Source organism: Pempheris klunzingeri, chromosome 12, assembly GCF_042242105.1.
Source record: "Pempheris klunzingeri isolate RE-2024b chromosome 12, fPemKlu1.hap1, whole genome shotgun sequence".
In the NCBI taxonomy this organism is placed as follows: Eukaryota; Metazoa; Chordata; class Actinopteri; order Acropomatiformes; family Pempheridae; genus Pempheris; species Pempheris klunzingeri.
In genome coordinates this window covers 7,312,396-7,449,119 of record NC_092023.1, presented here as the reverse complement: position 1 = coordinate 7,449,119, position 136,724 = coordinate 7,312,396, and the positions used below count along the sequence as shown (strand labels likewise).

The following is a 136,724-nucleotide window of genomic DNA, read 5'->3' as shown; positions in this document are numbered from 1 at the left end:
AGTCTATCTTGGAAGCATTGACCAAATGTCAGGCGTTATTAGTCGATGTCTCATTCATACAGATTACTGTGGAGGATAATGATGTCCACAGATAAAAGCACACCTTTGTCTTGTCACAGTACAACAGCCGTACGGAATGGCCGGCGTTCTTTATGGGATAAATCCAAGAGATTCCACAATATAAAAAATATAAATATTAATGCGTTAACTGAAACGTTGCTCTTGTGCCAGCCTGGTTCAAGAAAGCCTAAAAAATGATGACATGATAATTAATTGATAATTAGCTTTTCTCATAGTCATCGCAGGTCATAAGGAAGATCTGCTCTAACTTAGAGCGTGTACCACTGCAGTTTATCTCTTCCTCTTAACCCCCCCCTCGCCCCCCCCATGGTGAGTTTACTGCCAACCGTCCATGCACCAACACAAAATAGACTCTCATTAGATTCAAACACTTAAGGCCAGTACAAGTTGGTTGGCAGCCGCAAAGCTCAACAATAAAACAAACCACATTTTTGTGGGGAGCAGACAGAAGAAAAGGTCAAAGAGTTCTCCGCTGATTTAGCATTGCACTCTCATTTCATTGCCAAGCTCAAAAACGATAAAAACCGATGCAGCAGAACCAGAGATATTGTCTTTTTATTCCACACATTCTTCTTCCTTTCAAAACCCGGCACCTATTGTTACCCACAATGCAGGTGTGATCATGTGGGCGGCTGTGGCTCAGAGGTGGAGTGGGTCATCCCACGCTCAGGAGATCAGTGGTTCGATCCCCGGCTCCTTCGAGTCAGCATGTCCAAGTGTCCTTGGACAAGACACCGGTGCTATACAGGTACCGACCTTTTAACTCTGTCGATAATTTGGTTGTAGATTTGGCTTTCTTCTTGTATGCAGTAGTACTCCCCAGCAAACAGACTAGATTTGTAAAATAAAAAGTTTAACTGGAGGCTTCAAACTCTTCAAACTGGATCGCTGCCATGGTCCTCCTGCAGCATGGGCCTGTTTCTATTACTATTATTGATCATATTATTCATTAAGCAGATGCTATTTACACTCGACTGTCAGTATTCAACAACGCTATTTGCACAGGTGTAGGCTGGAAAGAGTTTATTTTGTGTTTAATGTATCCTGCCCTTTATATTCATATTTGACTTATTATTTTAATCCAAACCATGACTTTTCCCTAAACCTAACCAAGTAGTTTTGGTGCCTAAACCTAACCAAACTGTGACTGATGATAATCAAAGGAAACTGAAATACATATGTTAACTAACTTTACAAATCAATTAATGCAAATTACCATCGCTCTCGCACCACATTTCAAAACTATTCCCCAGTGTGAAAATCAAGGTGCAACCAAGGTGCAAATAGACGCTCTGTATTCATTATTATAAGACATATTCCTATCGTTATTGTTATTAGAGTTGTTATTGTTCTTATTGTCGTTCCTGTGCATCTCGCTCTCTCTCTCTCCCCCAAACCCAACATGTATTGGTAGAAGGCCGCTCACCTCTGTTGTCCTTACCATTTCTTGAATCCAAAATTTTGAATGCTTGAATCATTGGGTCTCTCTTTATTTAAGAGTTTAGTCTTGACCTGCTCAATATGAAAAGTGTCTTGACGTAACGTTTATTATGAATTGATTGATTGATTGAAATAAAACATTAGAGTTTCCATTAGAAATGTTTGGAGGAGAGTTGCCACTGTATCGTGCTCAATGAGGAACCATTGTGTGAACCCGTGTAAATCCACAGGAAAGTCTGAGAGAGAGAGAGACATCATTACAAAGAATAATGAGACAGTGCTGTGTTGTGGTTGAACTTGAGCTTGAAAAAGAAGTCTGGCACAAAGGCAGGCAGAGCATGTTGTACTGAAAAAGTGGGGATGCATGAAGCCGCCTTTTTGACCTGTGGATTCTCTCTCTCAGTTTGGTCTCATCTCTGCTGCTCACGGGTTTGAGAAGGTTCATGACGGCACTGAGCCTGGTGCTTTATCTGGTTTTCTTTGAACAGGGAAAAGCTGAGGGATCTTTGTCCTTGACAGTAACAGGACAAAGGCTACATACTGTTCAGTAAGGGTTTAGGGAGGATGTGGAGATATTTCATAATATTATGTATGAGCATGCATGAAATGTATGTTATAAATAAGCGGAAAATTCTGACAGAGGTCATCAGTGGACGACATGGGCACTGAAAGCAATTGATGACTTATATTTTTAATAATACTGCATTCATTATTCTATGACCATTAATTGTGTTAATTAATATACATTTTATTGCTCCAGATGCTTGAGCTCCAGGTATCTTGACTTTTCTCCCTATTATGCTCCTTATGCTTATGATCCTACAGTTCCCATGATGCAACTCAATGGCATGTTTCATTAGACCCTCACTGTGTGGTGAACATGCATGTGTCCCAAACTGTAACGCAGACTTTGTAAACTGTTATAAATTTGTTCTCTCTCTCTTGGTCTCCTTCAAAGCCAGAGAGGACATCATACAACTGTTTTCACGGGTTGCATATTATCCCTTGAGACAAGCACTTTTATTTACTTTTCTGATCCTACCACTTAATCCATGATAATTGTCCTCTGAACCCATCCAGCATTTTATTATCTTTCGTGCCTCATATTTTCCTGCGATTCTTTAATAGTTCTGGACTGTTTTATTCTCAAGTCATTAATAGTGATTTCAATTTTAAGACATGATAAGTGATGATTTGTGTTAAATATCAGGACATCACTTAAAGCCTTGCATCAAACAAGGCTTTAAGTGATGGTGTTAATGTGGTATTATTATGATAATATGATAGTTAAATCCAATAAATATCTCTCACAGCTGTAAAATTCAGTGGAATAAAAAAGTCTCCTTGTCTCTTGCTGTAGAATCTCCTCTTTGAGCTGACAGATGATAGTCTAAATTCAGCCTGTACTCTCAGGTAACCACAGTTGTCACAAAAGTAAGGACAAGAATAAAACACATCAGAGCCTGCTTTCAGTGGATTTTTGTTACTGGACAAACTTTTATCTGCAGGAAAAAAAAAAAACATTATCAAGGTTTACTGTGCCCAGCCTGAAAATGCTGCTAACATTCAGGGCAACAGATGTACTTTTTTTTTTATCGTGACTAATTTGGAGGCGACAAAAAAAAAAAAAAAAAAAAAAACTTTGTTGCAGGTTTCTGCCTGCACGGTTGCCATGGTAACCAATGCTTATGCTGTCTCTTGTCTGAGGCTGAATTTGGAAAAGAGTCAACGGCTGCCAGATAACGTTCGCATTCACAGACAGGGGGGGTGTTATCCGCACAATGCATGTAAAAGAAAAAGAACTCTGCTAATACAACGAGGAGAACTCATCATCCCTTAAGAATATATACTGCTGGTTATTCTGCCTCCTTGACTAATTGTCCTTCCTTTTAATTAGAGCACGAGGTAAAAGGTCATTTGTATTTCCTCATTAACCAAAATCATTATGTGTTGATTTCCTAGAAGATTGAAATCCCAACTGTTTCCCCTCCAACAACCGACATCTTTGAAATATTGGCCATAACCCTGTCAGAGTTTTGCCGGCCCCCTTGCTAATTATACTGCGGCCACGACGGAGCATTATTTTTTTTTTAACAGCTCAACCTGACCCTTGACCCCGAGCTAAATGATGCCAATCGTTTAGAGCCAGCTCAGTAATCTGAGAAGCTTAATTTTTGCTTCCATATCCAAATATTTAAATATTTTTGAATAATTTCACCAACACAGCTGAATACTGTCTGCCCTCAAAAAACATAATATGATCCTGGACCAAAAAGAGCTTTAGACCACACTGTGAATGCCTTCAGTTCTCTAACTATTCACACAAAGTAAATGCTCTTGACCCAGTTATCTCTGGGTGTGTGTGTGTGTGTGTGTGTCTATATATATATATATATATATATATATGTGTGTGTATATATATATATATATATATATATATATATATATATATATATATATATATATATGTGTGTATATATATATATATATATGTGTGTGTGTGTGTGTGTGTGTGTGTGTGTGTGTGTGTGTGTGTATATATATATATATATATCTGAGCTGTTCTCCTGTCATTCTGTCATGCAGACACTATAATTAAGTTGATATGATTCTGTTTAGATCCCTCTCTTTGTGTGAAAGGTACTGTCGATCTTAATGGGCATTTGGACAGGTGAAACCACCCATACTGTCAAACTCCAGCGAATGGTCTATTTCCAAGACGCAATCAAATGTTACTGAGCGTAGTGAGACATAGCCGTATCTCCCTGACTGGAAACACAAGCTTCCCTACTGTAGTTTTCCAAGAATACTGTACATTAAAATACACATTTGCATTAAGCCAAACTTCCACACAAAGCGTTCGCATCAACCTAGCAGGGAGGGTTGGAGAGAGAAGAAACTTGTACCACAGAGTTTTTATTTGTGGTACAAAACAAATGCCATTGTTTTGATAACTTCACACAGAATATATCACTCCGCAACTTGCTAAAAATGGTCCTGCTACACTCCCACAGCAGGGTGGGTGGCAACAACAGAGCACACTTTGAACCTGAAACAATTTACATTGTTATAGTTGGATCAGTGCCTTCACAGCTTTTGGGTGTAGAACCGCATCGGCACACATACGCACGTAATCACACACACTGAAGTGAGGAAAGAGACAGACTCTGTTTGCTTAAGTGGAGGAGCTGGCTGTAGTGCTTACTGTGGTTGTCTTTGGATGGCCTCCATGTTGGAGATCTAGCGGTTAGCGTGTGGTTCACTTTACCTCAGGGCTGAGGTAGCGGTCTGGCCAACAGATCTGTGCATGTTGTCACGTTGTAACTGACACTATGGGAAAATGAGGCAGTGATTTTCAATCAAGTAATGCTGTAAAATTCCTGTAAACCACTAACCTTTATGCAAAAACCTGGCGTTTACTGCAAACTGAAAAATGGATTGCGGTAAAATAATGCCATTTACTGTGAAATTAATTTAGCGAGAAGCCGATGACATCGTGAAACTTAATTTAACATAAAATTCATAAAATGAAAACTGCAAAAATGGAAACTTGAACAGGAACAATCCATTGCATGGGTGAATGGGTTTAGGTCACGACCTGCCTTTTCAGTTTTATGGCTTTCTATAACTCACATCGCCAGGCACACATATTATGAAATCCCGTGCTTCCCCAGCCTCACATCTAAAGTCAACAAATGCTTGTTCAGAGTAATGTTTCTAGAGGGTGACAGTAATCGAAAGCAGCTGTTCGAAACCTCTACATCTGGAGTTGACAGTGCAGCTGCAGACAGGCCAGTCTAGCAATGAAGATCTACTACAAATGCTGTTAAAAAAAAAAACCCAAAGCGCAATCAATTCTCACTGCAAGGATGAAAAAAAAAGTTAATGCACCCAGAAACTGTATCCTGATATTCTATACGTACAAGGAAATAATCTCCCAAAGAAGAAGAAACTTGCACAGAAGTGTCTTTCTCACAGACCATGAAGCGTCCTTTATGTGCTATCAGTGTATGAAAAAACACTCTCTTATGCTCCCAAACTTCAAAGCCCACAGATCACAAAATTGCACTATGCCAGATAACTTATTTGCTCTGATCTGAGCTCCAGCGAATGCCTGCCACAGTATGCAAAAAGGTAAAAAGAAAATAACTTACGGTGTTGGTCGTTTTTACACTGACCCTGCAGGAGAATTCTTCACGTTTTGCTTCAAACTCCCACGGTTCCACCAGTTGCTAGCTGTTTACATTATCACTTTGAAGAGGGTCATCTGGTTTTCCAGAGGAGAGGCAACTGCTGCTTTGACTCTGATCTCCTGAAGTCCCTCGGCTCCTCTGTGACAGCGGCTGCCTATTCTCACAGGAAAGCAAGGAAACTTGTCAGAGGAGGTTCTGGAGACCAGGCTTTCAGATGGGACTGGACTGGACTGAAAAAATGGGAGGGACAATCTTCCACCCCCAACATATACAGTATATATCTAGATATACCCAGTTAGAATTCTGCTTACTTTCCCTACATGTGGTTTAAAGCACTTGAAAAGTAGATTTTTTTGAAGGTAATATTAAACATTTTATTAAGCAGTAAGCCGATAATCTGTGTCTAACCATAAATGGAGGAATACTGCACCAATCTCCTACCAGGCATATTTTTCCTCTGCATATTGAGCGTGTCTCTGTTCTAAATTTTGCTGTCGAGGAGGACATTGCACACAGCGAATGCTTGCCCGCTATCACCTCCTCCCACATACTCTCTTACAGTGAGTGAGTAGGATGTGCTGCTCTTCTCTCTTTACTGCACCACCTGAATACATCAGACATCGGAAAAAAGTGCATTCTATTGCTGTGGAGAATGCAGACACACAAAATTACATGAAGTGAGTTGCCATGACTGAATGTAGCAGCTAATGCACAATGATGCACAAATGGTCTAACAGTATATGTGGGAGACAACAAACCACGAGTGAACGTTGATAAGTGGGTCTGGATGCGGTTTTTCATATCAAAATAATAGAGCACAAGAAACCCAAAGACACTTGAGCAGATTCTACTCACACTATCACGACAACACTTTGCTGTCACATCTAAAATATGATATCCTAATATTTATGTTAATAGATATTATCCATCTAACGAAAATCCAGATGTTTTGGAAGAGGAACCAACAGGAAACTATCCGCTGATGATTTTATTTGAGTTGGCAGCAGCTGATGAGTTAAATTTAGACGTTTCTCTTTTCCCACCCACTACGCTGTTGTTGTTTTCTTTGCACAGGCTGATAAAACATTCATTTCCTGAGCTTTCTGCAATCACTGAACCACACCCACAGGACGGCCCCAGTCAAAGATCCCACCCAGTGAGGTCAAAGGTCACTGTCAGATGAAGACAAGTTATTAAAATAAACATCCAAATGGTGAGGCTCAGACACTTCCTCCATACCGCCATAACTTTGAGCAGTTATTGCCTTTTTTTTTATACCTACACACACACACACACTTGCAGAGAAAGAGAAGGAGAGAGAGAGAGAGAGAGTCTAAGAGAAAGCGAGAGAAGGAGGCCTGGGAAAGTTTCTAAAATGATGCCATGTCTGTTAAAACTTGTCAAACAATATTCCTACACTACACTGCCATCTAGTGAGGTCTCGGCAAACATAATGACAGTAAAAGATGTCATCTCTCCTCCCGTGTCTCCTGCTGTCACAAACGCTTTCGTGCCCTCTCTCATTTCGCTTTTGGACAGGCTGAACCAGCTATCTGGAAAATCAAGAGAATAAGGAGCTCAGGGCAGTGGAGGCACAAAATGTCACTGTGTGGCTGGTAGCTTTGGGCTGTGAGGTTACGTGCATCAGATTTGGAAAAAATCAGCCTGATACTTTGAGTTGTTGACTGGCTTGGAAAACTGGAAGCACAATTGCAAGTCAGTTTAATAGGTTTGATTACAAAATAAGGTCAGAAATGACAAAAATGGCACATCACTGGCACTAATTAATATTCAGATGTGACATGAATCGACTAGATTGTTACATACAACAAATGATGCGTATTAGACGTCAAAAAAGTCAGTCTGTATTTTGCAAAGATATTCCAAAAAGTCTTGGAATCTATTTTTGAAGAATTGTTCTCAACTTTTTCATTGCAAATAGTTTTTTCCCCTCCGTCTACCCTTTACCTGAATATCAGATTCATGAGTATTTAGCCATAAACACGGCTTCAATCTATGAAGGATCTTCTTCAGGTTACAGAGAAAAGTGGTGACATGATCACAAGAATTGGCCACAACAGGACCTCACATAGTATATGAGGGAACATGTCAAGTATTCTGATGTAACAGATATGACAAAAACAATAAAAATAAAAAAAAACAAGTCATTTCATCTGACACAGACTGTTATATAAGCTTCACGAATGACCTTGAAATGCTGGAATGAGAAGAATGAGCAATGAGTTAAAAGGAGTTATTAAGATTAGTTTTCAGTTAAGACGTTTTTTCATCTGAACCCCAGAAAGCAATAAGTAAAAAACTAATTTTGCCCTTTAAAGAGACAGTACAATATTGTTGTTTTTAAAATAAAATATTCATTGCTGACAGGAAGATGTAATGTAGTTGGCTGGAACAGTCTATGAAAGTGAGGGGGAGTCAAAAGAGCGGATTTTTCAGCAGAAATTCTACAAACAAAAGTATTTGTAGTAGTGACTGACTTGTCAGAAGCACTGCCATCAAACCTCTGCATGGCTTCAAAACATGAAACCAATCGCACACACCTTTGAAAGGCTCATATGTGTAGCACACCACCTTAATGTGGCAGTGGAAGGATGATCATCTGATGGCAATGGCAGAGACAAATGAGCTGCCTCTTGTCAGGAAGAGACACTGGAGATGAGAGTTCGGGTTCTTTCTTGAGCTTCTTTCATGTTGGCAGCAACACAAGCATGCACCATCAGTGTTAGACTCTGCTGCTGTTACTTAGCACAGAGCCCAACAGTTTGTAAATAAATCAGGGTTTATCCCTTGAGGCTACAGGGCTATGGCCTTTGTATTCAAGAGTCTCTGCAGTATGCCATTCTTGTGCTGTGCTCTTGTCATTCAAGCACTCGCCAAGACGTTTGCTTTGGTCATTTACACCACCGGCTCCGTCGACAGAAACAAACAGATAGAATGAAAATGTTAATCAGACTCCCCTCATTGACTGGCTGGACTGCTCTTGGCTGCCTGCACACCCTCACCAGGGCTCATGTGCCTGCCCCGCTCGCCACATAGTGAAAGAAGAATGGCTCTGATCTAAAAAGCAAAGCTCCAACTGGGGCTTCACTTTGTGTTGGAAGAAGTACAGGGTTCTGTCAGACCAAATTCCCAAGTACTCGAAGAGACTGTCTCAGGCACAAAGCAATTAACTGTTGTTGTGGTTGTGATGAAGCCAACTGGGATGCACTACTTCCTTAATTATAGATAAATTTAGTTCTTTATTGATATTATCATAACTGATGGCATAATTCTCTGCTTTCATTTTGTATAATTTTTTGTTTTATATATTATGGTTAGCTTCACAATATCTGTGAAAAATGGAAAAAAAAATCCCTATTCACGCACATAATGGGTTTCATTACCTGTCCGCTCGAGGTAATTTGCTTGACAACAGACAGCACCATAGCATTAATATCTGAATGGTAGAGGGCTCACTCCTAAAATGACCCAAGGTAGCCTAATGGCTGTTTTAGATATAGTGTAATTTCCCTCTGCAGCACCATAATAAAGACAAAAATAGCCCTTTTCTTTCAACAATTATGCCCCCGTCATCCCAAACAGTACCAATGGACTCAGACAGTTTCACTCAGGAGGACATGTGCTTCCCTAACTATAGCACTGTGGCTTATCCTGTCACTGAATTACCCCCCACACTGCAACATAAGATTGCCATAGCCAGCTAGTTTGAGAGCCCACAATATCTCCTGAGGTGACTCCGAACCTTAATTACCCCAAGAACAGAGGCATAGATGGATATCTAAGACAGCGTCTCACTGAGCGCGGTGCAGCCTCAGAATCCCTGTAAGGCAATTACAACTTCTGCAAAAAATCAGGAGGCAGGGGTAAAGAAAGGAAAGCAAACTTCATTAAAATGAAAAGCATTAAAAGCATATCCTCCTCCCCCCCTGTGATGATCATTCTCTTGCCCTGCACTTCTCCGAGCCTGGCCAAAGCCCAGACTCATAGAGGCATCAGACCTGGGAGTATCAAACTGAGAGGGACTTTAGGACTGCAAAGCGCCGCCAAAACCTGCCCGCCAACAATTACACCCAAAGATATTAATACTATTAAGTCATTCCCAAGTGAAATTTATTCCATGACCCTGCAAACATACCCTCAGTATTTGGAATCAAGCCTCCAACTGCCTCAAATTCATAGTTATGGATTAAATACAATAACTGTCTAATGGCGGAGATGCCAGATCTGGAGCGCTATCAAAATATAATCAATTGTTCTCTGGCCCAAGGCCGACCTGTTCAGCTAATATCATGTAAATCCATTCATACATTTTGAGATATCTGGTAGAACATAATAACTAAGAGGCAAAGGCACAACCTTGTTAGTGGAGGTAATAAGAGAGCTGATTTGAGATAAATGTTTAACACATCCTGAGAAACTCTTTAATTTTCTAGGTCAGTGGATAGTTTTTACCATTGGGTTTTAAATATAATTATTTTCTAGTTATTTCTAGTAGAATAACAAGGGAACATGTCATTAAAAGTTACTTTCGCTGACTTTTAATGACTGAGATGATGATGTGGATGATCACTCCCCTGAGAGCTATAATACTTTGATATGCCATATAAGTTAGCAGTAAGAGTGACACAAGAACTTTATAATGTAAAACAGTGATGAGAAGGAATTTAATGTTCAGATGTGCAAAGCAAGTTTTCTCACAGACGTGTAATTTGTTACCTTTTTATTGTCCCCAGAGTGCTCAATTATTTGTTTGATCTTCCTGGGCTTTTTCAAAAGAACAAAAGTATTTGTGATCTGAAATACCATGCTGTGTTATTCACATAATACGTCCGGTCATTTGGATTCATATTTGAGAGATCAAAAACAGTTTTCAATGCGCTTTTCGCTTGATGGAAAATGAATATTTCAGACTTGTTTGCGGCACAGTGTCCTCTTAAGACACAAGATTTGAATAAATACTCGTCTCCCTCTTAGATTAGGTGTTCCTGCAGAGGTAATTACAAGAAAACCTTCAGTGAAATGCACTTCTGGTTATTTTCTCTCAAAGATCCTTGAGTATTCAGCCTGCGTAGCTATATGTGGTCATCAGCAGCTTATGCCCAACTTGCACCTGAACTTGATCCCTGGGTGGCCCTTGATGTGATTATCATTGAACACTGGAGGGATTTCAGTGCACAAGAAGACATTATGCTGCTGTAGCATAACCGTTCAGCTCTGGGTTGCACTCAGTGAGACGGGCACAGACATAAATGGCTTATATCCTTAATTCAGTGCTGTGTTTTGTCACCCCTCATCAGACTGGTGCTTATTCAAGAAACCATGGTTATGGTTTTTTATTGTTTGGTGTCACGCAAGAACACAGAACTATTATCAATGTATTCTGTTGAAGCTGACTTTGCTCTTGATACAGTTGCCCACTTTTCTGATTCAAGACGAAGATATGAGCTGTCGTCCTCAATATTTCACTGAGGAGGTCGACCGGTTTTTTAAAAGGTAGTGATAATAATGGTAGTTTTGAGTAGGAAGACGACAATATATACAAATAAGTATATAAAAAAAGTATAGTATCTTTACAAGAGCAGGCCAAAAATATGCAGCGTGAGACTTGAAATTGGAAAACAAAATGAAGAGATGCCTCTTGTGACTAATAGATCCGTGAACAGCAGAATGATGTCCATAATCCAGCCTGTGTGCTGCAGTCAGCTCCCAGGGTGGACGGTCTGACAGCCGGGCAGCTGCACAGTGAAGGATGAAGTTGTGGGAGGTTACAACTAGAAAAAAACAATAGACTTTTTGCTGGTTGCCAGGCTAGGTTATAAAGCTAGGTTATCACCCACTGATGACGATAGTTTGTGAAACGTTCTGTTGGAGCTGATCAAGCGGTCGACCTCTATATCATTGAAAGCACAAATGTATAATTTTAAATAATATTACAGTGTTTTTCAAAGGGTGTGCTACTTATAGAGGCAGAAAGGTGCATTTTTCAGTTTTGAAAGTACTTTGGGGAGGTTAACTTAAAACAGAGGATGTGTCAGCCAGTTTGTGTGTTGTCGTGAAGCTGAGAGGAGTTTTAGGGGGTTTTAGGGGCAGCTGTGGCTCAGGAGGTAGAACAGTCATCTACTGATCACAGTGCTGGTGCTCTGGAGAAATGCTTGTCTTTATTACCCCCCCCACCCCCCAACAGTGAAATGAAATACCTGCCATTTGAAGTTAAGGCGAGTAATTTTGAGATAAGTTGCCATTCTGTCCTGTTGTGCTTGTGTTCTGACCAACGACAGCTCTACTGGAGCTCTCAAGAGTCTGCAATCAAATTCAGTCTGACCTGTGTGCTGCTGTTGCTTATGTAACTTTAAAGATGGAAGCAGAGACACGTAGTTTTTAGGGTAGAGAATAGGACCATCAATGCAGAATGCAGCAAACGCAGTCTCCTGAGCTCAAACTTCACTTAACTCTGGCCGCAGCTGACAGTTTAGATTCCCACATATAATTCATCTCTGGCAACAGTGTTGCACTGAGGAAACAAGAGAATAGGCTTAATGATTTTTTTCTTATGTTGAAAGGATTGTTAAACCAAGTGTGAAACCATTCAATATCAATATTCGGGAGGTTTTTATTTTTAACGAAGCAATTGTTGATGCAGCTGAATTGACCATAATGTAAGACAACAGTTTTTTTTATCATAGAGGATAAGAACTAGACATGAGGTTATTAAAACAGTCACAAAAATGTATTCCTGGGTCTTTTTCAACAAAGAGTGAGTTAAAGCATATTGAGAATAGATTTCAGGTGCATCATCAGACATTTCTTTCAGAAAACTCTATCTGCCCTCTGGGACATTAGCTGCATATTTGTGTACATCAGTCATTTAGATATTGTATTTCCAGACAACAACAGTGAAATAAGGTTTTTCTTATATATCATTTTTCAGCATTTCGACATACAATGAGATCTTGTCACAGCTGTGCGCACTGCTGGGAATATCGGGCCATGTGTGCGTGACTGTCATGGTTATTTGTTTTCTGTATTGGGACCTTCTCACAACTTCTTCAAATGGCTGGTCATCACACATTTAATCTACGAATGCTTAGTGTTCATGCAGTCAACATGAACTACAAACTACACGTCAGACTGTTTTTAAAAGGCATAAGCACACAATGTGGCCACCTGTCTCTCTCAAAAAGCAATCAGACAGCTGCCGCTTATCAGAAAGCCGCTGCCGGAGTCCTCACAAGACAGCGCAGCACATCTTCACAGCTCACATCTTTTAACTGGTTTTTCTGTTTGTCAAAGCACTGATTTTAAAATACTATTTGTTTTTTAAAGCTCTGGATGGTTTAGGGCCAAAATACTTGACTCATCTTCTGCTAGACATAGAGAATTAATTCGGTTTATGTGGAACATTGATCTAAAACTTTCCTGTTCGCCACTGCCTTTCATTAAATTAAACGTAGGACTATCTATTTCTATCTTGTGATGCACTGTAACTGCAGTGTAATTTTTAGCCATGCTAGTGGTGTGGCTCTACAGATGCCCCAATGCCATGAAATTCAGTGCACACATTTACTATCGCCTGAGGATGAATTGTAATGACTTTTATCCCCTGACTTTTCTCCTTGCATCATCATCATCTTCCAAAACTTTAGTTTACGACCAAATACCTGCAAAATTAATTACATTCCCATCATCCTCAGCTGTACTTCATGCTCAGCGCTAATTAGAAAATCTTACATCGTGAACCTGCTTAACATAAACATGCTAGCATTGTTCATAATTGCTCAATTAGAGCCTCACACAGCTGCAAGCATAGACTCTTGTTTTCTCATGTTTAATCTCTTATATTCCATTTGTGTGTCCTTTATACCTCTTTGCATCCTTTAAGTTTTTAGCACTTTGAAGTGTTCTGTTGTTGAAAGGTGCAATAAAATGACATTGTCTTGCCTAAAACTGGTGAATAAAAAGTACATTCAGGCATCTTTTTAAAAAGCTGACTGTTTCTTTTTCAGGAATTTGATTTGTGCAGCCGTAGTCCACTAACACGTGCCTGTTTTATGATTAAGTTTGTAGTGATCTGAAGTATATTACAGCCAATTCAGTTTGGTCTATTCACCATTAATGTATTTAACAATGTTTGGCCCCTCACCTTATTAGCTACTGTCTTAGGCCACAGTCAGTATTTACTGGCTACTCCTCAGTCAAAATTGATATTCAAATACTTTTATATTTACACTGATTTACACTGTATTGAACTACTGTTGTTTCCATTTCATATTCTTCAGGAAAATGCAGTTGAAAACAGAAAATTCAGCACTTGAGGTGATCTTTCCCACTGATAATTAGTTGGTGGATTGTTTTTAATCGGCATCTGAAAGGCTGTTGACCTTGTGTGCTGCTCTGTGTATAGTGTGTCTGCCTCTTTTTTCATTAACTCATAATGTTCACCGCAGCAAGATACTGTGGAAATTAATTAAACCTTACATATACTTCAACTTTTATACATGGCCTGCCATTTCAATTTCCTTTATAAATACCAGACAAGCAGAAGGTGTAAAAAAATTATTCAGTAGAAATCTCAAGGGATCTTTACCTGTATTTTACAATAATTATTGTAGGTAGGTGGAAATGAAAGCCCTTTTTGTTCATGAAATATAGCCCAGGGTCAGTATCATACCTGGAGCTCTGGCTCCTCATTGTTATTAACACAGTTAAATAAAAGAATTAAGGTCGTGACTTCAGTATCTTGGCTCTGATTCATGTTAGCCTGCTGTCCTGGGATTTGAGTTGTGGCTCTTTGAAGACCAGCTTCAATCATTTTAATGAGTTCATCATATCGCTGCTGACTGAGATGTCCCTGATGTCACTGTAAGGTCCACTCTAAATGTATTCTATTGTTGTAACCATTGATTTTTTTCCTCTGATACATTCATTTTTAATGAGCTAGGTCTCCTCCGTGCTCCTCAGAGACAATCAAAAAGTGGCACATATAACGTAGGATCAAACACTGCACAGCTCTATAGGTTAAAGGTGGAGAAAGTCTCTTGAAATACACCAAAAAGAGTGCACAACGTGCTCTAGTATCACCAAAACAATCATCCATTCCTCGTGGACACGATCATCCTCTGGAGAATGAAAGAGGCTACATGAACTAAGCACAGTCTAAAAGTGGCCTTCATTTAAACACCAACCATGTTTGATATGTATACTACTTAATGTTTTGATATTTATATTTATATATAAAATACAATTTGGCAAGAAATTAAATGACTGAATTCTCTTCACAAGCAATGTGTTCGTCAAGTTTAAGTTTAGTTTATGTGTTTTCTGTCATTTCCTGTTTTATTGTGGCGTTCTTCCTGCCCTTGTGCTTCCCTCTCCTGTGACCGTCTGCCCCACCCTGATTGTTCCCACCTGTGCTCCCTTCCCTGGTGGATATATTTTCTGTGCTTTCCCGTCCTGTGCCAGATTGTCTTGTGCCCTTGTGTTAAGTGTTCCAACGTGTTTAGTCTGTGTTAGTGAGGTCAGGTTGGTATATATCTTTCTGTCTGTGTCTGTTTTTGGTGCCTTGTCCTTCTGTTTTGTGCAACGTTAAAGCTGCACCTTTTTAGTCTGTTTTGCCTCTTGTCGAGCTTTTGAGTCCACTTTCTTGTGTGGAAAGAGCAGGACCTTGACAGCAAAGATTGGGGTTCATATCCTGAGTCCTGTATGTGGCTATCTCTGGGCAACAAAAGCACTTTGGTTAATGTAAGGCAAAGGCCACAGTTTTGATTAAATGCTAGTAAGTTCTTGTATCATGCTTTAAGTCACTGCCAACTTCACTGTTGAACCAAGACTACAATCTTTCCCTAAACTTAACCTTAAGTGCTTTGTGCTCTTAAATTAACCATAACAAAATGAAGGGTCCACAGCCATGCTAGTGGCTCTGTAAGGCAGCACTATATGCTGACATCAGCACGCTAACACAGGGTTACCAGCTGTGATTATCTGGTTGGAGTGCACACATATTGCACCACTTAACATAACAAATTTCATGGCAATTACACCGGACATTGCCGAATACATTGTGCCGGATACAGATACATAACCTGACCGTACCACACCTGCATTAAGAGCCTTTGTAGAACATAATATGAAGTTTGCAAAAAATAAATCAGAAGAGAAAAGAACATAAGAAGCTGTGTAGGAATGATATAATTACAATGTGAGAGCATGGGCTCCACAATGTAACTGGCCATTTCAGTGTTTCCACACCAGAGTCTATATATTTGGGTAGAGGTAGTCAGAAAATGAAACAAATACAAGAGAAAAAAACAGCAGTTCAAATAGTAGGAGCCTATTATCTCCATGTCTCCTCTACTGTTATCTGTGACTGTCTGTTCTCATTTCTCCTTTCCTTTTGCCTTTACATCAAAGTCAAAATACTAAAAGGAGAAACATTTAGTTTATATCTGAAACTCCCATAGAAATACAGCTGTGGAACCAGCTATAAATTTTCATTTTCCCCCCAGGTCACCCTCTTTTGTGGTTTTCCAAATAAAAGCCTTATAATGTTAGTGCCACCACTAATCCATCTAAAAGTTGTCGAGACAGTTTACCAAAAGACTAAAATTCTGAGCAGCTTGCATGATAGCTCGCTGCTATTGGTGTGTGAGTGTGTATCTGAATGATAACTGTGCTATATAAATACATGTAGCATTTAACATGTAACATATACATGGAAATATAGACCAAATATTGTTAGATGTCTTTATTAATGTAGACATTTTCCTTATCACCCCATTTTGTTAGAAAGTACCCAACATATTGCCCTGATAATGCAGGATGAGAAGGCCTGCTGTTTGTATATTTCACTTAACAGACTTATCACTGTCACATGTGTCATACTGTAATGTAATGTTTAATCTATGCATCCATGCAGAACTCACACACAAAAGCAAACTCGCCCTGCAACTTCAATCAGCACTGAATTAGGGTTGTGTTACCTTGTTATTGTCCATCATGACTTACGCTGTGTGACAATGGCCGTTACTGATACTATTATGAGCAAAGTTAATGGGTTATCCATCTTTAAATGGCTTTATAAAAACTGCCACAGGCCAGGAATCTAACAAAAAACTGAATCAATTTTGACTGCACCACAATGCAATTAAACGGTCATTAGGGCTCTAATTTACAAGAATTAATGAGATCACAACCTTATAGGTTCAGTTGGTCACTTTCATAAAAATTGCTTTTTTGTCATATTTGCTGAAACTAGATACACAAGATAGGTGATCTGTGAAAAAGAGATTTTATTTGTAGCAAAAAAAGTACATATAGTGAAATCAGCTCCCAGGCAGTGCACAGTTAACTTAGTTAATAACAAACAAGCAGAAATACCAGATAGAAATACAGCAGAGTGCAAAATATACAAAAATACATAAAATTATGCAAATATACAAGCTTTAATTAGTAAACAAATCTCTGGCCTCTGGGCAGAAGCAGAAGTCTCCCAGCTTGTGATTTGTGGCTGCACAGGTGCTTGCTTGATCGCAGCCACACAAACAGTCCATGGCTGTGGTGGTGGGGCTCGGTCATTATCCTTCTACCTCTGATTACGCACCTCCTGCTGTAAAGGCTCAGCAAGGACGGGAGCGCAGTAGTACCCATAGCTGTGGTCAGCTATGTGGTCAGCCACTGCAGGGCCATCCAGTCCTTAGAGGAGCTGTTCCATGTCAGGCAGTGATGATCCCTCATCATCATTTGACATCTGACCCACCACTATTGTGTCATCGGCAAACTTGTGGTATTGGAGCTGAGTCCATGCAGGAGAGGACTTGGTAGAGAGGAGCAGATGTAGTCCTGTACTAACCTCTCAAAGCGCTCCGTGGCTGCTGAGGGAATGGTAACATGCTGGCAACCATTCAGGCAGGCAGGGGAAGTAATCTTTGGCACAGTGACAATAATGGACTGCTTGAAGCATGTGGGGACCACAGACGGGGCCACGGAGAGTTTGAAGATGGTTGTGAACACTGGAGCAAAGACATCAGCAGAGGACTGGAGAACCCAGCCGCAGATGCTATCCGGAGCAGCTGCTTGCCTGGTGTTGACCCGCATTAGTGCCCTCCTGACGTCGTACTGATGGGATCTTTGCTCCCAGTCAGATTCTAGCTCTGACCACATGGACAAGCTCATCCGCCAGCACAGAGTTGATACCCCCTGTTGTGGGTCGTCGGTTCTTACAGCCCGCTGTCACATGCACCTGCAGTTATGTTGCTGGAACTGCGATTCCACTCTGTAGGGTAGCTTTGCATCTTTTACATTTAGCCTATAGGACATCTGACATAACTCATATATTCCTCTTTTATTTATCTCCATATCTCTGCTGAGTGGTCCTGCATTGTATGCTGCAGTGCAAGCATTCAGAGCGGACAAGATAGATCTGTCAACCCACGGTTTTGTGGTGGAGAAAAAATCTTACTCTTACAGATGGGAAAACATTTTCTGCCTTGCTTGCTATGAAGCTGGTCACTACGTCAGTAAACTCACTGATGTCGTCAGAGCTTGAGTGGATCATATTCCCGTCTGTGTCCCTGAGGGAGCCAGAAGCATAGTTTCCCATTCTTGTTTATATCCCTGCATCAGGAAAATGGTGACATGGTTTGATTTTCTGAAAGGTTGGAGAGATCTAGCCTTGTACTCATCCTTAAAGGGTGTGTTGCAGTGGTCCAATGTTTTTTTTCCCTCCCAGTAGGATCCTTTATGCACTGAAAAAGGCTCAGCATAACTTTCTTGAAGGTTGCCTTGTTGAAATCCCCTGCCACAATGAGGGCAGCATCCAAGTGCTTGGGCTGTAATCTGGTTAAGATGTCAAGTAGGTTAGATAATGCCCTGAACATGTCTGCTTATTGAGGGATGTATATGGCTGTAATAATTAGAGTTTAATTCCCTAGGGAGGTAGAATGGGCATAAAATTGTTTTCCAGAAGAGGTTAGCAGAATGAAGAGTGGGTTTTGATGTTACACGACCAGTTATTAGTCATGAGACAGACTTCCTGTGTTTGGATTTACTGAACTCTGGAGTGATTTTCAGCAAGTAATTTTCTCCTGCTGGGGCAAGGTAACAATTCACTGGTCATGAACTGTAGGTTAAGTCTGAACCAATATTGAAGAGTGCAGCAGCTGTATGATATCACTGTGGAGAGAGTGAAAGGTTCACATAAAACAACAAAAATAAGACAGATTAAGCACTGTCCCACTGGAGCTGGGTCTGGACTCAGCAGTGCCATTATGTTCCTTTGGCTCATATTAGTGCTCCTTAATGACATTCATGAGAATCCGATGCCACGTCTCATCGAAACCAACTAATCGCACCCAGGAGGATACTCTAACATAGTGCCAGTCACTGCCAGGCAACAGCCACTGTAAAACATGTTATTTATAGTTAGAGTCAGTGATTTGATCGTATCATTGTGTATGCCATGTTGTATACATGGCCTCTTCAGTAGCCATGGTTACTGGCCTGCATGTGCATGACAGCCACCTCTGCGGGGGAGGGTTTTTGAGGCACAACTGAAGCATCGCCGAGAGGGAGGGCGAGGGACCTAGAAGTTGTACTCTTCTTGGCATATCTTGGCAAAGTGCACTCTCTTCTCAATCTTACCAACTGTACCTTTAAGACACACATTTTATTAACTTCTTTACTTCAAGGCAGTGTACTCACGGATAGGTTGATCATGAACAGACACACTTTGAAAGTGACAATGACTTTGTTTGTGTGTTTTCTTCCTTCAAAAGTGATATGTTTTAAATTATTGTAGAACAGCCCAGACAGGGTTTCTTTTTGTTGCTTAATCACACCCATGTGAACGTCATATTTTATTTATGAAGTCTGAAAAGTGTGCCACAGAGAAGGCTCGGCTTCCTACGTCAGGCTTCAAAAAACTGGATGGTGCTCATAAAACTTTCAGCTCCTTTCAGAAAGGGGAGTTTAGACATGTTGTCTTTAATTATTTCATTTCGCATTAAAAGTTTGAAAACATTCACTCAATGTCCAAAAAAGGGAATATTTCTTGGTGCATCTTGAGGGTATCCCCAGCTGGACCCTCTATCTCATTCTCATTTCATTTATAAAACATGTGAGAAAGGTTGGCATGTCTCCAGTAACCATATCTGACTGGCTTTTCTCTTGGATTCAATTCTTGTTTGTGTCAGATGTAAGCTAACGTATTAAATGATAACTTCTTAAAGCTCTTTCACAGAGTACATTTCCTCCAAACTGGAAAAATACGAGTGTTTGCGCTGCAGGGGCAAATGGCTACTTCAAAGTCACACTCTGCCACAGTTAGTGAAATTTTCTTCTACAAAAACCTGCTGGTGAGAAATGTCTGAAGATTTCTGTCCGGATCAGAAGAGATTAGATGTTCTTTGAATTAAGAATCAAATTGAAATGGATACAACTTTATGTATTTGTTATTTAGGTACACCTAAAGATGCATTTCCATGTTACATGGGTGTCAATGTCCACAAATTAGATCATTAGATTTGTGGAAATACAATATTGCTGAAATTCATCATTAGGAAGAGTTTGCCCCAAAATTTGTAGCTTTGATGCCAGCAATATTTCCGATGCTGTCACATCAAAAATGCTCTGAGAAGCCGCTGAACTCTGATAGTCTCCCATGTGAGATGCTTGTACCTCATTTGTGACATGTTTCTTATTTCAGTCTTTCACAACAAAGTATAGGGAGTAAAGCTGGGTAATGATGAGGTCATGCAGTTAAATAAAGTATCAGTGCCATCACACCAACAACGAATACTGATGGATCCATAAATAGAGAGTCTATTGACGTCACAGTACGAGTTTTCACACAGATTAATTTGAACCTACATAAGGTTTGTGCATGCATTTCTGGTGGCCTTGACAACTCTCTTTTCTCACACCTCTGATAAAACTCAACTGAGGAGTCTGCAAGCCTTTGTGTGTGCTTTTCACAGAGACAAATCTCAGAGGAGCAGCGACACGTTGTGCTATGACAGTTGAAGCTGGGACGTCGAAGTCTCGCACTTTTCTTCTTTTCTTTATCTTTCTTTTTTTTTCCCCCTGCCTGGCTACTGAGAATAGGCTGAGTCTTCCCAATTAGCAGTTTTCTGAAGAGGTGTTGTGACAGCGAGGGAATACAATTTACAGTTGTTAAAGCTTATCTGAAGTTGCTCTCCGTATCTTAGAAAAGATAATATTAAGCTTGATAATAATCCAGAAAACTATATGAAGTAAAGTATTGTGATGATTGATTGGACATGCTTGGATCAAAGGTGGTCTAATCCTTACAGCACATCTGTCCGAGCAGCTTAAAAACCTTCTGAAATTGCTGTCTGCTGCCAGATAATGTAGACCAGTCGCAAATCACACCTGCCTATTGTAAGCTGGTGGGAGACCTGCACAGCTTAGCTGAGAGCTGGAAGAAAGTTTACAATGGGGAGACTAAGAAAAGAAAAGTGAGATTGGTGCTGTTGTTTCCTAAAAGTGCTGTGGCTCCATTTATTATTATCTGACAGGGGACAATGAGCAATGTGTAGAAGAAAAACGGAATAAAGTATTTTCACAGATCTCACAGACTCGTCTTATTGAGTGTCATAACTAAAAACATGTTCTACTAATACTTGGTTCTATTACACCAACAACACAGTAGCTGTAAAACCGATATATAAGGATTTGAACAAACAAATCCAGCTGTTTCTCCTGTTTCCAGACAGAATGAGTGTATTTCCTAAAATGTCAAACATTTTTCTTTTTTATTCCGGCCTTATCTTCCACTCACGCTACGTCTGAATCATGACCGTGATCTCATCATACCTCCGAGGCCATGCTGTGAGGCAGCCACTATCGCATCTTGCCAATGGCACGGGAAGCAAAACGATTCAAAAGTATTGATTTCGATTTTTAATCTTAAATGACAGCTCTCTGTGAGTGCCGTTGCGTGGAAGCTGCCCCAATGAACTCCATTGATTCATTTTGTCTTTTGAAATGGCAGCCATGGGTCCAGTAAGTATATTTCTTTTATACTGATACAGAGACTCAATATGTGGTCTTCTGCACTATTGTTCCCAGTTCTCTCAGTCAACTTCCTCCTCCTCTCAGTGCTCAGTATGTCTTGGAATTGATGTGTCCAGATAAAATAGGTCTGTGAATAGAATGAACACTGGCATGTTCTCAATAGATGCATGCCCTCTACCATGCTGTGGAATAGATTTACTTCATATTTTTCTTTATTCATATGCCATTCATGACAGTCACCTGCATGGTGATGGCTTCCTCCTATAGTTTTTCAGTGCCAAAGCGCTGTGAATATGTGCACACAGCTAGAGTTTACTAAAACATGCTGCAGTGCAGACCAGCTCTCTGTATAATCGAGACTCAGGAATAACAGTGAAGGGACTGACCTATATGAAAGGAACTGTGTATTTTCAAGCCACTAAATTAAAACCTTCATAAGTGAAGACTGACAGCACAGTCGCCTTCTGTGCTTGGGAATTCTCTGGGAATAGCTGCCAAATGCTGTACCTGTGTCCCAGAGCTGCAGTGCAGGGTCAGCGCTGGAGGTGGTCACCTCAGCTGGGTGTAAAATGGCCAGTAAATCACTGGTGACACAGGACAGTGCTTATGTGTGTGTGTGTATGTGGGAGAAAGCGTGTGAGAATATGCATATAATCTTTTACATTTCACTGTTGTTCATCCTCAGAGCTTTGTCTACACAATGCATGCATGATCAGCCAGGAGATTATGCATTCGTGCATCAGGGTACTCTTTGTGCACTGGTGAGTGTTTATGTTTGTTTCTATGCCAACATTTGCTTGTGCGTGTCTGTGTGTGCTTGCAGGTCACCCTGAAGCTGCCAGACCAGATGTGCAGGAGTCTGGATTGTGCAGAGTGATGAGTGGCTCCCTCGCTGACTCTGCAGACTTGGAACAATGCACACAGGTCTCTCCAACTAATGAGCTCTCTATATAGAGAGCGCACAGTGAGAGCCTCCACTCTGCCTACAGTTTCAATCAGGGCTTCTATATCTGGGGAGCGGAGCTTTTTATGCTCGTGCTGGCATCGGACCAAGGAACTTGATACAAAATGCAAATCGGCATCGAGTACCTGAGGTAGTTCCAGTTTGTTTGTGTCACAAGGTGGAGAGTGACAGGTTCTTTGGATCAGGATGGAGTAGGCTTAGGAATGCAGAGGCAGCAAGGCTATTTTTGTCTAATACTTTCTTACAGATTCGAATTTATGGGCTTTGCTTCTTCCGTATTCTGTTACAAAGCAATTTCTATATCCGCGACAGCAACCAAAAACATATAAATATATATGAAAATACATTTTAAATAACTTTTGAGGTGCGCTGTGTGGATAGACATACTGTATCACATTTATGCATCGCAGCACAAGGACAAAGATGAATCATCTGTTTTAACGTTGCAAGCTTGTTGTATTGGAAAGCTCTGCTCCCCTATGGGCTGTTAAAACTGTCTCTAACAAATATAGGTTAGAGGGGCCTAGAGAGTGACGCAGCACCCCTTGAGGCAAGTGTCCAGACTTCTTACTGAGAAATGACTCTACATTATTCATTTCACCTCTAATGTCTTTGTTTTGCAAGTGCTTAAAACAGAACAGGACCACTACGATAACAGTGAGATGCCCAAATACCTATGAGAGCTGCCAAAAACATCCGATAAAAGTTCACTCAGTGCAATAGCAAAAAGCTAAAAATACATTTACTTTTTGTGTCAGTTGAAAATATAGAATAAAAGATCTCTGGCAGCTGTGTCTCATCATTATTAAAAGCTGCCACAAGCGAAGGAAAAAGTCTTTTTATCAACACTAGTAGGAGCAGAATGAAACAGGGCACAAGTTGAAATCCACTCTTACCCGTGCTAAAAATGGCTCTAATGAGTCAGGGAATTGTGGGCTTTTAACCTAGGGTAAATATTTTTACCTGCCTTGTGGTTTTTAACCTCGAGGGAGACAATATATAACACCACACCACATCTGTTGGGACTGCTGGGAACATTAAGACTTATCTATGGTTGGTAATGATGAATTTCTTTTTGCACAACAGGCAGTTTGGAATGCAAATCTACTCTTATGCTACCAATCATAGCCTGGTAGCAATATCATAAAATATTCATTTTCACAGGAACCCTATTCTGTGGTGGTGCAAAATCCTCTGCCTCTGATGGAGGAGTACAAAGATAGACTCACATACCCTACAGTGTTCCTGTGCCATATCGTGTACCTGTCAGGGAAATTACAAAGACTCGTGAGCTCGCGTCAGATTTCAAACGCCTAACCTTTCTGTCTTAGGTTTATGTTTCTCTGGCAGCACTAAATATATGAAATGCCCTCTAGTATCTTACAAGCTTGCTGTTTTGATCTATGAGGTTGTGATATAAGCTTTGGTTAATAATTGATGTCTGGAAGGATGTCTCTCTCTAGCTCCTTCACATGACTCAAAAGTGACATTCCTGAAAATAAGAGGGGTCCTCAGCAGGATGAAATGTTTCACTTTGTGAATTACTGATGCAACGTGTGGGAGTTCCCACCCCCTCCTCGGTCCCTCGTTATTGTGCAAAGTTCAGTGTTTTTAAGCTTATCGTGGCCTTTAGACTAGTAAGGAATGGCTGTGCTGACCTCATTAGTGGTTACTCGCTAGAATATGAAGCTAGTGATCTGTGTCCTGAAGTTTCTATCTGTATGCAAAACAACAAAAGTGACCTTCTCTTTTTCTCATGTGTGTCTCTCCATGACTAATTAAGTTAGGGAAAAGGGAACTACGGGACAACTGCTTCGCAAGGAGAAACATGAGAACAGCATGTTGCTGCCAAAGCCAAGCTGCTACCAAACTGTGTGTAAACCAAAAACTTGATATTTTTGGGAACAGCCTACGCCTCTGTGCTTTCTTGCTGAGAGTTTACACGAGAAGATAGATACTCTCGCGTCTGGTCACTGAATAAGAAGCTACAGCCCGTACAAACAGAAGTGTAAAAACAACAGGTTTGGACAGAGACAGCCCAGCTGTTTCCAGGTTTTGTGGTACAGTATGCTAAGCTAACCACCTGCTGGCGCTCTCAGACATGAGAGTGGTATTAAATCCTCTCATCTAGTTTAAGGAGGCAAAGCAAGAGTGCACGGACAACATTTGGACATAGTTTGTCGTTTAATTTGGAGGACTTGTTGAAATATGCCTCAGACTATTACTTTAAGTGAAAATCAACATCAACATAGATAGATAGATAGGTAGATAGATAGATAGATAGATAGAAAGATAGAAAGATAGAAAGAATTATTTGATCATCACACAGCACTGGGCTTATGGCTCTTGTCATTTGCACATTGAGGAAACAGCTTGAATGAGGACATCTATAATTGATAATTACAAGTCTGTGCGTCACGGTTGTGGCTCCGCTGCTGTGGGCTAATGATGAGTTGATATAAAGCATAAATCTGACTGTGCTGAAAATTGTTCAACGCATCCACCTGGGAGATGAGGATCAGGTTTGTGCTGCATATCTCCGAGATACGCCCAAAGTACACTTTCCCAAATGTTTATCCAGTTCATTTATAATATTCGTGTGTGTGTGTGTGTGTGTGTGCGTGGCTGTTATTTAAGATTTCAAAGATTTCCGTCACTCTAATTTCTAAAGTGAGCAGGTCAAAAAGAAAAAAAGTTGACATTTTAATGAGGAAATGTTCAGCAGGGTGCCCAAACTTCTGTCACTACCTTTAAGTGGAAATGATGGACTTCTAAAAGTTGTAATTACAACATACTTCAGGAGAACTTCAGCCCCGCTGTGCCAACATTTCAGCATTTCTCTCAGATAATATTTACAACACAGGCTCTGGTTTATTTTTCCACTTTCAGGGATTCCTCTGACCAACTGAAGTCATCCCTCAGGAATCAAATTTGTCCATCCAATAAAGTGATGAGTCACCTTGCCATCATTTCTCACGATGTCTATTTTTATAAAAAAAAACAATAAAGCGTGGGGCCATTATCTACAAACCTGTTTGAATTCGTCACCCTAAAATAAACTTTACCTCGAGTTTAGAAGGATATTCTCAGAAATTACTCCCTCCTAGCTTTTACAAGGGGCACCAATTAAAAATGACATTTGTAAAACAACGATTTACAACGATTCACTCATACAGAAAAAGCACCAACATCTCACTTGAAGATCTTTGTATTTGCTATGGAAACAGGACATTATGCAAGGAAAGATCTGAACCAAGTGTGCAGAGTGGGATATTAATAAAGAGATGTTTTATGTTAATGGGGGGGGGGCGCTGATGAGCTCAAATATCCGTGATGGCTTTATTTTTTTATTCGAGGCTGGTGGCCTGGTTATTCTTGTTTTAAGTTTTGTCACATGGAAAATAAAAGTATGATATCAAATTTATTCAAGAGCACTTTATACTAGTTTATTTTACTTAACAATCAATGCATAATGTTCAAAATGTTCATCCTTATATGCATTATGTAACAGTCCATTATATCGTGTTTTATGATAGGACATGTCAAGGTAAGATTGGGGCTTTATTTCTCACTGAGCCTTGTTTATCTAACACCGACCAGCTCAACAAATACATTACAACTTAGTGAATGTGTGTCTGTTGAAAAGTTTATCCAAAAATATCCACAAGGTTTAAATGGATCTGAGTGAGTTGTTTGACAGTGCTAGCAGACGTGAATGTAAATTATCATCCAAGCACTGATGATGTGAACACTAAATATATTATGGAGCAATGTATTATATTTGTTCCTACTTGCCAAGTGCTTTTTAGCTGGTTATTCAAACCATAATAAAGTTGTTCTTGACTTTTTGTTGGATTCATAAGACAAAAACTTCAAATATGATATAAGTATATCTTAGAAGAAAAAGTATCATCTTTAAAACTATTGTCAGAAATATTATAATATTTCATATTACATATTATAAGCTGCGTAGTCCTATTAGTTCGGTAATTGCCTTGCTTGTACTTGTACTGTAAAGGTTTACAAAGGTGCCAATTAAGACTAATTTCAAACAACCCAACCCACTTACAAACATTTGGTGTAAAACACATAGCAGATTATATTTTCTAATGATTGTGTAAAGTAAAAAAAAAAAACATTAATTCCTGGAGCCCAAGGCCCCAGGCTACATTTCAGACCAGCAATGTGCTCATACTTATCAGTAATTTGAAGCTGAGCTAAGATCATCCAACATCAGTGCAGTTTCGCTTCTTGACAGGAGTGAAATGTGGAGAAATGTATGCCCCGTAGCAGAAAACATTAATTTCTTATCATTTCGCTAAATTGTCCGAAGAATGAGCTCTTCTAAATGTGAATTTAACTTTGCGATTATATAAGGCTGCTGTTGTTGTGAGCTGCACAGGGTCAAATTCTGAACGCTGAAGGTTAAGCAAAAGAATTGGAAGAATGAAGATTATTGTAATGATGATAATGGCACTTCAGTGTAGAAATCCACCTCATGGGTAGTCAAGTCTGTGCTGAATAAATGATGGTTTAGAGTCAGATCTCTTATGCAAGAGCTGAAGGTCAATGAATTAAAGCCACAGCATAAAATCTTAACAATAAAAACTAGACATACGGTATATTTCTGCTAATTAGATGGTAATATGTATCTGTACAGACAGGCAGACAGATAATGTTATACTGTATAGTTTTCTGAGTTGTGACTATAGGGGACTATATTACAGTGATGATGTAATCTTGAGAATTCAGATGTATTTCCATAATAGCATTATTATTTTCTACATATGTATGTGTTAGAGTGAACATTGACATGACAATACAAAATTCCAATTTGCATTTTTATTTTCACATACTCATGTGCTCAATGGAAAAGACATTTAATTTAATGATTCTAAGTCATGCACAATGGACAGTATCCAAAAGTTAATTCAAATTTGAATGTAAACAATGTAACCAGATTTTTCATTCATGCAAACAATATTTCAGCCACGGCTAAAATTAACATGTAATTTTCTAACCTGCTGTAAAAGGACAATATTCAAATCCAATCAGCCAAACTGGGCCCCCAGTCTGTTGCATTTACATTTATATGTCATCACGCTCTTTTGGTATCAAAATAAGAATTAAAATGCAACCTGTCTGTTGACATTGGTTAAAAATGCAGCATATCATCTTCCGTTGGCAAGACACCACAGGCTGCCAGAACTCGACTTTCATGGTCACCGCATGAAGTCTGTAACGCTGCTCCTCTTCGAGGCTGCAGAGGTCTTAAAGCAGCAAAATTCAATACTCTTCCCCCTGTACTGCAAGCGCTACCAGTGCAGGGAGATACCCCAATTTGACTGTAATTCCTGATTGGCAAGGAAGGACACTTGGGAATACATTTCTTTGCTGCTCCAGGACCAATGTAGCCTCTCAGAGGAGCAGCACACACATGCAATCATGCAATGATTGAGGTCGTAACTGTAGACCCGCTTTGATGAGAGGACTGACTGACTGCATGTCCATTTTCATTTTGACACCAAAAGGGCGTGATGGCATGTAAACATTAATGCAATAGACCGGGGGCGCTGTTTGGGTTGTCCCATATGAATGTTGTTCACTGTACAGCAGGTCTTTGAAAATTAAATGTCAAATGCCGTTTTCATTTTCATTCTCATTCTCAAATGATTAGAAAACTGCATTTTTGTTGTTTGTTTTTGTTGACTTAAGTATTACTTGCATAAATGTAAGATAAGGTGTTATTGTATTTCAACTTTTACATTTGAATTAAAATGTTGTCCGCTGCACAGTGGAGAATGACTGAATATTATACGTCAAACGGCTTTCTCATTTTCATTTTAATAAAGGCATAGAAATACAAATTGGATTACTACACTGTCATTTTAACTGTCCCTCAGATATATAGCACATACATATGTTGAAAATTATAATGCTTTTGTCTAACTACTTTTTCATTTTCAAATTGATATTATCATTTTAATATAGTCCCCTATAGGCTTCCATAGTGAGTAGCAAAGTATAATTTCACCACTTCACTGGCAACAAATCTTATAACCTTATTTGAGCGAGTAATGAAAGGATTTGTGTTATCAGAAGGATACAACCGTGCAGTATTTCAGTGGGGTCGGAACACTTAACCCGCTGCCCGTATTGTATTTCATCGTATCTCTCTATAATGTAATTGAAATCATTATTTGAAAAGGTGATTTTCTCTCCTGGTGCCCCAGAGGTGTGTTCAGCACTAATTGAAGTGGGTGTCTCAGGTGTCTATCGCTACCTCAACACCTTCTGACTTAGCACGAGTGCTTCTGTAACACATCCTTTCTTGTCTTCAGGAGAGGAACAGGAGGACATAATTACTGAAGGCTGAAAAGAGAGATCCCTTTTCTATGGCTTTTATCATACACACATATTGCTGCTTACGCTCTGTGTGAGGCAGCACTGAAGGCAGATGCTAGCTTTTTAGTTGGAGCAGAAGGGCGAGACAATGTACTGTGCATGACTAATGTCCTGAGTGTCTTCGCTTCTTTTTTTTTTTTTTTTAACTGTTATGAGCACCAGAGTAATTAGGACAGTGGTGAAAGTGAACAAGACATCGGAGTGGAGTAGGTCTAATTTCAGAAACGAGTTATACGGTGCTCATCTCTTCCTCCACTGAAGTCGGTTAAATCAGAATAATCCAACAACATGGATCGCTGTCGTCTTGTTCTTTTGTGTGTTTTTCACACTGCCTGCTCACAAGTTTCCATCACAGAAGTATGAGCTAAGGGAGCATAACACAGTTTGTATTCAGTCTGTGTGACAGGCAGCAAAGCACCAATCTTGTGACAAAGACAACGATTCCACTCAGCTGCCATGTTGCGCACACAAATGTGTGCTGCAAGACATCAGGCCTGAAATCTGTCACCTTGCAGAGCGAAATTTAAAGTCTGTGAACAAGTCAGAAGGATCCTCCGTGGATATTTGATTTTTAATGCACACTTGGCACCTCTCAAGGTCTGCTTGTACTTTTGATTCCCCGCAAGAGTCGTATTTTAACTTGTGATTTCTGAACCCTCAGTGTAGTTTTTGTGAAAATCAATTATTGATTTTACATTTACACAACTTCATTCTCCCACAGTGGCTTCAAAGAGAAACTACTTTATCAATAAAAACAGAAATAGTACTTTCACCAAGACCTTAAACACTACGTCTACTGTACTGCTCGACAATTCATTTTTCAAGTGAAAATGCCAAACAGTCTTTGGTCCTGGTTTCTAAAATATGACATTTTTCAGCTGTTCACTGATTTAGATCACTGTAATTTTAATGTATTTGGGTTTTGGGCTGTTTGTCGGAAAAGGCAAGTCATTTGAAAATGTCACCGTAGTCCATGGGGAATCGTGGTGGGGCTTTTTCTCTATTTTCTGACATTTAAACCAGTAATTGGTTAATAGACAAAATAACTAGCAGATTAACTGATAATAATAACACAAATGTTTGTTCCATTCATCTTTGGGAAATCGTTTTCATCACAGAAATATTACAGGCAACATAAGACAAAGTACCAAAACACGAGCCACACACAAACCCAGCATGTGCACAACCATCCATGTCTAAACTAAGCAGACAGGTCAGGCAAAAGTCCATTATGATCACTCCACAGTGTCATTGCAGATATATCCCAGACAAAGTCACCGCAAGTACACGTAAAAAGTCGCACAGGTGCCACACACGGGCACTACTTTCTTTAAGAGGTCTACTGCATTGTAATAGTTGGACGGTGCTTTAGGTTTGCATTACAGTCAGGACTTGAGCTTTTTAGCCAATGTTCTCCATGATTGAAATTCTCCGTCAGCCATCAATCTGCATTATAGACTGGTTTCCCCTTGTCTGGTGGGGGCTAACTGAAACAGATTGAGACAGCTCTTGCTCACTGCATCACTAATGGCTGCCAATGAAAGACGTCTCTGTGCAGTTGACCCGTATGTGGAACAGGATCACGTCGCAGCACAGAGCGATGGGGAGAACACAGCTCAATATAGGGAGTCTCTTCGGCATCAGTCACCAGTCAACAGCATCCTCATCCTATTGACTAAACGTTGCCCAGAAATAGAATCTCATCACGGGGTTTGGACAGGCTCTAGTTCTCCTAATGGTTTACCATTAGCTGACTGGAACAAAGCCCAAAGTATAGAGAAATATAACAATATATCCAAGGGAGTCTGCATTACATGGCAATAATGGGTTCTCAATTATTGCCAAAGCACCTACAGACTCCTCTGTGCTTATATACAACAGCAGATGGGGGGGGGGGGGCTGATAGAGAAAATCATGACATGCCCACCACTCGTTTGAATCCTTCTCATTATTTTCTGTCAGACAACCCCTCCATTAACCTGAGAAAGGGACACAAAAAAACCTGAGGCTTAAATTTACAGAATATGCGTTTTCTCCATTCAGCTGTGTTGAATAGATAATACAGGAGTGCAGCCTGAGTGAAGCAATTTCCAAGCCATTTTACAGGCCGGGCACAACAGAGTCATTACCTACAAGGCATAATTGACAGTGAACACAGGCAATCCTGTTAATTGATTACCTAGGCCCGGGCTAATGGAAAATGCAAAGCCTCATTGTATCTTCCATAAAGCCCCTGTCAAGAACATTTCCACACAAAGACTACCAGGGGCAGACCCAATAATGTTTCTAGACTTCTCCCCAGGGGACCAAATATCTGAAGACCTTTCAGATTGTTTTAATCTAATACATAACTGCATAGGATAATGATGCAGTGGTATACTGTATGTCACAGACACACAGTATCTGGCACACTGCTGATCAAAAACAGAATAAAACCCCCGAGGAGATCACATGCCTCTACAGAAATATAACTTAATTAAGAGTACGCCCAGATGCTGTTTTTTTCATCCAGGTTGAGATGGGGATGCGGGGGTTTGGGCCCCTCTCCCCTCTCGTCCAGGATTCAGCCTCCAGCTCCTCCTCTGATGCATCGTTTGCATCAGTACTTGGGAACACTTGTCCGCGCTCTGCTGCACCTCCCCACAGTGCATTCACGGACTCCACTTCACCAGGTGATGACAGACAAACGCGCAAGAGTGAGAATGACACGTTTTTAACACGCCCGAAATCGGAATTAACGTAGAATGGAGACGCGCCTTTTCATCATTTTCTCTGAGTGGATTTGGTTCTTCACCTCAACTTCCATCCTTGGCGGAACAAAAGCGGAGGTGAGGTGCATTCCCTCGTGCCAGTTGCCGCTAATCACGGCATTTCCCCCGGAACTCTCGGCGCTGGATTTGACTAATTTTGGCGAGGCACCAGCTGTAGAATTTGTTGGATTTACCGAGGGGTCACCGGACGCGAAACCCACCGCCGGCTTGGACGAAAAGCACAACGTTGCGGAATTAACCGTGAGCGAAGAAAGTTCGTCCAAAGTACAGCGACGGTCAGGGGGGAATAACATAAGTTGTCTCCAGAAGGGCTCCTTGGACGGCCAGCAAAAACTTTCCCACCCGAAAGTGTTTTCTCCAAGTGCTTCGCGCACGGCCGCACCTTTCCCCACTGACGGAGACTTAACCGAAAATAGCACCGATGGTGCAAAAAATAACAGCGTTTACTCTGAGACGCTGAATGAGGACGCGGATGTGGCCGGTTGGAGACAAATACGGAGTGCGAGGAGCGCAGAGACTTGGTCCGGATTCAGATCTGAGGACGGGGAGGATGCTGCGTTTTCGGACCAGGAGGAAATGCAGCTCACAAGTTCGACATTTGCGCTCACAGGGGACACGGCGCACAACCAGGCGATGGTGCACTGGTCCGGACAGAACAGTAGCGTGAGTAGTTCATGTGCTCCAGATTTACGCACGGACCTCTTTTGACGCAGTGTGGTCTGTGTTCACTCCCAAATGTTGCATGGTGACCTGAGTGATTTGAAGCGTTAGTTTTGGCTGAGACTGACCGAGCAGAGTGCATCTACTTTAGGTTTGATGTGTGACTGCTGGGAGATTGCAGAGTTTGAGAGAATCAGTCTTGCCTCGCCTCCTCCCTCCCTCTCTCTCTCTCTCTCTCCCCCTCCCTCACACACACACACACACACACACACACACACACACCCCATCTATGCTATTGTTTATTGATAAGCTGACTTGGCAGGTGGGCTGAAGTTTCTATATAATAAGTTTAATGTTCTGCATTGAGTTTAAAGGAAATCATGTCCTCTCCCATTTATTCACTCACTTGCTCTCTCTCTCTCTCTCTCTCTCTCTCTCTCTCACACACACACACACACACTCTCAAAATGTACTGTTTTTTTGTGTTGAGTCACTGGTTTTAGCTGTTGGCTATGGGCATATATATTTCTTCATAGACGAAATGAATTAATGTTTCAATGTGCCCTTCCACTTGCCAGGGCCTTGCTTAAAAATAGAGAGATGGTATAAAAGGTTAAGTCTACAGCTCACTGTAGACTTACAAGTGCTCAGAGTTAAGCAGACATTAGTCTATGTCTGAGGCAGCCACTGGATAAAAGGGAAAGTAATTACACAGCAGACTGAAATAATAATAATAATAATAATAATAATAATATACGACTTGTACAGCACTCTTTATACAAGCCTTACAAGTACAAAGTAGGTAAATACAGGCTACTGTAGACTACTAAATATAGGAACAGAGGAGATAAGTGTTTGAGTTATTAGACAAGTTGAGTACAGAAACAGATGTGGTTTAACCTCTTGCTTAACAATGCGTGCCGAGATTGACTCCCCAGCATCCGAAGGACTGGCAACATCCAATTTTCTTATATCTCAACAACCCACAGTGAAGGATGTGAGCGACTGAAGGCATTTAAAACAACAGGGGATCTGCGATACGAGCTGGCCCTCAGCCATTTACAACTTTACTTCATATGGAAGCAAAAATACTTTAAAATCACCTCTGAAAGATAAGTGAAGCCGTGTAATGTTCAGTTAAAAAACCACACTCGTATGCTCTTTTTTTTTTGCTTGGTTTGATCAGAAGTTAAGAAGCAGCATTTGGATTATTTGTAGCTCCTAAACTGACTTTTCAGGAAGACCAGGGAAATGTCTAGTAGTCTAGGATGCGTGAGATGTAAGCATGAATAAGGTTTTTGACATCTTGCAGGCTTAAATTCCACTCTGGCAATATTTTTTAAGATGAAAGAACACTGATTTTGAGATGTGATTTAATGCTATCACATAGGGCCTCGGCTTGATCTGGGGAACCATCTCTTTTCGCCTCGGGGCTAAGCAAACATGTTTATGTCTTGTTTGTCTTTCACTGAGTTTATTAAAATTATTACTCATTTGCTTTTTATGGGCAGACAGATTCTGGGCCAGTTTAAGGCATTTGTATCATTTGGCTCTCCAGACATGTATAATTGTGTGGCATAGCTGTGGAAATTTACATTATGATGACATCATCTAAGACAGGCATGTAGACTGAGAGGAGCATGAGATCAAGGCAGCTTCCTGCTACTTAATCTAAAGACACCTCTTATTTCTGAGACACGTAAGCTACCAAAATGGTTTCCTCCTAGTCATGTATTTTCAAAACAGATTTAGAACAAATTTAAGAAGACTAACCCGTCTCACAAAGCCAGTTATAACAATTATGTAATCAAATCCATTTAATGCAGAGCTAGATCAAAAAGACCCACTACTGAATATGAAATGTTTTAAAACATTCAACTTCTGTAATAACTGACTAAGCAAACTTGCAAATAGATGCAAATAAATAGTGAATAAGGCACCAACATGAACCCCAACAATTCCTTAAAGGAGTAATTTGACATGACAGGAAATACTTGTTTGATGACACCCATCTCGTTTGTAGTAGGGCTGGATGATGTGGACCAAAAAAATCAGTATTTTTAGACTCAATGGTGATGCACAATATATATCTCAGCCTAGTATCAAGTGTTCTAGATGTGAGTCAGAGTACAGTGTGAGATCTCACAAGCACTTTTATTAAAACAGAAGAAGAGAAGCTGCTTATTATTCTCTTATATGGAGAAATGGCTCGGGTGTCATCCATGTGATGTCCTGAAATACAAAACTTAAAAATATCTAAAATAAAATCGTTTTCATTCTATTTATTTTTCTATCAAAAGATGCAGATCACCAGTGTTCAACAGGGATGTGTGTGATTACGACTGCACATTTAAGAGTTGCTTCACCTGCTCCGACTCCGACACTATTAGGTTAAACTACTTTGGTGAAAGCGTCAGTCAAACTTTGGAAAAGACAAATTCATACTTAAATATGTGCATTCTCAGGTGTTTCCGCACTTGAACACATCCCTGACTCGTCTCAGATGGCTCCCTCATTCGCTGTCACAAACCTCGGTATATGACTGTGGTAGCGACACCCTCTGATAGTTAGTGTTGCTGTTAGCAATATGCTGACAGTTTGTACTGCTCAACATCTGAGGTGGAAAAAAATATTTGGAGTCCACTGTTTAGAGCAGGAATCTGTCCATTAGGATTCACGTTAATGTTAGCTAAATTGTGCAGCCTGCCCAGCTGTAATGTAAAAGTTGGGACCATCTGCAGCCAAAAACAACATTACCATTAGAAAACAATGATTCGGTGGAATCCGCTTATAGTGATCAAAGCTTGAGACAGAATCATTCCTAGACAAGTACTGTTTAAATAATTTGCGTATAGTAAGTCAACTTACATTGCTCATTGTCTTGCCTGAGGGTGGTGCTGCATGCTCATTCAAGTCACGAAAGAAAATCATTTTCTCTCAATAAAAAATGTAGTCTGCCCTTAGCTTATGATAAACTGCCAAAATTGAGTGAAACAGTCATGGCTGCTAGTGTTGGAGACAGAAAATGAATGTGCACTGCCTGTGGTTGAAGCTGCCTTTGTCAATGAATTGATCGTTCCAGGTCACGTTATGTGCAACGTAGCCTAATAAATAGCAAAACTGTTTATTTCAATACTTCATTTTCATATGATAAATATACAAATAATATTAAGATGGTAATCTGCATGAGGAATAAAGAAACAAAACAGAAATGATAATCATCAGCTTATAGTGATCGGTGTGACCCAAACAGACATATTCACTATAAGCGGTTATCACAGTATTACCAAAGGAAACCATCTCAGTCTTTGATGATATGTCTCCACTGCAAATTAAAGGTTATTCTGCTCATTTTAAAGTTCATACTTGTATTTGTAAGTCCTACCACAACAGGTTTTTTTTTTATGTTCAAATAATACATTATTTTTCTCTCAGCAGACATGGCTGCTGCAGCTGTTTTCAGCCTCTGTCTGAACCCTCTGTTTCAGACGAACAGAACAGTCTACGTGCTTTACTCTCATCTAGACATCCACTGTTACTGGGAGCTTACTTAGAGAGGAAAAACACTAAGGTAGATTCAGTAGGTTTTCACTGAAGGGCTGGAGGAGGTCACATGTTCACCAGATCCACTTATGACATCATAAGGGGAGCAAAATCTAAACGGTGTGTTTTCACACACATTTACTGAAAGACGGAGCAGCAGAAAAAGAGAGAGGATGGTCTTTCCTCATAGTTTGGCAGTCTGTAGGCACATGGGCCACATTTTTATGTTGAAAAGATATTAAAAAGGACCTTTTAATGGAAATAGCAACTTGTAAGCAAGTCGGGCAGGGTTTGTGCACAAAGGAAAAATGGGGGTTGTGCAGAGATACAAATCCTGGAGTGACTTGATGGAAGAAATTAGTTATGTATTTTAACACAACATCGAACTATGATGATATAAATGGTATTGTCTCATCCTGAAAATACGTTGATATGCTGCTCAGTCCTAGTGTGTAGTAAATATGAAGCCACAGCCAGTAGGTGCATAGCTTTGCTTAGCATCAAGGCTGGACACAGCTAGCCTAGCTCCGTCTGAAGGTAACATAATCAACCTACTAGCACCTCTAAATTATACTAATTACCTCTTGTTTGTTCGATCTATATGCAAACAGATTTTAAGGGGCAATTTATTGCTGGAGCTACTTCTTGGCTTTCACTCGCTAGCTTTAGGATCATATTTAATGTACAGACATGCCATCGGTCCAGTGGAGGATCCCATGTCAGTGTCACATTTGGCCTTGCCCAAGCGTGTTAAGCACAGGCTTGTAGGAAGTTACAGCACCAGCAGGGGGTGATAGTGATCGCAGCAAAGGACAAATGTAGTGACAAGTAACGATGAAGACAGCATAAGGAGGAGGTCGAGGTGGATGGATCAAACACAGGACTTCACACGGGACATATACTCACATACAAAACATAACTTCACTTCTGTAATGTCTAAAGCTATTTTAATTCAAACCATCAACTTTTCCTAAACCATCCTAACCATGTAGTTTTGGTGCCTAAACCTGACCATTTTGAAAATGTAACTGGACATTGAATATTTATAACTGCTAGGTTTGCCATGGAATGAAAATGCATGTGAAACTGACACATATCCTCTAGTGGGCCAGTGGGTCTGTTAGATGTTAACAGACCCACATCTAACTCTCAGCAAGAAACAAATAATTTTATAAACCTATATATATATATATAATCTTTGTTTTTGATTCAAGTCTTCACCGGGATTTGGCACAAACCTTTTCACAGTTACATGACAAACCCTCCTGTTTTGCTCTGAGAAATTTCACCCATGATGGCACAAAGTCATCCCTCCTACTAATAGTTTAACATGTGTGTTGCCGCGTCTGCTACGTGCCACACCCTCCCTCTGTGTAGGTGCAGGCCATGTGGTGCAAGGAAGCTTGTGTACTTATTAGGAATCTATTTAAAGTAGCAATGCATTTCAATATTTCCCAATTTCCATTTTCCAAGTTAGACGTCTTTGTTTGACTTGTTACAGTCATAATGGCTGCAAACAGCTTCCCTGGATTTGAAAGAGATTTGAAAGAGGTTTTGCAGTCAGTCACACATCAATAGGCAACCTTATCTTACAGTCTGAATAATGAGAGAGGTGATTTGCAAAATGTTAAAGTAGACACATTGGCCAACAAATATAAAAAAGGAAGAATGGGGTTGGGGGCTTGTGAATGCTTCCCATCTTTATATACATTATATGTCCTCTGGTTTGTTAATGTGACTCAGTTTGTGTGGGAGTGCTGCTCTGTTTTCACATTTCAGGCACTTGTGCCCACATGTTGACTTTGTCATACATGAAATCAGTTTTTCAGGCTGCCCACACTTAGTTAGCTATGTTATGCAGCATATTTGCAAGTTTTTTAAGCTTTTATATCATTTATATAATGTATAATGAGCTTTTTCCTGTCAAATGCCTCCGTCATTTGCTGCTGAAGCTTAGTTGGTGAATGTAACCCTAACCCTAACCCTCTTTTATCATTTGTTCAATTACCACAGTTTGACAACTAAGCTGTGGTGTCATTTCAGCATTTGAGTCAACATGAAAACCAAAGGAGACAGAAAAGAGTGCTCAATCCACTACCGCTACTACATGGATTCATGTCTGTCATTAGCTATGATTTGTGCCGCTCATGTATTCGTTTACAGGAGTAACCATTAGATTCATCTAAAGATGATTAACTGGAAATGTCTGAAAAGCCCAGAATATAATAAGAAGAAAAACACACACGCTTTTGTTCTGATGTTTTTTTTTCAGAATCCTCTAAAACTCTTCTCACCATTTGGATTAAAAAATAGTCCATCTGCTACCAGCTCCTTGTAAAGGAAAACAGACCCGAACACATTAGAAGCACAAACTGGAGTTAGTCCATCTCATGCTGCAAGAGCATATCTATCTCATGTAAGATCCATATCTTAAGAAACATGAAAGAATATACTTTCAAGAAAATTAGAATATATGTTTTTGCTTATCTAGCTTGTATTTTAGGTGTTTTTGTTGGTCACATTACTCAGCAGCTTTAAGGAATTACATACGCTCTGTTGCCAGGGTTGCCAAGGTTGCAGGTGATGCAGCTGTGCTGTGTTTGAGACATTGCAAGATAGACTGTTGGTGAAACGTGTTGATGGTGATCTGGCAATTCATACAATGTGATCTGGGGTAACGTGAATGGTCAAAGTTCCTTGTTTAGATTTAGAGAGCCAATAGACTACTCATACATATTTGTGATGCATGCAGAATGGCCACATTTGGGAATGGAGTAATTTTGGCACGCCTAGCAGGGTTAAAAGAATGATGTCGGGAAGCAACCTTCAGAACTGAGGTGGCATCAGTCGATGTTCACACTGAGTACTGTCCTCTCTGCTCTGTCAGTGGCCAGAATGAATAAAGCAGTCAAGCTGTGCTCTGGAGAATGGCAGCAATTAAGCTGGAGGTAGGTGTATCTTGAAGAAATCAAAGCTTTGGAAAAAGGACAGACACACATCAAGAAGAATAGTCCACTCTGCACATTGGATCCCATTCTGAAAGATAGTAGAAAAAGTAGTTAGTAGAAAGGTAGGAGATGAACGGTTGAACAACTCTACAATGCCAGACGAGTGTCCCTCCATCCTCTCTGAGAACCAGCGAGTTGCTACTGTTCCTCTGCAGCATATCCATCGAGAAGTTGGACATGGAGGCAGGAACCACATGATCTTAAAGTTACATTAAGGCACAGGCACTAGATCTCTAAGGGTAAGTCAGCCAAGGCTGGACAGCAGAAAATTGTGACCCTGCCAGAAAAATGTCTTTTGCCAGACAAATCCCCCTTTAGGAACGTTGGAGAGGACAACTTTGGACCTTTTGACGTTAAGTAAGGACTCAGCCAGGTGCAAAGGTACAGTGTGTTCTTCACTTGTCTGATAATCAGGACAGTGCATATCAAGGTGGCCCTCTCTCTTGATTCAGGCACTTGAATTAATGCTGCGCAGTGCTTTATCAGCAGAAGAGGTGGATGTCATACGTTCCAATATTGGCAGCAATTTATTTGGAGCAGAAAGGTATCACCATGAAGCCATTGAAGAATTTAATCACTCTTAGATGTACGATGCAGTGATGCAAAATGGAGTCAAGTGGATCTACAACCCACAAGGCACTTCCTACCATGGAGGGATGTGGGGGAAGGACAAATACGCACCGTGAGGAAGATACTCTGCTCAGTGTTGCTCAAGCAGCAGATTATGGATGATGAAGGACTCCATACTGTGCTGAGTGGAGTCCATTATTAACAGCCATCTCGTCACCAAAACCTCTGATGACCCCAGTGACTTTCAGGCACTTATCCTTATATTTTTTTTTACTGAGAACTCAAACAAGTGCGTTCGGGGATGTTTAAGAAAGATGTCTCTGCAAGACACAGATGGAAGCAATCACAACACCTCGCTGATCTGTTCTGGTCAAGATGGACATGTGAATACTTGCTTCTCCTTCAAAGGGAAACTTGTGTCGTCTTAATTATGGCTGACTCTGCTCCCCTGAATTCTTGGAAGATGGGAAGAGTTCTCTAAACTATGCTAGACGCCAGGTGCTGTAGGTGCTGTACACAGCATCAGTATGCAGACGGAGACCAGTGTCCTAGTGAGACCGGTCTCGGTTTTTAAGTTGGTTCGCCCTGTCTAGATTTGTATGGCTCCTTGTGAAGTTAGTAATTGTTTAGTAATTGGTATGCTTCTCACCTTACCAATTAAGGGCTTGAAACCTAAGAGCCATATCTTAAGAAATGTGAAAGAGTATAGTGTAGATGTGAAAACATTATTTTACATACAGTTTGTTGGTAACATTAGTCAACATCATGAAGGAAATATACAATTGTTTTGTAATTACGTAACACCTCCGTAGATGTACAAATGACGTCATAGCCACAACATGAGTAGTCAAGAAAGACAAGATAGAAATGTTTACAAAGCAACGTAGTTTTTTGACTCTTTCAAATATGTGACCTGTTTCCTCTCACTTTCCTTTCACTTTGACTCTGAAACACATTTTGAAATTTCAGCTTTATGGCAATACCAACATTATCTTTCCACTCCAAATATCCCATGAGATATGCTCTTCCAAATGTCGACTGTCATGAAACCTTGTTTTTGAGAAAAAGGGCACTAAAGATAACAATCGATATTCAGCCATTATTCAAATGAAGTGAAAGACTTTTATTAAGACTCCAGTCAAAATTCACAGATTTCTTAGTCACAAGTGAGTCCCCACATTTGAAAATACACACATGGGCATGTGCAAATGTGCATGTTTCCAAGACATTGTATACCTTGATCGGGTAAGCCATGAGTGAAATATCTTCCTCCTTGTCTTCGCCAAAATTACTTGCTTTGCCATCAGAGCTAATGCTGTAGCATTCATGCCGCCATAGCCTTGAATGGTTCACCTACAGGAGCCAGTACACTAGGTAGATAATTTCAATCAACTAATTGCAGAGGATGTTAATCATAAGGTCCACTGGGGCTTTATGAGAGGTCAGCCAAAGGCACGTTTTATAGCAGGAAATGGAATGTCTATAATTTGATTTGATATTGTTGGATTTGCATTAGGTTTGAACAAGGTAGATAGAATGCACTTTGAATCTGTATTGATCTGCTCAAATGCAAAATTCTCAGTGTACCATTGCAAAATACAACGTTTGGTGCTGGCCCAATGTATTTGCCCTGCGAGTACATTAGGCTATTGCTTTCTTTGTTAATACAAAATGGCGGGAATTAGTGAGCTGTGCTGAATGAATGATCATGAAACCAAACCAAATCAAAGAAGTCATTTCAAGAAAAAGTTTGGATTCAACAGCATAGACAGAAAATTATTTTTCTGACTTTGTAAAATGTAACCGCCTTAAGCTGGACAGACACTTATTTAAATCCTGTACATTGTGTTAACAATGTATTGTATTGACTAAATACTTATTTTCCACCATAATTTGCAAATAAATTCTTGATTTATGATTTTCTGGATTTTTTTTTTTTCTCTCATTTTGTCTCTCATAGTTGTCTCTCAGTTTCTTCACACCAAGCTGCTTGCCTATTGCAGATTCAGTCTTCCCAGCCTGGTGCAGGTCTACAATTTTGTTTCTGGTGTCCTTTGACAGCTCTTTGGTCTTGGCCATAGTGGAGTTTGGAGTGTGACTGTTTGAGGTTGTGGACAGGTGTCTTTTATACTGATAACGAGTTCAAACAGGTGCCATTCATACAGGTAACGAGTGGAGGACAGAGGAGCCTCTTAAAGAAGAAGTTACAGGTCTGTGAGAGCCAGAAATCTTGCTTGTTTGTAGGTGACCAAATACTTATTTTACCGAGGAATTTACCAATTAATTCATTAAAAATCCTACAATGTGATTTCCTGGATTCTTTCCCCCCATTCTGTCTCTCATAGTTGAAGTGTACATATGATGAAAATGACAGGCCTCTCTCATCTTTTTAAGTGGGAGAACTTGCACAATTGGTGGCTGACTAAATACTTTTTTGCCCCACTGTATGCAAGCAAGGCGAAGCAGAGAGTCCAAATTGCCTGAAAGTGAGGATCTGTTTGTCATTCAGTGTTAGCCCTCTAACACTGTCAAACTGTTCTGGGTGTTGCCCAGTGCATGCTGGGATAGGCTTCAGCCCCTCATGACCTTGAATACATCTGTCCTATTTTGTTTGCACTCAATCCAGCTGTTTTAAATGCCAGGCGTATAATGGTAATCACTTAAAATTCTCCACAGAAGAAAAAAGTGTACAGGCAGCACACTGTATTATTTAAGAGATATCACTGGTGATAAATATATAACTGAAGGAAAAGATACTCATGTCTTAATTGTGTTCAAAAGCATGAAATCATCAGAGTTTGAAGCGGACACATCCTCCTCTCCTTTCTCTTCTGCTTCTTTAGTGTTGGATCAGCATGATGACAATCGTTACACCATCCAGGACATTTCTTTGTTATTGATGGAGAGCCTCTGCCTACATCTCCCTTGTCACAAGATTAATTTAACCTCAGCGACTTTCTTTAGGGTTCTTCATTTCTTGGCAAAAAAAGGCTTCACAATCCCACTTTACCTTAAACTGAATGTTCATCTCATGGGTACTCAAAACCCTCAATGCCTGGACTGTTTGTTGAGTTTCTCCATCTTTAGTAAAAATGTTTTTCTCTGCCTTGAGCGACCTTGAAGAGCAGTTGTTAACTTCTTCAAATGTCACCTCCGTCTGACAGCCATTGAATGTTGATGTCTTGCTCATGGGTACTCACATCCATGTTTTGTAGTATTTTCCACCTCTACATTTTTAAGTTTCTACACAGACCTTGTGCTTGGCAGCCTGGGTCGTAGCTTCTCCTCACCTGCCTCATTGAGCTCTTGATAGATCTTGATAGTCTCAATCTGCCTCTGCAAATTGGAGACGAGCCAGGTACGCAGTGGTTTCATCTGACGTCTTTGTTGCCTTCACGACTCACTGACTGAGCGGTGGGTAATACACTGTACGTTGTCCTGTTCCACTTAAAATCCTTGAAAAGCCAATGTATCTCAGCATCCCTAGAATATCAATTGTTATTGCTCATGTCACTGAGCTGGATCTTACTGTCTATAACACTTGATGCTACTAGGGCAGGTGTTATGTTGCTATTGCTGCAATTTAACCAGTTTAACCAAATTGAAGTTTGTAAGTGCCAGTGTCATTTGTCTGAGGCAAACAGCTGTAAACGATCACTTAAAATTCAAACAGAGAGATGGTTATTTCATTAGGGAGTAAAAGATGATTTTAGCTTATTAGAGGATGCCAGTTACAAGAATTTACTTTAATTTGACTCAATCAATGCCTGCACAAAAGCAGTGAAAGGATAACTGAAATGATTGCATGCATAATATGCTCCTCAGTCGAGCTCAGCTCAACGCTTCAGTCAAAACAATCAATGGAAAGTTACATTTAAACAAACTTTATAACCTGACACCTGTAATTTATTAAGGGGGCATTAGTGTGAATCAGAATTCATTTTTACAGCAGATTTGATATATAAAAGAAATATTGCCACTGTGAGTTTTATTCAAAACATTTTTTCATTCAACATCATTTGGCATTAAACATCAATGCCAAATACAATTTAGGAATGAGAAAGACAGTCAATAATATAAATGAATATATGAAAAATATCAAATATGTGCCAATTGGCAAATCTGTGTGATCTCCCAAAATCTTGAACCATTCCTTTAAAAACACTTAAAGCCCCTTTCAGCAGTGTCATCATAGAGACAGCAGGCATACAAACATAAGATGACACAAATATGCTGCATGTCATGATTTACAGATGCGATGATGTACGGAAATTTGCACAGGTCAGAAGACGATAAGGGGTACAAAGGTTTAACCAAGGGAGTGCACAAAGTTATCAGGTTATCAATAATCACCAATAGCTGTAATAGAAGGAACATGGAGGGAAAAGGTTGTTTATTTTTTAGTTCAGAATGTTCAGATGTTTGCTCCGCGCAGACTTTATCTGTCAAAAGCAAAACCTGCAAGACTTCAACATAGATATGTTTGAATATCTATCTGATACAAAGTATAGTATTTTCAATGAAAAAGCATTGATACATTTTTGTTACAAAATTTTCATTTGTCAAAATGTGTCCTTGTCCCTGCCCTGGTAGAAAGCAGTATTAGGAAAATACTACAAAAACTGCAATGTGTCGTTTTCGTCAGAAGGCATACCTTTTCACTCTAGGCTCCCCATATTGTTCCTTAGGGGTAGAATGGGAGAATTAATGTGATTAATAGTTACATTTGATTTAGTCGTTAACACCTTTTCACCACTTAATCTTGCCTAGCGCCCCCCTGGTTCTGCCCCTGCAGCGTACCATCCCCAGCAGCCATGTTGCGGACACTGTGATGCATGTAGTTTCCTGCATATAGCATGTTGATGTGTTCAGACAACCCTGTGGCCGATGCTGTCAGTATGGACCTCCAGCAGCTGTCTCCTGGGTGGCTATGATGGACAGGCTGTGGAGGGGGGGGAGAGTTACTGTAGCGTTTGTTTCAGGGAATGAACATCACACGTCCCGCTAAAGAAACATAAATAAATTCATGAAATACATAATGATAAGAATTGTAACACCATGACTCAACCTAAGACAACAGAAGACAAAGTTATTTTTCAAGATAAATTCGTGGATGTGGCATTGCGTACATTGAATGGATAAACAGAGGAGCTGGTATTTAGAGATCAGCACTGCGCAGAAACTGCTGGCAAGCTGAGTTCAGCTCTGCCAAGCCACCAAGCCTTCCTGTGGTGAGGTTCTCTAACACCTCGAAATCCTGCAGAGTGAGGTTTTTTATCGGCAAGCTGTGCTCCCCTCCTGGGCTTCCTTTCTTTTCCATCGAGTGCTAGTCTAAGAGCAGAAATTCCATAAAAATAAGCCAAAGATTTTTTTATCCTAGACCAGGATAAATGTTAATTCAGCTGGAACACTGGATAATGAGATCCTATCTTTTTTTTCTTTTCCATAGATATGTTTTTGTATTTGCACTGTAAATCCAACATACGCTGTGCAGGTCCATATTTTTGTTGTATTCCTGGCAGTATTTCACTGTGAAGATAGTAAGTCCTCAGCTAGCTGGTATGTTGAAATTAAAACCACTATAGTCAGTGCTTCACTGCTCTATCTATGAATCAGAAACACTCGCTGGTTGCTGTTGCTGTTGTCAAGACTTTTTTTTTTGGCCATTGCTCAACCTCATTTTGTGTTTCAACACACTTTCGTTTCATAGTCGCCACCTGCATTACTTGCTTGCACAGTATGATTTACACCATCTGGCTCTAGCAAGAAAAGCCTCACACTCAAAACCATAACTTTGATTCTCTCACTGAAGTTGTAGGATTTATGGTGATGCATTGTGGCTAACAGGAGTCTGTTGTTTAGCTCTAATAAGACCTATGATTGAGAGAAATCTATACCCAGGATTTTTATCTAATCATGTGTTTTACTGTATTTATGTCAGAGAAATATAGTTTATTAAAAAGTCCAGGGAGCTTGCAACATGCAACTAATCCTCTACTATCACACTCAATACGTCCAAATTTCAAACAGTGTGCCCAAGAGTTAAAAGTAGTTTAGAAAAAAACATCCTTGCAGAGTCGGCACAACTTTTTGGTTCGGTTGAAAAACCTACACACTCGCTGTCAAATCGTGCCTCCATTGATCAGACCCCCTCCTCATGCACGCTGAAGCTTCCAAGCTCAGCAGGCTGCCGTAGCCTCGCTGCTGAACTAGACTGGGCTCTCATTTATGGCGAAAAAGCAAATGATGTGAGAGTAGAGGCCCAGAGAAGAAGGAGGGCGTTTCAGATGACTTATCAACCGAGCCGCTACTTCCACACAGGGCCGTTGTCTCGATACGAGGAATCCAATAAAGCCAGACACTTGCTGGTGTGCTTGAAAGCCGTAGCTGTAACATGGAGTATCTGCTCACTGTCCATTTAAAATGCTGGTTATTTGATGTTCGCAGATCAATGGTATTGCCGCCTGCCAAAGTCACAGAATGTTGCAATCAGCCGCATTATAGCTGAACATTATTGCTTCAAGAACAACATGTTTGTCTTATCAACATCCCTTCAAGTGCTTAAAGCAATGACCAAGGGCATTTCTTCACATTACCTCATACCCTGAATTTCTATTTGCTGTGATTTCTCTCTCACCTTGTATTTGTATATCAGCTTTTATGAGGTTTATTTTCTGCAAATTGATTTTGTGAGATTGCTTTGGTAACACAGGGACAGGTGCACAAAAATGTGAGTGGTTACCAAGGAACGAGTGAGAAATGAATCAGGAAGGGCCTGATAATTAAAAGGATAAGTAATGGTCAGTTAATCGTGAAGTAATGAGGAACACTTTAGCATCTACTCAGTATGATGTCCCGCTGTCGTTGGAGGTGCACAGAAAGAGTAAGTGACAGACTAATGAGTAACGAACACGTAGTTACTACTAACAGCTAACAGCTGGTTTAGTTAATGAGAAACTCATGAAGAAAGTTATTCTGATTCACAGATATTTATGAACTAATCATAACTTTCCACGAACACAGTATCTCCCAGTCTGTTTACTAGTAACCTATCATGATATAGTCTGCAAATTAACATTAGTGGTTATCCAGGAACTACTCATTAACGATTCATCAATTATCAGGTGGTTCTCCGCTCATTCCTCAGTAACTGCTCACAGTTTTGTGCACTGAATTGTAAAGTGTTTCCGTCGCTTTAGAATTTATGACTGCAGTGACCTGCCATCCATGGCAGAGCCAACAGCTCTAACTTCAAACAACCTACCTTCAGCACAACAGCTGGTCTATGAGGAAATGTTGCCTTTGTTAATGAAGTGATATAAATTGATGTGGCAGACAAAAGCCTCTGTACATTATGTGTCTAACTGAGGTGGTATTGAAGTACACTAGGATGTGCTTTCCTGCAGGCTTTTGTCGCTGGAGACTGAATTGAAGAGCCACAAACGATGTAATAGAAATAGACAATTCTTTGTTTGTAATAGCTATTAAATAATGCTGTTTAATGTGGTGATTTTATCTAGTGAAATTTCATACTTTATTCTATGCTTGCCCTTGGGTTCTTTGAATTTGCTTGTTTTGTTATTCCACGAAAAAAGCATGCACTGCCATGTTGTTAACACGTCTGTGGTGTTAATATCATGTAGGCAGGTGTTCTCACCCTTCTCCTCCCAATTAGCTTGTCTTAGCTGTGACATTTAAAGTCACCCGTCATCACTGATTTGAATATCATCATCACTCAAAATCTGGGTCTCCTATAAAAATGTGATTTTCACAAGTTCATAATTAAAGCTGCTATAGTAAATTCTATTTATATCACATTATCATGAAGCACATTGGCATCTTTTAGCTCCATTGTTTTGAGTGTATGGCCTGCAGCTTTAAATGTTTTCATTCAGTCTCACCTCTCTCATTATTGTTGTTTGCAATATATATATGCAAGTTAAAAAACTCCATAAACCAAAGAGTAGATGGTAAAAGTTAGCTAGCTGGTGAACATAATGAAGCATTTTGCAACTGCAGAGCTCAAAATTTCAATTAGGAGATGGCGGAGACCAGAACTGAGGTAAAATGAGAGTGAATGTTGGACTTAATACAGAAACACAACTCCAAATAAATGTTGCTTCTTGCCTGCCGGATGCATATGAAGACAACCGCTTGCTCACATGTTCAATGTTGTAAGATGATAGTATGTCAGTGGAGTGTTTGTGCCGCCTCAGAGCATCCAAACATCTAACATCTAATGCAGGTGTACAGAAAACAAGGAGTGAATAAATTACCAGCCCTGTTACCCTTTAGGTTTGTATTTATTCTAAATTGGATCAGATCACCGAAATTACAAACAAGCATCTCTTTCCAGAAACAGAGAACACATCACTGTGGATTATTCACAGATGATAACAATGAGGTTAACAACACAAAGTAGTTTCAATAAGATGATTGTTCACAGTGAATGTGGGAACTGTCAAACTGTGGATTATCTAGAGTAACCAGGACATTGTGTCTGGAGAAACATATTGCTGATGAATTTTTGAAAGTAATTTTCCAATGCTGTGTGCACCACAATGAAAATTTCATTAACTTTCACTATGTTGGAGAGGAGGCAGAAATGTTAGAGAATCTGTTCGGATAAAACCAAAGTTACAGTCTCTGAATGGCTTAGACACTTTTCAATGTATAACCATCCCCAAAAACCATTGTTAGTTACATTGTTGTTTGCTTATTCCTGTTCAGGGTCAAAGGTGAGCTGGTGCCTATCCCGTCATGCATTGTGCCAATGGAAGGGAAACACCCCAGACACATGGCCAGTTCATGATATATTTGTCTTTATTATTAATATTCCAGTCAGTAACTCCTATAACAATTGCTTTTATGGAATCATCCATCTGTTTAATTGCAGTGGCTAAATGTGGTGACAGTTTTATTGATGAGGCAACTTAATTCCAACAGCTGATAAGGCTGGATCAACGGGTTGGTGTGAGTGGAAATGAATTGTAATGTATACTCTGTCCCTCCTTTCATTCATCTCAGGTGTTCTTCTTTCAATAACTGAATCCCCCTCTTCTGCTTCCTGGGTGCCTTGGCCCCACTCATTCCCATCTTCATATAACACTTTCATTTCACAACACTAATCTCCTCACCTTGAGCCCTTTAAGTCACCATTAAGCCTCAATTCATTCTTACATAATGATCAAATTCATCCCAGTCCATTTACCTCTAAGGTTTAAGATTTATAAAGGATTAGAGGTTGAAAAATCAATTTGCTTGCTCTTGGATGTCGAGTAATCCAGTTTGGAGGTGCGGTTTAATGGGCTATGCAGTACAAGGTAGCTGGTATCAATTGTGACACCTTTTGTTGAAATTCAAACGGTAAGATATGCTAATTTAGCATTATTATTAAAATTCAGAGGGTAAGTTATGCCGTTATCCAGTGTACTGTGTAATCATTAAAAGAAGAGCCTTTGTCCAGTGATTTTAAATAGCCATTTAAAGGCTTATGTGACAAGCCGAACTTCAAACACCTGTTTTATACAGAAATATCTACAAAGTGAATTCTCTATCACTGTATTGGTGCGTTAACATCAGCCATGGAGCTTCAGCTTACACTTTCAACATCCCTCAGAGCAGAGGAAACTTTTCCAAACAGCAATAAGGTGGATGCAAATTATATCTGACTGTAATCCTGGATCCTTCCCAAGTAAATGCATAAAGTTAATTGCTATACAGCTTGGAGAGCATATATTCCTAATTTTCAGACTGCTGCAGGCTGCTTTATTGTGGAAGACAGTGCCCATAAGGGTATGACTTTTAGAGGGTATAAAGACCATTTTATTGGAGGACCATAAATCTCTGCAACCCAGTCTGGACACTCAGTACCATAGTTATAACGAGCGACATGGATTATCTCCAAACTAACGCTCATATAAAGGATTTCATACATTCATCACAAAGTAATAGAGTCAGAGTTTTCTTAGTCAGATTAATCACAAAGAAGGCAAATAATCAGGATATAAATCATACATTCTTTGCATCATTAACAGCAAGAGTTCCTCTAGAAATGTGTGATGTTGCAATTATAAAGTTTGTTATAATAGCAAACACAAGTGATACATGTGCAGGACACTTGAGACCTCAAAGGACAAAAGTGACAGAATAGTTAAAATGCTGAAACGATTAGTTGATTCATCAATTAGAAAACTGACAGAGAATTAATGAGCAACTATTCTTAGATTCCTTTGATCGTTTAAGTAACTGTTTAAGGAAGACAAGAAAAATATCTGTTCTATTTAGCTTGTCATGTGTGGGGATTTGGTTCTTCTGAATTATCTTTTGATTTTGGATTTTTTTTGTTGGACAGAGTAAGGCATTAAAAGATTGTTGCCTTAGGCTCTTGGAAATTGTGATATGCATAATAGAGAAAATCATTATTGGATGCAACCCAAGTTAATACACTATACATGATACAAAGCTAGAAAGCTTACATAATAACAGGGCTTTGTTGTGCACCAGCAAAAAAATAAAGGATTCTTCATTGAATTTCGTTGCCTTTGGTGATTCTGTTTATTGATGCAGGAATTAACAATATCAATTAAGAGAATCAGATAGTGAGGAGGCTATATTATATAAGAAAGGTGTTTAATATTCATAAATCAGAGTTATTCTTATCATTAAATTCCAGTAAAGTACATCGGCACAAAATAGGTATTGATTAACATAGCATTAAAAGACCTGGGATATTATTTGAGACTGATTTACAGCCAAATGCTGGGGCCAGTTGTACATAAATGACCTTGAGGGCCCTCATGTGTGCACAGTGTCTGCCACAGTTTCACTGAAGCTGTTATTTTCATAAAAGGCAGTCTTTTATGAAGCAGAGATGAGGAGGATTGTCTAGAAAATGACAAACTTTGAGAGCAAGGTTTCTGAGAAGTTCACATTTCTTGTTCACATGATAGAGTTCTTACTTATCGTCGGCAATGTTACCCCAAACACTCATAACACTTGATCATTGGAAGATGGCTATGAAAAATTGAACGAGATGCCCAGAGAGGCTTCCCAAGAGAGCTATATGATCTGCAGATTTTGTTATTGCATAGTGCAGACAGGGCATTGCTTGAGAGATTAATTTGTGTAAAGGGTGAAGGGCACAATGTGATTTTTGTGTAAAGGGCTGTCGATTTTATTAAACGTTATGAGTCATTGCGGAGAAATGCATTCTTTCAGATGTTATTATAATGGTTATTATAATAATTGCAACCCTAACCCTGTCTCTGAGAAAAAAATAGATTAGTTAAATGTAGACATTACCTTATGCAGTTTTGATTTAGGGTCTGATATTTGCTGAGAAAAGAGTTTCTCCTAAAATTAAACAGAGACAAATAGAAATGTCTGCTGTGAGCCATTCATTAATATCTGGGGGAAATTACAAGATATCTTGAAATGTATTGCTTTTCATACATAAGTAAAGGCCTGTGTGCATTGTAAACCACGTTCGACCGTGACAGTTTTTATGATCCTCTTCAAAAAAGATGTCCATGATATTTACGAGGGCTGTCTTTCTGTTCGTGTAATGAATTTTAGTTGACTTATTTATTCATTTAGTCATAGTGGTGACATTTCCTGGTACATTTCCAGTGGCTTGAAAATCATAAAAGCATAGGAACACGAGAGAACCTCAGAGAAGGTGCACAAGGTTTATAGGCTTGGGAACAAGCAGAGTAATGAGTTGACATGCCATCACAGTTTTATTTATTTTTCCAATAAAGGCGTGGTTGATATGTGCATGGGCGGCTTTTGTTTCACTATGCGACACTTTGCTGCTGCTGTTTTCAAAACTGATGAGGCACTTCATCGACTCTAGTAATCTGTTTGATCTGTTTTGTAGGTGATCCTTATGTTGACAAAATACTACGACTTCAACTCTGGAAGAGTAACAGAGAGTTCTCTGTGGAGGTAAGACCCTCTGTCTGGTATTACCTTTCATATAAAAAACTACAGCAAAACAAATAGATATGTAATACATAAGTGACGTCACTACTGTGTGTAGTTTATTTGTCTATGACTGATTTTTTTACTTTTTGGCAGGCTAAAGGGATGTATTTCTTATGCATGACGCATTTAACATATAATGCATCAAATATTTTTTGTCTCTTCATTAAAGCAACTATATAAAATAGCCTATTTTCATATTATTGTATCATATGAAAATGTGTGAATAAAGTGAATCTGAGGCTTCCCTCAGCTTCATGGAGCTTCATAATGAATTGCAGTCTGCAACACTACCGTTATGGTTCACCCTCATGCCTCTCATTGTGCCCATTTTTGGCAGCAAAATGCAGCCTTCTCTGGAAAAAACTCTAAAAACCTTCTGTGCACTTGCTGCTCAACACTTAGCAGCAAACAGGCACAGTTACTGACTAGGTGGTGCACGTAGTGGAGCATTAAGCAGCAGAGGAGCCACATATTTTCCTCAGGAGCTGGTAAAGACCAACAATAGAGAGTGAATATTGGACTAATATTTGTCATAAGAAACATAACTGCAAATGTGTGATAATGTTGCTGTTACAGCTGTGTGTGTAAATTAACAACTGTTTGCCATCATTAACTCAAAAGTTGATTCTATGTCAGTGGCTTTGACTTCTTTTCATCTGCTGGTTTAATGTGCAAATCCAGTTTGTGGCAAATGGGAGGATTGCACTTTTCTACCTCTATATTGGGGTTTAATAATGTAATAATAAAAGAAATATGGCTGAAAATGCAGTTGATCTTGCAGTTACTATTGTTTTTACACATACAGTAACATCAATACACAAGGAATACTGACTAAAAATGCTCATTGAAACTCATTGAAAACAAAAGATCCTATTAAAAAAATATCACAGTATCACTGAGCAGCTGAGACCGATATCTATTGCATGTAGTGGCAATGAACTCAATAAAAACAGTGTCGTCTTTGGATGGATCTTTGAATAATATCTTTGTGAATGTGTCTGGTTTTGAAAAAGTTTTAAAAAATACTGCTATTGTCAAGCTCTTTTTTCAGCCAACAGGCAAAGATGTTCTCTAATCCTTCATTTGAGTACAAACATTAGGTTTGTACCCCAAAGCGTCAATAATAATAATAATAGTAAAAGTAATCATGTCTCATCTCTTTGCCGTGCATGCCACATAGGGTATTTATTTTGATAATTAAAAAAATCTCCATTCATCTAGCAAATTGCCTCATGACTTCTGCTGTTGCAATTTTCTGCTTGCCTGATACGCTTAATGATACCATCAGCATCTTAACTAGTAGGTGTTGCTCTATTCTCCTTTGCTCTCTACGACAACCTATTTACTTTATCCTATAATTGAATTTTAGGTCAACTGATTATGGGACTACATATGAGAAACTTAATGAGAAAGTTGGGCCAAAAACCATACTGAGCTACTTGTATGTGAGTCCAAACAACAAAAGGAAGGTAGGTTTCCACGTATGTGTTATGTCTACGTCTACGTGTCTACGTTATATTCAAAAAATCTCCCTGTATTGTATAAATTATTATCACTATGTAGCAGAGTTAGTATCATTTTCACCACGTAGCAGCCCTGCTGGAGCCCGCTCCATGTGTCTTTTCCAAGCAGCGCGTTGCACAAACACATTTAAGCCCTGTGGAATGGATGCTGTCAAGGTGGGCCGCTGATTCCCCCGTCTCCTTTCTTGTCTTGTCTCAGATCATGTTACTTACCGACCCGGAGGTGGAGAGCAGCCTGCTCATTAGCCTTGACGAGGGGGCGTCCTATCAGAAACACAGCTTAGCCTTTGATATCCTCAGCCTGCTTTTTCACCCTGAGCAGGAGGACTGGATCCTGGCTTACAGCCACGACCAAAAGGTAACGTGTAGCTGTCAGATGGCACAAAATAGCTGGAATAAAAACTGAAAACGTGACAGGAAAAAAATCTCTGGATGGAAGTCGGAGGCCGGTGATGTGTGGTTTGGTGTGGTTTGCTTGCTGCATGCTTTTGTTAACCTAATGTGAGTGTTTACATATCACAAGTCTGCTGGGTCTCAACAAGGTTAATGTCTACATGAAATGATGCAAAACGTAGATTTTGATCGTTTTTGATGATAGCGGCTGGCTTTCAGGCAACATTCATCATGAGCAGAGACATCTGCCACTTCAGCCAAGGCTGTAGTTGCCAGAACAAAGGGAAGCTGATCACCAGCTCCCTTAAACAAGTTATGAGATCAGGCTGCAGACTCTTACGCTGAATGGATGTGCCCAAGACAACACAGGGGAATGTTAACAAGGGAGACACGCCCAAACAATCCACAAGCTCTCTCTCTCTCTCTCTCTCTCTGTCTCTCACACACACACACACACACTTGCGAGCATAAACACACGCCCAACATTACTCTGTGTGAGAATCCTGCTGTCTGCTTTACTCAACACCACAGACATCAAACTCGGCCTCCCCAGCCTGCTATTAGAAGACTTGATTTTCAGAGAGAAAAACAGTCAAGGTCTGAGAAGTGAGATAAATGGTGCAGGGAAGAAGATGAAAGCTTGCTTGAGAACCACCGACGGGTCAAAATAAAGATGCTCTAGAGAAGTTTGCCTTCATTTCATTCTGCACGCCTTTGTAAAGCCAAATTTCATTAGTTGTTTTTTTCTCTTTTATCACTGCTTATATTAATCTTACTGTGATTCCTTTTACCTTTATTGATTGTCTGTCATGTTTTTCAAAAGTTTAAAGCTCTTGGATAAGTCAAAACGATGTTGCTTATCCTTGCAAAGCTCTGAGCTTAAGATTCTTGCTCCTCGATCATTATGGCAAGATGAGAGGCTTTCTGAATGCTTGGATATGAGTGCAGCTTTGCAGTAAAAAGCAGACCAATGGCATCACACAAAAAAAGATTACAATGCAAGTTAAATGAGTGACTTTATAGTGCCAGTTAGGTTGAAATCCTGCTGAGTTATTTTAAAAAAAGAGACGTTCTGATTTTAATACAGAGGCCAATTTGTCTGCCTTCCCTTCCCTCTTTTCCAAGACATCAGAACGAATGATCTTCACTATTTTCCGTTTTATTTTTTTATGTTAAAAACCTAGCTTCAGAGCATCACTGTATTTTTACAGGGACTGATGGATTTACTCATCACTGATGTATTTTCACATAAAGTATGCACTCAGTAGTGCAATATTCATAACAACATCACCATATTGATGCCACAAAATCTACAAATTTGACAGCTGCTTGATAATACAGTTGGACATAAATCAGGAAATAATTCCCTTGGATATTCTGACTTGGAAAATTATTCTTTATACTGTAACTCATTTGGTTAATGCATTCCTCTCATTTTCCAGCTCTATGTCTCTGTTGAATTTGGGAGGAGATGGCAGCTTGTGCATGACAGCGTCGTCCCCAACAGATTCTACTGGTGAGATCAACCATCAGTCATTTTCAAAAGACTTTGTCTCTCCTGGAGAGAAATGCTAAAATATTGCCACACATTTTGATGTGCTCTAAAAACACTATGAATAATAGACATGCACAGAACAATTATACATTAATAAATTAAATTGTATGTATTTTTAGCATTCTGTTTCACAGCAGTAGTACAGATGGGGAAGTGTCTTTTATTGTACATATTTACATGTTGAGTAAATGTTTGTTAGATAGAAACATCAGTAATTACATTTACCAGAATACAGACTCATACTGCATTAATATTGCCTGTTTCTGATCAGTCAGTGGCATAATTACAGTAATAAAAACATTAATGTTATTGACTTAGACTTGAACCTATTAGCAAGTTCAGCATCTCAATTTAATACTCATTTAATACTCATATCCTTTACTTTAGCAAAATACGCACTACAACAATATAAAACACTCACTTATGTGTAAAAGTCCTGCTTTTCACAGTTTACCAAAGTAAAAGCACATAAGTATTAACAGCAAAATATACTATAAGTATAAAAAATAAATAAATTCAGTTGCTGATATACAAATTTCCCATCATTTAAATGAACTACTCTCAGAGCTTTAGAGCAGAAATCACTCTTTGAACTGCTAACAACTCACAGACATTTGAATCCCTTGACAAATGTCCCTAAGTAGACACTGCTTTTTTGTAAAAGGTTGTGTATTTCGTAAGATTATCAGATTTTTTTTGGTGTGAAATCTTTTTCACATTTGAATCCCAAAGCTTTTATTATTGATTGCCAGACCAAGAGAGGCACATCTTGTATTGCTAAATAATGTGTGTTTTCTATCCCTTTTTTCCCCTTACATCATGCACTAAGCATCTAATTTACACTTTGTTAATATTTGATCTTTTGAAAGCAGTCTGCTAATGAGATATTGTTGTTGGGATACCACAGTCTGCTACAAATGGAATCGTATCCAAGTATTCTCAGGTTTTCATAAATTTTTATCATAACTGATGTATATTGCACAGAATCAGGACTGATTCTGCAGCAGAGACCTTCTGGGTGTCTGTTTGAGTTTTAATATTATTAGCTGTTGGGTGCTGGTACAGGGATTACAGCTCAGGATGAATGTTTAATTTATAATGGCTTTTATAGTTGTTGGCTACAAACTCCCTTTTGCACATGGGACTAAAAAAAACAGAACCATAGATTAATCGAAGAGATTGTAGTGACGTACAGACCATGTTTTTGCAGCTTGCAGCATGCAGCTTTTGCATTGGTGTGGGAAAGACCAAACCTATTAACAATGATATGACGTGATGAATAAGTAGGTATTAGACAAAACAAAGCACTTTCAGAGTCATCTTGCTTGATGTGCTGGCTAATTTATTTTTGCTAAGGTATACAGAAACTGTGGTTAACAGTCCCTCAGTCCCTCAGTTTGCAGTTTGCAGTTAGCTTAGAACATCTGCACAACCTAAAACAGCTGCATGAAGTAAATCCACATTAGTTAGTGACTCTCTTTGTTATGCCATTAATCCCAGTTAACATAGACTTTGAGACACCAAAAATATAATTGCGGTGGTGAAACATTTGTTATGCAAGAGGCATAACTTCTTAGACGTAATATTACTTTGCAAAGAACTTTATCGACCTTCCCCAGCAAATAAACTCAAAACGGTTTCCCTCCTGAAAGATCTTTCTAATGAGCTGCTGTTGAGGCATATTTACAAGTTAGGTATATATTCTGTACAATTACATTTTCACAGCATCTTTAATATATAACATATATTTCCAGTCATTACTGACAGTCTGAGTCAATATGCTAAATAAAGGCAAGAGTGTCTGAGATTTCTTTAGCATCCTGAAGTTGGAGTGTTGCAAGATGATCAATCAAAAACCACCATTTTTGATGTTCAAATATATACTTCCTTTTGTCTTTGAAGAAATAAGTCAACCAAAACATGGCAGGAAAAAAAAAACACTCCAAAAACCATCAGAGATTCACTGTGAAAGAAATACTTTCATCACATGCTGTACGGCTTGTGTTATCTTAAAAAAATCTGACAAACATGATTTACAAAAACATGTTAACAGGCACCCTCGCCAGGCAGACACAGCAGCATGTGTTAGTTATGGGAGAACACAGTGTAACATTGCAGGGGTTTATTTAAGAGCAAGGGCTGCTGTTCACTGATAGAATTGGATGAAGTATTTGACAGAAAGTCCATTAAAAGAGATGGAGCTGCGAGGCAATTACAGAGTGCTGAGGGAAGCAGGACGGGGGCTTTTTATATTATAGTTCAGACACGGTATGGAAAATGAGAAGAAACCCATCTTCTTTCACAACAGCTGCTATTAATACAACAAGTGGTCACTCCTGTCGGTCTACACTTAACAGCTATCATGAAGAATCTCTATTGAAAGTGAATGAAATGGCTAAGTACACCTTAACCTTAACGTGCAGTACAGGTCAAACCATTGCTTATAGATAAGATTGTTGTATTATTGCTCCTGAGAGAACAGCAAAGATCTCATCTCTTATTTCCCATGTCCCCTTACAAATTCAAAATGAAAATCAAACTTTGATGTAAACCGCAAATAATGTGCTTCTGATAACAGAAAAAAATTGAAATTATTACTGTGAGCTAAAAGCATTTATTGTGCGATCAGTTTTCTCAATTTTCTCAGTTTTTGTTATAATTATTTACACAGCATCACTTTATCTAATGTGCCGTGGGACCGCAGCAAAATAATTGATAAAGCTGTTTACCTCAATGCCTTATTTAGCAATGTGATGTTCAAAATGAATAACAAGAAAGTTCAAAATACAAGACAAACACTTTTTTATTCTGCATAACCCAAATAAGTGATTCCTAACCTGGATGTCAAGAGCAAACATGCATATATAAATGTGAGGGTTCACAAGATGATGAAAGGTATAATTACTAATTTCTAAACTAGTGATTTCCTAAATATGGTTTCACGACAGAACGTTAGGAATGTTTCACCCAGTAAAGACCTTAACAAATAATAAAACTGCTGCAATTAGCAGTTTTAGGGGTTTATCTGTATCTATCTATCTATCTATCTATCTATATATATATATATATATATATATCAAATGTAACTGCTTATATGTTGAAAATGTAGGTATGATTTAATTTAATTTAGATCTACATACAGGTAGAAATGTGTATGTATGTAAATATATGAATATGATGTCATTGTTAATGCACAGGATGTACTTATTTACTTCTAAGCGGAGAGCTAATGTTTCTTACATGTTTGTCATGATGTAACAGGTCCAGACTGGGTTTAGACAAAGAACAAGGCATGATTCACCTGGAGATCAGCATCTCCGATGGCCGTGAGTAATACAATTATGTTACCTGGGCAAAACAGAAAAGCAGATGAGTCAAAATTTAATATGACAACAAGGTTCACATCAAATTCAGCCACAGTCATTGTCATTTCTAAACCTGAAAAATAGTGAGAGGTTACAGCTTTTTCTTTGCTGCCTGTACTCAAATTCTCGTCCCCATTTGAATTGGCTGCACTGAGACTCATCATACGATTAAGCTAATTCATTTTTCAAGCACCAAGCTGTGACTTGGCTCTGTCCCTGGCCACAGCGAAGGGGGGTGCACACTTCCATAAGGCCTGGTGTGTTAATGCCCTGTCCCTGGGGAGATCGTCTCATTTGGCTGATGCTAACACACTGGGACAGCTCTCTCTACTTTATCTATTAGTGAGAATAAGGATTGGCCTCCAAAATGTCTGCCAAAATGCTTCTATGGCTCAGCTAATGCCATCAGCATAAGCAATGCTAAACCTTGATTTTGCACTACAAAAGGTTGTTTGCTTTTCCCTTGCTCATATTCTTACCACTCATGTCTTGTTTACCCACAGGGTCACAGTACATAACTTGTAAACTTCAAAATTGCTCTGATGGAAACAAGGGCAAGCCTTTCCCTGGATTTATCATCCCTAATTCCCTGGTGGTTCAGGATGAATACGTTTTCATCCAGGTGGGTTTTTATTGCAAGGTCTGGCTTCATTAAAAGACAATTAAAAGCTGTAAACCCCTGCATTCAATCGCATCGTAATGTACAGCCATGTTTTTCATTAACTAAAAGTGGCCATTATCCCAGGAAGGGATGGCATGAAATTGAAACTCACAGTGTTGTGTATTATACTACAACTAATTAGTAGCAAACCCAGAGTTTTGATGGTGGTTTAATCTGTTTCATACATGCTGCCAGTAATCAGTGTACACAGAGAAGTTTATGAATATTTGACTGTAATGTGATGTACTGCAAAGAGCACTATATTGCTTTTCCAGGTGCCAATAGGTGGCCAGCCTGTCCATTATGTGTCCTATAAAAGAAATGCTTTCTACCCAATGAAGCTTCCCAAGTACACTCTGCCAAAGGTAAGACTGCTGAGATGATGCAGTATTTGATGAGATGAGCACATACAAAGGAACAAGCAGCAGAACAAATGCAGCATAAATCTGACTGGGAAACACTCACACTTCCCAATGATTTTAAGAAAGGTTGAACCCAGTTAGTCTTAATATTTCCTGACAGATCCATTAAATTGTTACCCCGTATTATCATCTCCGTGAAAATGTATTCAGTAAATAATTTTATATAATTATATTTCTAAATCTTGTATCTCTCTCTAAGACCCATGTATGGTTTTTAATCAGTTGCCTTTCTGCTACACACTGTCTGTGTTCCCCAGACCTCCAAAGACACTTTTCTGAGCAGAAAAGTAAATTTGTTTTTGTACAAAACAGTGGCACTGAATTCCATTTACTAAAAGCACAGCAGGGTGGCTTAGTGGTTTTAGTGCCCACAGTGTTGTTTCGATCCATCCATCCATCCATCCATCCATCCATCCATGAATGCAGTCAAAAGGACGCAGATCCTCTACCTCACCTCTCTCTTGATAAGGTGTTCAGTAAAATTAAATGGAGCCTGTCTTCATTTTTAGTGCATGGCATGAAACGCCTTAGGTCTAATTACCGCTGATCCTGACTGAATCATGTCAAGTGACGAATCGTTAGCCTGCTGCTTGAGCTGTGCGGTTACATTTCACCAGTTGTTATGTAGATTCACACTTGTTTTGTTGAGAGAACTATCTTTGAATTAATTCTTAAAGCCTTGTTGGCTGGTTAGATGCACCCCGAGACATCTACTCATGAATTTCACATATTTAGGACTTGCAGATAATCAGCACAGATGATAACCAGGTGGTGGCAGCGATTCAGGACTGGCACCAGAATGACTCCTACAACCTGTACATGTCTGAGTCCCGAGGGCTGTTCTTCACCCTGATGCTGGAGAACGTTGTGAGCAGCGGAGGCCCGGAGGGCAACATCATGATAGACCTCTATGAGGTAGGCAGAGACAGTGCTGTTGGGGTGCTGCTGTCATCCTTTTACATGTTGTCATATTATTCAGGCATGGTGGACTAACCTGAATCACTGGCCTGGTTTTGTCAGTGCTGCAGGTTATAGGACGATTTCTCATGTTCATTAATGTTTACTATTAAAACAATGAATTCTTATGCTCCTTGCCTCATCAAAATGCAGTGAGTAATTTGTGCAATGTTTAGTGCAATTATTCATGTAAAATTATTTTCTGTTATGCAATATTATACCCTTTGTGCAATTCTACACTCACGTCTATGTATTCTGTACTGTATGTTCCAGTGTTGCCCATACTTGGATTACTCCTAATTTATTTTATATCTAATTAGTGCTGGATTGAGTTAGTAAATTGATGGAAAATGAAACAGCTTTTGATAACAGAGTAATCATTTATTTACCAAAATTATTTGCTGCTCAAATTTGAGGATTTGCGGTTTTATCTGTTCATGAGCCAAAAATTAGCACATTTTGAGCTATTTTCTGACATTGAGCACATTATGTACCATCTATAGGTTTAGGAAACACTGGTGTCACTTACAGCCCGTAGTCACAGTGGAGGTAAAACAGCAGCTCTAACATGTGCTCTGAACATGTGATATCGCTGTAGACAGATGGGCTATGAGGCTGCAGTGACTGCACATGTATACATCACTTTAGGTTACCCTCATCTGCAGCCAGCAGTAAAAGCATCACATTGTTACAAACCAACACCTAAAATAGCCATCAGCATTGGTTACTCTCACTGCACATTGACCTCCACACATTTTACGCCCAGATATTGAGCTGCAATGACTTGACCAGTTGAAAATACAAAATGATAGTTCTTCCTTTGATGAATTACTTGTGTTGTCTAAATGGAAAAGAAATGTGAACTCAAGTGATGGCTTCACGTGAGAGCCTGCATCTCTGTGCACATAAACATACAAAGAACAAGAAATATCTCCGGGCTGCACCATATGTTGTTTTGATTCTGCAGAGTCCTACAGATGGTCCAAAATAGTGCTCCCTGTCAGAGAAACTATCACTTTCCACTTTCAGACATCTCTTCCTCCCCGAACTAGGCCTTCAGCTTTACTTAAGTCTGAATAATTTACGGTTATTTTTTTTCCTCCCTTTTTTGTTATTTTTCCCCCTACCGCTCGCCGTCTCTCATGTTTGCAGGTTGCCGGGATTAAAGGGGTGTTCCTGTCAAATAAAGTTGTTGAGAACCAAGTGAAAACTTATATTACTTACAACAAGGGGAGAGACTGGCGTCTTCTTCAGGCTCCAACAACCGATCTCCAGGGAAATAAGGTCTATTGTGAACAAGTAAGTGGGTCACTGACAAGAGATAGATTTGGTTATTTGGATTTCCATTATCAGCTCAAAAAATACTGCACTGAATCATACCATACAATGGTCAAAGAGCGCTGATAGATGTGTGTCACATAAGCACAGCTCAGAATATGTCACTAACTGAAAAGACCTTTCAAATAATTTAACATAAATTTAACCTTGACGGTGAAAACAGCGTCCAATTTGAAAAACTCACTGAAGTGCAGTACTCCAGTGAGCTTTTACAGTGGTGCTTTTTTAAAACAGATTTTTAATAGATTCGGTCAGAAAGGCGGTCCTGTTACCATTCATCATTCAGTGTAGGGCTGGTAATCTCTTTGGCTAAAATTGCTTTTTGTTATTATTAACTTTAAATGAAAAGGTTGGGGCATGGCAGTAAGGAAAAGGCTTTACATTATTGCATGGTCACAGGAGGAGAAAAAAATAAAAGACATTGTGTAGAAAATAGAAAAAAACTAATAATAATGAACAAAAGTAGGAATAAGGAGAACACACAAAAGTGGAAGACACAGTCACGAAAATATCTCATCTTCCCGTCTGCCTTTTGATCGACAGTGTATACTCTCATAACGTGCCATCTCTGCCAAATCTGGAGTTTTAGCTCTTTTCCAGTGTCTCAAAATATTGTGGAAACTGTAATAATATCAGCCATAGTAGCTTAAAATAAACATTTTTATGTATTTGTTTTTTGAGCGAGCATAAATCTGGAATACTTCCATGTTGAACTTCCACCATAAATTACCCTTATTCAGTTTCACTCTATGGATGATGTTGTTGTATGATAATGTGTATGACATATTTTGTTTTGTGGAAACTGGTGTTGTGTTCAACCATTTTTCTTTTTTTTTACAGATCTCTATGCCATAACATATGAACATTTCACATAGTGAACAATAAAATAATTACCAAATTTCGAATAATGATAGATTAACAGTTAATTCAGGTCAGTCGTTATGAAGCCTTATATTGTATGTGTACCAGGTCTGTACGAATCCTTTCATTCTCACATTTTGACTTCAGCAAACTAATCTCCTTTGTGTTTCGCAGCCCTATTGTTCATTACATCTACACCTTCATGTGTCAGAGAATCCTTACACCTCGGGAAACATTGTCAGCAAAGATTCAGCTCCAGGAATTATAATAGCATCAGGTGAGGAGATTATTTGATTTGCACTTTGATTTGCGCAGCCACACTGTTGTTTACTCTCAGCCTTAATTCTGGCCCTCGATCACATCCCTCAGTCTGTTCTTTTGTTCTCAGCACCGTCTTTGTCAGCTGGCAACAGTTAACAAAAATAAAATCAAATGAATCTTTCCTGCACACCTGTTAAAAATGTCTTTGTTTTGTCTAAATAAATATGCAGAAAAGCATCCATACTGATTTGTGACATGCTTGAAATAATGCAGAGTAGAAATGATGATATTCTACCTTTTGTATTCAGGTGTGGTTGGAGCTGAGCTGACCAGTACTAATGTCAGTATTTACATCACATCGGATGCTGGAAACACCTGGAGAGAGGTATGATAACTAGACTGGAGCTGGGCGTAAATGTTCTGATGCTGCTGCCTGTACAAAAGCTGTGTTTCTGCACCATTGCTTGCTGGATACATACTTTGCTGAATATAATAATGTTTTTCCACAAAACTTTTGTATCCATCAAGCACAATAGAAAGGACTTCTTTAAAGTAATACGTTTTGTATTTCCTATGAACTTAACCTCAATGTGGCACAGAACAAAATGAAAAATCTGACTTTTGTCTGGGATTATCTGAATAAAGAATAGGTGAACAAACTAGGATCCTGATTCTGCCTTCAATGCCACCTTTCGGTTGTCGCTTTTCACTTCTCGCTACTTCACAATTGACAGAAATAAAGAACCGAAGTTTGACACCCAGGCTTTTGCAAGACATGTGCATCTCTGATCTCTGAGATTTTTGCTATCGGCTTAAGACTCCAAAAATCAACAATCAGATCAACACTTGCTTGATGCTTGTTTATTCACACAACTGTGACTTCTTGTGTAACAAAAAAAAAAAAGAAAGAAAAAATAAATAGTTGAGGTTTCTATTTGTTTAGTGCGTAGGTGTAAGTACACATGTTCAGTATGTTGTCACCAGTGCATACTTTGTGTGGACTTGAATTTCTGTGGTGTAATAAAGTGAAGCTGGTCGTGCTTGCAGGTTTTTCAGGAAGAGTACAGCGTGTTTTTCCTGAATCAAGGAGGATCTCTGGTGGCCATCAGACACACACCTCTGCCAATTAGACATATTTGGTAAGACTCTCCAAGGATGTACCACAGTCTTTTTAGAGACTATACTTTATCTTCAAAACACGGAGCGTGACTGCTTCATACTGAATTCAGCTCTATTTGTGGCTGGTCTGACTGTGATCCAACCATTGTGCTCTCCCTCAGGCTGAGTTTTGATGAGGGCAGAAACTGGGACAAATATAGCTTCACCTCCTCTCCGCTCTATGTTGATGGGGTGCTGGGGGAGCCTGGAGAGGACACCCTCGTGATGACGTAAGATATGAAGGAACCCTAAAGAGTTGACATGTCTCTAGTTTGTTAATTACTGCACTGGATAATTATATATCACCCTGATAGAAGTGTACACAAATATTCTTGAGTTTATTTAATTTGGTTTCGAAAGGGTTTCATAAGCTGGAGATGTAAAGAAGTTTCTCAACTCACAGAGGAACACGGATTAAAGTTAAAATTAACCAACGTGGAGTTACAACACGCAGTGTTTTTTTTGTTTTTGAATCTGCCCCATATACCAAAGGTTTTTGACCTACTTTTTCTGACTTGTTTGTGCAGAATATTTGGCCATTTCAGTCATCGATCTGAGTGGCAACTCGTCAAAATTGACTTCCGCTCCATTTTCCAAATTCGATGCACATCTGAAGACTATCTGACATGGCAGTTGCACAATGAGGTAAGAGGATCTTGTTACTACTTGTCTGTGATAAAATAAGGATGCAGTCATTGATTGAATTCAAGCAAGTCTCTTTTATTCAGTCACACAATACAACCATGATGGCAAAAAAAAGAAAAAAGAACCACTGAAATGTTTATGATGTATTATTCATCACAGGATGAAGTGTGCATCATGGGAATGAAGAGAATCTTCCAAAAACTGAAAGCAAACGTTCGATGTGTCAAGGCCAGAGATCAGTATATTTCCCAGATGTCAGACTCCTGCCCATGCACAGACGCAGATTTCGAATGGTGAGTTTCTTGCTCTGCATCTACTCTTTTCACTTCATTACATCAAATGCACAACATGTTATCGATTGCCAAAGGCAGAGTCAGTGAAGCTAAGGCACAATCAGAGAAGTGCTTTAAGAGTTATGTTTTATAATTCCTATTTATAAGTCTTGTTTTTATCTCCTATATACCTTTGTGGTGCCGTCAGTTGTTTCAGCTCCTTATTGTAAATAATCTGTCTTATTAGTATCCCAATACTGATTTCTGATTTCTATGTATATCACTTTATAGATAATGTGTGAAAAATGACATAAAATGAACTGTGTCAGGTATTACAGATGGCAAAACTGTTCAGTCATGTCAAACAAAAACTGATTATTAATTTTGTTATTCTTAATTACAAATTGCATGAAATAATTAAGTTGGACAGCATTGAAATGTTGAATCCCAGTCCTAACAATCAAATATGTGACAGCAGCTTCTTCTTTACACTTTCATCAAGCGCACTTGAATAGATTTGCATAATGAATAAAAGCAATGGCCCACTCTAGGGTCTATTATAATATTATATACTTACAGTATGTCTAACAAGTCCGAGCTTTTTGTACATCACTCAGTCTCATATCTTCTTTTATCGTCACGATCTCAATGAGCAGCACTGACTAGTAACTGTATTAAAGAAGCTGAACGCCACTGCATTAGTAAAAGACTTATCAGACTTGTGAACTCTGGCACCTGTGTTTCCCTGATCATGATGAAAGGAAGCTGACAGATTCCTCTTACTTTGCCGAAGTACAATTATAGTTTGTATAAACACGCACAATGTATTTTCTACCTCAGAAATTTGATACATAAAACATCAAAAATCAAATACTCTGAGCCTTTGTTGTGACATGTTTCTCTGGCCTGGAACACCTCTCTGCACAGTAGGCATGCACTTACAGTGTACGATTGTGTTTGAGCTCAGTAATTGTATTTGATATTTTAAATAAATGATAACTAATCCAATAACTCCTCACTGGGGTTTTTTTTTTCTCTGTGCAACTGAAACAGCGACTATGGGTTTGAGAGGCAGATTGATGGGAGCTGCACTCCGGCTTTCTGGTTCGTTCCTTCAGCAACATCTAGAGACTGCATCACGGGCGACAGCTTCCTCAACACCACAGGGTACACCTGATTCATTTGTACTGACATAAGTAACAAGAGTAGTGGGTGCAAAAATTCACACACTTACATTTAAACCTCGACTTTCTTGAAAATCACCTGCTACCCTGCAGTGGTGGAAGTGGTGGTTTGAGATGTGACATTTTAGAGGTAAATATTATACTTATGATTCCACTACATGTATTTGACTGGGGTTACTAGATTTTACAGTTTTACATTTTTCAGTTTGTGGCACATTTCCCCTCTAAACTGCTCAGATATCTTCAGCAAAATGATTGTTTGAGGTTCAAAGGGGTAACAAAGGTATTTTTACTTTTATCACTTTAATTACATTTTACTGATCAGGCTTATGTGCTCTTTTATTTTAAAATGCTGTATATCAGCATTGTACTCTATCTATTCTCCAACCTATTGTTCCAACCTGTCTTCCACAGAGAGCACATAAAGAGATTGTAAAGAGTAAAATAGAAAATGTAGTTGGAAAAGTATATAGATGTGCAACACTATGTGTTAAGAGTGAAATCTGAGCACAAAAAGGATTTCAATTTGGTGTGATACTGATCTTTATTATATTTATTGTCATAATAACCAATGAGCTAACAGCCACAATAAGCTGGCCTGAACACCACGTACTGCAATCGAGTGCTTTAAAACTAGTTAGCAATTGAGTAGAGAAGGTATTTCAAGGTAATAGATAGATAGTTGAAACATCAACAATTTTCTATGACAAAAATATCGTAAAAGTATTAAGACCTTGTGGGGATGTGCTAAAAAAAAAACACAGTTGTATATCTCTTAGGAATGTCTCCCTGTGTATGCATTTGTCTGCTTTTACACTCATGAAGTGTTCATCTGTGTCTTTTGGGGGTCTTTAATGAATTCCAGATATCGCAGAGCTTTGTCTAACAACTGCACTGAGGGAACACTGCTGAAGTACAGCCCCAGGCGACAAAAGTGTCCCAGTCAGGCCCCCAGGGGCCTGCAGCTCTTCACCAGTGAGGGAACACTGGTAGCAACGCTGGAGAAGAATGTCACTTTCTTGGTCTTTCTGGAAGAGGTGCTGACTTCACTTAAACACAGCAACAGTAATGTGTATTTCAGGATGATGCTTAGGTAGGCTGCATGCTTTTGCTTTAGCTTTAGTGTTTAGTGTGTTATCTGTGTATCGGGATGCTGTCAGAGACGTAGCACAGAGGCTGGAGCGCCGGCATATCAAGTAAATATGCAGTGACATGATTCACCACTTGACCTCATTCTTGTAGAGTTTATGGAAAATACACTCTGTTGTGCACCACAGAGGACACTGACAAACATCTGGGGCTACAGTGTGAGTGACAGTCTTTTGTTTTCCTTTTGAAGGGTCTCGGCTCCACGACAAGTATAACAGTGGACTTCGGTGATGGGACCGCCATATCGTATGTTAACATAAGCTCCATCGATGACGGGATCAAACATATCTACAGTAAAGTCGGCATCTACCAGGTTTCTGCTACAGCAAGCAACACTCTGGGCTTTGACAGGGTTGTACTTTACCTCCACATCTCCTGTGAGTCCAACAAAAGTTACTGTTCTTTTAAAAGTTGCTGTTAAAATAAACAACTGTATGATCTGTCTTCCAATTATTTTTGAAAATTCTCTCCTCCAGAGTAATCCACAAGTTACTGTCTGCTTTGTTTTAATCAGCTGTGGAATACCCCCTCACTTTAAGGGTGGATTTAGTGTAAAGGGTTGTTCGTTGGTGATGAAGATGATATTGCCCGTTTCCTGCCATATGGTAAGGGAATAGGACCTAACTTCATTTTGGTTAATATGAAGTGATTACACTATAAGATATGAACTTCATCACAGCTAATCAGAGACAATTAGCCTTCAAATAGGTCAAAAAAATATTCACTTGCGAGAAAAAAATAATTCAAAACACTCAAATATGCTCTCGACTCTTCTCTATCTTCAAATTGGCTCATTATTGTGAGACTCCATCCCAAATTCCCCTTCAAAGTTTTGAGTATCGCTCACCCCGTGTAGGCGAAGAAGACGGCTGTTTGTTGTCTCCTCACTGACAGAGAAGAGCAGCGGCGGTCAGTTTGAATTCAGCTCATTATAACTGACATCAATGGTGACATTTTCATGGCGTCAAAAAGCATCAAAACATTCAGACGTGTGACAAACTCCTCCTGCAAGTGTGATCAGCTTCTCCACTTGTCCACTGTAGCAGTATTTAGCCATAAGAAGAGCGTTTTGTGTTGTCTCTCTACAGGTCAGCTTGAACAGGTCCAGCTTTTGGCTCCTTCAGTGGTCGTCAAGAACAAAGCAGTAAACCTCACGACAGTGTTACGTCCCAGCAATGTGGGAACAGTCATCTATTACTGGTGGTTTGATAACAAAACAGAGGTAGGCCTTCCTCTCTCATTCTGTACCATGCAGCCGTTCACAGAATGACATGATGGATCCAGAAGTCACTGCACATCTCTTTTTCTGTCTCTTTGATCTTTAGCCTGTTGTGACCCTGGAGGGGACCATGTCCTTCACTTTCTCCAAGGAGGGAAGTCACACTGTCACTGTTCAGGCTTCAGTGGGCAACACCGTCCATCAGGACCAAATGACTTTGGCAGTTTATGGTGAGTCATTTATTATTATTATTATTATTATTATTATTATTATTATTATTATTATTATATAGTAGTAGTATTTCATTCGTGAACAAAATCAAAATGCCAAATTTAATAAAATTCTTGAGGTTTCTCTGTAATGTTAATGAATAGTAGTTGTCTGTAGTATCCTGTTTGCACCATTGTGGTGCCAAATAAACAAAGTCAAGGATGACTGATGCAACATGAAACATGAACCAAGAAACTCTTTTTGACTGTTCGGTGCCAGATAGAAAAGACATTTTCTTAGGTATAATATATTCTTTGCAGCATCTTACAAAGAATTAACTGAGGCTGTAAATCATATGAACATTTGTTATTTTTTAGGCAGCCTTCCTCGCCATTTAGGCTCAGCCTGTGCACTCTGCACATCCTATATCATTAGCTTAAATAGAGTAAGTACATGGGTCTGAATCAGATTTCTGTCTGCATTTCAGATTATTTCCGCTCACATGTTTTGGCCTTTTCTTCTAATTTGGATGAGCTGAACCCCGGGGTGTCTGAGTGGAGAGAGGACATTGGCAGAGTGGTGAAGAGCTCCATGGTTCAGGTCAGTTCTGTCGCTGCTAGCTCATATCATAAAGACTGTAACACTGTAATCAGGAATGAACTAAACTCCAGAAGACCTCATTCAGATTCTGGCAATTAGCAGCTTTGCACAGGCCAGGAGAGAAAAACTCAAGTCTCCGTCTAGTGAGCCAGTGACATTTCCATTCTTGGTTATTCTGCATTTGTAATGTGTGCATGCGGTTTTTGTGTCAAGTGCTGCTCTCCATTACTTGCAGTGTCTTTGACCTCGCTTGCTGTGTAATTAGTTGTTAGCCTCTATAGGCTGACATGGCATATCACCCCAAATCATTATTACTAGAATAAGCTTTCACCTGAACTTGTCAAAACACTAAAGGGCAGTAAAGACACTGCCATGACAGTTGCCAATTGCTCTTTAAAGAGCTGAGTGTATTGCCTCGAAAGAACACCAAAACCTCAACTAAGGAGAGCCTGACTGTGGTTAAGTGCATCTGGTTTCTCCTCTCAGACCCTGTAAAGGATGTCAAAAAGCAGCAGGTTATATAAAGGACCTGGATACTGAGCTCTATATATATCCTACAGTAACCCTCAGTATGAAACATTCACTTTGACCTTCAGTCTTGTCAGATATTACCATGGTTTACACCAGGAAACTGACAGGAGACCTCTGGTTACGGCATAAATGCACTAAAAGCCCTGGCCTTTACCAAAGACTGTCAAACTGAACTTGCATGTTTGGCTTGATTCATGCATTATAACTTGACAGTGACTGGTACTTAGGCAAATGATATATGAAGCGGGAAGCCAACAGCGTTTACTCATTAATACATGTGGTGCCTGATCATATTTCAGGGCCAAAGCAGGGAATATCATTGCAAACAACGTCAATTAAAAACCTTTTTAATGAGGTTTTGTTGTTATTCCAAAAGGTCACTGGAATCAGTGAGGATCAGCTCCTGGTCACCGTCCTTCCAGGTTTGCCAACCACAGCAGAGGTTTTCATTGTGCCTGAGAAGAGGCCAAGACACAGAGCCATGGATGAAAAGTGGGCGCACCTGGATCAGGTACCGTAACATCAAATCATTTTAATGGCCTTCGGCATATGCTCAGTACAATGTGGCTTCCTGTGATCGCTGAAGCCGCACAAAAGTAAGCTGAGGAAGTCAAGAGACTGTCTCTAGAGAGAACTTCCCTTGAGAATACGTCCTTTACTTAAGAGTGTCACACAACACTACTGAGTTATCAGTTTACGCTCCATTGTTGTATTAAAGAGAGAACATGTTTTGTGATGTTTCAACATTTCCCCGCACAAGAAGGGTTAGATTTTCCTTTGCAGCTTTCCTTTTTGTGTTATATTTTCAAGCTAAATGAGTTTGTTCACATGGACAAATTTGACAATACAAACCTACAGAGGCACTTCCCCCCCAGAGACGTATGTTAAATTTTAATATATCTTGAAGTCTAACATCTAATATGCCTGTAGTCCATTTCCAGTCGTTTCCATGTCATAATAATTAAAGTAATCATAGTGTTGATGTTACGTATTTGTTGTCGTTAATCTCAGAGTGATTATGTTGACCAAATTAAGATCACTATCCTTTCATTTCTCTACTAAATTCAAATGTAGTCTCTGACGTGAGTATATCTGAGGAACATTTTTCAAGATCATAAGTAAAGCAAAGAAAAGTTACATTTTAAGTGAACTATCTCTTTGTGTGTGTACACAGATAGCTCCTCTTATTTGAGACAGAAAGTTTGAAATAGAGGTTAAGGGCAAACATACATTAGCGCTGATAATTTTACGGTACTTTGATTAAGTGTTTTACATTTTACGTACATTCGAATCCCTTTTCCTTCCTTCCAGAAGAGCTATTGTTTCCCATTCATTTCAGTCTGGTATAAAAATCAACTTGTAGAGACTTTAAACTTGTTTCAGTGAGGCAATACATCACAATGAGCATCATGTCCACATTTATTTTTGTCAAAGTTACATTATCGTTGCATGGTAACACAGTTTTAAGTGCAGCTTTATTTGGAAAGTCTGCGCTCTATCGCCACACAACAATAAGGTTAACTTTGACAAAAATAAATGTAGACATGATGCTCATGGTGATGGATTACCGAAGTCAACCAAGTTTAAAGTCTCTGCAAATGTATTTTCATACCACAGCGAAATGAATGGACACTACCGGGTGCAAGGTAGGTTGGAGAAACACTTTGTTATTCCTCAGAAAAGGTCAGCAAGAATGAACAGTGTACATTTTCTTTGTAGTAATTGGGGTAAAAGATGCAAAAATTCTGGTGCGGTTCATTAAGTGAAACCACAGAAAAAAGAGGAATATGTTTCCTACAGCTCCAGTGTTATTAGCACGCAGGCACATCTCATATAGCTCAATAGGACATCTTCCTCAATTATTCTCCAGGTTGTAGAATAAACCCCTCTGATTCCCTGCGGATTCATTCAATCACAGAACTGCTTCTCACTTTAGCGTATTTGTGGGTTTATAAAGGTTTAATCATGCAACACAAGCTTAAATTGTTAATTTGGGTTTGTTTTCTTTCCACCAAACAAAACAAGAAAAAAAAAAGAAAAACACAGTTGTACTCATTGCATCACAGAGGATCAAGCTTTAAAAAAAAAAAAAGAGATATTGTCTTTATTATTTGAGCGCGCAATAATAATGTTCTCACACATGCACCTTGTATTTCACGCCCCTCACACAGTGATGCATACTGTCAACACTAGATGGCAATGTCTTTCCACATAAAAGCACTGAAACCGAATACATCTCAGGACACGTTGGAGACTCACTGCCACTTTTTTTTTTTTTTTTAAGTTTAGAAACTTGCATGAACCTTTAGTAAACAACAACATCATAATCATTTCAATTCACCATGCTTCATGGTAGTTGTTATTTTCTGGCAGCAAAATAAGATTCTTCAAAACTGATCTCTTATCATGTCTAAGCTATTAAATATGTAAACAACACAATAACACAGGGCTGTTTTTTAAAGCACCAGCTAGACATGCTCATTTATTCATCATAACAGATAGGACTTCAACTTGCTTCACAAGTAAACATAATCTTGCTGGCTCACAGTCAGTCTTGAACTAAGTTAATAGGTATTTAATTACATTGATGCATCATGTAATTGGCACCATCGAGAAAGAAGACAAACTGGGGCAGGCGGCCTGGACTGGGAATTAAAGAGATGTATTTATCTAAAGCCTGTCTGATTACCTGGCAGAACCTCACAGACAATAGGGTAATAAATCTTCAGTTCACTGTTCTCATCTCCAGTGAATGACTTGCAATGTGGATGCATTAAGTGAGCGTGTGCCCCCACATACGCACGTGCATGTGTGTATGTGTGGAGCAGCTTATTAAAATGTGTAATAGATTTACTGACCCTGATATGCCACTGAACAAAAAGTAATTATTCATACTGTGTAGAGCAGTCTAATTTTAACCAGTGGAAAGATTTTAGAAAGACCGAGATGGAATTAGTGAGGCATGGCTAAGGACTCAAATGGGCTCCGGGAAGGCATTTTGGTCTCTTGTTAAATGACTGCTTCATCTAGGTGTGAAAATTAGGGGAACTTGAGGGAGAAAAATTAAAACGGCAATTTTATGACATTATTACAAACTTTGATGTCCAATAGCTTTGCCTCACTGAACTTTCAAATCTGTAAATGACACTTGAAAATAGGTACAGCACAGGGGGGTTAAGGTGAAAAATGACCTGTTTTGATAGAAATACCAAAAGATGAATTTTTTTTTTTTTTTTTGAAGGTCACTGCCACAACATAAGTAAACTTCCCTTTTACCTCGTAGGGTTTCCATCGTTGTAAAAAGCCTGCTGGGTTTCGGCGCAGCAGGTTTGGTTTTCCGTGTCATATCAACATTTGCTCCTCTTTAGAAGGAAGCAAAAATTCTGATTCATAATTCAGGCTGTTGGATGAAATGACTGTGGTTGAAAAATTGATGACTGTGGAGTATTGCTGTGCAGCCGCTGCTAACAGAGTCCTCTGCTCTGTCACTCCTCCTCATAGCTTTCTCAGGTTCTGCTAAGTGCTTTGAACCAAGACCTCATTCAGTTCACACTCAAACCAGGGGTGCAGGTGAACGCGTACGCCACACGGCTGTCTCCAGGTGAGTCTGCCGCCTCAGCCGCACACTTACCTGAACAAATGGTGATCCATTTTGGGTAAAGTGGTCCATTTCTGGTCGTTGTCTCAGTGTTGCCTCTAATTTGAGACCAGGCGTTGTGCAGTTCTTAAAGTTTGGAGGTGAAGATCTCATGGGAACAAACTAGTCTAAAGGTTTGCCAATGTAAACTGAAATCTGGACTGCGCACCCGATCAGTTTTTAACTGTTTTAATTGTCTTAATGGTGTATTGTTTGCTTTTTATATAAGTATCCAGGACTGTATCCAGAGCAGTGCTGATAGTGAATGGATTATCCTTGATAAACTATGAAGAGAAAGATCAAGTGTTAATTGGAAATTAGCTCACTCAGTTATAATTCTGGTTAGCAGTGATTCTCCATCATTTTTTAATAGATTTTGTAAATAATTTACATTCATATAAGATTAAAAATGTGTATTTGTTCTCATTTCAATGGCATATGCACTCATTTTTTCTGTCGTTCTTTCTCCTTCAAAGCTCCTCTTGTGGACAGCAGCGATAGCAGCCACAGTGGCACTGCAGTCATCATGCTTGTGTCAGTCGTACTGATGGGCTTGGCTGTCTTTGTAATATATAGATTTAAAAGGTACAGTATACTGAATATAATAGATTGTAAAAAAAACAAAGGCACAGGAGAACTGTTCAGATTTTCAGACTCACATCACTGCAAGTATCTACTGCAAGTATCTACTGTGAGATAGATGTTTTTGTCGTTTTGTTTGTGTGTGTGCGTGCGTGTGTGTATATGTGTTGCATAATGAGCTTGTTTAGAGTCGGCCCCATTATCTACAAGCAAGCACCTCAACTGCTGAATTCCCAAAACTTTCCACAAGTATTCAGACTCCATATATCTCTGAGTTATGGATATCCATGACACAATAATAGCTAGAGGAATAAGACAATTCCCCTCTGTCTCAATCTGCAGAATATTACAGGGAATGACAGTCTAATCAATTCTCCCAGAGTGCTGAATGGGTGTCAGAGTCCTGCAGTTATCAATATTCATCTATCTGACAATGTGAGGGTTGACCTTTTAAAAATGCTAAACACAGCCATTCAAGGTGAGGCATACTCTGCAGAATGGCAGGAAAGGTTGAGGAGATAAGTCGTGAGACAACATATATTATACAGTGAGGGACATACAGTAAATAGCATCCTCTGCTGCAGGTAATCCCATGCCAATCACTGGGGAATTCCTAAACTCCTATGTGGTTTGTAGAGTTTTACTCATTATAAAGTAAAACATTACTTAACTTTAACTTTCAGAATCATAATTACTGAATTAAGAAATCAACTTTTGGTTTCTAAGCTGCCTGAAATGTCACAGCACAAGCAGCTGCAGCACAAAATCACAAGGGGAGAATCTGAAATTAGAAATGCAAGATGTTAGTTTTAAGCACAAATGGTGGTGCATCTGAGGGGATGAAAAATTGATTGAAAACTGAGGTGAACAATATGAAAGTGAGAGCAATGCCCAGTGGAATGCAAAATGCCCTAGTTTCCAGCTTTCAAGCAATCCTCTCCCATCCTTAACAGTTAAAAATAGTGTGTGACACATTATGCATCGTGAAAACATTACTGAAACAGACCTGATGGCAGGGTTCCATCCTTCTTTAAAATCTCCCCCCTGCATGACCTACAGGAAGATCCCGGGCATCAACACATACACAGCGGAGCAGCCTGACAAAGAACAAGAGGTCATCCCGACAGTGACCTCCATAGCCATCCCAAACCCTGAGGGAGACAAGCTCACCTCACCGGATCATGTGGATGTACAACTGGACTCAAAAAGCCGAGGTAGTAATATTGTTTGTCGGTTTCTTCCTTTAAGCTATACTCTTTCTTCAAGAATACACAGGATTTATTCAGATGATTATTTTTAGATTCTCATGTTGGACAGTGAAGGTCTGCGCTTTACATAGAGTTGTTTGCCATCACTTTTCCTTCACTGACCATTCAGTTTGTGATATTACACTTTCAAAGCAACAAAAATGTTGGTGCGCTGCTTATAAAACCTGTACAGTTAATAAAGGGTCAATTCACCTAAATGAGAAAAAAAACAAAACATTTCTTTGCCTCCACACTGCTGACAGGCGTAGCTGGAGGCATTATGTTTCTGGGTTGTCCGTTTGTCCGTCTCTGCGTCCGTCCCTTTCCTGTGAATGTGGCACCTCAGGAACATCTTGAGGGAATTTCTTCACATTTGCCACAAACGTTCACTTGGATTCATGGATGAACTGATGAAATGTTGGTGGTCAAAGGTCACTGTGACCTAACAAAACACGTTTTTGCCCATTACTGTGGAATTTGTACGCCTATTATGACAAAGATTTACACAAATGCCTTTTAGGATAAAATGATGAAGTGATTTTCCATCTGTCAGTCCCATTCTCATGAATGAGATATATCAGGAACACCTTGAGGGAACTTCTTCAAATTTGGCACAAACGTCCACTTGGAATCAAAGATGAACTGATTAGGATTTGGTGATCATAGATCAAAGGTCACTCTTACCTCACAATACACATTTTCGGCCATAGGTTGACTTTTGACTGCAAAGGCGTGGTCATATTATTTAGTAAATGTGTTGTTATAATTGATGTTTGTCTTTTGATTTGTATTTTTCTTTATCTTTGATCCACAGCAACAGCAGCGTCTTGTAATGCAGTGTGGGATCAGCTAAATGTTTGCATGGCATGATATGGGAATACTAACCAACTAACAATGTGCCATCAACTTGTTTTGTTCAGTATTAATCTACCAGACTTTCAGTTAGCGATTCCTCTGCTCATATTTGTTTAATACCACATCAAAATTGTGAGATGGCAAACCTTTTTTGGGCAGTTTGTTTAAACCGAATGTTAATGTGACCCTATCTTAAACTGTTCCTGGAAAGAGTTGTTGCTGGTGAATTTTGAAAAAATCGAACTCTTTAATGCTCGCCACAGACAGTATTTAAATACCATCCTTTGTGTCGGAGATAAAGCACAAAACACTGAGACCGATATCTCACAACCTCAGTACATAAAAACAAAACTATCTGTAAAGTTGGATATCACAAGGGTTGTGAGACAATTTTAAATTTATAGATTTGACTCTTTAGAGCAGCAAAGAAAGTTGTTGCAAAAGTTGTGACAGTACATTCAAACCTGCACTGACAGGAACAAGTTGAAGCCCACTGACAGGGAAGAGATACTAGATATTCACTTACTGTTAAGTGCTGCTGCTATTTTTCCTGCTCCTGAGTTGCCGAGATACAGTTATTATTATGTGCTGGATATTTATATATTTGTGTACCTTAGTTTGTCATAGCAAAGTATTAGTATTCACAGGTAAGAGAACCACAATCAAGCATAAGCTAAAGTGATGAAAATGTCTAGGTGAATTATTTGACCCAGTAAAATAATTAGTGCATCAGGAAAGTAGCGGAGTGGTGAAAGCTTTTTCATCAAGAAATATCCATGAGGTTCCAGTTGATTTACCCCCTACCCGTAGCTAAACAATCGACCTATCCAAGATAAATGTATTTGCCTGCAAAACTACACCCATATGCAAATAGCTACATAAAATTCCTCCTGTCTCTTTCCTTTCTTCTCCCTTGCCAGGCTACCTGCCATCTCACACAGACATCAAGCTCTCTGATGAAGCGCCCCATGTGTTTTAATGTTGGGAGTCTATGACCGACTCGAAAGCAATACATCTTCTTTGGCAGTTACTTCCAGCAAGCTATGAAACCACGGTCACAATGAATGGTCTCGAGTGTTTTGCTGCCCATGCATGGACGGACCAGTTCACACTGTGCTGCCTAATCCCTCTGAGGAGACTGTACAGATTTATACTGCTTCTTGAAAAGGGACACTTTTTGACTGAAAATACTTGTATTTTTGCAAGGACATTGATCTTTTTATGTAAATAATGTACATCCATAATGGAAGAAGTAAAAGTTATTTGTCTCGGCTGGTTACAGCTGCGTCTGCTCAAATATGAAAATATCAAACGGAGGAACAGAAGTGATGTATAATAATATCTCAAAATATGCTCCTATTTCTGTTCTTTGGGCTTGTGTTTGTGAAGTTTACTTTGTTCAACTATGTGGAAATAGCTTATCTGAGTAAGACAGTGAGGGAAGCAGATTCATTAAGCTCTGTACAATCAGTAAATCTTATCACCAGATTCTCATCAAATGAAAGCTTGCAATATCCAGGAGATGAGGAAAGGCTCCTAGTCCCAGATCTGTGTATTCCATCAAGCCTGTCGCTCAAAATGTTATGTCATAACAAGAGTAAGTAAAGAAAATTAAAGTGGATATACTGGATAGGTGCGTACAGTAGATGAGAAACTGAGCAATTCCTCTTGTTTAGGAGATTCAAATAAGTCTTTTATTGACCCTGGGATGAATGTTAAAGCCACAGATTATATCCAAATCTTCTGTCAGATCTAAATAATGCAATGACTTTTAAACTTGTGCTTTCTGTTTATTTGTTGCCCTGAGCATTTCTTGTACATTCTGGTTTCTAAAAACAGAACTAGATGTACATTTTCTGAATAATTCCTGTGTTGACAAAGAAGCTACGGTGCAACAGCAAACGCTTGCTGTAATGCAGCAAAAAGTGCTACGGTGTCACATCTGTATTCTAATTCATTACTCATTAGCTTAAGATTTATTAGCTATTCGTTTGTCCTCTAAACGCACCACCACAGATGTAAAAGACTCCTTGACACAGTTTAAAAAATATATCTTTTGTTGTTTTCCTTTGAACTGATCTCACTGTGAAGGCTGTGGTGCCTTTTAATTGGAAGTAACACAACACAGAAACTGCACCAGGTTTGAATTGATAGATGTTTTTTTTTTTTTTTTTTTAAGGTTGTGTTGAAACACCTTTTATTTATCCTGGACTCTTTATCTACCACGATGATACCAGCATCTTCACGTGGCATTTCCTCAGTTTACAGTAATGCAAAGGAGCCTGCAGTCTGTTCTAGGTGTGCCCCCAAGGACTCAGCGGACAAAAGGCAGCAGATTTGTTCATCTCCTTGGCTGCAAGGGACATAGAGATAGAGAAGACGTATCTCCTGTCAACAAAGCTCAGCCTACGCACAGAGCTTTGGTCAGCTGCTGTCTCTTTGGGATAAGTACTGAAGTTCTTCTTCATCAAACTTTTCTTTTTAAGTGTTGTCAGCATCCTATGTCAGTAAGACAAATTGACTAGAGGCTTCTCCATATCTTTTCGCTCCAATCCTGTGATCGAGCCTGAAGCATAAATACATTCGTGCTCGCCGTCTCTCCGCACCGATAATCAGAGGAGCTTTATTTTGTGCTTGTTATATAGTTAAAGTTTTTTGTTAAGTCCCAATAATCAAGCTGTGAATACAATTGTGAACATATTTGCATGTTGTTTTTTTTTTTTTTTTCATCTTTCAAGATACTTGAAATACGTCTTAATTAGGAAAAAAATGAAATGTTAGAAATGTGAACTGCAGTATTTCTCGTTTCTCAGAGTCTAGACAACTCATTAATTGCAAGTGACGTGATTATTCAGTGGGTTGTTTCTGTATTTTTCATTTGATCTTGCAGAAGTAACCATGGTTGCGGAATAAAGCAGAAACACAACATTAATGTAGCGTGGCTGGTTGTTAAACTCATTTGTGAAAGGATTATACAGTTTATTTTTGCCATCTATGATCTGGTAAAATGCATGTAGTTGACTGCAGCTTTTAGTTGTTTGACCTTTAACTTAGTCAGTCATGAAGGGCAAAACTATGACTCCACCTCAGCTGACAGTCACAAATTGGTAGTTTTGATCGACAGGAACTCTCAGTTTGTTGAATTTGTTGGTTTTTTCTGCTTTGTCTCTAACAAGTGTTGCTTAGCATGCTCCAAGTTTCAGTGCAGCCATTTGCATGATACAATGGGGCTGAGCTGGAGGACAATGAAAAGCAGCAAGTAGCCTGGAGTGATTCTAATGGGCTGGTTCCTTGGCTCTCCCACTGTGCAACAAATTAATTATCCCCTCTCCAGGAAATCGACACACACAGACACAGACACACACACACACACAGACTCAGGCACACACAGGCACACACACACACACACACAATCAAGGAAGATTTTCCCAGTCTGGGTAGCACCTTGAATGAAAAATGTCCCACAACAATAACCCACAGCAATATTGTGTTAGCCACAGTGTGAAATTGATGAGCATGTTTCCTTTCATTGAGTGCTGCATTACAGTGTCTGGCTGTAGCGAATCATCCATTAGTGATTGTCACCGTTCAATTTGATTGTGCACCGCCGAACATCCCAGGGCAGTTAGAGAAAGGCCTTGGTGTTAATTCAGACTGAGAGCAAGAGAGAGAATAAGACTCTCGGGGCGTTGATGACTGTTGGAGTGATGAAGATTGGTGTGTGATATGAAGCTGGTGAAGTGGCAAACAAAATGCAAAACAGAGGAACAAGGGCCTTGTTGCTGCAGCTTTGCATTTGAAGAGTTATTTCAGCCAATCAGCCACACAGCTCTGTTCTTCAACCTGGCTGTCTCTTTCCCATTTTAATGTGAAAGGCTTTTTTTTTTTTTTTTTTTTTTTCTAAATCTGAGGAAGGAGAAGGAGCAATATTAAAGCCTGCACTTCTTCTATATATCATCTGTTTCTCATCGTTCGACCACAGCCTCAGTAATTGTTCCAGTTAGATAGAAACGGTCTACAACTGGCAACTTGAGTGATTGAGTGATAGAGGTAAAATTAAGCTCAGTCAAAGTGTCAGATGGGAGTCCTCACATGGGTGTAATCACACTTCTGCCCATTAAAGCTGACTTCAGACTCACTTCAGGATCATTAAAGTTAGTATGGTGAGACTGATACACTGGCTGCTACAAGGCACCTGTGCTCCAGATAAGACTGTGGCGATGCTGTAAAAACAAAGCTTCATGAATCTATTTGTGTTCAGGTTTACATCATGACAGCAATACGCAACATTTCTCATTTCCTGACAGCCAAAAGGGCTATCTTGGCACCCTTTTTCTAGGAAAAAAAAAAGATTGTAAACCACATTACAATATTACATTTTCCCACCACAAAACAAACTGTAGGCACACGCATAATAGAAAAAACATAATTCCATATAAAAATACATTTATTTTGAACAATTTTTAAAATGGCAATTTGTTCACAGTAAGAAATGTGATTCAAAACAAGACGATTTATATATCATTGACAAAAATGAACAATATCATAGATCATGCACAACTTTTGGCAATTGCACAACTAGACTAATAGACACAGTGTTTAATAAATAGTTTAATGTGTCAAGTAAACTTTAAAAACAACCATGATATACTGTATATACAGTACTCGCTCACCCTAATATAGTCTTAAGCCTTTTATCACAGATAATTAGGGCATGCTACTGTAAACAAATTAAATTAAAAGAGGACATACAGCTTGTTGTGAGACTTAATGTCATGGAACCATACTACTGCCTGTTCAGTGGGTTGACTTTACAATAAAGTAGAATGAAGCAACTGTATAGATTTACATTCCATCTTATTCTATGTACAAGTTTTCTTTACTTCCACTCTTAGGCCAGACTTTCATGTCCACATATCACAGGGACAGTCACTAAAAGCACCATATTATCTTACAAAGCAACTACATATTTCTGTCATATAGCCATTCAATCATTCATATATCTATATACGGTATATATTTACAACTCAAAGACCTTTAGTCCTCTAGTTATAGGGCAGTCAATCAGTAAATGTTTCTCCAGAGTGGTCAGTTAAAGTGGTTTATCTAGCATACTGAAATGATTACTAAACTTAATATCATCTAGGAATTTTATTTCTGTGTTTCGGAGGCAGAACAAGATGTGTTCTACCTTAAACAGGCAACTCTTTGCTCGTCGGCTCGTATTCTCCGTTCAGGATGTAAAGAAATGACACGAAAATACCAGAATCAAAAATCTAAAAGGTTACACATGACTGATTGTGTTGCCTGCTGGTTCAATTTGTGTGCTAAAGGCAAACATTATCAACAACATTTTTATTACGTTAAAATAGTTTATCATTTTATACCCTGTGTTATATTATTATAATATTCCTCTGGCGCCTACATATCCTTCACAGTAGGTCATGATAATTCTCTGTCATTCAGCGCTTCAATTCAAATTAACTTATACACATAGACAGTAAAACCTATTCATTCTTTCTCTTGTACTAAACCACGAGTTAATGGTACTTTTGTCATTTACATTAAATCAAGATATTTCTCACTGTTTTTATAGCTTTTGAGGTATTTTATTTCAGTCTTTTTTTCCTGTCCAGACATCCAAATTAAGAAGAGCGATGATATGTCACAAGCAGGAAAGCATTTGTCAAAATGACACAGTGGCAGCTGAATATTCATGAAATACTCATATAAGTAATATATCCATGGTGTCGATGTAGAGCTAGGGAACCTTGAGGCTAATTGGACATTTTGTGCTGGGTGCTGTAGTTATCAGCCAATTTGATCAATTCACCACCCTCAAACTAGAGGCCCTAGAGTCTGCCTCGGTGGACTAATCTTCATCAAGTATTATACAGTAGATACTTACTCTATCCATGTGAGTTAAAAACATGACTTTGAATGATAGCAGCTATCAGCGTGAAGTAAATTAAAAAAAACAATGCAAACAAAGCAAACTATTTCAGCACAACTGGAACACAACAATCTGTACTTACACATGTCTTAGACATTAGTACAGTTTGGGAATTCCCTTGTAACAATTCTCTCCATATTTCTCCCAATTCCTCCTGAAAACATGCAAACAAACAAAAAAAAAAAGACTAAATACAGAGACAGTCAACTGCTTTGACATCACATGCACATCACAAGCTGCTTGTTTTGAGGATACGATAAAAGAATTATTAAAAGGCATCTTTGCAAACACAAGTTCGAGCTGGGATCTGTGATATTTTTGGATTTATCTACGACACTGATTTTGGTGTGAAGTATTAACTGTCTTTAACATCAACCAAGCAACTCCAAGTTCAATCTTGCTTTCTCTAATCTTTTTACTTGGAGATCAAAGATTTACACATAATTATAAAGTCATAACCCATGCATTTTAGTTGAAAACCCCCCTGTTGTCTCAAAGGGACGTGGCCTCTCTGAGCAGGGCTCAGCTAGTGATGGAGGGCTGATAAGATAGCATCGCCGTGACAAGTGGGGTTGCTCAGATTGTGCAGACACGGGTTTATTCAAAGGTGGTACTTCTATCTCTCAACTGTGTCAGTAGTTTAAATTCAGTGATGTGCATAAAGCTCCGTGCAGCTAATTTCAAGTATGCCCATACAACTAATAACCTGGGAGTAAATTCATCAAGGTAAAGAGCTGACTGTCAGTTTAAATTTGCTAAAGAAAATATGACCCGTGAGATTTAGATTACTTTTGCTACTTGAACACTAAAATCTTAGATGTGGAAGTTTCATGAGCCTCAATAGAAGTTACTATATCACAATATGCCAGCTGAATTCAAAGGGTCTGTAATTATCAACCTGTTAATAATAAAACATTGGACTAAAGAGAAACATAAAAGTTAAAATCATTCATGTTCACAAAGTTTTTTTTTGTCTTTTAGCAAATTTCATTATATTTCATCCATATATAAATAATATCTAGATGTTACAAATATATTAGGTTGTTGTTAATTCTACATGTAAATTTCAATGTTTGTTGATGTTTAGCCTGCAATAACTGGTCACTGTGGGGCAGGAGAGACAAGTTGTGAGAAAAATACTAACATATCATCACCTTTTAAGTGGAGATGGTGAATTTCTTAGCAAACAGTTACCTTTTAAAACATCCAGCAGTTACGGAGCAACACGATCATTCATCTGGAGTCGTGTTTGTGTTCATTCATTCATTCAAAAGTTTAATTCTCCCGCTCAGCACCGAGGGTGGACTAGAAGAAGCTGGATTCATTTTGATCAGATTTGAACCACAACTGTGGTTATGTTAATAATATTTTCATAGCTGTCATTTCGCACTTCTCACATTGGGAAATACTGACTTGATTAATAGGTAGACCTGTTCTGATGACCTGCTCCTGTCTGTGCTATGCATCATAAATTCTTTATCCAACTGAACCACGAATTTCTGCTCTGAACATGTTAATATCTACTGAAGCATGAGGACATGTGAGCTGTCATGTTAATCATTCAGAACCACTTTGTAATGACATAAATCAAATTAGGATCCTTAACTTAACTTGCGTTCAGATTTTCATTTTAATCTGTCAAAACCTGTTTTAAATTCCAATTTTGACTTTGATTTTGCTGCATAGCTTGAGCTCACAGATTTTTGACCTTTTAAAGCCATTTGGACTCAAATGAGACCACATAAAACCACTGGATTCAGACATTAATTAAATTAAAACTGGTTAATGTTTTTCCTCTGGTAGGGGGTTTCCTTCCCATTGGCTGGAGTAAGACCTACCTTACAGGAAATGGAAAACTCTGTACTTCATGTAATATATTTTAGAGGACCATTGTATTCTTCAGCTACATGTCCGAGTATTCACACTGTAATGGTGTGAAATAACTGGAGGCGATATTAAAAATAGATGAATGATTACTATTAATCCCGCAGTAAGCTGGACAGTGACCTGCACCAGTAGATAATAGATCTTATTATAGTCTGGTAAAGCTGCATACAGCAGACTCAGCTTTGTAGGAATAGTTGTATCTCAGCCAAAATCAGACTGCATGATAACAAACCAAGCTTCAGAGCATTAATGAAAGCTTTAAACAGCAGGTTGTAAATTCATTTAATCAGGGCCAAAATCAAAAGGTCCCATGCTGCTCTGCTCTGTGGTAAATAAACACTTTCCAAAGTAACCAAAAAGGAGTTAATTTGTTTCAGATCAGCAAAGACTTGCAAAGGTAGAAACAGCTGAGAAATGAAGAATAGCAGAAAGTGCTGAGTGACCAGAAAAAAGGCCTGCAGCCCACACGTCTGTGTCAGGAGCTCTGCAATGCTACTTTTGTCAAATAAGCCACATCGGCTGTGGGGACTGAATAGTTCTCATCTAAAAGACATCACAGTGGATGTCAGCCGCGGCAATCAAAAAGTTAACTTGTCATCGTGATATCTGGTTACTGCAGTTGTGCTTTGTGGTGTGCAATTTGCAAAGACATGACACATTGCATTGCTAAAGACATCCCGGCAACTCAGCTGTGCTCGGCACTTCAGTGGGCAGTAGCCACACTCATAGAGGAGACTTCATTTAAGTAAGACTGAAACAAAGCCATTGTGGTTTAGTGTTTACGCCAAATACAGTTTATACAAAACAGATGCTGAGTGATGTGTTTTAAAGCAATGAATTGCTAATCAGTGTCAGTCTTTTACAGTGTCCTGTATGAATGTGTCTGAGCAGTAAGCATTTGTTACTATTCTGTATTTGATTTAGTTTTGACATAAAAACTTGCATCACAGCTACATTCACTTCAAATCTGTGTTTGAAATTAACATCTAGTTAAGTGCTGTGTTCGAGAGTTCCTTGTAACTTGAGTATTTCAATTTTATGATACCCTATATTAACACCACTTCATTACACAGGGAAATGTTACACTTGTTACTTGTTTCATATGAATAATTACTATTTACTTTGCAGATGAAGGCTATTATATGATGATCATATAAACATGCACTGTTAACTCCACAGTAAATAGGGACAACATTAAAATGCTGTTTACATTTCATTGCATCAGTGATAATAATAATCTAGTTGTATAACATAAACAATGTAAGAACACCAGAGCCCATTTTAGCTGCATAGTGAACACTTTACTTACCAGTACACACGTTTACTTCATATTTTGAATGCTTCAAACAGAGATTTTGTTAAAATTGTGGTACTGTTGTGGTAAAATACTGAATATTTGTATATTTTAACAAGAACAATCATTTTTAATGGGGGTCAATAGTAAATGTGTATCCAGCGTACCTCTGCTCCTGGCCTCCAGATCCTTTTCCATGAGTTCTTTTGGAGAAGGAAACTCACTGAGCTTGACTTTGGACATGTTGTCGTTCTGACCGACTGTACTGATCACTTCTGGTTCCTTTTCATGGCTGTCCTCAGTCTGAACGTGGATCCAGGGGATTTTCCTGATCACAAGGAGACAACAGAGCAAGTGTGTAAGGAATTCCCCAACAACAAAGATAAATAGTCAATTAATTTACCGTCTTATCAAAGTGAGCACACCTTTTGAACTTGTAGATGAAGAATGCAGCTAAGCCAACAAACACCACGGTGAGCAGCATCAACATGGCCGACCCACTGTGGATGGAGTTTGTATCCACAAGAGGTGCTGAAAGGCAAACACATCAAATAAGTGTTACATTTTGAACAAAGCAAATGTAAGACAAATTTCTTTTTTTTCCTAAACCATGACTTATTTCAAGGAGATTACTTTCATTGCCCCATGCTACGTAACAACAGGTGCAATCTGGAAAGTTGCTCTCTGTTCTGCTATCCCCTCAGGGTATTAAAAGGAACCTTTAGGAGGTCTTCTGCCTCTCCCTAGGGTCCGTCACGCTGTTAGCTTATGCATAGTCATGGCTTTTTAAATGCTGAGATGCAATATTCAAAGTATTTCCCCTTGCCGCCCATCTTTCTCTCCTTCAGAGAGAAGCCTATGAAGTCTATGACCTTTCTGGATCATTTTAAAGGCAACCCAGACCTTTGTATGCAGACACAAATGAAGACAGATCCGTTGGTGGATGAAAAGGGTAAAGCCATGCAGGGTTGATCGACACGTTTTGGCGATATGCTAATGACCTGGTGACCCTGCCGATTTCCTCAGTGCATACCAAATGCCTTTTTTGTCAATCATGTCATTGATCGGCTGATTGCAAAGACAACTACTGTCTCACAGCCTCAGGTGCAAAACTGATGCACTGTGAAAGATATTTAAATCCTGTGATACATCGCATCATATAAATCTCACTCAGAGAATATTGTTTTCTTTTTTCTGTGTTTGGGTAGAACTCAATGTCAAATCATCCCATTTAAGACATGTGGCTTATCTTTTACACATCAGCAAGCAGAACAAATGCACCGTGGACGTGACTTACTGTACTCGACTGGCATAAATTAAGGTCTTAGAAATTAAGATCTATTTGAGTGATTTGTTTTTATGTATCTGCATAAAGTACAATTACATTGGTCAAACAGTGCAGAAATAATAAGCGACATGCACACTCACCCAGAGTTTGCTGTGTCATGTACACAATAATGCGAATATCAGCTTTCAGCTCAAACTGGATCAGGCCTTGGTTCAGGGCAGTGATGAATATATCCGATATCTGTTTTAAGTATTTAACAAAAACACAAAACAACAATCAAACACACAAAAAACAGAGAATTATGTATTATGCAACAATAAATAAAAATATATCTCTCTAAGGTTGAGTATCATAATAACCTCACCATACCATGAACTGTGAACTTTTGACAAATATGTTTCTTCCCTTCAAGTCAGACGAGACGATTGACACAGCTCTCATGTCTGTATGTTTAGTGTGGTGCTTGAGCCAGGTGGGGATAAGCTTACTTTAGCATGACTGGAAGCAAGGGGAAACAGTAAGCCTGGCTCTAACCATTCATAATTCGCTACATTATTGCTTTAAAGCATTTAATGCCCTTTAAAACCCTAATTTGTTTATGAATGAGATCTACAGCAATTAATTAGCTTTAGGTATTTAGCAAGCTTTAAATCTAACTCGTCTAACTTTCAGCAAAAAGGTGGATTAAGAAATATTGAACTATTTCTTTGATCATCTTTTGGTTTGTTGGCTGCATGACATAACTGCTAGTATGAAAAAAAAAAAATGAAAACCAGAGGCTTATCATATTGCCTTCTCGATTGTATCAGTAAAAGTAAAACAGCTATTTTTGCTAAAAGTTCACATGGTAACTAAATGAATATCATGCGTCATACCGTCTCTAGAGCCTCTTCACTGCTTCTCTTGTGCTCACTTGATGTATGCTCATCAGGCAGGATAAAGAGCTCTGCTGTGCTTGGAAGTCCAGGGTACAAAAACACCAGCAGCTGATCCTCAGGAACTCCAGACACCTGCAGCAACAGGACAACACAAGAGGCAGGTATAACTCCACTATAGAGGCTGAAGTCTGGACAGTTACTTCTAAACTTTGGACAATGATGTCAAAATTGCTCAAACTGACACCATCCCACAGCAAACTTTGACATCAACTTCAATATAAATTCACAGTAGACCACCATGTCTGGATACTGTCATCATAGGTAAACTAAAAAAAGACCAACTTTCTCACATGGGCTATAAAACATCATGGCTGCTGTATCAGTACTGCACACCGGTATAAAATAGTAATGACTCTGAAAGCCACTGGTGGCTGATGTTAGCTCAAGAAAAGATCTCAGGGCAACAGAGACTTGATGTACCTGTGACAGAGCTGTTCGCACCACACGTCCTATGTCCTCCCTCCACTCAGGGATGTCAGGATTGTGCTCATCAAGAGCTGGCGAGAACGACAACAGCAGCGACCTGAAGAACTCTGGAAAAAAGGTGAAGTGACATCTGTTAGAATATAAATGCTATCTCTGGTTTCATTTTTGATTAATCTGATGTGCAGTTTTGTCTTTTTTCATTTGGTAACATACGCCTTGAAGTTAATTGCTCCTCAAGATTTCGTGTTCGCCTACCGTGACATTTTATTCATTAGATAAGTCCACATTGACATCAACGTTGCGCTGCTTTCAGGGTGGACCGAGAGGCATCATACTTTCCCTGAGATAGCATATTGCATATTCATGTAACGTGCATTGCACCAATTAAAGTGCTTTGAAGAATGTCTCTCCCACTCACCTTTAACAGTTATAACTTTTGAATCTTGCATTATGGTGCTCCCAGAAGCAACCTGGACCGTGACCTTGTTTTTTCCATCTCTCTGAAACGTGTATGAGATGCTTCCCTCCAAGGTTATAATGGGCTGGATTTCAAAAGGAAAAACAGAAAGAATTTCACAGATAAACCCGCAACTGAATATAGAATACTTCGCACATGCAGCCCTTGACATACTGTATAATGAGGGGATGCTGCAGCGAACACAATCAGCGTGATAAATAAATATGACTAGCCATCCTGGCTGGATCCTCCAGAAAGACACAGGGCAGTCAATTGCAGTCACATTTTACACGAATTGTGTAAAAGCTCAGTAGGCTGATACTTGGTCAACAACGATACAAGGACATCAAGTGAAGTGGGAGAGAGTGGGAGAATAGAAAAAAGTGGATGTGGAACAATAGTGGGAGTAGAGGCAGAAGCTTCTCACCTCGGAGCTGTTGTCAAACCACCAGAAGAAGGTCAATGTTCTGGTGTTACTTGGCCAAACCACCGCAGTCAGATTTGCCTCTTTCCCCCTGATGGCTACAATGGGAGCGGAGAGATATACACGCTCCACTGGACCTGAGGCAACAGCACATACACCATCAAATATCCATAAAGACATGCACATATGTGTGCATACCAATAAATGCACCCACACACAAAACACACACATATTCAGCAAACACAGTATTATTGCGATCACGGCTGATATACATTTAGCTCAAAGTGTGTGTTTTTGTATTTTCCAAGGATACAATGCATAAAACTAATACAAGCATGACTGAAATGAAATTCTGCAGAGTGGAAACGTGACTATCCATGAAAGCAAAGAGGTTCATGCTTATATGCACTGCCGCAGGAATGAGTAATGATGTTTCTTATTCACATACTGGTGATGTGTAAAAACAGTGTGCTGCTGTCAGATCCCTGGCTGTTTTCAGCAGAAGCTGTCACTCGGTAAATCCCAGTCGTTCTGTAGATATGCTTGATGCCGTCATCAGTCCTGCTCAGGTTAGAATATGTGATCTTGATGCCGTCTCCAAAGTCTAGCTGGATGCTGGTCCTCAGCGAGTCTCCCTGTGGGTAGGTGGGGAGACATGGCCTCTGTCACCACAGCTTAGGTCAGGATGCTTCAATTAGGCCACATACAAGTGAAGCAAACACAGTCCACTACTAAAGTGCTTCAGCTGAGATGTCCTACAAGCCGTGTCACAAACACTTTGTAGGTGAACATGAATAGAAGGAGACAGAAATTCAACTGAGAAAAGAAGAGAAGTAAAAAGACAACTACAGGGTCATGAAAGTGTCCCTAAGTATTGTAAAAATGACCAATTTATAATCTGGTGCCATTTTGCAAGCTGATAAGATCATCCAAAACATTACATCATTAAAGTGTTTTTCACTCAAATTACAAAAAACAGTGTTTTAATTACCACAGTTTGAGATACATGTTCTGTGAGATTTCTGCTGCCACACGAACGCAAACAGGTCAACAGGGCTTCATTTGTGGTGTTCACAGCATTGAAAAATGATTTTAAAGAATCAACAAGAACTTGTTTTTGTCAGTGTCCCAGTTACTCTGGACACTCTGTCAACAGTTTTTATAGAGATTATTTTTTCAGAGCCAATGGGAAAAAAAATACCAGTGAGATCTGAGGTTTATCCAAAATAAAAATACTGTTTGGATTTTTAAATTCACCACTTATAAAATTCCATTCCCTCCCATAGCATTTGGCTGAAGGCAAAAATCTAAGATACATTTTAAAACCTTGGCAGAAAAAAACAAAACTATCTGCATGATTTTACCAGAGGAAAGTGGGGTATTGGTTGCATGGCTAAAATGGCTAGTGAGTTTACCACCTTGTTCCAAGCTGAAGTATAACAATAAAACTATTTGGTGCACACAAGGTTCCCAGAGGATCTATCCTAATGACCTTGGTGATCCCCTGACTGTTGCTCTTGTGCCACCATTAGGTTGTCATTTTTAGTTTTTTGTGAAATATCAAAGTAGTTTCAAGGCAATCAATCCAATAGATGTATTGGATTGATTGCCTTGAAACTACTTCGATGAAATTTGGCGACATTTCAGTTATTTTACTGAAATCCACATGTCCAAAAATGTATTTATTGTTGAACCAACCCTTTAAAACAATAACTAGTACTACGACTACGGCTAATATTACAGTGACCTTTTAGTGATATGACTCACATCATCGAGGTAAACCATGAAAGTAACGTTGGTTCCGACAGCTGCACTGAGCTCTCCTTGATTGGTGGACAGCCGGAGGCCTCGGGGTGGTCTGGGACGACACGCCTGCCTCCTGGGTGAGTACACATTCTTCCCAACCTCCTTACAATTATTGGACAAAACCTTCCGATACCTTTGAAGCAAAAAGTAAAAGAAAAAAAAACATGAGTCATAATCCCTTATTACATACTAATGATACACAGCAGGAGTTTTATACTAATTTTTATGGAATAAAACTTTGCATAAGTCTAGTCTTCAGTGTTTTGTGGCAATGCCCATTAATCATGCTACAACTTTAGAAAGCTCTTGTTGATTCAACTTCACAAGGACAAAGCACTATTATTTTAAACAAAAATTTAATAATTATTTTTCTTATGTTTCTTTTTCACGATTATCCAGAACATATGTTAAATTGTTTTTCCAGTTCTGAGGGGCTCCTTAATTTCATTTCTCTTTCTTGGATATAAATGTGTGTAAAACAAAGGAAATGATAATTGACTGAATTATGAAGCCTCCCTCTGTTCTCCCTGCTGTTATTTATGGCCAGGCTGTTGATGTTGTTCGACAGTAAAAGTATCTGGAGCCAATAACTGATAAGTTAACCTTTGAACCAAATACTGGTGTAGTGTGTGCAAAGGCCCATCAGCACAGTGACTTTTGTGAGGATGTTTTATTTTTGCACTACTACTGATTCTGTTCTAACCTTCTCTTTTATTTGCTGGTGTGGGTGACTCTCTTTGAAAATCAAGAACAGGTTGGAGGAAATTGTTAGAATGTGCAGCAAAATTGCACAAATCTGAATAACCTTCCCCAATCTTTGCTGACCCCTGTCACCCTTTGTTCAGTGAGTTCAACTTGCTTCCATCTAGTCGCAGATATAGATTGCCTTAGACCAATAGACTTCCTCACTGGTCCCTCCTGACATTGACCTTTTGAATAACTTTATGTAATTCTATTGTTTCTGTGTGTGTGCGCACATGTGTGTGTGTGTGTGTGTGACTGGCCTGATGATTGTATTTATAGCTGACTGTGCAACTAAATGCACAGGAATAATAAAGATTACTTTGACCTTGACCTTCATTGTGGGACAACAGTGTCCATCAACAGTACACACATTTAGTATGAATACTGGCCTCTTTGAATATACTTAATTTTTCCATTACTGCATACTCAAAACTAAAGCTTAGCCTTATTATACATTATGGAATCGGACCACAGTCTGTGTTTTTTTCAGCACTACTTAGTCTTTTATCTAAACTGTTGAGGAAGTGAACCATTATTTTCTATTTGTGTTCTAGACAACATGACAAACAAGCCGGGATGGAATAATATTGTTTTGTGATGGATTGAACATTGGGGGCCACTTACCCGGTGCTGTTAAGGAAGCTTTGGCTGGTGCTGCAGCTTTTAGCCACACCATTTGGATTAAACCAAAAAGCAGGAGAGCACTTCCCATCCGCCTGGCGCTCCCACCCATAATCACTGCCAAAAAAACACGACACTTCATAAATTGATAAACACCAGCTTCTGCAAGCTTTTGTAGTGGGGCAAACGCTTTGCAGTCAGAGCTTCACGGCATATTTTAAGACCATAACTAGAGACATGATTGTCAGACAAGCAGGATCAAACAGAATTTCAGACAGATGGATAAAAGATATTCAAAATTCATTTAGCGATTTATTATTAATTGAATTCTAATAAGTCACTTGACATTATGCAAATTACAGTAGCACGATGAAAAGTTCCTAACTCCCATCTACAATTTCAAAACTATAATTAGATTCCATGAATACAGTCATATTAGTTATCCAGTAAATATGCATTGCAAGAGGAAAATGAAGACATTCAAAGTTCTGCGAACTGATACCTCTGTTTTTGATTACTATTTCTATTACTAGCAGCTGTAATTAAGTACAATTGAATTACACGTTCAAATGATACTGGCTATTTGGTAAACGTGTAATCAAAGAAGTTAAGGATCACTTGCAGGATAAAAGTCTAGAGTTACACTATAGTGTCAGTGGGGAAACCTAAGAGGGGAAGTCATTACCATTCAAAATCATAGGCTGTGCAGAGGCATGGCTCTGAGGAATAGATCCTTGAATAGTCCTGGGCCAGCATGCAACGGTTGCCTGGCCTGCGTTTCATATAGATCTGCTTCTCACCCATCACACACAGCTCTCCCTATAAAACAGAGAAAAATATGATCTGAATCTTCACAAGACTGAGAGAAATTCTGGAAAGATAAAAAAGAGATTTTCGTTCATGCATTAAGCGAGTGTACTGTGTTTACAGTGACAACAGACAGCCGTGCATCTCTTTAAGTTGACAATAAATCAATACCGTTTAACATTCCTGTTACCTTGTTGTGCAGGTGCCATGTCTGATAATCTCCATCCATGCATCTCCTGCTAAAAAGGCCCTTGTAGTCGATCTTGATCAGTTGCCACTCTGACCGATGGCTGAAGTGTCCAAAGAAACTGGAAGATGATTCACCAAAATGCAAGTTTCTGTACAGATTTCTGATATGATGTGTCAATTGGGCATTTCTTTGATTACATCCACACAGGAGCAAATTCTTCAAGCGTGATATTTGTGTTATTGCTGCTGGACTGTACTTCTGAGTTTCTGCTTACGTGATTATGTGATTGTCAGACTCTGGCTCCATTAAAACTCCATCCACATACAGCGGCGCCAAAGAAAAAGTGTGACGGTCCCATTTCTTTCCTTCATCTAGACTGATCCTGCATTACAGAAGAAAAACAACCATCCATGTTTATCTGCATGTAGTGGCTGAATAAATGGTTTTCCATATGCATGTAACATTAAACAACACAAGCACACGGGTTGTGAAGTGAAAAACAAGGCACAAAGAATGATAAAAGATTTCACTTCATTTAGCTTTTGCCACAGCTGAAAAATGAAGCACCTTGAATTCTCCTCAATGTGAAAAATTATCTCGACACCAAGCTGAACAACAGAACAAATGTTCCTTGGCACATGGTAAATTTTTGAAGGTGACAAAACAACAGCAAAGAGAGATATGACTCAGGTTGTAACACCAGAAATAGATTTGGGGGGTTTCAAATCACCTTCTCAGAGCTTAATCACATTTGACAGGGCTGTAGTGAGCAGGGACATCAAAGTAGATAGTGTTACAAAGCTCCCACAATATGGGGGACTTATAAGGGCATTCTCAGTCTCATATTTCCACCCTGCTCTATTTTTCATTTACATAAAAGCACTCAAACCATCATATTCAACCACAGGGACAAAGCTGTAACAGACTCTTTTCTGTTGGAAATGATTCCGACTGTTCTGAAGCTGCAATGCTGATACAATAATCATGCAAACTTTGCCCATCAGCATTTTAAAACATTAAATGTAATCATACGCTCCATTAAACCCAGGTAATTTCCCACTACAACTCCAACACCCGCAGTTCCTACTTACAGTAATTATGACGTTGGCTGTTGCTAAACAGTAGCTACACCTACCACAAGTGGCGAATAGGCGTCGCTGCATGTAAAACTGCCAACAAAGCCCCTCCGTTGTCAAGAAACCAGACGTTGTGCTCTTCATCAAAAATCTGTATTAACACATTGAAAAATCACATTTGCTCCACTTGTGGCGGCACACATTAATATGAATACATAATCTGTTTAAGGTACCTGCATGCACACAGATGGGTCTCACCTGTCTCCAGCTATTTCCTGCATCAGATGTTATAAACATCCCAAGGTTGGTGGAGGACAGCTCTGTTCCAATATTCCCTGAGTACAAAAACACGAATAATTTCACTCTGTGTGTATTTACATAGCAAAGACTCAATAGCACACCTATATGCACACCTGATAAAAATCGTTATTTTGTGAATCTGTGCATGTCCTCATTTTCCACAGGAGGACACATCTATGATTTACTGCAACATAATCATCTCCTTCAAAATATGAGATTTAGGAGTTGAAGTTTCAGTATCTGATGTCAATGACAGAAAGAGGGCACTGTGTGATTAGATTTGTGTGTTTTGTGGTTGCACTGCTACAATGCATTTATCTGAGAAAGCAGGGATACCTCTGGTGATGGAAAATTAGTAAAGGCTCACCACTTCTGTCAGGTTTCATCTGATCAATTTAATTTATAAATCAAACGCACGTCCTTTAGGCAACTCTACCTGTAGCCACAATAATTCCCGGTACAGGCTTTTTGCTGGTGATGGGTCCAGACGTGTAGGGATTCTCCGACATCTCCAGATGCAGATGCAGCGAACAAAATGGCTGTCAACAAAACGGATTCCAATACAGCACAGATTGAGACAATATGTATCAGACAGATCTTAACACAGACAATTATAATTAGCTTTGCCTTCAAACTACTCTTCCCATTGAGAGAAAAGTGCTAACATTTTCAGAGACCATTTATAAAACAAAGATGCTTTGTTTCTTTCATCTCCTCTGCCAGAAAAAAGACGGAAATGGCTGAGAGGACACAGAGGGCATTTGAATTGTTTCATTCTAAAGCAAACAAGGCATGTAATTAAAATTCCTCAAGATGCACCGATAAAACTGGAAAAATTGATTGAAATCAGTTTCACTCATCTCTCAGACTAAAACGCACTAAAAAACATCAATAAGGCTTTTCAAATGGGTATGGTTGGAGCGGGGGTCAGAAAATACTGCAACCTGCAATTAACTGAACAATATACATTATACACATACGGACTGGATTAGGTGACCATCATACCTGCTGAATAACAACACAGTCACATAATGTAATTCAGTGTAATCTAGCATTTATTAGTCCTGTGTGCCTACAGGTAGAAAATTGAAATCACAAAGGTTAATGAAAAGTCTGGACCCCTGAAACTAAACGTGACGACACTCTGTGCCTCACACTGATAATAAGAATATTCCAGCCAAGCATCTCCTCAGCCATTTAGGAGGCAAGACGGCAAGCCGATGCTGAAGCTGGCACCTAGCCCTGCGCAAATATGGCTCTGAATCAAATAACATCCAAAGCACAGCAGATGAGGTTGAAACATTTGATGAATGATAGATGTCATAAGCTTCATTTCGTATGAAGAAGAGCATCCATTCACTCCTGCCCAAAGGCTCAAGCTCACCAGGATGCAGTGAAGGTTATTTCCAGCCACATCAGAGGCAGGAGCTGGCAGCAGGGACCATGTTTGTCCCTTGTTGTATGTGATGAAAGTCTTGACATGATTGTCCAGCAGTTTGTTGGCGAGATACATGCCATTTATCCCCTCAACCTACGAGGGAAAACAGACAAATGCATTTATTGTCTAAGGTACTTTACAGATAACAATCACATTCAGGATGCTTTGGCCCTAAAAGGATTGCTCAATCAGTTGAGCAACAGAAAATTAATCAATAATAATCCATTCATTGTTTGAGCAGTGGCGAAAAAATTGTGACTGGTAAAAATACTCTCTTACAAGTAAAAGCCCTGCTTTCAAAATGTTGTTTACGTAAAAGTACAGAGGCATTATCAGAAAAATGTACTTAAAGTAGCTAAATTAGAAGTACTCAGTAGACAGACAGGCCCCCTTTGTTTTGATGTGTGTTCATTATTATTGATGAATATGTAAACATTACTAACAGTAACAGTAATGTGTAACTACTTCATGGGCTAATATGTAACAATACATCATATTTTAAAATGTTTTCATATGTGTTCAAAGTAAAATCTTAATCTGAAAAGTAACTATAACTATGAAATTAACAGAAATCTGTAACATTTACTCTAAAATGTAATGGAATAGAAGTATAAAGTAGCATAATATGGAAATGCTCAAGTAAAGTTCCCCAAAATTGTACTTAAGAACAATATTTCAGTATGTGTGCTTAGTTACATCCTGCTACTTCATTTGAGTTGCTGGTAAAAATTAACATCTGGGTTTTAGAGTTTTGTCAGCCAGACAAAATTAGCAATGTAAACTACTACTATGTGATATAACTAAAGAGGGAATTGGCAGCGCAGTGACAGCAGCAGCCCAAGAATGAGACTAATGACGCACCTTATAGAAGTCAACCAGTAGGTTACCGGCAGGTCCTCTGCTGGTTCTTAGATTCTCTAATGAAAGGATAAAGTAGACCCCGGGGGAGTCTGAGATATACAGGCTGTAAGTGTTGTTCTGGTTCCACTCCTGGACTGCAGCAAATACCTGCTTCTCATCTGTACTGATAATATGCATGTCCTGTAGGAAGGTGTGTGTGAGAGAAAGAGAGACAGGTGGAACGAGACAGTGAAAGGAGAATAAAAGGTGCAAGCTTGAAAGCACAAAAGGCACTTGAAAGAGAGACCATCTACTGTTGGAGAGCTGTTCAATAAAGTGTGACATTTCTTCGCTAAATAACACAATGTTATGATTTGATCTCTACAAAACAGGAAATAAAGGTGTTTCAAAACACAAAACAACAATTCCATTTCTTTATGATGAAACATATTTTATCATTTGACAGTTATTTAGTGCTTACCTTCGGTAGACAATATTTAGGTAATTTCATCCTCTTGAAGGATTCTCTCATGTAGGAGACAAAGTAGCTGGCTCGTCCTGACTTGGTTACCTTTGCAATGAGGTCAAACAGGCTTTGTCACTCTTTAAATGGACCACATATACATATTTTAGTGTCACTTCATCTCCCACATTGTTCTCCTCTATTTTAGGCCAGTGAGTCTTTTATTTGTACATTTCCATTTTGATTGATGCAGTACGGTCATGAGAGTATGGGGTTTTCCTACAGAGGACCACGTAGACTGTCCAGGAAATGAAAAAACAAAATGGGATTGGAGGTTTTAATGAGACATCTCTGAGAGAATTTGCCAACATCCCAAATGTGAATTGAGGACATGAGGCTAAAGCGTCTCCTGTAGGAGGTATATTAATTCACAACGCATGACTGCGTTGATAAAATGCTTGCAATTTTGCTCTGCTTTCCACAGTGTCAAAAGCGGACTAAAATTACAAGCACAACAGAAATTATTATCATTATCTCAATTAGTCTAAAGCTAAGAGGCACTGAAAATTGTGTTGGCTTTATCTACAGTGCGTCTTGAAGATCTTAATGCACTACCGCTTTGCCATCCACTTACAGGCAGGGCAACACTACTTGATTGCTTATTTTCTAATCAACTAGAAGGATGGTGTTTGTCCGCCAACACACTACATTAGAGCTCTAATGGAATAATCTATCGAAAATCAATGAGCTGCATTTTCCCAGGCCACATTTTTGAGGATGTTGCACTTGGCTGTTCCTTCTCTCCCAAGAGACTTTGGAGGTGTTGAAGACTGCTTATTTCGTTGTAGCCCAATCGATAACCTCATTACTCTTTGTCAAGTTAAATCCAACTGCCCCAAGCAATGAAAGTCACAAGAAAGTCATCTGTGCCACCACTGCTCCGCGCAGACACTCTCAGTGTCCACTTATTTTCACCAGCATCTTCCTGGTGTCTGCCTCTGCCTCTGACGGTCAATCTCATCTCAGCTAAATGCAATTTGAGCATTTTATTGAATCACCATTTCTGAATCACGCTGTGATATATTTTTTTCATACATTTTCATTCTTACATCGCAGCCATTCCAATCAAGTCTGTGGATTAAGTGTGTTGGAAGTGAAACTGGGTCACCGCCAAAGTATTGCTGCTGCAACATCATATCATATCAAAAGATTAAATCTGTGGATAAATAAATTAAAAGCGAACAGCAAACATTTAGGAGCGTTTATTCGAAATGAAAGACTGCAGAATGATTCACTAGTAACACTGAGCCCTGAACAACTTATATCATTTCATTTTTATTTTCCCGAAACTTAGTTGGAGTCTAACAGGGATGACCAAATGCATCAAGGCTGACCGGCAGGGAGAAAATTACTTAGCCGAGGATGGAAATCAATGACAGTGGAGGGCATTTGAAAATTAAATTTCTAATAATGACCCTGACTGCTGCTGTCTAATTGGAGTCAAAGTCGAGTGAATGGTAATAAGGACGCCAACCTGTCCATTCACAGTTCCTTTCCTGGGTGCTGTCAGCAAACGCAGGCATGGAGTATGTCTGTCTCAAACACTGACACAAACACTGAGTGTGCCTTGACATGAATGAGACAAAACATAATCAAAGCAAACACTGGGCGAGAGGGGAACAGGTGTGTTGGGGAAAGCCATTATGTGGGTTTTGATGGAAACTGGATGCACAAGAGAACACAATAAAGATAAAAAAACAAAAACAAAAAAAAAAAGAAAATCAAAGTTTGCAGAGACAGAAGCCTTTGCGAGAAAAGATGAAGTCAACAGATTAAAGTTTAACAAGTAATCTATTACTATGCAAACCTGCGTGAAGACATATTCATCCTGCACAACAAGTGAGTTGGTGTCTACGTGTCCAGGAAAAAGGTACTGTCTGTTGCCGTCTGTGCATCGTTGGGCTCTGCATTTCACGTACTGTGCGCCTGGAAAAAGGCGAAAGGAAATCAATCAGGAGTAAATTACACCCATTTACCTTCAGCAGTGCTTTGTATGCACTGGAGCTGCTATACAGTATGCATATGCTGAAAAAAAGCTCACAGTTCAGAAACAAGTTTAAGCCGGGGTTACTGTGTAAATAACGAGGAAAACATTCAACCACAATTACTACAGTAGACAGTCGTCCCTTTTGCAGCAGCTGAGATTCTTGTAGTGTCACCACACAACAAAAGTTGTGGGTGTTATTGTTTGAGACAAATAAAAGAATTTGTATGCTAATTCAGACAAAGATTTTCTCACAACAGGAAGAATAGGAGTATATTTTCCAATGCGAGAAACCCCCCGTAATTGGTTTGAATATACTATGCTGTTTAGAAGGGGGGAGTTAAGGTTTGTCTATGAGACACAGGGGATAGATTAAAAAGAAGAAACATCCATCAAGCCACTAAAACTCTCTGTTTTTGTCAGGAGACTCCTATTCTGCTTTACTAGACCTCAGGGACCAATCTGAACAGCAGAACAGGTCTCATCTTCCCCGTGACCTCGCTATAAATGAGAAGCAAGGAGGTCCTGTGGGTCTTGCTACTGCGTCGGACTGGAGTGCAGCACTCACGGCCTTTTGCGATGCGCGTCTCGATGTGGACCACATCTGATTCTCTGTCCAGCCCCATTACCGCCCTTGAAAGAGCGGGAGGAGAAGAAGACGGACAGGAGCAGAAAAAAGTGGAGAAAGATGGGGAAGAAAAGGAAAAATGAGAATGAAATAAGGGAGCAGACCCCAGCTGTAGATGGACATCCCTATTGTGTGAAATTCATAGCAAGATGTTTTTTATCTCCTGTAAATCAGTCAGTGTGGGATCTACGCCACCAGTGGCAATTAATCTCAATTCAGTGGAAGAATCAACAGAGGAAATAACAAGGAGGAGAGGTAACAAAACATCAGCTATCCCCATAAATATCCACCAAAACAAATGTGTGTTGTTATGAAATTGTGGGTGGCTGCAACACCATTTTGAAAAATAGCTCTTTGACATAATGTGCATGAAGAAATGGTTTTCAAGAGCACAAATAATGCATTGTTTCGGGTGCCACTATACCCGCTGCGCTGCTCTTATTTATCAAACGCCTCGCTGTTCATGCATGTGGAGAGGATGTCCTCCAACCAATGTCCTTTCTTTCCTGACTAAAAAGCACTCTTAAGTCTGACACATACCACGACAAACCGGGATAAACGGGCTCACATCAATATTCAGTGCCTTGTGCCCAAGCAGTCAAGATTACTAAATGACAGCGACAACAAAAACAGCATGTCATGTTTGTGCTATGGAAAAAGAAGCAATATGCCTTCAGGTCTACGTGACATGGATATAATCAGCTTTGTGCTTGACTGCATGAGAGAGATCTGTTTTTGACAAGAGGTCACTGGATCCCTCTGACAGCATAGGGTCACGAACACTATCATTATGCAAATGACACAATCAATCACTGTACAAAACAGTTCAAATATAGGAGCCACGTAATCATACCAGTAGAATCGGCCTGGCATCACGTTGTCGTGAACAAGCTGCCATTTCCTCCCAAAGTCCATTGAACTGTACAGCTGCAAGATAAAATTAGGCCACTATTCATCAAGCTTTAGGAGGAAGACATTGTTAATGAGCAGTGCAGCTAACATCACATCCACGGGAGTGTCACATATCAACACGTTTTTATAACGTGGTGTTACGTCTGAATCAGCATAAATGATTTATGGTGGATTCTCTCAGTTACCTTGCTGTCATGACTGTACGCCAGTATCCAGTTCTCCTGTGCAGGGTGGAAGAGCAGGCTCAGGATATTGAAGTTAATGGGATGCTTCTCAAAGCTCGCCCCTTCATCCGAACTGATGAGAACAGCGCTCTCTACCTCTGGGTCGCTAAGCATCATTATCTAAAGTACAGAGGGCCAGACGAGGGATATGGCATTAAAAGAGGGAGAGGGACAGAGATACTGTCTTTAAAAAAAACTAATTTGATGTCAGGACTGAGCTTGTAAGTGATCAGACAGAGAGATAGAAGCAACAGAGAAATGCTGACCTTCTGTTTGTTGGTAGGGCAGACGTACAGGTAACTTAAAACCGTCCTTGAACCCACTTTGTCATTGAGTTTGACGTAGGTGCTTCCATAATCAGTAGATCTGAACACAAACAGAAAACATGTTGCATGTTTGATGAAAAATCCATTAGAGAACTCTCTGAGTCTGATTTTAAAGCACAATACCAGTGTTTTAGCCCGTTAACAGTAAATCAGTTATTCTTTACGTGACTGCATTTCAAATTGATTTTCTACCAGTCAGGCAGCCATTTGCTTTATGGAATGAAAATCAACTTGCAGAGGGAGAGTAGCTTCATGCTAATGTGTATTTTTTGTTCTTGTAAAGCACTCTTTTGCAGTGCTGCATGAAATATGCTATGCTGAAAAAGCGTACTGTCATTACTCCACCAGTCATCTACTGTGGGTGCTTGTAAATTATAAAAGAACCACATGTGGAAAAAAACTCGGAAAATCAGTCACTTACGGAAGAGTCTGCTCTTTATTCAACCAACATGTTTGAGCACAGGGTGGCCGATAGATAAAAAGTAGACCTTTCAAGTTGTCAGTCAGTGTTGCAGAGATATATAAATATATATTTTTACAGAACTGCGATGTGCAAAAAGCCAAATTAAATTAATTAATGTGAAAGGCACCTGTTTTGACCACTTGTGAGCAATTTTTGATGAGTGGGTCCCCGTTTTGCTTGTATCTTCTGCTTTACTAGCAGTGTAGCAAAACTACTTCCAGTTAAAAGTAGCTACAGCCTGCATGAAAAGTCCCTAGACGTCACAGGATTACGTCACATTTGTGATGTCATCACATAGGCATTTACATCTCTTCAAGATTTTGAAAAATTCAAGCAAAAACAAAATAAAGTCAAACTAAATCCAACTAGATTTACCATCAATATTATTTTTCAAGCTGGTGTAATAATATTAAAGTGCATCCAAATCTACCTTTAATTTCGAAAGCCTTTGGGATGCTGTGCAGACTGTGGAACTTAAACATCATGAAAAGTGAGGATAACGAAATATACTCACTCTTTTAAACTAAAAAATGAAACTGAGATAGTCATGGAGATCAGTGAAAGTTGCTATGTTGGCAGCACTCTCTGCCAGTTTTTGAGGATGCACATGTACATGCACATTCAGAAGGGCCCATATTACTGCCTGTGATGAAAATGTGTAGTGCAATAACATACATGGAACAAACTGAACGAGTGACATACTATGACAGACACAGAGAGGGACGATGGAGATGAACCAGCACCTCAAAGCAAATAATTAAATTTACCTCAAAGATTAGCATTGTCTATTAAATGACATGGGGCATCAAAATATGTAGCGAAGCACAAGTAAAAGAATGCTAGATGATGTGATCACAGATTATTGATTTGACAATGCAGGTTTAAAAATATTCAATTGGAAATAACTAGAATTACTAAAGTTAGTAGTTGTATGCCTCTGCTAACCAATTAAGTTCCAGTGTATGTAATATACCGAATGTAGAAAAGAATTTGAAAGAATTGTCCCTCATCTGAGTCAACAGTCTAAGGACAGAGGATGTTGTTTGCTGGACGGATTCTGAGGCCCCTTGAGGCAAATTTGTGATTTGTGATATAGGAATATGTAAATAAAACCATGTTGAACTGTGTTGTTCTCATTCTGCTGCACGTCTGCTTGTGTGTAAATTCATCAACAGCAAATTCCTTGTATGTGTTCACATGTTCACAAAAAGCTGACTCTGATCACAAAGGTTTAGCCATGACAGGAGGCAATTCTTCAAATATGGATGCTGCTGCCAAGAAGCTGTAAAACGAAAAAGTTTTATGAGGAAGGAAATGCATTCAACAGCTCTGTTAGGCCTTAGGAAACACACACAATGGTGAGTGACCATGAATACAAATATTACAGTGTTTACAGGGCACCTTTACCATATCGTAACAACATGTATGTTGCTTTTGTGTGGTAATATATTCTAAATAATAATAATATTCTAGATAATCTAAAAATGTCCTCTAGTTACTACAAGGACACATTCACAGTGTTGCAATCACATTTGACAGCCAACTGTGACTATAAATGCTTTCTGCATTAAAAAAGGTTGACATATTCACCAAGCATTTCCTACTTGCAACTACAATACCATTCAGCAACAATGTAGCTTTGACAAACTCATTATACAGACTTAGCATTCATTTTACACATACCAAGCAAGTCTCCAGTCTTTGCAAGCTGCTTTTCATGCTACACTGACATGTAATGAAACCAACCCCTGCCCGTAAGGTAGGAAATCATTTTATGAATTTGATCAGCAGTAAGGTAAGTGCATACAGTAAATGCAATGTACAGTTAAAGGGCTAAAACATTTGCAGTCTGAATATAACATTCATACATGTGGTGAACACAATGTAAGCTTACAGCAAGTAAGTCATTACTCTCCTTTTGTGCTAGTAGATGTTTGAAAATTGAAAACAGTGAAGAATGAATTTAAACACATCCTTGAACACAGCAGACGTTCCCTTTAATACCGTTTTTTTGAACAGCCTTTTGTTTCCTCGGTTTTCATCCGAATTAGATATTTAGTTTCATCCTCTTCAATTTTCTTTTCAGCTGTGAAAGCGTAAGTGTTGCACTCGGTTGATACAGAGCAACAAATTAGCAACAAAAAATGCGACAAATAACTTTAAGGTAAAATATGTTATCGAAAGGCAGATTATTATTATGATTGAATAAAATTGATGTTTAGGTAACAACATGTAAAGATACTTCCTCTTTACAAAACTGCCTGTTCCTTTCAAGTCCGTGCATCCAATGACAAGGGAACTGTTCGTCATCACAATCTTCATATTTCTCCTCGCCACAAACAGCCAATGCATGCTCTCAGTTCTACCTGAGTGCTTCCAAATGCAATTTCATTGTATAATTGGATAGATACCCAGTGTCTGCCATCATTGTCTGTGCATTAATCTGAATCATCCTATTTGCTGTTGACATTGTCTTCAAAGACTTACCCCTAAACACTTTGTACTTGTGCTTAAGTACTCCTTTCAGTTGGCATACCTTCTGTGGGAGAAAACCTTTAAAATTATATAATTACATTGTGAGGTTTCTTTAACAGGGAAGGCAGCCATCGGAAAACACAAAGAGACTCGATGTGTGTTTAGATAGCTTCTGCAAGTCACCCACTGATCTGCACAATGCATTTTGCCACCAACAGTGGCCTGGAGATGTAGTCATAAATCATTTATTGCGTTATCACAAAAATCATTTACTCCCGTTTCTTTTCATAACATTCAAATCTATGCTTTTCTAATACCCACACTAAGAGCTTTCTTGCAACCCCTGAGGTACACTCTAATTTACTCATGGTGCCATTGTTAAGCAGACACCTTTATGATGGAAGACCTCCTGTACACAATATGGGATTTCAAAACGTGTCAAGTCGGGTGTAAATCTTAGCGGCGCCTCTGGTGAAACAGATATTAATTTGAAACTCTATGCTTGGCGGACTGATGGTCTCTTTTTCACGTGTATTTCAAAATGAAATGAGTTCTCTGCGGGCTATGGGAGAGGTGAGAAAAAAGGCATATCAGAGGCTGGATTGGGCTCTGTGGTATAATCCTTAATGAATTTCATTCTTATTTATGACCTGACAGGGCACTGTAACTCACCTCTCAATACATACTGAATGGAATTACTACTGCAGCTATACAGTAGCAATTGCATGTCAATTGTTCCTGAAACAAAAGGTTAGGGATGACAATCAATCAAAAACTCCATCAGGAAGTTTCTAGGTCAGAGGAAAAGGACTGCAGATCCAAACAAAGAATCCCTCAGATGAGTCTTCCGATTTATCTTTCAGAAACTGCCTTTCAAAAAGTTTCTTTGCTTATGATGGACAGAAAATAGTTTGGGCCATTTCCAAAAGGTTGTTGCAGTCTCTCTTGTGTTATTTGTGGGATTGCATGAAGCAAAGAGGAGGATGCTTTATTTTCAACTACTTCAGATTGCTTTATTAAAAGATACTTTATATTGGCTTCCTGTGTAACTTGACTGTTCATATCCTAGCAAGGGAGAACACTATAAATCATACTTACAATATACTGCACTCTCTGCAAATGCATTATTCTTATTGTTCTTAGGGCTGTGCTTCTGAATTGTTATAAACTTCTTGAAATGAAGCCTTCCCATTTCTATTTAGGCCGAAAAGGAAAAATAGCAATGATTAAAAACAAACTTACCTCCACAGTGAGCTCTCAGTAACAGCACCCAGATTGAAGTCATACAGCTTAGTCAAGATCAGGATCACCTACAACATAACAGCAACAGACATTTAATTACATGCCAACGTCTGCACTAAAAAGCCTTTGCATAAGTGCCTCACCGGCATACATTACCTGTCTACACCTAATGACGTGGAAGAAATACAACATGTCAGCTACATTCCTTTACCAATAAATATCGGCCTCATACAGTATGCTATCCCAAAGACAAGTGATCCTCATGTTGTCAAGAGATGTCACTCTGTTGGTGGCAGGATCTGAAAAAAATCCATGTGGGCTGTCAAGAATTGTGTCTGCATCTCATGTGGAATGATACCTACATGACAGAAGAATTTGAACATAATTGTTCACTGAACAATGAAAAGAAATGGCTGCTCTGCACCACTCTTTCTAATTCCCTTTCTTCTTTTTCTACTTTTGTCTTTCTTTTACCTTCAAAATAGTTAAGTAGCTGAGCTGCAAAAAGCACTAACAAATGCTGAACTCGAATGTTGATGGAGGATGTTATGTCACCCATTTTACTCATTGGAGTTCCAGTTTGGGCTAAATGCTTTTGCGTGTTCTCTGAGGATGGTTCGACAATGTGTTTCAGGGGAAACAAAAATGTAGCCCATAAAAGCCTGCCAAGGCACAGAGGGCAGAGTGAAATGGTGTGCAAACGAATTATTGTCACTCCAATGGCATTATAAATGACTTCCCATGGGGATGCTCATAACTCAGGATAGAAAAAAGGGGGTTGGGGTGGAGAGTTTAGGGCAGGGCTTGGAGGGAGAGAGAAGGAATAACAATCAAGGAGCAGAAACATGGCATAATATGATGATTTTTTTTTCTTTTGAAAAGCCTAAAAGATGGGTCAAAAGCTCAATTACAGTGAGTTTAAACACATTAACCTTATGGGACCCACGGAACGAGTCATTAAACCGAGAAAAGCCACACAAGACTTGGAGGAACAAAGACATGCCTCTAAGTCTGCTTTGAAAATGTTAAAAACCCAATTGACCCACAATTTAGCCATCAAACAGCCACTGAGCGTGGATGGGACTATCTGGATTACAGGTTAATTAACCAATCACACAGAGAGATAAGCATTTGCATAACTAAATGCACCATGTCTGCAAGGTCCAACACTGGAGTCTGAATCAATTTGGAGTACAGACTTAGTTAAATGGCTGTGATGTTAGGCCTAATTGCCTGCTTTGAAAAATAGATACGAGAGAAAAACTCAGCCAAACTGTTGATCGTTTGTCTCTTCGGGTCTCTCTTGCTAACAACAATGAGTCTGTGCCATGGGACATTATAAATACTACGAGGTAAATTGAATCTGGAATTGATTTTATCAGTGTCAAACTAGAGGCAGTTCGCTCCTAACCGAAGGGATTCAAATATCCAGCACTGCAAATTAATTGCATGAACAACGAATAAATGTTCACAGTTTTACAGGTTTCAATCACTCGCACCACTTTGCACATGGATCCAATTTAACCAAACGCTCACAGATTTCGTTGAGGACGTAAAACAGCCTCTAAAAATAGCCTAAAAATGGCAAAACTTGGTAACAGAAAGCCTCTTAGCACCTCAGCTGTAATTGCCATTAGAAGCTCTGTCTTAACTGTTGTCAACGTGTTTGTGCGGATGGCTCATTAACAAAAGCTGACCCAATGAATTGGGTCAGTGAAGATCTACCTCAGGGACCAACAGACTAGTGAGGCAGATGACTGTTTGGATGATTTGTCCCTAAGTGGATACATCAAGAGTACATCACTGGAGACTGTGTGTTCCCACGTCCTTAGCATTATTGATAGGCTGTGAGTCTGTGCCTCATGTCAATAGGGAGCAACCTCTATACATTCAAATGCTGAGACTGGTGGCGGGGGAGGGGGACAGGACTTGCACACCAGATGCGTGAATTCCACTATATGAACACGACAAATGAAGTTGCATTAAATGAAGTTGCATTCGAAGAGTTTATGGTGCAGCCTTGCATTTATGTAAATACTGGGGACAAACAAACACAAAATGGCTTTCAGAATTATTTTGAGCCTTCTAGGTAAATACAATTTTCCATGCATATCATCGCTCACTTGCATACATGAAATTAAGTAAGGACCCTCGAAGGCCAAAAGCAGTGCATTTATTCATGTTTATGTTTTATTGATGTGAGCAAAGAGAGCTTTGCCCCAGGAAAGTCAACCAATCATTTTTTCAGATTGGCTCTCACCCTCCAAGGAGTTGGGTTTAGTCATCCTTTTATCCCCACATTCTATTCTTAACGCTTTCTTTCTCTTCTTTGCTTCCTTCTTTTGCTTTCTTTTCTTCTTGCTTTTCCTATCTTTTTCATTCACTCCTCCAATCTCTCTGTCTCTATTTGGGGGTTTCTTTCGTTCTTTTAAAACTCAGGTATTTTCTTTTGCTGTGTTTTGTTTTTTTTTTTGCATCCAGCATATTTCACGAGGAAACTACGTATATAGAGGACAAAAAAAAAAACATTAAAGGCACATCACAGTCAGATGCTCTTTGGCCAGGTGGAGATCTTAACTGAATAGACACCTTCCATGGCAACAAAGGTGTTACAGTCATAATGTCATTGTGATATACTGTATCAGCTAAAAGCAAGTCCCTCATCCACACACAGACCGACACACTCCACTTGCACAGGCATTCAAGCATTCAGCCTATGCATTTATCCATGCATTCACAGACACAGACTGTTGGGACAAATCAAATCTTCAGAAATTCTATATCAATTTTTCTTTTTTGCTCCAGTTTTTAGAGTGCTTCAGTGGGGCGTGAAAGGCATCTCAACAATATGTTGATGGCCAGAAGATTTTCTGTACAGCACGCACTTTAGGTATGAATCATCTCTATGTATTATACAGCAATGAGGCTGTTAATAAAATGAATTACACTATCTGTGCAGTTCTATTGTGCTTTCTATCATCATACTTCAAACGGAACCTGTTGCTTATTGAGCCACCAGTAAGCATCATTAAGGCGGCACCCCTCAAACATTATTTCTGCCTAATTGGGTAGTCAAGGGGAAAAAGGGACCCTCACTCTAAAAATCACACCTCCAGATTGTTGTCTCCGTTCTTCTCAGGAGTAACACATCACGGGATGTAGGAACAATCTTTAGAAATGTGAGAAATACAGACACTTTCATGTAGATTTGGCTCTGCTTTTGAACTTAACCGAAGGGGACAACTGAAGGATCTAAATTAATTTCCAAGGGACCTCCAAAGTTGATAACAGTGAATGATGTAAGGCTCTTTGTAATAACACGGCTAACGGCTCATGCCTGGAAAAGCATTGACACATATCTCTATTTTGTTTACCTTTAGCATCCTGTGAAAAGTTCACCGTTAAAATGATACAGATTTACATTTTCATGAATACACATGAGCTTTTGTATATTGTACTCTAGGGTAAACACATTCATACACAGAGCCATCCCCTAGGAATAACCCTTGTCTATTTACCTCCTCTGAGTCCAACCACAACATCAAAATATCTGACAACTCGCTGAAATGTGCCAAAACTAATTAAATCATTTCGTAAATATAAGCTCTTAAGCTGATTTTCACCCAAATGTGCCACGTTCCTGTCAGCTGACTTGAGGTCAGTTTTTGCCACCTTATCATCTTTGATAAAACAGACTAAAGGTGGGTTTGGAATCCGTAAAGTGATTGAATGAAACATAATCCGACAAGCATTGAGTGCAGGTGTACTTTTACTTACGTGGGCTTTGTGTAGATGCACATGTACAGTAAGTGTACATTTTTGTGTTTTTCTTATTTAGTACTAGAGAGTCAGGCTTTAAAGGTGTCCTGTTCTACATAATAATTGTAGCATTTATAGCAATAACAATAATAACTTTATTTAACAAGAAAAGTGACTCAAATAGATTAAAGTAGTGACAGGTTTATTTCCACTCTGTAATATAAATGCTTAGTGTGTATCTTTTGAAGTGTCTACAGTCAATATTTTTATACTTAGGGTGTGGGTTATCAAACCACAGTGTGAAGGGGTTGCTCATAGTTACAGAGAACTGAAGCGCTGCCCAGCTCTACAGAGCTTTATAGAGAATTAGCTCATTGTTTTGATTTTCTGGTCCACAGCTTTACTGTTTTGGTTCATTCCTCTCGTCACACATCTCATAGTGCTGTTTTTGACTGCTGCATATAGCTGTTTTCAGTGAAAAGCTCTGATAAAGCCACTGTACGCTACTGACCAGCACCAAGCCGCAGACAGACACAGGTAGAACATAATGAGCACAGTGGATCATTTAGCAGCTAAATATTAGAGCATAAATATTTCCTCCAGGCACTGGTAGACAACAAAAACAAAGCTCCAACAAAACCGAGCTACAAGAGAGTGAATCTTTGTCAGATGTCGAAAAACACGGCTTCAAATGATGTTTTGTCAGATGTCAAGAAACATGACTTCAAATGATGTTGATAATGTGGCTCAGTAATTGCTGAGTGTGTAAATAAGCGACTGCTAATGGTAGGTCAGTGTTGTGTTCAAAACTGATTTGGCTGGGATCCGTAAAAAGATTGTTTGTTTATATTATGTGTAAATGCTTGAAAACAATAGTATCTTTCCTTTCCTAATCAGCCTTAAAAAAAAATCAATATCAGTTGAGCTTTAAAGAATAACTAGGACGGCTATTTTTAAATATTTTGGATTCGAAATGACTGGTAGGTACAAAAAGCTTTGGAACTGGTCCAGTAGATCGCCTCTGACGGCAGCCGCAAATGAGCTACGATGGCTGTAATGTAATCCTTCAGGGCACCCGCGCCCATCAAAGCATGTCCACTGAAAGTGCTTGTTTTTGCAAGTGACAGGCTCAGATTGTTATTCAAAGTGTCTGTCAACATTACAGAGAGGATCCCTACATAGACAAACCTGCAAGATTAACCAGAAACAGCCGTTTCTGAGCCATATCACTCAGTTCAAAGTCACCAGACTCCATTGACAAAACAGTAATTTTACCTGGCAGAGCATGGGAGTTGCTTGTCTAGTTGCTGTGACTTACATGTAGCGTATTCAAGATACAAACTAACACAGAAGAAGGCAGTGGTAGACCAGCAACGCCCATGGTCAAAAGTTTTTGTACATGCCGGTAATTTCAAACACAAAATATGTAAAAACAGGTTTCAAAATACCTTAAAAGCATTGGTTGAAAATATCATTTAACACAGACATGCAGTATAAACCCATAAAACAGATAAAATATGAACAGGGTAATCAACAAAACAGATCAGATCAACAACAAAATGTAAATCTAATTAAATAAGCAGTCTATATACCATTACAAAGGACATAAAACCTGATAAACAACAAAGATATTACTTTAATTGAGACATAACCATAAAAACTCTGGTGATATATCCTAAAATTTCTACAGAATAAAAAGTCTCCACTAAACCATAAAGAACATTTTTGAGAGCAAATGGGGTGTGTAATAGGCCAGCATAGGATGTTACCAAGCTTTTACATACATTTTCAAACCTGCGTCGTAATGTTGATTACCCAAAAATTGACTCTCTGCCACTGCCACTACTGCTTTGAATAAGAAGCAGAAGAAGTCATTTGGAAGAGGAAGCGGTATGAAAAACGTAGAACACGGTGGGAAGAGCCAAGCCTACCAAATAATACAGATCCGTGGAGGCCCCCTAATGCACCCTGGCCATTATCAGACACCAAAAGCTGGCACAAAAGCTGGAGCAAGCTGAGACCCCATTGTTCACCTCACTACACCGCACTTCACTGGCCTATTCTCGCAGATGCGATCCTGAGGACACGAAAAATAAAAACCTGTTTCATCTGTTGCTAAGCTCATTACATTCTCAACTTCATTAAGAGAAGGAGGACAGAAGCCAAGGGCAAGACAGAGTCACTTGAGTAATTTGACAAACACTGTGTTTTCTTTAAGTCAACTAGCTAATTAATGTCCCAGATCTCCAACCCACACTGAGAACATTTCAGGTCTGTTGCAGACTATCGCTTTTAATTTTCATTTCTTGTGATATGAGAGAAAGATCACCAGCCAAGCACAAGAAAAAGCATTGTTTCGCTTCCTTTGTTGAGCCAAATGAGATTAAGAAAATCACATCTAAAGTGTAAGACTACCGGTGTAGATGCAAAAAACAATTTGTGTATCAAAATGAACTCGAAACTTAGGTGTCAGAACACATCCAACATAGTAGACATAAATTGCAGGTTCTTTTTTTTCTCTCATAAGATTAAAGATTAATATATTCATGCATCTATTACAAATTATCTGATGCAAACACCTGCAGAGAAAAGAAATACAGTATTGGTTACAAATTTGCATACATTTCTTTAAGGCTTGACAGCAGTGAGGGCAAAATCAAGATGCACTGCAAGTGGGTGGAGGGATAAAAACACAACATCTTGATTGTGGCTCTGTGAGGACGTCTCCAAAGTACAGCACTTAGCGGAAAAGACAAACTGCTTTTAAGAGAAATGGTGCGGTCGAAGAGAGGCCTTACTCTGTCCTCATCTTATCTGTGGACCAAATTGATTGTTTGTACTTTTGTGGGTGAAAACATACTCCGGGGACGCTGCTTTCATCAACTAAACCTCAGCGAAATGTCTCTTGTGTATTAGTCTCCTGTCTGTATGTTTGCTTATCCCCGGGACTCCTGAGCTTTGGTCATATAGCCCTGATGCTTTGAGCATCAGAGGTTTCAGCAATCAATTGAGTCCATTATGGGGGAAAATTAATGAAATGGACTGACTATAAAAGAGCTTAACTTAAAAAGCAGCTGTATTGTGAGGACGTTTTGTGCCTATGTTATATCTCTGCTGCTAGCAACAATACATACTAAACTGTGCTGTTTGTTATGAGGATAAAAGGATAAAAGATTGGTTTGCTTTATTTCAGGGGCGGCTGTGGCTCAGAGGTAGATTGTCCATCAATCGGAAGGTCGGAAGTTCGATCCCCAACTCCTCCAAGTCAGCATGTCGAAGTGCAAGACACTGAACCGTAACTTGCTTCAATGTGTGAATGTGTGTGAAAGAATAGTCTCCAACTCTGATTCCTCCTGTATGAATGATGGGTGAATGGGGATTTAATGTGAAAGCACACAGAGTTGTCAAAATGACTAGAAAGGCGCTATACAAATACAGACCATTTACCATTTCTTTAGCTGGAAGTAAAAAGTCAATGAAATATGTTGGACTTGGTATAGAAATCTACACCGCAGGCCATATTTTTTTTCCTCTTTGTTTTCATGTTGATGTCACGGCACAATGAATTACGGTTTGCACAAAAAGGTGAAAAACAAGGAAGGCGGCATTCAAGGACAAATTTGATGTCACTTTTAGAAGTCATTTGAATGTTTTGACACATTTGACAAAGTTTTAGTCACATCCCGTGCAATTTTAAATTTACTTGATGCACTGTAAGTGGTGTGGAGAGCCAAAAATGCATTAGCATTTCACTCTCCCAGGTTTTTTGTTCTGCGCAGCTCATATTAAGTCTTCTGCGGTTGAAGTTACAGTAGCATGTCTACATTTAACCTTTTTGTGTCCAATCCTGTTACTCATTAAGCCAGAGAATGCGATTGCAAATTTATTTGGCTAAAATATGACAATATAAAATCTTAGGAAAGAAAACTGATTTTGGATAAGTTTGAACTCTAATTAACATTTTGGAGAACTCTGAGCCATGTACCGCTATTCAGACATTTCTTCCAGTCTCTTCTGTTCCTTCACAGAATTGGCTTCTAATGGCTCGGCTTCTGCCTGCAGGGATCTGAGTTGGAGCCAAAGGCGGTAGTGGGTCCAAATTGAGATTTTGGAAGAGAGAAGCCCTCCACCTAAAATGACCCCTTCACTGCCAAAAGTGCTGAGAGATTCAGATCATGAGCTAAATGTGTCACAAATATCCCTGTTTTGTCATTTTCCGCATCATGTATTTGCATTTTTCCAGTTTGGAGACTGGTTACTGTTTAAGGCTTAACATCTGCAGTTACAATTATACACCACTTGTTCATTTGGCTAGTTGAACGCTGAGGGAGAGTCACTGGTAGGATTATGTTTTGGTGGGTCAGCGTTGCCAAATTGAGCAGTTTTCCAGCAGAATTGGCAAATAAAATTAGTTTGAAGCATCATGTGATATATGGGCTACTTTTTATGTGTCATTTGAGCAGTTTCCCCTGACAAAATAACAAAAAATGTGTAGATGCTGTACTGTGGATGTACTCTTATGATTGAAATTGACAGGGCATTGAGTTCAGTGAGCTCTGCACACGGTTACTGATAACTGATGACTGACAAAACCAAATGTCATTTCAGTTCATTACAACAAGGCTGAAACAAAGTCATAGTTCTGCGATGAAAGCCTCATAAAAGCTTACATCTGTTTATAAAAGTGATGACCTTCACAGTTTAATGTAATGTGATATGAAAGACTTGCTGTAGATCATTTTTCATTACTTAAACCATAATTACACTAATAAAACAGAAGAGCAACTGAATACCTAATTTTTCATCTTGCATTCACATGGAGCCACAGAACATAACACTGATTTTTTTTTCCCCACCACAGAGAAAATCCTGCTAATGTCCATCATCTCCACCTGGCAACACTGGTGGGCATTCAAAGAACTTTAGTAGCAGGGCACTTTGCTTACAGTTACAATCTTGAACATCTCCATTTCGTTCTCTCTTGGCAGCATCTATGACGATAAGCGGTAAGCAGTAAAACAGTGTCGCCTGTCTGATGTCAGTTGGCATTTGTTTTACTTGCAGCAGAAGCCAGATAAAACAGTGCACCGCTTCACATGCAAGTGAGCTGAAGACATGAATGTATTATAAGAGGGAGTCTGTTGCATTGGCTCCACCTACCCTCTCTGGCAGAACAACCACAGCAGGGTGATGGAGAACACGTCACCAACTGTGTGCTGCCACGGACATCAAACTAATCTTCTGGTAATACTGCAAATGCAAGCAGCCATAACTTCAGTCACCACTGTGTTACCTCATTCAGCGTTAATTAAAATCTTCAAGATTATTACTTGAAGGTTAGGACAGGGGGTATTAATTAACATTAAGTAAATATGTTGTGCTTCAAGCCACTACTATGTTTTTCAATACTAATACTAAATAGCAAGATCACCAGCTTTATCGTGTTTTGGGGTCTAGGTCTAGGTTCTACTGTCTGAAAACAGAAGAACATTTTGCAGATAATCTAAGTATTAACATTTTGTGATTTACTTGAGGGGTTAATTAACAATGTTTCCTCATTATGTTGATAGAATACATAATATCTGGTCTTCATTATGTTTTTGCAGGTATTTGTTATGGCACATTAGCAGCGCTGTACATTAATCATCATTCCTTGGAGACAGTGTTGATAATGTGGGTCACATTAGGTCAATATTGTTGATTGTTTGGTTATCATACAGTGTTTATTTGGTTGTATGTTTATTCGGTTTAGCTATCTATTTGTTTGTTTGACTGCTTTGGTCTTTATTTGTTTGCAGACTGGGTCACAGATACATTCACATTTTCTGTTATTCACAGTAATATCAAGATAAACTACCAGATCCTTACTTTTTACATCCATTTTATGTCATCTACCATCTTTAAAAATGTTTCCAGGACATCTTCATTTTACTGAGAGACATGTTTGGACGAAGCACAATAAAATATGTGAAATTTCAATTACTTCTGTGCGGGAAATTAAGCCACTGAAAGAGAAAGCAAGAGAATACAGCAAAGAAAGAAGAAATGAATGAGGATAAAATGATAGATGGGGATGACTAGCACTGTTTAAGTGTATCTAGTAGGAAAACAAAGCATGAAATCAGGAATTAAAGACCACTGGCTGCAGCTTTAGAGGTACTGTGAAATGGTGACACTAGTTAAGTTAGAATACAATGAGATGTTACTTAAAATTCAATGCTTAGTTGTTTAAATAATTTAAAGGCATGACATTCTTATTGATGTCATTTCACATCCGTTCCAATACCGTCATTAACTCATGTAAAAGATGTGTAGTTTCTGTCAAGTCTCATCTCAGCAAAAAGATTTTGATGAATATTATATCATAAATTCTGAATAACTCTCGTAATTTTGTCCATTTATAAAGCTTCTGATTTTGTCTATAACTCAGTTTTATTTTTTGTTCAAAGCACAAGCAACTAGTCATTTTAAAGGATTTGTTCTAGGATACCCACTGAGTGAATATTCTGTATGTGTCATTTGGTGTTTGGAGGTTTTCCATCATCTCCATTGATTGCGGTGTGTGTGTGTGTGTGTGTGTGTGTGTGGTGCTTTAGCTGGGTCTTTTCTATCTCACTAGATAGGAAAAACCATTTCCACCTGCACCTAATACATTCCTGTCACTGTAAACTGCCAAGTCAAACCATTATTTAAGCGGACTTTCTCCTGAGCAATCCCAGTCATCTTTAAACATGATACTAACTGCTGTGTTGCTTCAGGCACTATGCTGCTTCAAGGCCCAGTGAGGTTCAGTACACAATGTAACCAAACTTTGGTCATTTGGTATGTCTGATTTTAGGAGTAGCTTAACTAGAGGACTTAACAAAATCAGCCATGACCTTTAGGCATAAAAACTTCTGTGTCCCAGTTTGTGTAAACTCAGTCGCCATGATGATTAATAAAGAAATCATCACACAATTTGAATATCATGATTTTCCCAATCAGAAAATGCATAAATTTGTTTTCATAACCTAATCACAGCTATAGTATGTGTCTGCCACACTGCGACAGTTATTAAACTAATTAATCACATGCAAACCTGTCAAATATGATTCTGCACCCGCTTTGTCACTTTGATTAAAATTGAAATATAAGTGTGTGTGTGTGTGTGCGTATGTGTGTGAGTGTGTTAAACAGAGAGAGACGGAGACCGAAACGGAGGCAGAGGAGAATCAAGTAGTGTGATTGAACATACAACTGATGGAAGGCCTTTATTTGCCGCTGAAAATGCACTTTGTGAGGCAAACCTCCAGTCTAACTAACTGCTGTGGAAGTGCTGAGAGCCTATGTTGATGTGATGCATTAAAGTCCCCGAGCACAAATGATTAATGAAAAAAAAGGGCACACATGCATGTTATTGTGGAGTAAAAAGTGGAATTTCACTAAATTATTACTACAGACTGGGTGAAACTTGTATCCTGTGCGCCATAAAATAAAACTGAGCCAAAACAACAATGGGAAATGCTGCTTTTTTCTCAGCAAACATTAAAAAAAATTGCCCATCCAGGCTTCTGAGCTCTATCAGCATCTCACAATCACATCAGTGGACAGTGCACCCCTAAAGGCTTGAGACGAGCTGGATTAATGAACAGACTTATGGTGCTGACACCCCGAGGGACAAGCAGGTAGAGAACGAAAATGGCTGGCAGAAAGAAATTATCTCGATGTTTGCTTTGTTTTTTTTCCACTGGCAACCACTTAAATCCATTTTTAGTAAAAGATCTGAAACTTAACTGACAATGAGTTGAATCAGGTGGTGTATGAACAATAATGTAAACATAAACTCTTGAAAAAGCTCTTTTGAAATATAAAATGTTAAATTGCGGAGCTGCTGCAGAATATCCCTATACAAAGTGTGTCACAGGGGGGAAACATTTGTACTGAAATGTTAAAATGCGAACCACCTTTGATTTTCATCAAACATAGTACAGATCAAAATCCCCTTAGCCAGCAACCGGGGGGTGAAAGAATGATGAAAAGTGCATGAATAAATGGTTTAAGGTCATATATCAGCCCCTTTGACGGAGCATCATGTGACTTTTGCAGCGAGATCTTACCCGATTTATAGCTACAAAACCAGGGAAATGCAGTTGTGTGAGTAGAACATGAAAGAGAAATGTGGGAAATTATAAGAAAAACAAAACCACATTGAAACTTTCCCCTTTCTTGTATCTGAACCCTACATTCACAGCTTTTTAATGCACTTTTCATCATCCTGCAACACCCACAAACTCTGGTCAAACACCTTTGTGAATTGGGAAGCCATTCCATTTGATTTTATGGATCAAGGAGTTTCTATGCAACCAGCTCTGGCATGTTAAATGAAATGGCTGTCTATCTAATGAACCGGTTTTAAACACAAGTGTCCCCCAGGGCAGTGCCATTTCCTCTTTTTTATTGTCTATTTATACCGATGAGATTATGTGCAACAATAACTGCCTCGTTCTGATTAAGCATGCGGACAACGCGGCCCAGGAGGCCTCGCTGATTCCCAGTCAGTCACAACAGAAAAAGACGATGTTACAGAGCTGACAGATTGGTTTGACTCTCGCCACTTAAGACAAAACATAACAAAAAAACCCAATGAGATTTACTCCACGGCTAAGGTAAACAGCTGGCCTCATCAATGTCCAGTTCCTCCCAGGGCAAGTTCCTAATAGATGATGGCCAGACCTTTACTCTTATGGTAAGTATTACTTACACATATAGCATCATTTCTGCAGCAGCAAGCTCAGGAGGGGTGTGATGTCAATAAAGACGCTCATTAACTGTCCTCGTCTTCAACGCAGTGTCCTAGTTTGGTCTGTGAGGAGCTTGAAAAAATGGTCAATCAGGAGCCTAAAATCATTTGGCTGCCAATAACTCCCTGATCACCAGCTGGCTTGCACACTAAGACTTTTGCCTTCGGGGGGGGGGGGTCTGCATCCCTTGAGTGTCCGATGTGCTGCAATGGCTGTTTAAAAAGATTACCACCACAGCCATATCACAGCGTGAACACCCATGTGAGGCAAAAGACTGTAACATTGACTTGCCATACAGGAAATCCCCAGCCAAGGGTTTTTATTAGTAATTTTAATTAGTGTAATTTCTATTTTTGTTCACATATGTGCCACACATCACAATAAATTACGAGCCTGCACATTTCCATCACCATTCACATTCAGGGCAGATGTACGAAGCGAGAAACATGTAACACTCAATAGTATGTGTATTGAAGCATGAATTTAAAGGGGAAATTCATACAGTATTATTCTCATGTTTGAGTCCAATCAATGTTATCTGAGAGACCAGAGTCCTATGACTCGAGGCTTTGATGTCCCAGACAATCACAGAAATCAAATAATAGTTGGGAGTCTGATTCATGGACAGATTTAAGGTTTTATAAGATGAAATTCTTTATCATATCTGAACTCTGAAGATCCCCCACTGGTGGTTTTACCATCACCTTCTACATCTTTCTCATTTCACTCCCTATAGGATTTCACATTTTGGCCTGATCACAGGCAAAGTCTTGAAGTGAATATTTGATTTAAGTACTCTAGACTACAGGAATGAAGTAATTTTCCTTCAAATGTCCCTTTTAGATTGGATTTATTATCAGTCATTTGCATCTAATATAGCCTGAGCTCTAACATCTAGCCATAAAATGCCATCAATTTAAACTCTGCAGCTCCAGTCGTACTTTTGGGACGACAGACAGGGGTTCAGACTGTATAAATCTCAAATGTTGACTGGCTGCAGCGACAAGCCCATCAGTGATGATCCAGTGAACAGTATCCTGCAGAACAAAAGGCCATCGTTGGTGAAGATATCTCAAACCAACAACATATTTCAAGATAAATCCCACAAATCAGATTGTATTAGGTGCATTTCTGTGGGGTTTTTTTCCTGTCCACAGCGGTGCATCAACATGGCCACAGTCTGTGATGCCTCTGACATTATGATATATGTAACCAAACAAAAAATGTACCAGATAAAAAAAAATATAAGTAGAGGTTGTATAATTTAATCCATTCAGTGAAATACTGTATATCTGCATTTTGGTTGGGTTTCTGGGACACAAAAATCCTCTGATGTGGTCCTAGATTAATGTTGCTGCCACACACCCTTCTGCCCAGCAAACTGAGGTAATCTGAATTACCTGAAGTAAAAAAGGCAGAGAAGCTCCTGTCTTTTGTACAAAGCTGCTTGTAGTTTTAAGATCCTTGTACCTGATAAACGCTGGAGCTTGCAAACACTCCTGCATGCTGTATATGTAAAGCAAGAGATAAAATCTCCATGGCTCCGTCTTTGTGATGGTAAAATGGTGTGTGTGTGTGTGTGTGTGTGTGTGTGTGTGTGTGTGTGTGTGTGTGTGTGTGTGTGTGCGTGCACGCGTGTGTGCAGCTGTTGTGTGTGTGCCTGTGTGTGAGGGTGGGTGGTGATCTGGGTGGTTGCTGCAGTGTCTTGTCATCCATTTAAGTTGTACACATCAACCTGTTTAGAAGTGCAAAGCTTGGCAACATTTCATATTGCAATGCTGCTTTAAATTAGACAACTCCCAACAAAGTGTGAGTCAAATGCCAACTACAAAGGCATGGTTCATTTGCCAAAAGGTCAGATTGTGTTTCATCAGCCTCACATTAAGGGTCAGGTTGGACACAGTCCCTTTTAATTGTAGCTACTGCACCTTCCCGAGAGACATTACTTGATTATTTCATAAATAATTAATTTGTTGTGATTGCTGCCAAAATGCCTGCCCTTCCCATAGCTCAGTGTCACACTGATTCACACAAGGGGTTAACTGTGAATTTCAAGCTCGGGTGATAAACACTTTGTTGAAATAAATGATCCTGCTCTAGTTTGAAAGAGGATAGAGGGAATCCTGCAAGTGCGCGGTCACATCCATCAGGCGGCCACACAACCGGCCGCGCAATTCGCTTACAGCCATAACCTTTGTGAGAGCAATAATGAAAAACATCACCATGAATGGACAAGGACACAATGCCTTTTTCAATTCGAGACTATGTTAGACTGAAATCATTTGCTGGTTGGAACTAATACCCTTCACGCGCGCTGAGACAGCTGTGCGTAAAATTGTGACAATTTCATGTGAATCTGTTTTTTTTAAAAAAAAAGACAAATTTAGATTTTCACACAGAAAATGAATGATGGGGACAAATTACACATTCTCCAAAACCATTATAAAACAACGAAGTGTTTTTGTAAAACTGAAACTCACGCTGCTGTTGTGCCCGGACCAGTGCACCATCGCTTGGTTGTGTGCAGAGTCTCCCGACAGAGCAAAAGTAGAAGTGTCCAGGTGCGGCTCACTTTGCCTCGGGTTAGACCCTCGGGCTTCCTCCCCAGTGCGCCGGTACTCGGCTCTGGAGTTGGAAACACCTTGGACAGTCTCCACAAACCTCTCTCCCGACTGCGCTTCTCTACCAATACTCGTCTCCACATTTTCACTGTATGTTGTGCCCACACTCCTTTTTACCATCTTTCTTGCGTCAGGAAATGTGTTTTCAAGCATAATAGTCGCTGCAGGTCGCCTTTTGTTGCCCTCGGAGATGTTTCCGTACTTTACACCAGGTATTTTGAGACGGCTGTGATAGTTTGGTGCCGTTTTGAAGCCGGTCGGTGTCTCATTTCCAAGTCCACTCTGTGTTTCATACACCTCTTGCTTACCATTGCTCGGTTTCAAAGCGCCAGCTGCTCCCGTCTCAAAAGCGCTTAAAACTTTTGAGCTATTGCCGACCTTTGATTTTCGGGTTGCAAATGTCTCCAGGCGATAAAATCTGTCATTTGTTCGGGGAGAACTTATTTCCGCTTGAGTCACAAACTTGGGGTGAAAAGGGTGCAGCAAAACGAAAGCCAAAAGAGAAAAACTCCAAAACGACCACAGTCCCATTGTGTTTTTCCAGACTGAAGTTGTGCCAGTGGAGGGATGACAAATATGTGGCAGAGCTATTCAACTTCTAAAATATTCAAGGTAATCTTTCTGCAGACCCGCTCTGCAGACCCGCTCACGTCCAGGAATTTGTCAAAGTGAAGGACCAGTCGGGGAGGCGCTGCGCAGCACACAAACGCGCCGACGGAGAGTGAGTGCAGGAGAGGCTTGAGCTCATTGTTCATGAGCATGTTTGAAATAGAAAAGCGACTTGAAATTGTTGAAATCACCCGAGAATCATTTTGAAATCATTCCACGTCCGGAACGTCACAGTTTTTGATTCAGTTCCGTCTCAGGCTATTTATGTAAACCTATAAAAGTTATCCAAAACAGCACCTGATTGACTCGGAGCGGTAACAGCAAAAGAAATTCGTGTTTTGCAGAATAGAGTTGTTTACACGATCTGGAAACGTGTTTTTCATCTGAAACGACAGAAAAAAAACATCATTTGCTTGCATCAATCAACACCAGATTCACCTGTCAACGGTGTGGACGCGCGTGCGCATTTGTGAGGGTACTCTTGGGTAAATTCAGTCGGACTTCCTGGTGAAGATTCAGACGTGTTACTGATAACATTTTGATGTGCAGATCTGCAGGATTTCCACTGTGCCTGTATCTGTGGTGACACCATCAGGGTTTTTTTTTAATTAGGACATTATTACAACGAGCCTCAGGCCTTCTCCTGCACAACAGCCGGAAAACAAGCTGAGCTTTGAAATCTTACTATGATATGTTTGTTGTCATCTTCATCACTTCACAAAGGAAACAAGCCTCCAACAACTCTGTTAAGATCTTGGCACCTCCACATTTTGTGTTATACATTCATTTTTACAGTGCACATTTGAAAAATGGAGCTTTCTCCAAATCAATATGCTATTTGAGAGGAATTAGTTTCAATTAGTGGAGCCAAATGAATCCTGAAAGGCAATTCCTATTTCCTGCTGACAGAGCTCTCTGTCAGTTGTTGCAGAAATTGTATGACATTCTTGTTAAGAAAGCCTTATTTTTCAACTTTTAAAACTTCTTATGATGCCTCGTGATGAGGAGCTAAAAGACATGCTAAACGTATTTGCATCAGCTGCCAGACGGCTGCCCGGGGACGACCGAGAAGAGAGTTATTTCCATGTTCTTTATGGACAACAAGCATATCCTTGGATCACATGAACAGGACGAAGAACGGTGCCAGATATCTCCTTATAATGAGAGGGTAGGTGTTGCATATATTTTGAGGTAAAGTTAGAACAATTACTGCTTTCTGTCACTTTTAAACCAATTCAAGATCTGAAGATGCTCAACACAAACTTCCACACATGAAAATGTAAAGTAGTGCTGACAGTTATGAAACAAACTATAAAAGTGAAGAGGAGAATACTATTGTGCTGCGAGCTGTCTTGACGTACTCTTCATTTGATAGTGAACACAATGTCTGAAAACAGGTAAAAGCATATAACATGCATTTTCAGTAATCATATTTAGGACTGCAGCTTGTTACTATACTGGGGATGAACTCTCAGCTGCAAAATCATGCATCTACTGAGCTGTAAAACACAGTGTAGTGGGGGGGATAAAAAGACTTCAGCGTCCTTGAAAGCTGCACAGCAAGAACCAAGCACAAAACAATTCACTGGAAGGACTGACACTGACATGAGTTCATTGCTGAGAACAGCACCTTCTGATCTTGCACACGTCCTCAGACAGTGCAGTGAAAACAGCAATCAGTAGGCTAGCCAGTAGTGCCATCCTCCTCCGAGGGCTCACTTCTTGGTCCCTGTTTTTTTGGCACGGCTGTACAAACAAATTGAGATTCATACAAGTGAGGGTTCCGGGCAGCAGGTGCTACTGTTTCAACTCCACCGCACGCCAGACAGCTCACTCTCTCTACAGGCCATTCCCGCCAGAACGCCTCTGCAATGAGGGGGTAATTGGACTGATCACACTCTGTTTACCCATTATGCTGCTAAAATGAAGTGGGCTGTTCCCAAACACACTGTGACAGGCTGTAGAGGGAGGAGGAGCCTCTTCCATCACCGACACATCTTTTAATCTGTACTAACCTTGGGCCAGGAGAGCTCTGTGAGGATTTCGGTGTCTTTGTGCGCGTGCATGTGCGAGAGACAGAAAGAAGCAGAAAGAGCCGAGTGTTTATGTGTGAGGAAATATCTGGGGGGGGGGTTTAATGTGTCTGTGTCCTACATCTTGCATGTGCTTAAACTATGACAAGGAATATTGCATATCTTCCTGGGTGGAGAACATCTCAGAGTCTGCATAAATCTGAGCCACAGTGAAAGAGAATAAGAGAAAAAGATGAGATGAGAGGACTAGACTGAAAACTGTGTACATCGGTGTAGCTCATTCAATTTTATGTGCTCTCCTCCCCAGTGTAGATCATTAGCAAGATTATCAGATGTAATCATCTCATTCTGGTGGCGCATAACTCAGACAGTCCCTGCAAACGGCACCGTCCTCTCTCCTGTTTCCACTGGAGACAGGGAGCAAACTCTAAAGCTTTCAGGACAAAATCCCATTTGTGCATCCGCTGTCTGCATCCCAAGCTTGTTAGTTCCAACACTTCAGTGATCCCGGTGGAGCGGACGCATAGGCAGTAGCAGGAACCATAATGGCCATCACCCAGACAGCTCACACTCGCATGCAGGCGATGAACAGCAAGGTGCACTCCCCACTCAGCTATACCCATGCCATTAAAAGGAGGAACTTTCTTTTATTGCGGATGGCAAACCACTTATTTTGTACCTCCTTCATCGTCTGGATGAAATAAAGGCATTTTAAAATCACAGTGGGAGGAGTAGTTGAGGACAGTTTGCCACTGCAATAAACTGGCCCTGTCACTGAAAACACAACTCCCCTCATTGGCGAATCACTGTATTACTATTATCGCTTTGATGACTTTGTTCCTGAGCCGTTCCCTGTACATGATGATCACAGGCACATCAAGACATCAATACAATTTACTTATTCTCCCACAGCTGCAGCTCATCTTTCACACACAGCTGTAATGTATGAGTTTGCAGGATTTTCCAAGATGTTCCTGGTCAGTTATTGTTTTTGTTCATCCAAAATCCAAAATTCTTTCACATGATCCACATTATTTAAAGGATATTTACGGTTGTTATAGCTTGGATTGTCGTCAGGTTCTCCTGTGATCTGGGAGCACACAGACAATCTCACAACAAAGTGTGATGGGGCAATAAAAGACAAGCAGTCAGTTGATCAGACAAGTTGCAGCCAACAGTTTAGGATTACCATGCTTTGGAGGAAACATAAAAAGTGAGCACACCCAGAATGTCCCTCATTGCAATCCAGCCTCCTGGAATTTACATTTTTATGCAACTAATTAGGCAACAGCAAAGAAATGTGATGCCACCAGAATTACGTTTTCTATCAACATAATGAGGAAACTATGTAAATGACCGTATCTGCAAAGTCACAAAATGTTGATACTGAGCGCGTCAGTAAAATGTTCACTTGTTTTCCCCACAGTGCAGTCTCTGCTCTTGAAGTACAATTTCTGTTATTAGCAATTAAGCACTATAAAGGTTTTTTAGGATTATGTTTTGGCGTTCAAAACGCTTGGTTAAGCTTGGAGAGAGGTGGTGGTCTTGGTTAAATGTTGAAAAAGTCATCAGGGACTTGAAGCACAACATATTTACTTTATTAACATTATTCAGAGCCACCATCTTTCCTCACCAAAGTGTTTTTATTGTCTTTACCTAACCACAAACTGGGCTTTGAACGCCTGCCACCCACACCCACCCCCACCCCACAAGGACATGTGTGCAGTGTATAACTATAGCACCCGCACTAAATATTCAGTTCATAGTTGATTTAGCTTTGATAAGAAGTGTCTTTTATCAAGTAATGTTTTTTCCCCTGTCAGTACACTGTATGTGAACAACCACAGGATGGATGAGAATGGCATGCAGTGATTTGTAAATAAATAAAATGCACAACAAAAATGAAATTAAAGTTTCACTGATGAAATGTCTTAAAGGTTGCATATTCACGTACTTCACACTTGTATCTGGAAGTCATACTAGAACGGGTTTACATGCTTTAATATTTAAAAAAAAAAACTATTTTGATAGCAGACATGGCGTATGCAGCTGTTTTCAGCCTTTCTTTGAATGCTCCATTTAAGAAAAACAAAACAATTGCTGCTTTGCTCTCGCCTTCCACATCCTCATGTTGGCGGGAGCTGGCATTAGAGAGGAAAAAAACAATGGTGGACAGCGAGGTGAACTCAGGAGGCAGACAGTCGGCCTGCTATAGGGCTGGATAAGGTCACATGAACAGCAGATCCCCTTATGACATCATAAGGGGAGCCAAATCTAAATCTGGAGCATTTTTCACACATATTTGCTGACAGATAGAGCAAGAGAAAAAGAGAGAGGACTGTCTTTTCTCATGGTTTGACCATCTCGAGGCACATGTTTATGTTAAAAAGACATTAAAAAGTGCATTTTGCATAATATGGAACCTTCAAAGGTTTATATACGAGATTCAGCACCACTAGTTATCTCACTAGAGCACTAGCATCTCAGACCAAAACAATTTTTTAATAATTTTTTTATCTTTCTTGGTGTGGACGGACCATGAGACTAAATCTGATTTAAATTCACCATCCAAAATGAACTCTGCAGGGAACAAAATGAAGGCAGCTATTGCATTTCCTCTCAAAGCCTAATTGTCAAAACACATTATTAATATATACACAAAATGATCATCTTTCCGCTCGTTTTTCTTGCCCTGCTGAACTTGTTTTTAGTGTTGTCACCATGTTCGACTGATCTTGGCAATTAACTTTGTGAGTGCAGTGTTATTATCACCATTGCCTCAGTGGAGAGCATGTCATTTTCTCCTTTACAGAGTTGGGAGATTGTTTCTATACACTACTGTGCTTGCGTGATCTCTCAGTGCTACTCCCACCATGGTGAAATTCATACTGGAAAGTGACATACCCAGGCAAAATGTGTGTGACTGTCTGTCTCTGTCAACCATGTGATGGACGGACAACTTTCACGAGTTGGTTTCATGTCTTGTGCACCGACATAAGCTGGGAAAAACACCAAACCCTGAATAGGTTTGATAGATGTAAGATGTAAGTGAGTGAATTAGTCCTTTGTCCTCATAAACCACTTCTGAGAGAATATGTGCATAAACATATGTGGCCTCAGATACAGTTTTTAGTCCTTTTTGCTTAAATATGTCAGCTTACTCAGCCAGCAGTTATGACCAACAGACACAATGACACAATTATACGTCTGCTGTGTTCATTACTAACAAACATGTTTATTTATTGCCACTGAAGCGCGAACACCATCTGTTATCAAACTGAAATTTTTGACCCACTTAATAAATACCGTATCCTAAAGCAAAATACCAGAGATTTTTTCAGAAAGGCATTAATGACTTGCATAAATGAGCATTCAAACTCTTTTGAACCTCAGCCTAGTTGTTGGCATATTCCACTATCTGTGTTTTTTTTCTCCTAGGGAGACATCCATGCTGAAGACATTTGTGTCCACATTTCATCTACTGGATGGATCTTGATGCCAGACAAAGAGAAGCATTTCAAATCTGTAAAGCCACACTTATGTATAATGACACTTTCCATAGGAAATGAAGCCGTACTTCACACATAATTGCATTACCGTTTGTTGAAGGGTGAAATTAAGAGGGAATGGGTGGGGAGAAACAAGGTAACTATGCTCATCTGGTGCCAGCTCCTACAGTATAAGGACGGTTTTTCTACCAATTGGTACTGTGTAGTACTGGTGCAGCTCACGTACACTTTACATAAATCTCATTTTTTAATATTTATGTTTAGTCAAACATTCCCTGAATCTACAGTGACCTCTGCTTTCACTGGAACCGTATCAGTAACACATCATCACATGGACACAATCTCTGGTATCTAGCTTTAAGACATCTGTTCACAAATGTTGCTGAGGATGTCAGACAATATTGTGGGAGTAATATATGCATGCATAGATTTAAAGATCGAGTGGTATTCTTATGTAAGTGGGTTCCAGTAGGATTGGATGGCAAACAATTAGAAAAGTGATGGATTAGATTAGAAAAGTGATAAAGAGTGACACTGAGTTCATCCAAATCCCCTTTCTCCTTCTTAGCATTAGTATGATACTGGGGCAGATTTATAGCAGAATAACATGGCAAATTAAAAGGAACCAGTACGTGTTTAGAATGAGAACTGATTAAAAAAAACGGTCTTCCCATCCTTTCCGCTCCAACATCATAAAAAAGCAATGGTTGTATCAGTTTACTGTTGTGTTGTAATTTATGCTGACAAGAGAGAGGCCAGAGGAAAGAAATGTCTTCCCCATTATGGATTGTGTCCCACATTTACACATCGGTCGTGTGGGCATACTCGGACTTTCAGTGGGTTTCCTCTAGGCTTTCCTTACAGACTGAAAGCAAAGTCGATACTGCTTAGAACCCTCTGCAACTTTTCTGAGATTTTTTTAAATTAGCACTTTATAACTTGGCCAAAGGTGGTGTGGTTTCTGCTCCCTAACTTATTTGGGTCTATTGGCAGGCAATTGCTCGCCACCAACAGACCTTTTCCTCCCATCACACATGCCCACAAACACACACATGCACACACTCACACACACGTTGGATCCTTTTTGTCTCTCTCTCTTTCTTGGTCTCCGTCTTCCTTTCAAGTACACTCTCATCCCCCCCCACCCCACCCGGCTACGCCCCCCCCCCCCCCCCTGCCTATGTCTTGACTTGCACTTCCTCGCTTCTTTCCCATCTCACCCCCTTTTGAAGTCTGAGACAGCTCGAAATCCAACGTGGTTCTTTTTTGGACAGCCATGGGGAAATGGCTCAGAAAGAGGGGCTCAAGTTCGATTACAGTTGTTAATCAAAAATCTACACTGCCCAGCATGGCGTGATGTGAGAAATGATTGTGGTTTCGATCTGTCAAAGCTACTATATGTAGCATGCGCAAACCTATATGAAGATATATTGTACTGTACATCTAAACACTTACTCTCTGGGCAGAATTAGAAAAATGGAACCTCGCTAGGACTATACAAAGCACACACCCGTGACGATATGCAAGAGAGGACAAATAAAACAGAACAAATACACCACCAAATATCCATGCTCAAGCTATTGTATCTTCTTTGGCTCAGTGCAACTCATTCACCACCCAGATATAATACAATCCTGCAAACCCTGGATTATGCTCTGTGGCGGTGTTATTGAACATTCACCCTCTGCAGTCTTTAAATTCTACACTGTGTCTTGAATTTTTATGTGATTGTTACATCTGCAGAATCATGTCTTTGTTTTCTTTTTGTTCTAGATGAATTAGACATTCCTGATAGCAGCATGCACTCCTGTCTGTCAAGTTGTCCTTTTGGATTCTGCCACAGGGATAATTTCAGTTTTCTCAAAACTTGGGTCTTATTGTTTCAGTTTTATTATTCCAGTCAGCAGTAATGTTGGCCAAGTCACTCGAAACATGTAAACATGGAACTACATGACTTTACTAGCTGCTCAACAGCAAAAGTAATTAGGCATATCTGTTATTTCACAGCTCCATCGAAAGCATTTTTAAACAACTCCTTAAAGCAAATCCAGAACATCCACACATCACATATTTTGTATTCAACACCCATCAAAACAGAAAACAAGGCATGGCAGTTTGCCAAGCAGCTAGCCTATGATTTGGAGGTATTTACTGACCTCAAGAGCTAGTTTAATGCTAGCCTGTGTGACTGCATGCAGCGTTTTCATTGTGGTTCACACACCGTTAAAAACACACAACATATAAATAAGACAACTGGAATTACAAATATTGGTACAGTAGAGGCTAGTTGTCTCCCCACATTCAGTTGTCAAGCTTACATGTTTGAGACCAGTCAGTCAGCTGAACACAAGGAGACCAAACTGATATCGCCCATCAAACTCCGGATAAGACTTCCAACAAGTCAACCCCTAAACTGTCAACCACACCAAGCTTTACTTTAAGTTTAATAATCACTGTTTCAAAAACATGTCAAATTCAAATTGTAATCACTAAAAAGAGCTCATCTTTCTCATCATCTTGCTCATCGTCTGAAGTGTCAAGAAATGCTGCAGTTTTTCCCCAAAGTTAGCTAAACTGAACCAAAGCTGAACTTTGAAATTATTACCTGAACAGTACATCCTAAACTTTCATCACAGTTACATCCATTGTCCAAAGAAGGAAATCACTTTGACAAGTAGTGAAAACGCTGCTAATAAACTCAAATTGAAATTGAAAAGCAATAAAAATATATTTTTTTAATTGGTTTTTCATGTCATTGTACTGTCATGGAATGAACAATAACAATTCAAAGCGTCACCACCCAGTAGCCACCACCTTTTTCTGTTGAACCTGCATCATTATCCCATCTGGCATTATCCCATCTCCATTTCATAATGGAGTAGACTGATGGCGATGAATTGCTTGCCACAAGCCTCACTCTCAATTGCTATTTTTTTTCTTAACTTTTCAATTGGAATACCAAGCTGTCACATTTACAGGCTCCACTGTAAATCTCATAATAAAACCATGCAGATGAAGGGAGTGAGAAGGATGAATTAAACTATCTCAGTTCTCACAGCATTTCTCACAGTACAATTGCATACTGTACCCTAGATGACCAGAGTAGAGCAGACAGCTAATTATAAAGCCAGGGTCAATTCAGGACAAAATATTTCATAATATGAAATGGAAGAAGGATGAGAGAGCTGCAGGAGAGCCTTTAGGACTACACCAGATAGAGACATGCCACAGATGTACATGTACAAAACATACAGTAAATAGATTTTAATACAAAGTATTATGTTGCATGAAAACACATTCCTATATGAATGTGTGACACAATAAATTATCAAAATGTTATTGTAAGGCCCAATCAATACTTTTCATCATTATTCAGTGTTATGTAGCCCAAAGTATGTGGAAATCTTAATGCCACAGCATACAATAAATATTTCAGATAACAGTGTGGTTTCCAACATTTTGTCACAACATTACTGACATTACTACCCTGCATAAAGTGAGGTCCATAAAGAAAATTGTTTTTTGGGTTTGGTGTGAATAACTTTGACTGGGGCAGCTTTTATCACCACATCAGTGTCCAGCATTACTCAGGGTTTTGTGGATAAATGGGATGAAGGTAGCCAAGTTCTAAACTCTTGTGGAAAGCCTTCCCACTGCAGTTTGGGCTGTTATAGCAGCATATTAATGCCCATGCGTTACTTACTTTTGGCCATGTAGTGTAAATTTTATGTACAATACTACTACTACTACTACTACTACTACTACTACTACTACTATTATTAATAACAATAATAATAATAACCATCATTATTATTATTATTATTATTAGCACAAATTATCCTGCCAATTTATATTCAGCTTCAAATACAAGCAAAGGATTGATTTGTTACTTTTAAATCAAGTTATATTGGATAAAAGTGTAAATTAATGGTGCTTTCAGGTGGTCCTTGTCCACTTGTAAAGTGGACCATTGCGTATTTTTGTCCAGCTTGTGATCTATAATTGGTCAATATATCACTTGAACTGAACCAATGAACAAGCCACTGTAATGAAGCAAATGGTAGAAGTTTGGTATAAACTCCACCATCTGTATCTGCTTAATTACAAATAAACACAAATTGATTAATTTACAAACATTATTTCCTTGCGCTATTCTTTGTGTGTTGAAGCACAACTAGTACTGGAATCTCAGGTATCATCAAACTTCCCCGTTAACTACGGATATTTTATATTCAAGGGCAACTTACTAGTGACAAACTTTCAAACTTTCCCCCTTGATGAGAACCACCTGAATGCACCATTAGTTTTGTCTCTGAGAGGTCAGTCCATCTCATTTTAGAGGAGCTGCAGGTTCAATGTAGCCTCCAGGTCTTTTGAAGGACGCAGCTTTGTGGGCCGCGTCCTTCAACGGATGTATGCAACAAGAGGCACAGCCTTTATCCTGCAGCTGTGCAGCTGAAGTGAATATAACATTGAGGAAAATATACTGTAAACTATTTTTTACTACTGAAATCAAACCCATTCGAAGCCACAGATTAAAGAGACTCTAAATCAGTGTTACTAGTATTACTTAGGCTCAAATAGCAGCTAATACTTCCATACTACATATAAACATATGGGTGGAAAACATTGGATTGTCAAAACCTGCTCGGACCTACACTAACTCACAGCTGTGATGCCAGTTTTGGAGGCCCTCTGGAGAACCACAATCGCAAATGTGCTGTTGGACAAATGAATAAATAGTTGGCTGGTGTAAATATACATGCACACTAAATTATAATCATGCAGCCTTTACAGATGATATCTGGGCTTTTAAAATTCCTTTATATTGTTAAATGGGTGGAAATTGTCACCAATCTGGCAACAGTAAGTGTAGGAGCGTTTGATTGTTGCAGGGACATGCTAGTTACAACAATAAAAACTGTGAGGAAAATGAAACTCAGAGCATGCAGTGGTACTGCTGGGCAGACAGCAGATGGTGACAGTAAAAAAAAAAAAGAATAAGACCCATCAAAAATGAGCATCGGAAGTTTCAAGAAAAATGGACGAACACATTTTTTTGTCCTCCACAGATCCAACCCTGTGTGTTAAACGTGCATCCAAACCTGCTCCAGTGTCAAACAAAGAAACATGGAGCTTTATTTCCAAACCACGCAACCACGACTCAATGACACTTATTGAGCAACTGCTGCTTTGCTTTGTGAGCAACAAAACCTAATCCACAGAACAACTTCTACAGTGTCTTTTGAGATTGCATGGATCTTGGCAAGGGTACAGTAATAGACTTTTTTTTTGGCTACAACAGAAATGTTCACCGACTTTGAAAACAAGGATGCAATAAAGCAAATAAAGGGATTACAGTTGCTCATTCAACCATTAACAGGTGACAGCAGACATCAGCAAAGATGTAAGTGACCAGTTATTTGCTGTCAGCAGCACAGTGTTTCAGTGTTTCAGCATTGCAATGGATGAAATCACTGATGTGACCAATGTTACTCAGCTGTGTGTTTGGGCGAGTTTCCCAAAAGAAAACTCATTTTGGGAGGAAAACTTGTGCTTAGAGGACTTTCTGAATGCACTCCTGGCATTTTTTTGCTGCAAAACAATCTTGGTTGGTCAAGTGTTGTTAAGTGTGTGCACTGATGGCACCACAAGCATGTGAGGCAAAGAGAGGGGGCTTGTTGATCTTTTGGAAGAACAAAAAGAAAAGTCCAGCTTTGTCAGTTTTCACTGCATCATACATGAGGATCAAAACCTCTGAAATAATTTAATTTCAAAACTTTATAATAAGGGCCGTGCATAAACTGAATTTCATTTTCTCCAGAGCACTAAACTACAAACAGTTCTGGCAGTTAATTGAGGCTATGAGATGAAGACCTGTGATTTCATGATGTATTGTGAGGCGAGATGGCTGACTGTGCTCAAACGGTTCCTGAGCCTCCTCCCCAAGACCCTTTCCTGGACTGCAAGAAGAAAGTCAAAGTTGGAAGACCCCCCATTGGGTAATACAGCCAGCCCCTCTGACTGACATCACCTGTCACCTGCACACTCTGAACTTGCAGCTTCAAGGGAGACATGAGCTCCCAAGCAACATGTTCAATGCAATCAGAGCACCCCAGAACAAAATAACTATTTGTATATCTGCCAGATTTCATCACTCCCCAAAATTCTGTCAATACAAATGACCCATCTCTGCAGCAGCACTTTAGCTCCAGAGGATTTGTTGAGGTTGTGAAAGCGCTGAGGGGAGAATCTGAATCTTCAGTAATGTGAACGAAAACAAGGAGACTTTAATGAAAACCCCTTCCATGTGGATGTATCCCCTCTCACTCCAGCTACCACACAGCTCTGCCAGGCTCTAGGCAGTGAATAGTTACAGACAAACAATCATAGCAAACATTATCGGGTTTGTGACAGAAGCAGATTTGCTCTCTTTGAAACCACTTGTACACAAAGTGATGTCCTTCTTTGAGAGCACAAACAGGGGTCAACACTTTCAACCATGAACACTATTATGAGGAAGCAAGGACAGTAACAACAACAAATATCTTGTGAAGACAGTCGTGAAAAAAAAAACAAACCACATGCCTACTCTCATTCATTCCAGCATTAAGATAAGCCTGTTTTTAATTAGCACTGTATTGGCTGTGTTACATATTGTATGTTGTGGGTTAAAAAAAATTAGTAGGGAAATTTGCTTAATGGTTTAGTTGAATTCTGGTATTTTCTGGTAAAAGTGGATCTGTCAATTTGGCTGTCATGGTCACAGTAGTGAAATAGTAAATCAGGAGATGCTGCAGCAGAGCAGCTAACCAGCTATCTAGCCTACATGCTGACGTTAGCGGCAAGTCAGCTGGTCACTGTTCATCAAGTTGAGGTGTAGGACAAGACAGCGTTTGTAAGTTGGATAACATGGAGACTTTAGCAGCATAAGCTAATGTGGGGGGTGGTTGTTTAAAGTCTGTGGCTAGAATACTAACATCCCCGCTTTATGGAAGATTTTACTGGCTTTATCAAAACGAGAGCTCCCCGTACGTAGACAGACACATAAAGTTAAGTATGCTGTAGCTGACCAAATTCAATTTCAGTTGGGCTTTAAATAGATTTACCTATACTTTATAGAACTGACAAGTGTCTCTAATGGCTGAATAAATTAAAGTGCATAGAATTTATACTCATCATGCGAGTACATTATATAAATTTAATTAATGTTTGAATGAAAAATCCAAATTGATCTCTGTTGCTCTTTAGATCATATGCACCAAATACATTTGGATTATCTTTTTTAAATGAAGTGACTCTATTCTTTAGGAAGTACTATAGGTGTTTGGATAGGGAAAATGAAATTTAAAAAAGGACAAGTATTATCGCAAATGAAATAGTCATAGTCATGATCCTGATGATCATGAATGAGCCCGCACTTCTACAGGCGTTTGGTTAAAGCTGCTCTAATCGATATTTTTATAGTAACAATGGACCCACAGGTGATTATGACCCTACTCAGTTCCCCTCAGATAGAGTAGAGTGTTTTAGCTTTTTTCAAATCATTGTTTTGGTTTTGCAGTCTGCAATATTACTGTTATGTTTCACTCTCACAGCTTTCATAGTGTGATTTTGTGCCACACCAGGTCACTGCTTAAGTGAAAAAGCTCCAAAAAGTCAACATACACAATCACTGCATGGACAAACGTAGTGACTAACTTGTGAACAAAGTGGAGCATTTAGCAGTCTGTCCAGTCAGATATTTCCCTCAGGATTTGTTGGAGAGCAAAACAGAGCTGAAAGGAAAGTGAATATTGAACTTACATTTGCAGGTGGACACAAACATAACTCCAAATGAATACTAATGTTGCTCTGTATCCACTGAACGTGTAAATGGGCAACCGCCTTAGAAGACATTTGCCATATTATGTCATTGCGTTAACAGCTCGTTGTGCTGCACCCAAGTGGCCAAAAAGTCAATTAATGCAGGCTTTTTAAACAACTTTAAATTCAAAGTCTGTAACCAAATCAAGTCTTTCCACATTATTGGTGGACCATTAACCATTCCCAGTGCCAATAAACACTTCTGGGATTTAAATCATTGTGGATTATCAGTGTTTGTGACTTTAAATAATAAACATTCCACATCCTCATTATATGCTGTACATACAATTACATCTAAAACACATTTTGCCTTCAGTTTATTTGCCTGAAGCATCTTAGGCAGCTTCTTTGGAGACCTACTTGGATGCACAGCTTTAACATGCTTATGTGAAATATAAAACCTCTCTCAAACACTGAGAAGAAATGAATAAATGAAGGCTCACATTTAATTTGGTGTTTTGCCAAAGTGCCAACATTGTCATTTCAAGCTACTGAAGCAAAAAGAATTGGTAGTGTAGAGCTTTTCAGGCTGAGGATACAAACATAGTAGCTGTAAGAGTCCGGTGGGCATTCATAATTCCCAAAGTTTAAACTGCCTCCTAAAGGGCCAGAGGCTGAGTCTTATCAGGGATGACACGACTTTTACTCCCTGGATCCCCCGACTGCTCACTGTTGTTAACTCTAATGCTTTACATTCCTTTACGCCGTGTTGAGAAGAAACGGCACCAGTTAAGCTGCACAGTTACAGAGCACTGCTACTGGCAAAGAGGGTATATGTTCATACCCATTACGCAGTCACTCGTCATCACTGGAGATCTGATGGAAGTGCTGTGAGGAAGCGAACAATGTGAGGGGGCAACGTACAGCTGCCGTGCTCCACGCTGTGCTCTCCCTCCCTGGTAGGATAGAAGTATAAAGCTTTCCTCTGAGACTAAATTAAAGGATCTCCCCCCTGTGCCCCGGCTTCTCAGTGCTCTTCTCACTCTCTGTTGGGTTGCTTTCACCACAATGAGATGGAAATGTGACACAGTTAGGTGGGATTCCTGCCTGGGCCTGTACAGAGGAGTGGAGGTGTGTGTGACATATTTCCAGCGACTCCTAGCTGCTCCCAGAACAGCTGCTGAGGACTGTTATGACAGCTTTCCACTGAGAGCACAGGAATCCATCTTCTCTCCACGACACTTCTATTCCAGTTCAGTCACTCTCATTTTTCCTTTTTCCACAGTTTTTTTGCAGTGCTGTCATTCAAGCAGCCTAGATTGGGTTTTGGGGAGCTGAAAAATTGGTGGAAAGCATTACTTTTTTGAATAACACTTGGCAGGTGTAATTACTCAGTTCTGTGAAACCTTTATACAGTATAAGAAAACAGCGTTCCTGAATGCTCGCACTACCTACAGACAGATATTAGAAAGGCACCCTTTGATCTTGCATCATCTCTAACTATCCTTTCAAGTGACATTTGACAGCTTAATCAAATCATAATGCTTTTGGACACATCTGGGATCAGATGGAGACAAGAAAGGGAAAACAAGACTCTCATGTTTCCTTATTTCTTTTCAGTTTATGCCATTGTACAGTATTTAATTTGATACGCTGAGTAAAAACATATATTTTACACTTTCCATGAACTCTACAGAATAGTAGAGGCGTGTGCAGTTCAGCTCCAAATGGTTCACTTAGACTGAATAATCTCAAAACGGGCACCTGTTTATCCTGGCTTTGCTGTGCAATACCAGCAGGAGACCAGGAGGAGACATGTTTTCTGAGCAGCAGCTTATGCATAAAGCCCTGCTGCAAGACACAAAAAGTAAAAATTAAAATCCTCCTCCCAGAAAAAAAGCTGAGAAAACAATGGAATATGATTTTCTGCGTTTGCTGTAAGTCATTCTGAGGGCGCAAGGCAAATTTTTATTTCTTTTAATAATCTCTCTGAAACAGATGACATTAATGTTCCACTGATATTGTCTAGCTGTGGGTTAAAGG

The 136,724-nt window shown here is 39.4% G+C and overlaps 2 protein-coding genes across 2 annotated transcripts; one reads left to right on the top strand and one right to left on the bottom strand.

Moving 5' to 3' along the window:
• Positions 1-31,877: 31,877 nt before the first annotated feature.
• LOC139210543 (VPS10 domain-containing receptor SorCS1-like) lies at positions 31,878-77,376 on the top strand. The gene is made up of 27 exons (XM_070840580.1): positions 31,878-32,567; positions 51,567-51,634; positions 53,043-53,142; positions 53,396-53,554; positions 55,032-55,105; positions 58,406-58,470; positions 59,013-59,131; positions 59,446-59,535; positions 60,328-60,507; positions 61,702-61,848; positions 62,923-63,025; positions 63,318-63,394; positions 64,057-64,148; positions 64,290-64,397; positions 64,695-64,812; positions 64,972-65,105; positions 66,138-66,251; positions 67,134-67,305; positions 67,608-67,794; positions 68,506-68,639; positions 68,743-68,866; positions 69,334-69,446; positions 70,354-70,488; positions 73,479-73,578; positions 74,091-74,199; positions 75,256-75,410; positions 77,219-77,376. The coding sequence occupies exons 1-27, from the start codon at positions 31,878-31,880 to the stop codon at positions 77,275-77,277; spliced, it is 3,726 nt and encodes a 1,241-aa protein (XP_070696681.1). The 3' UTR covers positions 77,278-77,376.
• Positions 77,377-82,340: 4,964 nt separating this feature from the next.
• Positions 82,341-121,255, bottom strand: LOC139210544 (VPS10 domain-containing receptor SorCS3-like). Its single transcript, XM_070840581.1, has 27 exons — positions 120,584-121,255; positions 105,565-105,632; positions 101,325-101,424; positions 101,020-101,178; positions 100,776-100,849; positions 99,863-99,927; positions 99,118-99,236; positions 97,269-97,358; positions 96,809-96,988; positions 95,894-96,040; positions 94,946-95,048; positions 94,468-94,544; positions 94,269-94,360; positions 93,408-93,515; positions 93,134-93,251; positions 92,822-92,955; positions 92,140-92,253; positions 90,733-90,904; positions 89,414-89,600; positions 88,969-89,102; positions 88,503-88,626; positions 88,079-88,191; positions 87,596-87,730; positions 86,861-86,960; positions 85,858-85,963; positions 85,600-85,760; positions 82,341-82,405 (listed from the first exon to the last, which is right to left on the bottom strand). Exons 1-27 carry the CDS (start codon positions 121,253-121,255, stop codon positions 82,341-82,343), a joined length of 3,717 nt encoding a protein of 1,238 aa, XP_070696682.1.
• Between the last annotated feature and the right edge of the window lie 15,469 nt (positions 121,256-136,724).

What these genes read in the sequence shown, in the direction of transcription:
- LOC139210543 (XM_070840580.1), top strand. Translation starts at nt 31,878, where the DNA reads ATGGAGACGCGCCTTTTCATCATTTTCTCTGAGTGGATTTGGTTCTTC. An exon ending in ACTTTACCTCCACATCTCCT is followed by an intron (nt 67,795 to 68,505) that starts GTGAGTCCAACA and finishes GTCTCTCTACAG; the next exon opens with GTCAGCTTGAACAGGTCCAG. An exon ending in AATGACTTTGGCAGTTTATG is followed by an intron (nt 68,867 to 69,333) that starts GTGAGTCATTTA and finishes TCTGCATTTCAG; the next exon opens with ATTATTTCCGCTCACATGTT.
- LOC139210544 (XM_070840581.1), bottom strand. Translation starts at nt 121,255, where the DNA reads ATGGGACTGTGGTCGTTTTGGAGTTTTTCTCTTTTGGCTTTCGTTTTG. An exon ending in GACGCGCATCGCAAAAGGCC is followed by an intron (nt 99,237 to 99,862) that starts GTGAGTGCTGCA and finishes GCCTTTTTCCAG; the next exon opens with GCGCACAGTACGTGAAATGC. An exon ending in ATAACCTTCACTGCATCCTG is followed by an intron (nt 95,049 to 95,893) that starts GTGAGCTTGAGC and finishes TTTTGTTGACAG; the next exon opens with CCATTTTGTTCGCTGCATCT.